Here is a 144,179-nt window from a genome sequence, read left to right on the forward strand (position 1 = left end):
TAACTCTTCTTTTTAGGAAGGCCAGAAATTTTCTCAGGCACCTGAATATTTGTCCTGGTTTTCAGAACTCTGCTTTTGTCATATTCAGACACACACACCTGTCTGTAAACATAGAGTTTTGGATGCTGGTGTGTTTATGTTTTGCAGGAGGTAGGTCAGTGTGTGGATATTCTAGTCGTAAAGACTGGTCCTAATCCTAGTACAAGCATGTAGCATCCTGGACACTGTCACTTTAATATCTGTCCTCAATTTTTTTTTATCTATAAATCTGGGAAAAATACTACCATTTATTTTATTCTTTTTTTTATTTTATTCTTAAATATGACATTTTCACATGCTTACAACAGTATCTGACATGGTTACATATGGAAAAAGAATGTTATGCCACAATTCAGAGGCTCTTAGGTTGTAAAGAATTGCTTTGAGCTGTGCTTTCCTTGGCCAATCTTAAACTAACTGGACGGGACTGTAACACAGATTCTCTTCTTACTGATTTATCTTTGTTAGCTTTATCCTGGGTTCCTTTGTCAGAAGTCTGGGTTATTCTAGGTTATAAATAGAAATGTGAATTTCCATGGAAGCAGGCAGCATTAGCTTATGATTAACCAAACAAATCATGACTACAAATCTCTTACATATTCTATAACACCTTTCCTCTTTCTAGTATTTCTGACATTCAGCACTCATTCCTTCCTTCATATAAGGTAGTCCAGGTGAATACACCTGTGAGTGGGTGATCATTTCCAGGTGACCCCAAGGAAAAAAGTGCCGGCTGAGGTTCACTGAAGACTATCACACCAATGGACAACTAAACAAACATACTTCACAGAGAACCTCTCTTGAAACAAGAAAACAAAAACAAAGTGTCTGGCACATAGTAGGCAATCAGAAAAGGTAGTTCTTTCTTTCACTTTGTCTGGCCACCAGAAGCAATTTCTCCTCTTCCCAAGTTTCTCTCAACCTGTCTTTTCCTTGGTTAGGAAAACACAAGGATAATTGCAAAAGGATCTTCTTATAAACTGTATGATGATTAACTTCTGCAGAGGAGTGGAGAAACTCTTCTGTGGAAAATAGAGTGAGATCATTCCTCTTCCCCCACCAACTTGGGAGGAAGCTTGGAAACTATACAAGCCAAGGTGAAGACTGTTACTAAGAATTGGGTGGTGGCAGCATATACCTTTAATCCTAGCACTCTGGAGGCAGAGACAGAGGCAAATAGATCTCTGTGAGTTCGAGGCCAGCCTGGTCTACAAAGCAAGTTCCAGGACAGCCAGGGATATTCCATAGAGAAACCCAGTCTCAAAAAAAAAAAAAAAAAAAAAAAAAAAAAAAAAAAATCAAACCAAACAAACCAAATCAACCAATGAACCAACCAAACAAACAAACAAAAAAAGTGTGGACATATGTACATGTTTCCAGTTATGAATATGTGTGTCCAGGTTTGGGGAACCATTTTGGCAAGGCAAACTAAGGGCTAGCAGACAGGAATTAATCCAATGTGACCGGTTGCAAAATGGTTTGGTCCAAGCACTGGAATCGAAGTAACTTTACTGCTTTACATTCTGGGTATGCTGGAGGTAGCCACCTTCAAATTTCCTATCTTAAAATATACAAAGTCAAATTAAAGTAATGGGTTTTATTTTGTGATATGCAGCTCAAGCGCAGAATTGAAAGAACATAGGATAAGAATAGAAAAAAAATCTTGTTCACCCAGGTTCAGTGCTGTTGTGCATGCCCAAACACAGGGCCTTCATAATCATGAAGATTTCTTAATTTACAAATGTTCATATACTTCAGTATGTTATGTACATGGATATTTGTGTTTATGTTACATGTGTTCGTGTGTGTGGTAAATGTGTTGTGTGTGTTATTACATGTGCTTGTGTGAGTATGTGTTTGTGTTACATGTATTCATGTATGTGTGTTATATGTGTGCATGCTCATACTGTGTATAGAGGCTTGAGGTCTATGTTGGGTCTCTTTCTTAGTTGTTTTCATCTTATATTGGAGACATCTCTTACTGGACCCACTGAGTTTTGAGCTCTGCTGGCTGTCCTGTGAGCTCCTATGACTCCCTGTCTCTGACTCCCAGTATTGGGATTACTATTGTATATTTCCATACCTGGGTTTTATAAGGGTGCTGGGAATCCAAGGTCAGGGCCTCAACTTGTATAGCAAAACTTTTATTGCCTGGACTGGGGAGTCTCCCTAGACTGTGCATACTCAGTCCTAAATAGAGATATGATAAAGTAAGATGTCCTCAACAGCAAATATGCACAGCTTAAGCAAATCCTTTGCCTCTACCACTAGATTACTGAAGATCATTAGATGCATACTGACAGTTCCCTGAAGCCAGGCAGAAGCAGTTATTTTTCTTCATTTTATTATTTTTCTAGGAACAAAACCCAACTATTTCAAATAGAAGAACAAAAAAGTTGAGTCTAGGAAGGATACAAATAGTTAGGCAGTCTCTTGTCCAATGAAAAAATATGGGGGTCTTGGATGTCTCTGTCAGTCCAGATTCATAACAAAGGCCACAGTACAGCCACAGTGAGGGCTCCAGTTGGCCTGTCATGTGGTCCTTGCCAGCTCCCTGGGATGAAGCAAAACAATGTATTCTTCTTCAATAGCTCAGGTTATCTTCACTTCTTACCAGTGGGAGTTTCTGACAACTTTGTTCTTGCCAAATTTAGGGATTCAAAGAGAAACAAAATATAACACATTTCTAACTGGGGCAGGAAGAAGCTAGTCTGCCTCATTAGTGAATGGAAAACAGTGTCCCCTTTGGGCTAGATCAAGAGGTCAACGTGGCTGAAAGGCCTTCTTTATTAACTAAATACCCATTACATGGGTCAAGTCCAAGGTTAGCCTGATGGGTTGGTAACTCCCCATATGGTTTCATTTCAGGACTGAAATACCACCCCCTTGATCCTCCAAATGCCAAATATGGCTCCTATGTGCCCACTGATGCCTGAAATGCGTTTTATAGGAAAAAATGTCTTTCATGGAGCAGTCAGTAATAGGTTCATGGTGAAAGCACCTTAGGTGTGATTTAGGAACACACTGAGGTGTGAATGATTGGCCTGGGCTCTCTGGAGAGGAAGCTGAAAGTCTGGGAAAAGAAAGAGGCTCTGTCTCAGGTGGAGAGACAGACAGAGACAGAGAAAGAGAGAGAGAGAGAGAGAGAGAGAGAGAGAGAGAGAGAGAGAGAGAGAGAGAGACTATCCCAAGACATAAGACAAGTACCTCAAGGTTTTGCTCATCCCTGTAGTGGATGATTGCTAAGACAGATAGATGAGAGAATGCAGAGACTAGGTATCTGTGTTTCAGTGTGGGACAGTCTGAGGCTACTTCAGAGCTCCTCATAAGATTGGCAATGTTAGACAAAAGCATATTCAGGACATATTTTCTCTGAACCACATTTTTCCTTCACTTTCTCATGCTGAATCATCTATGAACATATTCCAGTCAACCTTTGGCCTGCCACTCTCCATCTCAATTCCTAAAAACAATCTGAGACAAAGGGTTAGGAACCATTCAGTTTTGCTGATTTCTGTCATGTACAGAGACCCTGTCAGATCTTCATTTTTGAAGAGATGAAACCGTGTAAGGGAAACACACTGATCTGTGTATAACGACAAGAAATTGAAATGTAAGGAATGACATCTGAATGAAACAGGGAAAATATATGAGCTGGATACAGCGAATGGCTATGAGTTTGAGTTTTCAAATCACTACATTTGAAGTTGAATTTTTAAATTACAAGTTTCAATCTCTGTTGATACTGTTTTACCATTTGCCGAGGAGGAGACTTGGGCATTTAATATGTAGATGAGAGAGGAGAAAGTGGAAGAAATTAAAAAATTTTGACCTTGGTACCACATTTGAGTAATACTTATTTTTCTTTTATTCAAACCTCAAAACAGATGTCCAGATTTTAATGAGCATTGCAGGCAGAGCAGATTTCTCTCTCCTATTAGTTCTTTGGAATTATTCCTAACATGGTCAGAAAATTTAAATGTATCCACTTTACACCTGCCATTCTTGTGTAATAAGTAACCACTACACACCCACATTAATTTCCCCAAATGTTCTTGTTTGCAAAATAAACATTTTTTTGATGGAGGAGCCAAAGCTACTTATCTGTCTGGGTGTCTTCTCCTACCCCCTCCCCAAGAATGAAGCCTTTAGCCCATCAAGATGGGATGCACTACCTTCTAAAGAATGAAATTCATTAGGAGTAGCATTTTGTTTTTTCTTCTGCAAATTGAGCTTATCTCCTGTGGCCCAGTGTAGTAATCTGACCCATTACTTCTTTTCAGGGGAATAGTCTTCACACTCACTCCACAGTTTAAACCAATTTGATTTTACTACTAATTTGCCTTATTTGAACTTGGATCTGCTGAGGTAGTTCAAGCTGCTTCCAAATACTTGCTGCCTCATTAGTTGATAACTGTGGTCTAATGACTTTCAGACCAAACGAGGGCTTACAGGGTGTTGGGCACTGGTCGAAACTGCTCTTCGCAAACCCAAGGAAAGGAAGCCAGGATTGCATTTAATTCCATCCTTTGTTAGCTTTGGGATATTTAGCACTTATTTAAATGGAGCTGTAATTATTTTCAGTGGTGCTTATTGATGGGAAGTCTCTGGGCAAATAGACTGAAGCCATATCATGGCCTGTGGAATAATTGAGTAAGTGCCTAGCAAGGGAGGCCTTTTCTCTGTGATTGTATGTATGTGTATGCATGCATAATGTTCATCTCTCTCTCTCTCTCTCTCTCTCTCTCTCTATGACTCCTTTCTTAATTTTCTAGTTTCTATTGTATAGATTATAAATTTTGGTCAGGCTAGTGTTCCCCGCTGTGATAGACAGAAACTTCTGAAGCCATGAGCCAAATCAAATCTTTCCTTGCTTACATTGTTCTATCAGGTATTTTTTTCACAGTGACTCAAAAGGGACTAAGACACTGAGCAAAGCATGGTTCTTTTAGGCACACAAGGAACCAAAGTATGTGTTGAGGCCATTAAAGGATCTCTAAAGAGGTTCCAGATTCAGCCAATTGATCTTACTCACTGTCTAATTCTGACTCTGACTCCATCCTTTTTTTTTTTTTTTTTTTTGTTGGGAATTTATCACTCCACCTTTGACTCCCCCAGGAAAGGTAGATGGACTACTTCTCAACCTTAGAGGACAAATCCTATTTTGTTGAAGGTAGGCAGCACAGTCCAGTCCTCCTTGGGCCATGTCTTTAGGGATAAATCTAAGAGCACCTTCTAAATAAAACACATAGGAAACAAATTTTGTGATATGGGAAGGTTTTTTATTTTATTTTATTTTTTTCTGAAGAGACTGATTCCAGTTTTTGTTACTATGAAGTGCTCAAAACACCTATCTCTGGAGCTACGATGGCCACCTTGAAAGCATGAGCCTAGGAATCTTTATGTTAAGGACAGTCTTGCAGAAGGATAAAGTTCTTCAACTGTTGCCTCAAATCTGGACAGTCTACCTGAATATTTCTCACTCAGAAAAATTCAATGTCTTCATTGTTTAAGCTACTCTTAGTTTGGTAGTTTCTTCCTTACAGCTTAATCATTGATTACCAATATCCACAGAAGCAGTGGAGACCAGTCATCCCGCTTCCTGATGCTGTTCACTTCTATGTATTCACCATAGCTTCAGTCAGGTCCAGAGGAGCTTTCTGTGTATCAGTGGTTCAGTTATTTGTAATAGTTACTTGTCATGGAGATCAAATATCTGTAAAGATGCAACTTAAGGGAAGAAAGCCTTATTTTGGTTCATAGTTTGAAAGGGTAGGAAGACAGGGAAGGCATGGTGGAGCTCATGGTGGCATGAGCATGTGCAGGGAAAGACTTCTTGATATCTTGGTTGGTCAAGAAGCAGAAAGATCATTCTAAGAGCAGCCAGTGATAATACATACCCAAGGACTTGTCCCCATTGATCCTAAAGGTTCCACAGCCTCTCAAAATAGCCACCAGCTGATGACTTCATGTCCAAATATATGGGTCTGCAGAGGTAGTTTACATCTTTATATTGTAGCAGGATCCTAGTAATCATCATCAGGTTTCTTTGCTTACACTTAAGGAAAGGCAATATCACAGACTTCCATTTGATATACTGGAGGGTTTATTGGCTAAGTATCATTTCAAAGGATGGTATAAAGAGCTTTAGCTTTTATATTATTTTTTTCCCTTCAACATTTCTCATGATTGCTCATGCAATTAGTAATTATTTATTGAGTACTATTTAGGAAGGGAAAAACAGAAATGCCTTTGCCTTCTTGGGGGGGTCTCTATTTTAGTAATATCATACAATTTTTATTTTTACCTTTAAAAATAGAATGCCAGGGACCACTGTTCAGCTGTAAGAGCACAATAAAGAATCCTTTAAAATGAACGACAATATGTTTTCAAAATGATAATGATGGTATCACATAACTTCATTTGTATTATTTTTCTTCTTGTTTTTATTCTGATAGTGTAAAGGGTTAAAAACAGTGAAATATTGGGTGGAGCTTTTTCATATCAAAGATTTTCTTTTTTGGATGTCTTGTCTGGAACTAGATGTACTCTTTCTTGATTCCTAATTTACACTACATATACATGTATGAGTGCCTACACACACACACACACACACACACACACACACACACAGAGAGAGAGAGAGAGAGAGAGAGACTCTTATAGGTACATGCCCATACACTTACACAACCACTGCAAGTATTCAGGCAAGGCTTTCAGTGTTGGGACTAGGTTGCCCGTAGTTGAGTCATTGCCTGCGGGGTTCCCATGGAGATCCCTAAGCAGCCCAGGCTGATGCTAAGACAGAAACTGTCCAAAACCTGACAGCGGGGTTCCATTGTGGAGGACAATATTGAACATAGAGAGGTCAAGCTGGCGCTTTTATGGAGACTTTACTCCTATGTTCTCGTCTCTTTGGAATGGAGAGGTACTTTGCAAGTTATGGAAGGACAGACCTGGACCCTAGCCCAGCCACAAAACCTTTGACCTACAATCTTTTGCCAGAAAGATGTGCTGGGGGCAATAGCACAACACAGAATTTGTGGGAGTGGTCAACCAATATCTGGTTTAGCTTGAGGCCCATGCTATGAGTGGAAGCCCATGACCTATGTTGCCTGGATGGAACGGATAGCCCAAAGGCCTGGGGTAGAAGCAAACATGACTGAAAAAAAAATCAATGAAATGATTTCTAATGATATCCTACAGTACTCGTAGATTGATGCCTTTTTCATTTTTTATCACAGAGGCTTCCTCCAGCAGCAGACGGGAGTGGGTATAGAGATCCACAGCAAGTCATTGTGCAGAGAGAGTGTAAATTGGAGGTCTCCATTGGGTCCTTCCTGTCAGAATTCAGAGAATCCCTTGGAAGAGGGGAGGAAGGATTATGGGAGTCAGAGAGGATAGAGGATGCCTGGAGAACATGACCAACTGAATCAACTAAGTGGGTTTCATATGGACTTACAGAGACTGAAGTGACAAGGATGGAGCCTGCATGGGACTGTACAAGGTCCTCTGCATACATGTTCCGGCTGTTATCTTGGTGTTTTTATGGTGTCCCTCACAGTGGGAATGGGTGTGTCTCTGACTCTTTTGTCTGATCTTGGGACTCCTTTCTTCCTATTGGATTGCCTTGCCTAGCCTCAATATGAGAGCTGTTGCCTTGTCTTATAGTATCTTGTTTTGTCATGTTTGGTTGTTGTCTCTTAGAGGCCTGCTCTTTTCTGAAGGGAAATGGAGGGAGAATGGAACTGGGGGAGAAAAGAGGCGGGGGGATTTTGAGGGAGAGGTAATCATGGCTGGGATTTATTATATGAGAGAATAAGCAACTTTCAATTAAAAAAAGGTAGAGGAAAGGAAAAGTAGTCTCAAAGAATGTAGTTCATTCATATCAAAGTAGGTTGGTAAAACCTTACCAAGTGTCTCCTAAAATTTATGCTGAAGTTAAAGCTCTCTCCAGTTCTAGAATTCTGGTATTTCCATGTGGGATGAAGGTAGAAAGCAGTTGTGTCTCAAGAGGCTTCTCTATGTTCCCCTATGGATAAGAACATTAAATTTGAAAGATATTACTGAATAAAAGCTCCAATTCAATAATCACATTCATTTCTTTTGATTTTCCCTGGAGTTTTGATTGGATGGGGGCATCATTACTTCTTGCCTCGAAGCTGCCTCACTTCATCATGGAGGAAATGAATTGAGCTGGTAGGTGGCTGACTTGGAGTTGTTACTTTTTGATTTTCTATCTTTATATCCTTGGCCTCTGGTGGGATTATTCTACTATCAAGGAAAAAATATTTACAGAGAGCTTTGGGTCAGGCAAGGAGGAGACTCTGCTTCTTGGCAGTCATTGGTAGCCATGGTATTCTGTGGAAAAACAATAAATCATCTATGAGCGTCCATTGTACAGTGAATGAGTTGAGAGTTTTATTTGATCCTTTGCTTTTTCCATGTGGGTTCCTTTCATTGTTCATTGATTAGATCCCAATGAACATTTAAAAGGAAGCTTTGTTTTTAAACCATTCTATGCATTTCAAAAGATTAAAAAAAAATTCAATCACGTGCTTGCACATGTACCTGAGAGAAGGTTTGTATATGTCAATGTAATACTCACAGAGGTCAAAGGCATAGCATCTGCCTAAAGCTGGTGTTAAAGGCAGTTGTGAGCCACCCAGTGTGGGGGATGGGAATAGAGCTCAGGTCATCTGCAAGAGAAGTAGGTGATGTTAATCAGCAAGCCTCTCTGAGGCTCCTAGTTCTAGGAAGTTCAGTGCCTACCCTAAATAGAAACTTAGCTTGAACCTGTCACATTGGGTTAAGCTTCATTGTCTTCTTCTATCACTCCTAACCTGCTGTTCTCCTAACCTGCATTTCAGAAGAGGTATGTGGAGTTGGAGCATAACCTTTCCCTAATGATTCCTTTAAAAATCAAGTTAAATTCTGAATCTTAGTCTATCATCATGAGTTGGAGGAATGTTTGTAATATATATGTATACACACATACACACACACACACTTCAATTTTTCCTAGGTAGATGTTTTCATTTATTTATAGTCCCATGTTTTCAAAGAAAAGTTTTCTTTAAAGATTTTATTTCATCAGTTAGAGGCAGTGGTGCAGAAAATAGACTGTTCCTGTGATGAACTGTTAACTACATTTGTACATATGGAAGCCTTTAATGTGTATCTGAATAGGAAGCTCGGTGACCTATCACATTTCCATGAATGTGGTCCTCAGGTGGTGGATGGTGAGCAATATCTTACATTATTAAAGTATAGTTCTTTTGATTTCCAAGTATGTACTATTAACACATGAATTGCATTTAGATATGAATTACAAACATTTTCTTGACTTTTCAACTATTTGACCAACAACGTTGTATTGTGTATTAATTATATTATTAAGAAATTGTTCAGCTTTGGGTTTTGTTCTTAATCTAGCATTTAGACAAAATAATGATGGACAATTTATGGTTTTGGAAAACAGAGAAGTCAACTAGAACAAAAGTATAACCTTTGTGACTGAAAAATATGAATGTATATGTATATTGTAAATGGATATTTGTAACTTTTCAAATAATACTAAGAAATGGCTTTATGATGATCTGATTAATTTACAAGGCTGTGAGTTTTTTTGAGTCCCAGAAACTTCTCCCTTTTTCATTTCTTCCCTGATGTTAAAAAGATGGCAATCTTGCCAAAAGCAATCTACAGATTCAATATAATCCCCATCAAAATCCCAGCACAATTCTTCACAGACCTTGAAAGAACAATACTCCACTTTTTATGGAAAAACAAAAAAATCTTGGGATAGCCAAAACAACACTGTACAATAAAGGAACTTCTGGAGGCATCACTATTCCTGACTTCAAGCTCTTTTATATAGAGTTATAGTCCTGAAAACTGCTTGGTATCAGCACAAAAATATACAGATAGACCAATGGAATAGAACTGAACATCCAGATATTAACCCACACACCTACAAATACCTGAATTTTTATGAAGAAGCTAAAAAGAAAGCATCTTCAACAAATGGTGCTGGCATAACTGGATGCTGACATGTAGAAGACTGCAGATAGAGCCTTATCTATCACCATGCACAAAACATAAGTCCAAATGGATCAAAGACCTCAACATAAATCCAACCACACTGAACATCTTAGAAGAGAAAGTGGGAGGTACCCTTGAATGAATTGGTACAGGAGATCGCTTCCTGAACATAATAACTCCAGCAGCACAGACACTGAGTTAGAAGCTTCTGTAAGGCAAAGCACACAGTCAACAAAACAAAATGGAAGCCCACAGAGTGGGAAAAGATATTCACCAACCCCACATCTGCCATAGGGCTGCCAAAATATACAAAGAACTCAAGAAGCTAGTCACCAAAACACCAAACCAAATATGGTTGTCTGTTAGAAAGACTATACCATCAGCAAAGCCCAACCGTTTTTCCTCCTGTCTTTCATGCTTAACCCATTTCTGTAAGAAGAAAATATAGCACTAAATGTTTTGATTTTACAGAAGCTCCTATGCTAGCAGAAGGGTTAGGTTAAACGGGAAGAAAGTTGACTAGATGAACTTTTGTAAGTAGATCACATTGGTATACTGACTGAGAAGCTTGGCAAGCAGATTATCACATTTTCTTTCTTCTGTAATGCTGCACCTTTTTTTTTTTTCCAAATCCTCCTACATTTTATTTTCCTAGGAAAAAATTTAGAAGGATTTAAACCTTGTGTGTGTTCGTGTGTGTGTGTGTGTGTGTGTGTGTGTGTGTGTGTGTGTGTGTATGTGTGTGTACATGCAACAGTCCTATAGTTGTAAATTATCATCAACATGACACAAATTAAAGTTAATTGGAAAGAGGGAACCCCAACTGATAAATATCCACCATTAGATTGGCCCATGGGTTTGTCTATGGACATTGGGTATTTTCTTGATTAATGATTGATATTTGAGTGCTCAGCCTATTGTGTATGATTCTGCCTTTGGGAAGGTGATCTTGAATTGTATAAGAAAGCGGTTTGGGAAAGCCACAGAAAGCAAACCAACAAATAGTATTTCTCCTTGACCTTTGCCTCAGTTCCTGCCTCCAGTTTCTGTGTTGAGTTCCTTCAGTGATGTAGTGTAACCTGTAAGATGAAGTACCACCCCTACTTCAAGTTGCCTTTGGTTTCATCACAGAAACAGGGACAATGCTAGGGCAGATATTTGTACCAGAGAGTAGGAGCTTATTACAATAGGCCTGAACATGGGACAATTTCTCCATTAATTCATCTGTTGGTGAACATGTGGACTGTGAGCAATACAGGTTAGTATTTCTCCTTTATTTTAAGACCTTATTTTCTGCTTTGTGTAACAGAATATGTATGTTTAAATTTGGCTAAACAGTTGAAAACCTATGCTATTCCCTGTAGCAGGATTTTTTTTTCTAGCCTGGTCCCACATCCAATTTTCCCCAAATAAACACATGAACACTATATTAATTATAAAACTGTTGGCTGATGGCTAGGGCTGATGGCTAGCTCTGTCTTAATTATTAACCCATAACTACTGATTATGTATTTCTACATGGCCTTATCTTACCAGAGAACACTTGGTGCATTTTATCTTCCCAGTCTCTACATGGCATCTTTCATGGCACCTCTCTGCTTCTCTCCTTTTATAGTCTGGGTAGCCTCACTTTATGTGGAAGCTAACCTCTCTTTGTTAATTTTTCAAATCAGTGTGACATTTGTGAAAATTCTCTCAAAACTTTTGTGTATATTTTCCTTCCCCATCTTCCTGTGTGAGTCTACAGAAACTCAAACATCCTAACAGAGTTGGCCTAGAGGAAAATGAAATTCACGTTCATTGTCCCAGCACATGCTCACACCTTCATGTGGTGTGGTACTTGGCAAGTTCTGAAGTTCTGTATGAAACAAAAAGTGATGGGGTTTTGAAGTATGCATAAATATAGGTGACATGCATGAGCAAGGGAAGTATAAGAATTTCTGGGAAATGTCTGACCTCAGCAATAGCATTAGAACATGACTAGAGCTGGTCATGATACCAGATCTCAAAAGTATTATGGTTGTCACTCTGTATGGTTAATTTCAGAGATGTTTATACACCTCCTTTTATGCCTACATGTTTAGGTGACTGGGAACCTGAACAGTGACACACTCCTTGTGCATCTATTTCAGAGTTGTGCTTACAGAGGACTTCTAGAAATCTGTGATATCAAATGTATGCTAGCCAAACTTTTTATTTCTGTTATACAGACCTGAGAAAGCAACTTATAAGGTGGGAAAATCCATTTTGGCTTCTGGATTTAATCCATTATAGGCTTGCTCCATTGCCTTTGGCCTGTGGTGAAGAAGCTCCATTGTTGTGGGCTGTGGTGGAGAAGAACATCATGGTAGCTGAATCACAATGAGAGAAAAGGTTGTTTAGCTCACATCCACCAAGAAGTTGAGAGAAAAAGATAGGATGGTAGTAGGCACATGACACTCTTAAAGACACACCTTCCTTCATGAGGAGGGAGGCTGCAAGGACAATAGATAGGGTACAGCCTGCTTACTTCAGTCAGGCCCACCTTCTAAGTCTCTTCCAGCCCTCAATAATGCCAAAAGACTATAGTTCCAACAACAGGTTGATATATTGATGAAATCAGAGTCCTCATATCCAATCACCTTAAAAAAAAATCTCATCAGTTGGTAACCAATCCTGAGTATATGAACCTTTAGGGGACATTTCAAGTTCAAAGCACAGCAATATGTGAAGGACTAGACATGACAAAAAGGCTTAAATGAAATTCTCAGGAAGATTTAGAGGTCTGCTGAGAAGAGCGAAGTAGGAAATCACTCCATTTTTCTCTATTTATTCATCGACCAATACAATACATTTAGTAACACGATTCTTATAGGCTCTTTTTTGTTACCATTACAAAAGATTTTTTGAGAACATGGACTTCCAAAGATTATCCTAGTTCTGGTTTCGTTTCTGTTAGAATTTGAAAAACATATGCAAATTCCTTGTTCTCTATTTCTAGGTTGGTAAAATGGGAACAAATAGTGATGCTGAAAATGTTATAATCTTAAGAGGACCGTGTGTCCAACACTCAAAATGTGCTCCACTGTGTCAGCTGTTACCCTTTCTTCTTTGCTATTTTCTTTATTGCTACATCAGTGAATATTTAAAATATTGTTTGCAAGCAAGAAAAATGTCAGCAATGGCTGATTTTCTCAGAATTTATATAATGTGATGAGCATTATATAATCATCTTCTCTATGTCTTTTTTGGAAGCTTCTTTCTTCCAGACATCATCTTCTGACTCCCTGTGGTAGGAAGATCATTTATAAACAGCCTCAAGATTCACTTCACGAGAAAAGTAAGCACCTTCCTCCTTCTAGATATATGAGTATGCTGAGGTTCTCGTTGGCCAGCTCAAATGACTTGCTTATCTTTATAAGAAATATTACTCCCCCTCTATATACTGGGTTCAGGATGAAAATGGAGTCCTGCCTTGACCCTGTTGGCTGCAATGGAAAGGAAGCTGTTTAGAGAAGGGAAGTTGAATATAAACAGGGGGAGCATGGAACACATGTCCAGTGATTTAAGAAGAGTAATGAGGATCATTTCCAAATTTGAGTTGCTACTTCACTTTATAAGTGTGGACACCGAGGATGAAGGAAGGTCACCAATGACCCCTGGATGCAAGCAATAGTAAGAGTTAAGGATAAAAGTTTGTCTTTTTCCAGATCCATTTGGGACAGAAGTGACCACTGTGGTGACAGAAGAACATTGTGAATGAATGAACAGTTATGCTGACTGGTTTTTTTTTTTTCTGATTTTTTTTTATGCATATAGAGTATTTTTTATTTAATTTTATATAACAAAGTCCAATTAAATGAAAACAAACATTTATACACAATATTTGGGAATTTGGGCGTCGTTCTTTCCAAACTACTTCCTGCTGGTAAGGGGCGCTGTCTTGGGGGATTCGAAGAAGATTCAGATATCCTAGCTGTAGTCTGTAGGGCTGTTTTGTCCAGCTGTTTGGAATGTAGGATCAGCTTGTACTCTGTTTCAGGCGGTCTGGTGTGATCAAACCACATTAGTCTGGAAGGAATCCACATCTTTTCATTTTCTGTGGAAACAAAAATAGAAATACTTTTCCCCAGTAACTTGTTCTTCAACTTAAATTTTGGAGTCAAAGCGTTTTTTTTTTTTTTTTTTTTTTTTTATTATTTTACATGTCGATCCCAGTTCCCTCTCCCTCCCTCCCTCCCTCCCCCCAAGCCCTCCCTCCTTCCCTCCCTTTTGCCCTCTCTACCCTCTCCCATGCACTCTAAACACCCTCCCCTCCCAACCCCCCACCACAATACAATATGTAGGGGAATGCCATCCAGTTGGGGTCATGTAGATCTGACAGGTCCTGTGAAGTAGGGACTAGGGCTTCTGTCCTATCTCTAGAATAAGGCAGTTATCCCTCCATGGGGGATATGTTTGCAAAGTCCTTTTGTGCACCAGGGATACATCCTGGCTCCACTGTCTGAGGTCTCTTAGACTGCTCAGACCTTCTGGCTGAGACCCATATTCAGGGGGGTCCGAGTCAGACCCCTGTTGGCTTCCCAGCTATCAGTCTAGTGGCCCTTAGCTCCTCCTTGTTCAGGTAAGCTGTCTCTATGTACTTCTACCGCATGGTCTTGTCCTCTCCATCTGCTTCTGGGTTCTAGTTTGACTCAGTGTTTATGTATGGGTGTTTGCTCCTGTTTTCAACAGGCATTAGTTGAGGACTCCATGGAGAAGTTAGTTGTTGATCTCACTCTCCGGGAAGGGCATTTATGATAGCCTTTCCACGGAAGCTGAGATTGTTAGTTGGGAGCAGTCTTGTAGTTCCCTCGACCTTTCTTTGTGTTCAACTTTATCTTCAAACCAATATTGGCTCCCTCTTTTATGTTCTCTCTCTCTGTCTCTGTCTCTCTCTCTCTTTCCTATTTTCCATTCCTAACCAGGCTCAATCCTCCTGGTCGCACATGCCTTCCTCTCCTCCCTCTCATTTTCTCCTACTTCTCTCTCCATTAGCTGTCCTCCCCCACTATACCTGAGGTCTGGGGGACTTGTCCCTTCCCAGTTCTGTGAGGGACTTTATATGAATCTCTTAGAATACAACTTGTATCCTAGTTCCTCTGGTGGTGTGAATTATAGGCTGGTGATCATTTGATCTAGGTCTAAAATCCATATATGAGTGAGTACATACTGTGTTCCTCTTTTTGTGACTGGGTTACCTCATTCAGGATGGTTTCTTCAAGTGCCATCCACTTGCCTGCGAATTTCAAGATACCATTATTTTTTTCTGCAGAGTAGTATATGCTGACTGGTTTTATGTGAAGCTATAGTTATCTGAGAGGAGGGAACATTGATTGAGAAAATGCCTCCATAAGATTTGGGCTGTAGGTAGACATTTTCTTAATTAGTGATTGATGGAGGAAAGCTCAGTTCATTGTGGGTGGTGACACCCTTGGGCTGGTGGCTCTAGGTTCTCTAAGAAAACAGGTTGAGCAAGCCACGAGGAGCAAGCCAGTATGCAGCACTCCTCTATGTCCTCTGCATCAGCTCCTGCCTCCAGGATCCTCACCTGCTTGAGTTTTGTCCTGACTTCCTTCAGTGATGAACAATGAGGTAGAAATATAAGCCAAACAACTTCATTCCCCCCCCCTAAATTGCTTTTAGTCATAGTATTTCATCTTAGCAATAGTGACCCTGACTAAGACAGCATCTTAGGAGGGGAGGAAATTGACTTTCACTTAACCGGGACATTCTAGGCAGTGAGCTGGGATAACACAGCACCCCCTCCCCACCCCAGAACACAGCAGAAAGGGCTAGATGAATTTCTGACCAGGTTTAATTGTGACCAGATTGTGGGAGTGAACGTCTCAGTTTGCATCGAGTTAACTGTTTTATTTCATGTCTCATTTTTAATGCTTCCGCATAGCCCTCTCGCTTTTTCTAAATTACATGCCTCATTGTATTTGAGTTCCTTCTGAATTTGACAGCTCCATGGCTTCCAATTTTGCTTCTGCTGCTGCTTTGATTATTATTCCTGATTTGGTTGTTGATGAGACATGTGGTTTTCTTCAATTAGCTCTGTCACTCTTACAAATGTGTGTGTCTCGCAAGTGTCCTAATTAAAGTCAGGAGGAGGAGGGGGAAAAATTACAGGCAATTACAACAGTGCCACCCTCCTCTTGCTCTCTGCTCTACTCTCCTCATCACCGGAGTGCATTCTTCTGTATCTCCATTTTGCAAGCACACTGAGCAGCCTCTCTCTTTAAAATCCCATTAATTTTTTTCAGAACACGACATGCAGCTGTGTCACTGTGTCATACATTAGCTTTCAGGAAACCCCATAGCTTCCATTTAGTTTTATTAAGTACAGTCCCTTCCCTGACAGTTTCTACCATACTTACCGTTCTTCTTGAGAGAGAAGGCAACTATCATTGCCATCTATTATCATGCGTAGTCTCCCTAGAGCTATGGTCTTGTGAGTTTATTGTCCTCTTGAGTAGGTTTCAAAGTCCCCCTGCTCCCCCCAAAAACTGTGGTCTTTGGAGTTCAGTTTCCTCTTGTGTGAGCTTGCATCCATTCATTTGATTCACTCCAATTCAGCACTAGGGACACTTATTGAGCATCCTTGCCTACTTTATATGCTCAGGCCTCATGAACGGAGCTAGAACTAGTAATGAGTAATTGAGATAAGGTTAAGATGATGTGGCAAAGTGAAAAAGGTCAAATTTCAGAAGGAGACAAAACAGATTCAAATGCCAGCTTTGCCACAAGCTAGCTTTTGGCCTTGAATAAATCACTTAGGTGAATTTTTTCATCTGTAGAATTATATTAATAATACTTACCTGGCAGGGTTGTTGTGAATATTGGAGATAATGTATGCAAAGTAGCTAGCTTAGTGCCCGGTATAGCTCAATAAATGGAAGCTATAATTATTACCATGAACAAGATATAGTGTACTTAAGAAACTAACTGTCTACTCAAGGAGAGAGAAGAGTAAATTAACTTTTATAACATATTGTTATATGTGTAATAATGGAAGACTGTAGGTGGTAATGGGTTATAGTCCCCGGGGTCGGATATGTTCTCTTCCACACACTTTATTATTTCCCACCACTTCATTCTACTCTCCTCTCTTCAGCATGTTTCAGCCAGCTTATTCCTTTTCATTTCAGTCTGGTGGTGAGTGTGTGTGTGTGTGTGTGTGTGTGTGTGTGTGTGTGTGTGTATGTGTGTGTGTGTGTGTGTGAAGCTTGGATGTTGTTCCTCAGGTTCTTCCACCTGCTTTGCCTCCTGAGTCACATTCTCTCACTGGTCTGGAGTTCACCAGGTTGGCTATATGGTCACAGAGGTCCAGGGATCTGCCTATCTCTGCCTCCACAGCAGTGGGCTTATCAATGGGTGTCACCACGCTTGACTCTCCTCCTTCTCATGCCCTTTTCCTCTCCTCCTTTTTCTAACGTGTGTTTTGGGGGCCCAAACTTGGGTTCTCATACTTGCAAGGCAAGTGCTTTACTAACTGAGCCATCTCTCCAGTCCATTAGTCAGTTTTCACTTGCTTCCTGTTTCCTGAGCTTGGAAGCTCTTCTTTTCTGTCCCTGCCTGTTGGCTTTTGCTCGGCATTGAACTTCCAGATTAAATGTAACCCTCTATTGGGCCTTCTCATCATCTTCCAATCTGAAGTAGCCTCATCTGTTTCTCCTAGTTTTGAGCCATTTAGGATTCTTAAGTAGCAGATCTGTGGTGGCTGCTACTATTGACAACTATTCAGTGCTCCATATGGCGGTCATGATGGCCTCCTGTGTCTAAGACAGGCCACCAAGTTAACGGAAGAGTCACAAGGTGGCATCTGACTTTGTGACTTTCAACTTGGGAAATGTTTTCAGATCATTTGAAATGTGAATATTTTCATAACTTATTTATTCCTTTAAATTTCATTTTACGTTCCAACCGCAGTTCTCCCTCCAACCATTCTTCCTGGTCCTCCTTACCTCCCCCAAGCCCACCTCTGTTCCACGTCTCCTCTCGGGTGAAGGCTTCTACAAGGAGACAAAAAAGTCTGGCACAAGAGGTTGGGGCTGAGCCAAGCCCCTCTCCCATGTATTGCAGCTGAGCATGGCTTCTCACCATAGGGAATGGGCTCCAACAAGCTAGCTCATGTACCAGGTTTGTATCATGGTTTTCCTACCAGGGGCCCCTCCAAGTTTCACAACTGTCTTCCACATATGGAGGGTCTAGCTCAGTCCCCTGGAATCTCCACAGCTGTTGGTCTAGAGTTTATGAGTTTCCACAAGCTTGATTCAGCTGTCTCTGAGGATTTTTCCATCATGATCTTGATCTCCCTTGCTCATATGTGTTCTCTTTCCTTCATCTGGATTCCTGGAGCTCAGCTTGGTGCTTGGTTGTGGATCTCTATGTCTGTTTTCATCAATTACTGGACGAAGGCTTTATGATGATAGTTGGGGTATTCACCAATCTGATTACAGGGGTAGACTGGTTCAGGCATCCTCTCCACTATTGCTAGGAGTCTTAGCTGGGGTCATCCTTGTAGATACTTGGGAATTACCCAGACACCAGGTTTCTCCCTAACCCCATACTGATTCTCTCTATAAAGATATCTCTTTCATTTCTCTTCCATTGCATATATCCCCTCTTGATCATCCTGTTCCCTCATGTTCTCATTCCCCCTTCACCTTACCGCCCCCACCCGCAGTTTACCCAGTAGATCTCATCTAATGAAATGTGTATTTTTATGTGAATGCATCTTTGGTCTTGGACTTTACACAAATTATTTACTGGAGCTTGATCTAGGCCCAAATCATTGTCTGTGTTAATTTGTCATGGAAACCTCTCTCTCTCTCTCTCTCTTTCTCTCTCTCTCTCTCTCTCTCTCTCTCTCTCTCTCTCTCTCTCTCTCTCTCTGTGTGTTTGCATATGGAAGCCAGAAGTTGCTTTTGGGTATCTGCCTCTATTGCTATCTACATTATTTTATTGAGACAGTGTCTTTTCACTAACCTTGAGACTAGAGTAGTCCCTAGATCTATCCACTGTTTCAGTTAGATTGGTCCCAGAATGCCTTGCTTCATTCAGTGCTTGGATTAGTGTTTACCATCATGCCTGACTTTCAAGTGGCTGTTTGATCAGTAGGTACTTGAGCCTTTTCTTAAAGTCTGCTAGTAGGGCAAATGAGAATGTTGGTTGGAATAAGATGAGCTATTAAGGGCTTTGAGGATTTGCTCTTAGAGTTTTAGTTCCAGGCGCTTCTGGAACTTCCTAGAAGAAGGTATGAAGCTTTATATCTGATATCCCTCTTCTGTGTTTGAAGTGGATTAGAATAAGTCATGACAAATGTATCAAGAAACAACATTCTATTCCAAAACAATCCAACATGGGGTATTTCTTTGAGGTAGTGACTGAAATTCAGGCTTTACTTTTAACTTCATTGACTAAAATATGACTAGTCACTAACTATATTTGATCCCCTTAGAAAAAGTCATATGAAGATCATATGAACTTACAGAGACTGAGGCAGTATGCACAGAGCCCGCATGGGTCTGCTCCAGGTCCTCTGTGTATGTATTATGGCTTCTCTGGGGGACACATATGTCTCTCTTAGGGTTCTCCTTGTTTCTTGGCTCTTCTGGTGGTGTGAATTGTAGGCTGGTAATTCTTTGCTCTGTGTCTAAAATCCATATATGAGTGAATATATACCCTATTTGTCTTTTTGTGATTGGGTTATCTCACTCAGGATGGTTTCTTCTAGTTCTATCCATTTCTTTTTGAATTTCAAGATTTCATTGATTTTTTCTTCCTGAGTAGTACTCCATTGTGTAAATGTACCACATTTTTTTTCAACCATTCTTCAGTTGAGGGGCATTTAGGTTGCCTCCAGGTTCTGACTATTATAAATAATGCTGCTATGAACATAGTTGAACAGATGTTCTTGTATGAATGTGCATCTTTTGGGTATATGCCTAAGAGTGGAATTGCTAGATCTTGTGGATCTGAGGAACAGACATAATAGTTTCAAAAGTAGCTGTCCAAGTTTGAACTCCCACCATCAGTGGAGAAATGTACCCTTTTCTCCACATGCTCTCCAAAATAAACTGTCTTTGGTATTTTTGATTTTAGCATTCTGACAGGAGTAAGATGGTATCTCAGAGTTGTTTAGATTTGCATTTCCCTGATGGCTAAGGATGTTGAACACTTTCTTAACTGTCTTTCATCCATTTTAGATTCCTCAATTGAGAATACTCTATTTAGTTCTGTACCCCACTTTTTAATTGGATTATTTGGTGTTTTAGTTACTAGCTTCTTGAGTTCTTTGTATACTTTGGAAATCAGCCTTCTGGCAGATGTGGGGTTGGTGAATATCTTTTCATATTCTATGGGCTGCTGCTTTGTCTTGTTGACTGTGTCCTTTGCCTTACAGAAGCTTCTCAGTTTCAGGAGGTCCCATTTATTAATTGTCTATCTCAGTGTCTGTACTACTGCTGTTATGTTCAGGAAGTGGTCTCCTGTACCAATTTGTTTTAGGGTACCTTCCATTTACTTTTTCTTCTAAGAGGTTCAGTGTGGTTGGATTTATGTTGAGGTCCATTTTTGACTTAAGTTTGGTACATGGCTGCAGACATGGGTCTATTTGTAGTCTTCTACACATTTGTTGAAGATGCTTTATCTTTTCCATTCTATAATTTTAATTTCTTTGTCAAAAATCATAATAATAAAAACCTGGTGTCAGATATTAAGGGGTGAAACCTAAAAGATCAGAGAAGCAAAGCAGCCAGAGTGTTCTTCCCTCTATGAAATCTGCAGACTGAAAAGAGACTGAACTCTTGTCTCCTCCTGCCTTATATTCCTCTCTGCCCAGCCATATCACTTTCTGTGTGTCTGTACAGACCTTCAGACTCTATGGTTAACTAGTGGTTAGCTCTGCTTCTGATCTTCAGACTTTGTAGGAGTACAAACAGGATGTCACCACAGGTGGCACCATTGTCTCTGCAGAGGATTTGGACTTTGTAAGAATGGAGAAACTGAGTTGAATACAAGTAAACAAGTGAGATTTCATGCACTCTCTGAGCTTGCCCGTGGATGTAACTAGCTGCTCAAAGCTTCTGCTATTGTTATTTTCTTGGTATGCTAGACTATAACTTGGAGTTCTATGCCAAAGAAATCCCTTTCTCCTCTAAGTAGCTTTTTATCAAAGGTGTTTTATTACAGCAGTAATAACGGGACTAGAACAAGTCACATTTACTGGCAGATAATATTAGTATTTTCATACAGTTAATCCCTCATTTCATAACAATATTTTGAATGTAAGTTAGGTTATATATACAAAATTCTAAATTATGACATTTTCCTGTCTATCACACATAACTTTCTTTTTTCTATTTTTTTTCTTATTTTACATATTGATTCCAGTTCCCTCTCCTTCCCTCTGTCCACTCTGCCTCCCTGCCTCCCTCCCTACATGCCCCCCGACCACGACCCATTCGCCCCCCCCCCACACACACATAGGGAGGGTGATGCCTTCCAGGAGAGATCAACCAAACCTGTCAAGTCAAATGGAGTAGTGACTAGGCCCTCCCTCCTGCCTCTAGATTAAGGGAATATCCCTCCATGGGAAATGTGCTCCTACAGTCCTTTTGTGCACCAGGGATACATCCTGGTTCCACTGTCAGAGGTCCCTTAGACTACCCAGGCCTTCTAACTGAGACCCATGTTCAGGGGTCTGAGTCGGTCCAATGTTGGCATCCCAGCTATCAGTTTGGGAGTCCATGATCTCCCCCTTTTTCAGGTCAGCTGTCCCTGTGGGTTTCTGTAGCCTGGTCTTGTTCCCATTTTCTTATCACTCCTCCCTCTCTGCATCTGGATTCCAGTTCAGCTCAGTGCTTAGCTGTGTGTGTCTACTTCTGTTTCCATCAGCTTCTGTTTCCATAGAGATGAGGGCTATGGTGGTAGATAAGTTAGTCATCAATATCAGTATCAGGGAAGGGCATTTAAGGTAGCCTTCCTACTGTTGCTCACATTGTTAGTTGGGGTCATCCTTGTAACACACATAACTTTCAATTACTTTTGGAAACAGCCTCAGACTGTTAGGTGATAGAAACTGATATGAACCAAAGTAAACCAATGGTAATTCTATACCATCTGTGGCCATAGATTGGACATGAACACGCTTTGATATACCTTAGTTCTTTCATGGGATTTTTCAAGCCTAAGCTAGGAGAAACTTTGCTGTCTTTGAGTCAGGAAGCTGTTAGAATGTGAGTCTATTGATCTAGGGAATCATACTTGCTACAATGTAGAGGTGGAATGTTTAAATGAAACAGATACATTTAGCAACACAGAACTAACTTTGGAAATACTATAGAAATAATAAAATCCTAGACAGAAATAGAGTGCTGTATCTTCTTCCTGCAGACAGAGAGCAGAAATGAGTAAACCATCCTCATCTACATGGGCCAAGTAGGGTCCCACCAGTCCTACTGAGAGGGACTGTTAGGTGCTTACAAAACCTATAGCAGGGGCTATTGTATAGCTACAAAAACAGGCTCTAGTACCTGAAGGCTCATATATGTAGAAAAGCTTTTAAAATTAACTATCCGATGTTTGCTTCATGTCCAATTTATTGATGTTATGAACTTGTATGTGACTTTCAGGCAGAAACAATAAGGATCATTCTAAATATTTGCTTATTAGTAGAGCATGATAAAAAAGCCTATACATATAATAAAATGAACCTCTCCAAATACCTAGATATCGACTGCAGATGTCACCGAGGTCCTTAAAACTCCTTTGATTCTATTATGGACACAAGTCACTGGAAGTTTCCAACAATGTTTTAAACATGGTAGCATACAGGCAGAAGGCATGCAATATACCTCAGTGGTAAACAGATTATTATACTTAGAACAAAACTTATTACCATAATGCAAATAGTGTGAATTGAAATGTGTTTTTTTTTTTTTGGTGCCTCTTTAAAAACTCACCCTCATGTTTATTCTTACTGATAATTTTGATACTATTATAATTCTTGTTTCTATTCTTATTTTTACCTTACTATTAGAGCCCCTCCAGAATCTTTTTTTCTCAAGGCTTACAGTTATTTTTACACCATATACACTGTTTTGTTTCTACCCTAAACCTGTGATAATCTAACTAGTCTCAGTTGGAAATCATTGTCTTTCTAGACTCACAGCCATGGAATGGCATGGCTGTGATGAAATACTGGACAGAACAACACAAAAAGAAAGGGCTTGTTTATTTTGGTTCATGATTTCAGAAGATTTGTCTATCACATTTATGCAGGCTGGCAGGTGGAAATACCCAGATACATGCTGTCAGGAGCATGCAGCATTGGCTTTTACATTGCAACAGACTGGGAAATGGAGAAAGCAAGTATCGCCTTCGAAGTCTCCCTCCTACTGACTCTCTTCTACCAACTAGCATGCATGGTCTTCAGAAGAGTTCCATAAGCTGTGGACCAGGCACTCAAAGTGTGATCCAATGAGGCAGCAGTCTGGATTCCAGCCATACTAGCTACTGACTGAATGATTGCACAGGATAACACCTGTGTGTTGGGAATAATTGAAGGTGCCCTTTCTGGATCCACGGCAGAGCTGGGAATAATACAATTTCTGATTGAAAATTATGAATTCAATTAGATTCTTATGGGTGGTGTTGGTGGCATAGTAGTGAGTGTAACAGCTTTCCAGATAGAGTTTTCTAGTTTATATTTCTGCTTTCTATTTTTCTTTAGGTATAAGTTCCCATTTTTCTAAGACCTCCCATCATATTGAAAATTTATTCTTAGTTTAATGTACATTAAAATATATCAAGTTCTTACTCTAAAGGCTTATAAATCCAACCACTCTCCAGACTCACCTGCCATATTTATCAAGTCCCAGGTTATAGTGTGACAAAGGGATATTTCAGTGGGTTGTCCTGGGATTTCCTTGCTTTTGAAGGGAAGCTTGAGTTCAGCCATCCCCCCCCTCAGCTGTCTTGACAAAACATTTCTGCCCTAGTGTCCTTGGACGTGGGGCTCTATTGACTGTAGATAGACATTCATATTGAAATGGGCAGGCTTCACTTATGGCCCCTAAATGAAACCATTGCTTCATTTCCTGGATTTAGGTCAATCAGTCTTCCTTATTCCTACAAGAATTCTGGCAGACCTCCATAAGAAATTCACCATGGAAATGAAAAGTACAAATGGTGAGTTTTTATTGCCCCATGGAATGTCTAACTAGAATGTTCTGACAATGATCAGAAAAAGGAGAAAGAACATTTGTCTCTTTGTCATGTTGGTGATGGAAAACCATAGTTCCTTTGGGAGCGACTATAGAGGCTGGAACTCAGATGGCCAGCCAGGCCCCCTGTACAATCCCACTGACCAGTTGCTGCTGACAGCTCCTGGTGCCAGCAGAGCCAGCTTTCTGTCTCAGGTATTTCAAAATGCTGCACTTTCTTCAATTCTGACAGCCAGTCCACAGCCTGCCCTAAATGTTTCCATTTTATGCCTGGAAGTTAATAGAAGCATGGCTTGTTACATGCAAAACACATTTGGACTAATAAAAAATGGATGAGACCACCTGGTGGAATTTCTCTTAATCTAGATGTTGGACTCATTTCTGCCCCATTTATTCAAGGTTGGGGCTGAATCCTACTTGCCAAGTATAACAAGTGTGATCATTTCTGTTTGATTTTTTTTTTTTTTTTGCTTGCACATTTTCTGACTTCAGTCCAAGTGAATACCCATTGAAGCAAATGTAAACCCTAGAGTTTAAGAATGCTTCCTGTTCATCCATCTCTGCCAGTAGGTGGCAGTATTACAACACAAAAAGAATTAAGGTGCTCCATGGAGTCAAGATGAGGGTGATGATGATGGTGACTATGCCTGAGACTAGGACAATGACAATAAACCAGTTACAGACTCTTAGAAGGCAGTGGTTTTATTTTAACGTTATGGCTGTTTTCTCTAATTCTTACAATGTACAATGAGGTATTGGAGATAAAGTGTTTGGTTATTTTTTAATTTATTTTCATCTGTGTTTTAGTTAGGAATAATCAAACTCAAAGGTAAGAGGAACTCACCCAATTGTCTCAGCAATTTATTTCCAGAAGCAGTCCTGAAATTTTTGTCTTGGGATCCAACTCAAGTCTGTTATCCACTAGCATGTCATTCCACAGAATACCTAATTTGCTTGCATGAAGTTACACATGAAAATTTCGTAAAGAATTACTTCTGTCCCTCATGATAAAGGAAAGAGGCAGAGGGAAGTATGTATACACAGGGTTAAAATACAAAGTAAGTATTCCTGAAAGAGTGGGAGAAAAATGATTTAGGTTAACATCTGTGGGCGTCTTTTGTGTCCAGAATATCTAGTGTAGTGAACACAGAATTTTTTTTGTAATTTCAGAGTCTTTTCTTTGCATGTCATTTTGGACATGTAGGTGCTTTTAGAGGACCGGCCCTCAGACCACCTGAAATAACATGGAATGGCCTACTCTGGGGACTGAAGTGTTGCAAAAGTGCACAATGTCTTACGCTGGTTCATAGCTTTACACAGTGGAGGAAAGAAGCAGTGTTTATAAGGAGGCAAGGGGGCCACCCTAAGAATAAGAACACTTCTCTGCAATGACTTTGCAGTGGGTAATCATCAGAGACAAGGCAGGGTCCCAAGAATTGGAGGCTGTGGGTGGCATGAGAAATGAGTCACACTGAGGTATCAGGTGCCTGGGCTTGAGGGAATTGGGAATTAGAAAAAGTTATCTTTACTTCTGTTTTTATTCTCCACACTGCTTTTGAAGCAAAATGAGTCACACAAAGAATTCCACCCCCCCATCTCTTTTTTGGAGTAAGCACACAGTTCAAGATTTGCATCCTAAAAGCTTGTCAAGGTAACTGCAGTGCAGCTAGAAGCAGAACCTCTTATTAAAGTGTGTTGAGAGATGCTACCTAGACAAATGGCACTGAGATGGATAAACTGTAGAGACCGAGGTGTCCTCAGTGAGTTAGGGCATTTGGTTAGGCAACACAGGCACAGGGCAGAGAGACAAGGTTTCTCTCATCAGTTGGGGGGTATAGATTGTTAAAAACATATTTTTATCCATTGTTGGGTGAAAATAATGACACGCAAAGTCTGGCTTTTGAGCAATTACATACAGTCATTGTATCTAGGCAAAGGGTTATGAACTCTGAATGCTCCCAGCACAGTGAACTCTAAAGATAAGAGAACAATGCAGAATGCAGACAGCAGGGGAAGATTTGCATCAAAACCACAGCAGAGACATAGTTTGAGATTTGAAAATAAAGAATTCTCTCAGACCATATAGAAAATAAAAGATGGACTGTAAATGCATAGGACCAAGGTGTGGTTTCATTGCTGCCCTGGGAAAGAATTCTTAAATTCTATGGAAAACGTTGTGTAACGAAAAAGTCATTATTATGAGCATTTTAACTCTCATTAAAAAAAAAAAAAAAAAACCAAACAAAGATGTATTACATTATTACCTATACAGTGTTCTGTCTGCATGCCAGAAGGGGGCACCAGATCTCATTATAGATGATTGTGAACTATTACGTGGTTGCTAGGAATTGAATTCAGTACCTCTGGAAGAGCAGTCAATGGACAAAATAGTAGGTGTTATTATATCTTCATATGTATATATCATTGTATTTGGATTTTTTGTATTAAAAATTAAAAAATTATTCTGTGTGCATGAGTATTTGCATGCATTTACGTGTGTGCACCTCATGTGGTAGTGCCTGCAGAGGCCAGGAGAGTGAGTGATTCCCTGAGTCTGGAGTTACAGATATCTGTGAGCTATCATGTGGGCTCTGGGATCCAAACTCAGGTCTTCTCAAGAGTAGTAACATTTTTAACTGTCAAACTCTCTCTCCAGCCCTTCTTTTTGTATTTTTTTTTTCTGTGTAGCTCCAATTGGCCTAGAACTCAAGACACTTCCACACTTGGTCTTCCTGAGTGCTGGTATATAAGACTATGCTAATCTTCTTAGTGGACCCAGAGAAGAGAGAGAACTATTTGGCAGTGGCATATGAGAACTGGGCTTTTAAAAAAATCTATTTTCCCATTGCTTATATTATTCAATGCATACTGAATGGGGACCTAGTATGGTCCTGAAACTCTGCCATTGTAACCGACAAGATCTCTCATATAAAACTTATAGTCCATGCTGTCATGGATATGATGGAAGAAGTGAACACTGACTGAACCAACATAGATGAATATGTTTGTGTATGAAGGTACTAGTAGAAGCAGCAGGTGAATAGAAACCAGATGAAGAGTTGAGCAGGGGTGTTTATGAATAGCCTGAAGACCATGAATGTGGTACATGGCACATTGAGAGTGACATTGTTTTCATGGCTTTTCCTGGGGTGAAGTGAATAAATATTTACTTGCTCCATAGACATGACAAAGAGGGAACTGGGACCGATATGTAAAATAAGAAAAAAAAAATGATCCATCAAAGTCCTGTTTTGTGAGCCAGTGAGTTCAACTGGAATTATGTATAGGAGTACTTATAGGATTACTCTCAGGAATATGGGGTAACTTACAGGGAGCTACACTACTGAAAAAGACCTTTTCATCTCTAGAAATTGTTAGCCTCTTATATATCCCTGGGAGGAGGGACACCTTATGATAGGTCTCATGAGCCCTCTTCTTTCCAACAGGGTGTCTTAATGGGCCCAATCTCAAGATGCTGTCTCACAGGTGTTTAGATTTCAAGCTGACAAAGGCCATGTTGTACCTTGAAGACAGAGTTCTGTGACAGATATGGTTTTTCTTTTAAGGCAGCAGAAAGGGGATAACAGGTCTCAGCTTAGGAGAAAGCCAAGACTGATTTTCATTATGTGTATGTGTCTGGAGTATGAAGGCCAGAAGTCAATGCTGGGCCATTCTCCTTTATTATTGTCTATCTTCTTTCTCTGAGACAGGGTCTCTCCCTGAACCTGGTGATTGACAGTTTGCTAAACTGACTGCAGGTCTTCCTGTCTCCAGCACTTCCAGTGTTAGAGTCTCAGATACATATAGATATAGATGATATAGATACACACACACACACACACACACACACACACACACACACACACATATGACTCTAACACTGGAAGTGGGTTGTATGTTTATACATAATGCATATTCATGTATATGTATGTATTTATGTGTATATGCATGTGTATGAATGTATATATGTTTCACCATGCCTGGCTTTTTATGTGGGTGCTGGGAATCAGAATTCAGGCCTATTCTTGAAAGGCAAACACATTATCAACTGACCCATCTCCCGAGATTTCAATAATTATCATTTTTCATTGGTATATTTGTTATGAAAAGGACACAGTCATTTTGGTGACAATCAGAGAGAAGAGTATTTCAGAACGTAACTTGTTGAAGCTTCAAGGAAGGAAAGGGTTGATGACATCGATGTACTTAATAAGGGGTGAGTAGTCTTTAGAGGGTGCTCTATCTGTACATGGAGTAAATAGTGGATTATTTAGAGACAGCTATTGGGTAACTGGAAGATGGAGTAGAGGTAGTATGTATAAATGTATAAATGTAACTTACAAGAGTTTTAGAGGAGAGAGGTTTTGTTTGCTCCCCACAAAGTGTAGGGAGGGTAGTACTATTACTGTTACACTTTATAGATGAAGAAACTTGTTGGTTTATGATGCAGAAATAATCTTAGTTACTGATAAAAAAAAAAACCCAATTCAAAAAAGTTAAAGTGAAAGGGGTGTTTGTGGTGGAAGGCTCTTTCTTTCTTTGAACATTTCACATTCCTTCCCCCTCTTTCCTAAGTACTCCAAGTAGGGTGGGTTCCTCACCACTGCTTTGGTCCATTTTATTCTCTCAGCTTTAGGCACTTTTGAAATGGATGGAGATGGGTAGAATTCCTCACCCCCCCTTTACGAGGATCAATAGGCAATGTCTTCTTGCTAGACTTGATTTGCTGGTCACTTGTGGTTTTGTATTAGAAAAAAGGAACAAAATCTGTTTTTCATCATCTAAATCAATGGTTCTCAACCTTTCTAATGCTGGGATCCTTTAATACAGTTCTTCAGATTTATGGCCCCCAACCATAAAATTATTTTCATTGCTACTCCATAACTGTAATTTTGCTACTGTTATGAATTGTAATGTAAACATCTGATATTCTGGATATCTGATTTGTGACTCCTGTGAAAGGTCATTTGACCCCCAAAGGGGTTGCAAACCCACAGGTTGAGAACCACTGCTCTAAATGCTTCTTCCATACACATATCCTGGAAAATACAATAGGATATAAAAGAACCCACTGCCTGTATCTTTTCCTGTGAGGTAGATCTTGACATGGATATGCTTCTGTTTGGATGGTTTACAAATGCTACACATTTGATTCCACAGTTCCTGGGCTACAGTACAATAGGGTTGATAGTATTGATCTCTTGCTGTCTTTGGTGCCAGTGATTTATGTGAGACAATCATCGCCTAAGCTTTGCTGTCTTTTGCAGGCTTTCACTAAGCATGAAGTGTACACTCATCTGTGCTGAAGCTCTGCACTGGCTGGGCTGTCCATCACAGCCTCTGCAATGGGAGATGGATGATGTGCATTCTCATTGCTGGGATTGCCTTTGACGTTGGTATTTCTAAATTTTGAGAGAATGTCCTGAGGTCAGAGCATAGAGGCATAGAGAATGGAGTAGGAATGCAACATTAGTTTGCATAATGGTCTTCATAGGGAACAACCAAGTTACAAAAAAAAAAAAAAAAAAAAAAAAAAAAAAAAAAAGCTTCAGCTGTAACCAGAGGCCTGATGGAGGAAGAATCTATAAAAACTGGGAGCAGCAGAGAGTAATTCAAGTACCTAAACCAAGGAGAACACTGTTTGCTGAGACTTTTCCCCCCACCCTGCTTTGAGAAAAAGAACTATTGATACCGAGCAGCTCCTGTACCAGGACTCCAAGAAAGGGATATTTTGATGGGTGGAGTAGAGGCTGATAGGTGCACAGAATGAAGGGGGGTGGGGCTTATCCTGAGTCAAGGCATCCTGGCTTGACCCTTAGCTTTCTCAGCTACTTGCTCTGGACAGATCTAGGTGCACACTCCAAGCTCAAGGAAGGGTTAAGACAGCTTTGTGCAAAAACCTCGAGGAAGAATTAGACATAAGGTGAGACTTGGGTTGAATCTTAGGGGAATAGGGCTTCCAGTAATTACTATTTATGACTGACTTTGGGCCAAGTATCTGAGCAGAATTACTTTAGGCAAATTATTAAGATCCCATAGGTAGCAATGAGAAGTGAGGGTTCAAGTCTAGAATACAACTCAAATTCATAAGCCTTCATGGCTGTCACTGAAAGAAACTCAATTTCAAACAGCATGATCCAATGGGAGGACTTACAGCTTATGACAGCTGCTTTCTTTAAAACTTTCACAGAGATATGTGCAGCCATATCTCTAGAAATGCCTTGGGCATTGGCAACATAGAAGAGACAAAGAAGTTAGGATATTCACTTTCATAGATGGTGCTTCTTAGTTGCAGAGAGGACAAATGACTTATCTGGGTCACACAGTTATTCAAACTAATAGGTTTGGGGTGAGAGTTCCCCAAAGTCCCATCCATATATAGCACTTACCCACTTACCAGGCATTGCTCTTGGATCATCCCATGGGTCTCTTTATTTATGGTTGGTTCTCTTGTATTTTCTTCCCTCTTCTTGTCTCTGTGATATTATCCCACATCTCCTTATGCAAAACAGCCAGTCTCAAGCTCCTGGAGATGTGGAGATTCCAGAGTGAGAGGGAAGGAAGCCATCTTCATAGCCTCCTTTCTCTGTAGCCCGAGGTATTTTGGAGAATACAGACATAGTCAGAGTTTACTCTAGCGTATATAGAAGTGCCATTTTCTCTCACACCCAGGATATCATATCGCAGAGAGTAAGCATCTTCTTGGCCTCAAGTGGTCACCATGTGTTAGCTCTCTCTGTTAAGTGCTAAGTCATCCTGTTTGAAGAGTGGGTTGCTGAGGCTGAGAGAAGAATTCCCCCAAGGTCAAGAGATTAGCAAAGAGTCAAGCCAGAACTTGGATACGTGTATGTTTGACTCCAAATCATATTTTTAACAACTCTACTAGGAACACAAAAGAAATGACTTTTGGGGACTGTTGGTTGCTGACAAATCTCAACACCTTGGCTAAGTTCACTCCAATCTCTCTAGCATATGTGGAAGGTTCTAATTGTCTGAAACAAAACAGGACTGGGGTTTATGCTAATTGTTAAGCTGTGATACCAAGCATCTTCTTCCTCTGGTATGTTTTCACTTCTACATCCAAGTAGCTCTTTTCTTACCATCTTGGGGCCAGGAGGAGACTATTTATTTGGCCGCCAGTTCTTTAAGGAGAACAAACCAAGTGGAAAAGATAACGAACAAGTTTTTTTTTGGGGGGGGACTGATTTTTTTCCTTCCCCTACTTGATTGTATTTAATAGTTTTGAAGAGTGCTACAAAATAATGTGGCTGTTGAAATACTTTTTTGCACAGCTTCTTTCTGGCCGAGAATTTTTGAGAAAAGAAAACTATAAATAGCTGACGATAAAAGAAAATTGCCGCTGTGATCTTCGAAGAAAGAAAGGGAAAATACAAAGGACCTCCCTAAGAGGTTTTCAAATCAAAATTATGGATCCCCTCCCAGGGCTCAGGATCACTGCTTTTCAGAAGATAGAAAGGGTGAGGGTGGGCTGACTGTCTTCCCCCTGTTGTTTGTTTTCAAAGATGTTTTGACTTAGTTGCTTTTATTGTATTAGATTCAGAGCTCTTCTCATCCATTAGGCATTTTAAATGAGTTGAATTTTCTGGAAAGGCAGGTAATTTACATGTGGAGGTTTATTATTCACAAAGCAATCATGCACGTTTGTGTTAGTTCTCTGTCCAAATTTGCATCTCTCTCTTTTATCCTCCTGTCCTTCCTTGCCTTCTGAACAGTCACACAGGGTGGGAGAGAGATAAACATTTAGGTGCAAAGAAAAACAGTACAGGTTTGTTAAACACACGGTGCCCTTTTGTTTATTTCTCATGAGTAACTCACTTCTAGTTGCCTGCCAAATGTTTGTCATTGTTTGAACTTCCTATTTTTATGACCAAGAATGAACTATAATGTTTATGAAAAGAGAAGGCGGAAAGAGAAACTTCTCTGTGATGTTCTCTTTTGCTCTGATTGGAATATCTCCCTCCCTTGAAGCATCTTTCTCATTAATTGGAAGAGACTGAGCAATAGTTCAGGGCTGCAGGCTCTGCTTCATTGTCACAGAGTCCCATTACTGTTTTCAGTTTGTTCCAGGAGTTAAGTACCCAGAGATTGTGTTAATAGAGGTGTCCTGAGAAACTATGATGTGTGCATTCAATAAGGACACATAGCTACATGTTTTTGGACCCATTTATATGCAGGTACACTTACATTTTCCTATTGAGCTACATCTGTCTTCAGTGTTATCGATCCTGAATGCCCCTGTGGACAGAGCATAGGAACTGGCCTTAGACTTGAAAGGACTTCTGTGGAATTATCTCAGGGTGGGAGGTGAGAGTCAGGCAAGGAGAAGTTGCATGCTTCTGAGATCAAAGCCACTGTGAAATCTTAACACAGAGAAAGGAAAAAAAAAAAAAAAACTAAAAAAATTTGGAAATGAGAGAACAAACTTAGAGAAGAAACTTGCCCAGGGGCATTTTAGACATAGATCTGTGATATTAACACTTCCTTTATTTCTCAGAAAATGAAACATATTGCTTCCCAGCAACTGTGAAGGTCATTGGTACTAGCTGCAGCATTACATTGCAGAGAGAGAGGAGGTGGGGGGGGAGGGAAGGAGAGAGAGAGGAGGGAGGGAGAAAGGAAAGGAAGGAGAGAGGAAGAGAGAGAGAGAGAGAGAGAGAGAGAGAGAGAGAGAGAGAGAGAGAGAGAGAGAGAAAGAGAGAGGCACAGGTGAGGATTGGGAAGGAGTGTCTGACTTTGTACAGTTGAGCTGGCCTGGATATTTGAGCAAGTTCAGAACGAGTCAAATGGAGCTGTCCCTAGGACTTAGTTTAGCTGTCATATCTGGGTCCAATTAAAAGGCACAGTGTGTTAGGAGGCAAGAGAGGGAGACATAAATGAATTCTATCTGTAGTCATTTAGTTTATCTAATCAGTTTATTTGTACCTCATTGTCCTTATCAATAAAAGTAAGGATTTCAGCTAGATGCTGTGTAATCTGTCAAGGTCTAGCTAAATTGCAATGCATGTCTATCTATATTTAGAACTTTTAGCATTTGTTTAATAAACCATGCAATCAACACAGATTTACTGTGCACATTCTTCATGTATGGTGGTGGGGATATAAAGAAGCGAGAGCTTGGTTCTTGTTTAGCATCAAGTCCTTCTGAGACAAATTGTGAAACTTTCTGAGACCCGTGTCCTATGAATTGAGTAGAGCACATGACATGCAGAAGTCTCACCATAATTGCTGCCATATGATAAATGGAAATTATTTTGTATCTTGTTAGAGTAGAGGAACTACCAAGAGGCATATAACATGTTATAGGACTTCCAGTGAGTTGGCTTTCTTTGGGCAACAACAGGCAAAGGGGAATTTGCTTTATGTGGCTAGACATCAGGTCATTCCCTTTTGAATGCTGGAGGTAGAAAGCCATCGGTTTCAAAGTTTAAACAAAGGGACAACACAAATCTTGTTTGGCTGATGTCTATCCACCACAAGTGTCATAATTCAGGGCTTTGCAGTTGGTGTTATAGAATGGATCACAATGAGACATAGAAGATAAGAATGTGAGAATAGTTGGGAGGAAAGCAGCAAATATTTTCCACACCAGAGGACAGATAAATTTATAGACTGTTCATGACTTATCATGGTTTGATTTATGACTTTTCAACTTTGGTGTGAAAGCAATGCATATCCAGTAGAAACCCAACTTTGCATGGTAACTTTTTCCTTATGATACTTTTAGCTATGTTTGGCTATCAACCATATATTTATGGGGAAACAATCATATTCTATAGCATTCAACTATATTCTTTAGTGTACACATGTATTTCAAGTTATGGTGTTCTAAAGACTAGGTGTATAAAATTGTAGGTTATAGCTTCTAGGGATCTAAGGTGTCCTTCTAGAAACCCATGTGTTGAAGGCTTGGTCCCCAATTAAGGATATATACAGAGGTGGCACTTTTGAGAGTTTATTGGATTATGAGGGCTCCTGATCTCATGAATGACTAATGACTAATGCATTTATGGATTCAGAGCTTAATAGGTTTGACTTTTGTTACAAAAGTGAACTATCATGTTTTCCAGGCACTACAAAGTGTGCAATTTCACTCCACCACATGTTCCCTGACATGATGTTCAGCCTCATCCCAGGTCCAAAGTGATGGAATTGAGCAACCACAGACCATAAATAAAAATAAATCTTTCTTTTTTTGTTATGTCAGATATCATGTCACAGTCACACCAAATTGCCTGGCACATGTATTTTCAACCCATTCTGCGCTTATTGGGACATGCCCCCATAAGGACAAGATAATTTGTATTTTGTTTGGTAGATTATGTGAAACGGAGATGTATAGACATGACTTTGTAGTTAGTTATTCATCAAGTAGGTATTTGAGCCATTTCCAGTCTCTCCTTCTCTTCTCTTCTCTTCTCTTCTCTTCTCTTCTCTTCTCTTCTCTTCTCTTCCTTTCTCTCTATTCCTTCTTCCCTTCTCTTCTTTTCCCTCCCCTCACCTTCCCTCCCCTGCTCTTCCCTTCCCTTCCCTACTCTCTTCTCTACTTTTCTTGTTTAGAAACTTCTGTATACCAAACACTGTAGTAGATGCTGGATAGGTACCAAGTGGAAATAAAGGTGTGTGTGTGTGTGTGTGTGTGTTCATATGTGTGGTCATCTGGATCAGTGGAAGATGGAGACATGAAATCTGAATAGTTGCCATGCTCTGTTCGATGTGATAGGTGGAATTTTCAAAGCCTCATCAAATGAAAGATGTCTGGTGTTAATGTGCAGATGAGCTTGGTGGAGACACACAAATGAGCTGCTGCTGTGAGGCAGCTTGGATGCCTTCCTGCTCTGGTTTCTTTTCTGTAGCTATGGTGAAACATCTTCACTAATAAGCAACATAAGGGTAGAAAGGGTTTATTTAACCCATAATTTCAAGTTATACTCCATCATCTTGAGGAAGTCAAGGCAGTAACTCATGTCAGATTACACCCACAATCAAGAGAAGAGAAGCAAGTGTATTTGTGCTTGCTCAGAAGCTATCTAGTTCTCTATTGTTTATACAGTCCGATTAACAATCATGAAAACTTCTTATAGACCTGCCTGGAGGCAAACTTGATGTTGATAGCTCCTCAACTGAGACACTCTTCTCAGTTGATTCTAGGTTGTGTTGAGTTGACAATTAAAACCGAGAGAGAGAGAGAGAGAGAGAGAGAGAGAGAGAGAGAGAGGACATAAAAGAGGGAGCCATTATAGGTTTGAAGAGAAAACTGAACCTAGAGCAATGTCCAGAGACCTACAAGACTGACCCCCACTAACAATTTGAGCAACAGTGGAAAGGCTACTATAAATGCCCTTCCCTGATAGTGAGATCAACAACTAACTTATCCACCATCATAGAGCCCTCATCTAGTAGCTGTTGGAAAAAGAAGCCAACTCCCACAACTAAACACTGAGGCAAACTAGAATCCAGATGCAGAGAGAGAGGACAAGACCAGGCTGCAGAAACACATAGAGATAGCTGACCTGAAGAAGGAGGAGCTAACTGGCCCCCAGACTGATATCTGGGAATCCAGCATGGGACTGACTCAGACCCCCTGAACATGGGTCTCAGCTAGAAGGTCTGAGCAGTCTAAGGGACCTTGGACAGTGGAACCAGGATGTATTCTTGGTACACAAAAGGACTTTGTGGGCACATCCCCCATGGAGGGATATTCCCTTAACCTAGAGACAGGAGAGAAGTCCTAGTCCTTACTCCAAATGACTTGACAAATGTAGATGACTCCTCCTGGAGGGTATCACCCTACATGTGGATTGGTGGGGGGGATGGGAAGGAAGGGTGGTAGGGGGACATGAAAGGATGGGAGAGAGGGAAAAAGGGAGGGAGGGAGGAAGAGAGGGAGGAAGGGATGGAGAGAGGAAAGGAGGGAGGGAGGGAGAACTGGGATTGATATGTAAAAAACAAAACAAAACAAAACAAAAACTAACCAGCACATTCTATATCTAAAAATCTGTGAGTAAACTGCTCTGAGATGGCTCTTCTTGGGACAAGCAAGTACAGAAAAATGTATGTATATTTTCTTTATAAAGGTAGATGTATTAGTTTCCTAATTCATTTGTATAAGAAAGTACTATAAATTTAGTGGCTTAAAACAGCAAAATTGAGGTCAAGGAAGTGGCTCAGTGGGTAATAGTGCTTGCTGCACAAAGTATAAGGAACTGAGTTCAAAGCCCCAACACCCAGGGCTGTGCCTGGGCATGGCTGTACTAGTGCCTGTAACCTCAGAGCTGTGGGACCATAGATAGGAGGATCAAGGAAGCTTTGTGGTTGCCACTCTAGTTCCAGGTTCTGTTCCTATTCCTTGTCTCAAGAGAGGGTGATAAGACAGCCATCTGGCCTCCATGTTTGTGCAGGACTGCATACCCTTGTGCAATTGTACCATACACTAAAAATGAAACACCAGCAATAGTGTAGTGCCTCACTGTTCTGGAGGCCAGAAGTCCCCAGATGAAGATTTCATAAAATACGGGTTTCTGTTGGAGGGTGTGGGAAGAACCTATTGGTTTGACTTTTCTAATTCAGCAGGCTACTTGATTTTCCTGGCTACTTGTGACCCTTTTCATCTGTCTTCAGACTCTGCAGTGGAGCATTGCATAGTTCCTGTGTGACTCTGACTATCTTGTGTCCTTCTGATGGGGATCTTTGTGACCATAGTGATGATATAGGGTGATATCCTCATCTCAAGATTTGCTTTCCTGAGAGCGGATACTTCTGCTTCTTCTCCTCTCTCATATCCCTTTATTGCACCATCTGTTCTCTTCAATGGGATGTGGCTGGAGTGGAACAGATAAATGGATCTTGGACCCAGCTACTAGTGTAAACATGGGGAAGTTACTTAACCCTTCAAAGCCTCATATTCTCCCATTGTAGGAGAGAAATCTTAAAAGCTGTTTTTTTTTTTTTAATAGGGCTCCTCTATAGAGAGAGAAAATGATAATCCAAATGGTCTTTTCTTAGGACAGGCAGGTATTTAGTGTAACCTGGCCATTCTTTTTGGATATATATTTAATAAGAAATGGGGAAAGTGGCATAGACAGAGAAACAGAGGGTCTTTAAAATCTGAGTGTTAACTGAACCCAGTTTTGTCATCGTTTGGGTTTGGAGAGTTCTTGGTTTATATGCAGAGTTCCCACTGGCTAATCCCTTCATCATTGTTCTCCTGGAGAGTTGACTTGTTGAACTCTTTGCCACCCCATCACTTTACTCCACACACAACTTTGGGAACGTAGGAGAGAAAGAGCCATTTAAGACTTTCAGTGTTTGGGATATTCATGTAGACACTTTTGAGGAGCACCATATTTAATAAATTTCCAAATTTGTCTTCAGATTTTATCCTGATATTTTGTAGACAAGGGTCTTATTTAATTAATTCTGTCTAATGTATTCATCAGATAGCTCATCAATCCTCTCTCTTTTTATGAAAATGGCTAACTACACTAATAAAGTCCCTGGGTAACCACGTTTCAAGAGGAGGATATGACTGGGAATACAGGAAAATATATTTGGGCAATGTATTTGCTGGATTATTAGTTATGCTTTGGTTAAGGGTGCAGCCTCAGCAATGGTCTGTTTTGAATTGGCTTTGCTTTAATCTTCTATTCCTCCAGCTTTGAAAATATACATTATCTCTGTCAAAGCAACTCCAATGACATGAAGAAGCTGAGGAGGGATGGAGTATTCAGCCCCTGGGCTGAACTGGACATGGGGCTTTTTAAAGCTAGGACCTGCCTGTGTGGCTATTTCTTTCTCACGTATTTTATTCTGCTTTAAGAAGAGACATCTTAAATTCTGCTTAGTTATTACATCGCCAATATCTCAGGATCACATAAACAGACATAACTTCAAATATTTCTTTTATTAATTCCCCCAGAACTATCTTTCTGAAAATGAAATATAACAATAATCTTTAGGCTTCAGGTTTGATCAGCCAAACAAGGAAACTGAATTTGCACTGCTAGTTGCAGCAAATTATTAAGTAGCACATGAACATTTAAAATAGAAATGATCTCCCATGTAGTGGGGGATGGTACATTTATTGATGATGTGGGCAAAAAGAGCTCCAGATCATCAGAAGAGACACTTGCCAGGTCCCAGCAGGTAAGGCTTATTTTGGAGTTAACAGCCATTGTTTATGAGTGTTGTAATCCTACTTACGTAGGAATTTTGTGGTCATACATTGTGAGGTATAGCACATACAAAAATCTCAGCAGGTCTTAAAACTATTAAGGAATGTTATTTCCCAGTGGCCTGGGATGATGCTAAATACTGACTGGTAAGTCATAAGTGGCCAGATGCTTTACATGCATTAAAAATATCTGTTCCAATATTTTATTTATTTACTTATTTATTTGAGACAATGTCTTACTGTGTAGTGCTGGATGTCCTAGTATTTGCTTTGAAGACCAGGCTGAGTTCAAAATCACAGAGAACTGCCTGTCTCAGCCTCCTGAGTGCTGGGATTAAAGGTCTATGCCACCTTGCTGAGTCCCTCAGCTTAATCTCACAAGATGTTGTTCAACAGTCTTTGTTTACAGCCTAAAAAAGCAGTCTCAGGACAGGAAAAGCAACTTCCTTGTCCAAAGTCATGTAACTGCTAAACTCTGGTACTGATATTTCTGGGAAACTAAACTGTAGTGTGTGACAGTAGAGAACTGTGTAATTGCTCTCTATTTTTGAAGAACAAAGTGGAAAAGGGTTAAGTTTTTGAAATGGTAATTTAAAAACCAACATTGAGTTTAAAAAAAATGGAAACAAAGTCAAACCTCACTTAATTACATGAAAATCTTTCTTTTATAGTCTGTAGTAAAACTATCTTTAATGTATAGCCTGCAGAGCTGGGGAGTTGGCTGAGTAGGTAAAGTGAGCTACACAGGCACGAGGGAATGAATTTGGATCCCAGCACCCACATGAAAAAGTTGGGGGTGGTGTTGCACCTCACATCTATAAATACTATGTAAAGAAGCAGAGATGGGTACAGCCTACGGCCTCCCTGGACAGCTACCCTCGCAGAAACAGTGAGTTCCAGGTTCAGTGAAAGACTGTTTTTAAAAATAGCATGAAGAGTAGCTGAGAAGGACATCTCAGTATCAGCCTCTGGCCTCCACATGCACCTAGACAGGTGAGGACACATCCACTTCCACACATGTGTGCATATAAGCATACAGACACTGTACACAATGTACACAGGGAGCACACATAAGTCTAATAAATAAAGTAGTTTGCAACTTTGTGGTGGGTCATGGAATTTGTATGGAGTATATTAAATAGTTTAATCCTAGTGAAAGCAAATAACATAAAAGCAAAGAGAAGACACAGAAGGGTAGTGTAAGGATGACTGGCTTTAAATAAACATGTGATATGCCTATTGGGCATTGGGGCAAAAGGAAAGATGGTTATTATATTGTTAATTACAGTGAAAGAACATGAAAATTTCACAGGGCACTTCAATGTCAGCCTCCACTTATTAATTTTTTTAACAAATAGATTATTCCAACTACTTATTTTTTGATGATTCTACCATCCACGAAACTGTTATTGCCACATGTGATGTGGCTCAGTTGCCTCAAGTGCAATCTATATCCAAAGAATAAAGAACTTCTCTGCATCAGCAAATTTCCTGTGGGGAACTAGACAGCAATGAGCAGTGATCAGTAGATGCTCCAACTTTCAGTAAAAGCATACGACTCCTAGGATGATTGAGCAAGCTTTCACATTTGTCCTGATTTCTTGGTTTAATTTTAGCTATATGGTACTTAAATGAAAATTCTTGTATATGAATTTAATTTATCTGAAGATTATAGAATACAAATAAGTAAAATATGTAAGCATTCATATACCAGTAAGGCATTTAACAAGTGCTTATTGAGTGCCTGTTTTTCCCAGTCACTGTACTGAATGCTAAAATTTGAGGGGGCTCCCTAGCTTTCTCTGATCCTAGCCTTTGATGAGTTTATATGACTCAGGAATTGTGGACATGCAATGTAGCCATAACACAGTGCAGCACACAGTCTGAAGCAGAAGGGCACATTAGCATGGGGAGGAAAGGGGTTTTGAAGGAAACATTTTTGGCACAGAGACTTCTGGGAAGAGGTGGAACAAGTGAATGGAGTAATATGAAGGTTCTCAAAATGTAGCGAGCATGTGTGGAGGGCTTGTTAGGACAGAAATTGCTAGTCTTATCTTTTGTTTCTGATGTGTAGATGTGCGATGAATATCTAAATGTGGTTTTTAAGTTCCCAAATCATGCTGTGCTGTTGGCCTAGGGATGATGGTACTTGGAGGACCTTGGATAATTTCTCCTCTTTCTCTTCCTCCCATCCCCACCTCTTCTTACTCTCTTTTTGAGAAAGACTCAAAAGGCTTGGAAGTTTCTGTGTAGCTCAGGTTAGCTTCAACCATGGAAGACATCCTGCCTCAGTCTTGTAAGAACAGAGACTACAGGCATGAACTGGCATACCTAGCTTTAATGTGATTCTTCTATGGAAATGGCCATATGCAAAATAATAAAATGTAAAGACATGCAAATATACAGAGCCTATGTGTTTTAAACTCAGTTTGACCCATACTCTTCCAAGTTGGTGGGAAAGCTCTGAGGTACATTTATAGCAGTCAAAAGTTAGAAAAAAATCTAAATCTTCAATTCTATGATATTTTATACTTCTGACCCAGTCCTTATACTGTCTTGCCCTCCTGTGAGTTGAATCAAGTTTTTTTTTTTATTTTATTATTTTTTATTTTACATGTCGATCCCAGTTCCCTCTCACTTTCTCCCTCCCTCCTTCTCTTCCTCCCTCTCTCTTACCCTCCCCCACCTCATATGCACCGTGACCACCCTCTCCTCCCATCCCTCTGCTCCCATTCCACATGTAGGGCTATGCCATCCAGGTGGGGTCATGTAAATCTGTCAAGTCATTTGAAGTAGGGACTAGGACTTCTGTCTCTAGGTTAAGGGAGTGTCTCTTCATGGGGGATGTGTGTGTCTGCAAGGTCCTTTTGTGCACCAGGAATCCTGGTTCCACTGTAGAGGTCCCTTAGACTGCTCAGGCCTTCTTGTTGAGACCCATATTCTTGTTGAGACCCAGAAACTGTTGAGACCCATGGGGTCTGAGTCAGTCCCATGCTGGATTCCCAGCTATCAGTCTGGGGCCCTGTTAGCTCCTCCTATTTCTGGTCAGCTGTCTCTGTGTTTCTGCAGCCTGGTCTTGTCCTCTCTCTCTGCATCTGGATTCTAGTTCAACTCAGTGTTTAGTTATGGATGTTTGCTTCTGTTTCCAACAGGTAGTAGATGAGAGTTCTATGATGGTGGATAAGTTAGTTCTTGATCTCACTATCAGGGAAGGGCATTCATGATAGTCTTTGCACAAATTGTTAGTTGGAGTCAGTCTTATAGGTCTCTAGACTTTTCTTTTCAAACCAATAATGGCTCCCTCTTTTATGTTCTCTCTCTCTCTCTCTCTCTCTCTCTCTCTCTCTCTCTCTCTTTTCTGTCTTCTGTTCCTACCCTGACTCACTCTTCTTAGTCTCATGTGCTTTCCTCTCCTCTCCTCTTTCTCCTAGTTCTCTCTCCATTCACTGCCCCCCCCACTTCCCCTGTGGTCTGGGGGACTTGTCCCTTACCCATTTTGTGAGGGACCTTATATGAATCTCTTAGAATATACCTTGTATCCTAGTTCATCTGGTGGTGTGAATAATAGGCTGGTGATCCTTTGCTCTAGGTCTAAAATCCATATATGAGCGAGTACATACCATGTTCCTCTTTTTGTGACTGAGTTACCTCATTCAGGATGGTTTCTTCAAGTTCCACCCACTTGCCTGCGAATTTCAAGATACCATTACTTTTTTCTGCTGAGTAGTATTCCATTGTGTAGATGTGCCACATCTTCTTTTTTTTTATGCATATAGAGTATTTTTTATTTAATTTTATATAACAAAGTCCAATTAAATGAAAACAAACATTTATACACAATATTTGGGAATTTGGGCGTCGTTCTTTCCAAACTACTTCCTGCTGGTAAGGGGCGCTGTCTTGGGGGATTCGAAGAAGATTCAGATATCCTAGCTGTAGTCTGTAGGGCTGTTTTGTCCAGCTGTTTGGAATGTAGGATCAGCTTGTACTCTGTTTCAGGCGGTCTGGTGTGATCAAACCACATTAGTCTGGAAGGAATCCACATCTTTTCATTTTCTGGTGCCACATCTTCTTTATCCATTCTTCAGTTGAGGGGCATCTAGGTTGCTTCCAGTTTTTTGCTAGTACAAATAATGCTGCTATGAACATAGTTGAGCACATGTCTTTGTTGCATGGGTATGGATCATTTGGGTATATGCTTAAGAGGGGCATTGCCAGGTCCTGTGGTAAACTAATTCACATTTTCCTGAGGAACCGCCATACGGATCTCCAAAATGGCTGTACGAGATTGCACACCCATCAGCAGTGGAGGAGTGTTCCCCTTTCTCCACATCCTCTCCAGCATAAGTTGTCATTGGTGTTTCTAATTTTAGCCATTCTGGCAGGGGTAAGATGGTATCTCAAAGTTGTTTTGATTTGCATTTCCCTGATAGCTAAGGATGTTGAGTACTTTTTAAAGAGTCTTTTAGCCTTTTTGATTTCCTCTATTGAGAATTCTTCCTTCAGTTTTATACCCCATTTTTTAAAATAGGGTTTTAAAAAATTTTTTTTTTGGCTAGTTTCTTGAGTTCTTTGTATATTTTGGAGATCAGACCTTTGTCAGATATAGGATTGGTGAAAATATTTTCCCAGTCTGTGGGCCTGCCATATGGTCTTGTCAACTGTTTCTTTTGCCTTACAGAAGCTTCTAAGTTTGAGGAGGTCCCATTTATTAATTGTCAATCTCAGTGTCTGTGCTACTGGAATTATGTTCAGGAAGTGGTCTCCTATACAAATTTGTTCAAGGGTACCTCCTATTTTCTCTTCTAAGAGGTTCAGTGTGGCTGGATTGATGTTGAGGTCTTTGATCCAGTTGGATTTGAGTTTTGTGCATGGTGATAGACGTGGGTCTGTCTGCAGTCTTCTACACACCATCATCCAATTGTGCCAGTACCATTTGTTGAAGATGCTTTTCTCACCTCATTGTATACTTTTAGCTGTCTTGCAAAAATCAGGTGTTTGTAGGTGTGTGGGTTAATATCAGGATTTTTGATTCTATTTCATTCGTCTAGTTGTCTATTTTTGTGCCAATACCAGCCTGTTTTCAGGACTATAGCTCTGTAGTAGAGCTTAAAGTCAGGGATGGTGATGCCTCCTGAAGTTCTTTTATTGTATAGGGTTGTTTTGGCTATCCTGGGTCTTTTGTTTTGCCATATAAAGTTGATTATTATCCTTTCAAGGTCAGTGAAGAATTGTGCTAGGATTTTAATGGGGATAACATTGAACTTGTAGATTGCTTTAGGCAAGATTGTCATTTTTACTATGTTTATCCTACCTATCAAAGAGCATGGGAGATCTTTCCATTTTCTGGTATCTTCTTTAATTTCTTTCTTTAATACCACAAAGTTCTTATTATATAGGTCTTTCACTTGTTTGGTGAGCATTCCCCTAAGATACTTTATGATGTTTGTGGCTATTGTAAAGGGTGATGTTTCTCTGATTTCTTTCTCTGCCCCTTTGTCGTCTGAGTAAAGTAGGGCTACTGATTCTTTTGAGTTTAACTTGTATCCTGCTAGTTTGCTGAAGGTGTTTATCAGCTATAGGAGTTACCTGGTAGAGTTTATTGGGTCGCTTATGTAAACTATCATATCATCTGCAAATAGAGACAGTTTGACTTCTTCCTTTCCAATTTGGACCCCCTTGACCTCCTTTTGTTGTCTTATAGCTTTAGCTAGAACTTCAAGTACAATATTGAAGAGATATGGAGAGAGAGCGCAGCCTTGTTTTGTTCCTGATTTTAGAGGAATCACCTTAAGCTTCTGTCCATTGAGTTTGATGTTGGCTCTTGTTTTGCTGTATATTGCTCTTATTATGTTTAGGCATGTTCCTGTTATCCCTGATCTCTCCAAGCCCTTTATCATGAAAGGGTGTTGAATTTTGTTGAAGGCTTTTTCAGCATCTAGGGAGATGATCATGTGGTTTTTCTTTTTCAGTTTGTTTATATGGTGGATCACGCTGATAGATTTTCGTATGTTAAACCATCCCTGCCACCCAGGGATGAAGCCTACTTTGTCATGGTGAATGATTTCTCTGATGTATTTTTGGATTTGGTTTGCCAGTATTTTATTGAGTAATTTTGCATGGATGTTCATTAGGGATATTTGTCTGTAATTTTCTTTCTTAGTTGTGTCTTTGTGAGGCTTGGGTACCAAGTTGGTTGTGACCTCGTAGAAAGAGTTTCGTAATGAACCTTCTGTTTCTATTGTGTTAGATATTTTGAAGAGTATTGTGTTAGCTCTTCCTTGAATTTCTGGTAGAATTCTGCACTGAAGCCATCTGGCCATGGGCTTTTTTTTTGGTTGGAATATTTTCAATGACTTCTCCTATTTTGTTAGTGTTATAGGTCTATTTAACTTGTCTGTTCTTGATTTAATTTTGGTAAGTGATAATTATCCAGAAATTTGTCCATTTCCTTTGAATTTTCAAATTTTGTGGAGTACAGGTTTTCAAAGTATGACCTGAAAGTCATCTGGATTTCCTCTGTGTCAATTGTTATGTTCCCCTTTTTGTTTCTGATTTTGTTAATTTGCATGTTCTCTGTCTGCTTTTTTGTTAGTTTGGATAAAGGTTTTTCTATCTTGCTGATTTTCTCAAAAAACTAACTCTTTCTTGCATTGATTTTTTGTATTCTTTTCCTGTTTTCTATTTTTTTTGCTTATTTCCTGGCATCTCCTCCTCTGGAATGAGTTTGCTTCTTTTTGTTCTAAAGCTTTCAGTTCTGTTAATTCTCTAATGTGACTATCCTCAGTTTTCTTCATATGGGCAATGAACTTCCTTCATAACACTACTGCTTTCAAGGTGTCCCATAAGTTTGGGTATGTTATGTCCTCATTCTCATTGAATTTTAGGAAGTCCTTAATTTCTTCCTTTATGTCTTCTTTGACCCAGGTGTGGTGCAATTGCACATTGTTCAGTTTCCTTGAGTTTGTAGGGTTTCTGTGCTTTTTGTTGTTGTTGGACTCCAATTTTAAAGCATGGTGGTCTGTAAAATAATAAATTAAATAAAAAATGCTTTGACTCCAAAATTTAAGTTCAAGGACACGTTACTGGGGAAAAGTATTTCTATTTTTGTTTCTACAGAAATAAAAAGCTGTGGATTCCTTCCAGTCTAATGTGGTTTGATCAAGCAGACCGCCTGAAACAGGGTACCAGGTGATCCTACATTCAAAACAGCTGGACAAAGCAGCCTTACAGACTACAGCCAGGATTTCTGCATCTTCTTAGAATCCCTCACGACAGTGCCCCTTAACAGCAGGAAGTAGTTTGGAAAGAATGACACCCAAATTCCCAAATATTGTGTATAAATGTTTGTTTTCATTTAAATGGACTTGGTTATATAAAATAAATAAAAAAAAGAAGGAAAAAAAAAGCATGGTGGTCTGATAAGATACAGGGGACTATTCCAATTCTTTTGTATCTGTTGAGGTTTGTGATGCCACTTAGTATGTGGTCGATTTTAGAGAAGGTTCCATGTGGAGCAGAGAAGAAGGTATATTCTTTTGTCTTTGGATGGAATGTTCTATAGATGTCTGTTAAACCCAGTTGAGACATAACTTCTGTTAGTTCTTTTTTTTTCTTCGTTGAGTTTCTGATTGGTGGTCCTGTCAAGTGGTGAGAGTGGTGTGTTGAAGTCTCCCACTATAAGTGTGTGAGGTTTTATGTGAAGTTTGAGTTTTAGTAGCGTTTCTTTTACAAATGTGGTTGCCTTTGTATTTGGGGCATAGTTGTTCAGAATTGAGACTTTGTGTTGATAGATATTTCCTGCAATGAATATGAAATGACCGTCTTCATCTATTTTGATTAATTTTGGTTTGAAGTCTAACTTGTTACATATTAGGATAGCCACACCTGCTTGCTTCTTGGGTCCATTTTATTGGAAGATCTTTTCCCAGCCCTTTACCCTGAGGTAATGTCTATCTTTGAAACTTAGATGTATTTCTTGTGTGCAGCAGAAGGATGGCTTCTGTTTTCATATCCATTCTGTTAGCCTGTGTCTTTTTATAGTTGAGTTAAGACCATTAATGTTGAGGGTGAGTAAGGACCATTGATTGTTAATGCTTGTTTCTTTTAGATTTGTTGTTGGCAGTGGTATTGTGACTATATTTGTCCTGCTTTACCCTTGGTTTCTGGTGAAGTGTGATTATCTGTTGCCTACATCTTTGTGACCGTAGGTAACTTCCTTGGGTTGAAGTTTTCCTTCCAGAACTTTCTGTAGGGCTGGATTTGTACATACATATTTTGAAAATCTGGCTTTGTCATTAAATATCTTGTTTTCTCCATCTGTAGTGATTGAGAGTTTTGGTGGGTATAGGAGCCTAGGCTTGCATCAGTGGACTCTTAGTACTTGTAGCACATCTATCCAGGACTTTCTCGCCTTGAGAGTTTCCATGGAGAAGTTAGGTGTAATTTTAATAGGTTTTCCTTTATATGTTACCTGTCCTTTTTCCTTTGATGCTCTTAATATTCTTTCTTTATTCTGTATGGAATCAATTTGCTTGACAAGAAAGATAGTCACATGACTTTTTAAACAACCCATAATTTAGAAAGCAAAAGTTGTATGGATTTAAGCAAAACATGAATTTGAGTTTAGGTTTAATTTTTGTTTTGTATTGATGATTGAACCCCAGGACTCAGCTATGCTAAAAAATTGTGCTTTATTTCTGAGCTGTATCCTATTTTTTTTAAAAAAAGTATGTCTGCTTTGGACACTTTTTTCTAAAATTCACTTTTCTGTCTTTGATTCAGTTGAGTTATGGCATTTCTATTCAGCATTGCCAGGTTCCTGAGTCCTGTTATGATATTATAAAGACTGTTGCAACTTTGTACCCGGAAATGCCTGAGAGAGAAAATGCTTTGGGTCAAAAACAGCATGTTTTGAAAACTCTGTCTTTGAGGCATATATCACATTAGTTCACAGTAAACTCTTGTCTGTTGAATGCCTAATGTCTGGATGAAAACTTGTCAGTTATCCAAATATCTATATGCTAAGGAGATGATAACAATTGACCAGCGTTCATATGGCCACCTAGATATTTATCAAAGGAGACCTAGCTCATTGGTTGAAGCAGAAACCTGGATGCTGTATATTTTTTGCATCTGGGTCAATGATCTTTAGCAGTAATCACCAAATAAACTCCCAGTTCTTCATTTTAATCCTTGTCGATGTCAAAACTCCACATTGGGGAAAGAAAGGACAAATGCCTTCTCAAATTAGAAAAGAATAACCACTCATTTACTTCAGGATGCTCTCAGGTTCAGCCCTATGCTTAGACAATTTATACTGTCTTGATGGTGATGGTATCATGTTTATATAAAAAAGGAGGATTTTCAAAAGCCCAGAGTTTTAATTGAATTTTAATATATTCTCAGGAGCTTGGATGCCTAGACCAAACCTTTCCAAATGTCTTCTCTGTTTTGTGCATTTATTTGCCTTTCTGTTAAGGCACATGGAACTTTTACATGGAATCAAGAGATTCAAAGGTGAACAAAAATAAAAATGATTATTAAATGAAATATGGTCACAGTAGTGTGAAATACTCATGTCTAATTTCCTCAAGTTACTTATTAATGAGATAGATTCTTGTTATGGTGCTTAAGCTGGTATTAAACTCAGGAGTTCAAATGATCCTCCTACCTAAGCCTCTCAAGAATCTGGGACTATAAGAATGTGTTACCATGACTTTGTCTCACAGTTTTGAGAAGCTGTTTTATACATATCAGTGGTTTATCTTTTTAAAGTTATTTATTTTATTTTTGAGATAATAACATAATTGCATTATTCCTTCCCCTTTTTTCTTCTTCTCTGATACCTTCCTATGTACTCCTGCTTGCTTGCTTTCAAGCTCATGTCTTGTTTTCCCATTAATTGTTTATCATTTTCTCCTGAGTACATAAGTACAACCTTCATACCTTCTCTGTCAGTATAATGTTACTTGTATGTATGTTTTAAGGGCTGACCATTTAATATTTTATTACTAGTTGATGCATTCTTTCCACTTGTAATTCATTTGAATACAAGTTTGAGGCCTGATCATTGTTTAGCTTATAATGTGACTGAGTCATTATTACTTAAGTTAACAAAATAGTGGCTAATTTTCTAGTTTGCCACCATCTTTCAATAGGATAGGACAGGGCTAGAGAGATGGATGGCTCAGAGGTTAAATGTGCATTCTGCTCTTACTGAGGACACACATTTGATTCCTAATACAGCTAACAGCTACCCGTAACTCCAGCTACAGGGGCAACAAGCAGCTCTAGCCTTCTCCCTAATATGCTCATAGCCACAATAACCCTCCCTATATAATTAAATATTATAAAATATACCACAAATATTAAAACCAGCTGGTGATACTGTTGGGAAGAGTGACATTTGCTTATTTCAGTGTTTATAGATGCTGCTTCTTAATTTCATCCCTCCAGAAAAAGAGATGCTTTTTGCCAAAGAGAATCTGGGAGAACTCTATGTGACACAGAGAAGAATCAACAGGGACGTGCAAAATCCTAGCCTGGAAGTCTATGAATTCTCACAGCAAGCCACCATCTGGGAATGTAACCATGCTGGGTTTACAGAACTGGTGATTAAATGCAATGGAAGTTCACATCCATAGGCAAGAACAAAGTACCTGGTCATGAGTTATGAGAACGTACAAACCATTCACTCCCAGCTCATGTGAGTTGGAAAGTTGTCAGCACACTGAGATATGTGTGGAGATGTTTTCAAATGCCCTTCCAATATGCTTTTATTTCAGAGAAGCAACTCAAACCACACTGTAAACCCAAAGAAAACAAAACAAAAGCCATATTCTTTGTGCTTTTCCTTCATGTTTAAACTTTGCCAAATTAATTTCTGGCTTCCTTCACCTTCTAAAGCCGTTTTTCCTCTGTTGTCTTTGTGTGAAATGCTGACATAGCTGCTACTTCTCCTTGGCTTTTCCCCAGATGAACTTTATCATCCTAAGAGCAATTTCAGATACCCCACCGCATTAGCCAAGACCAACATTTCACTCTGTTAAACTAGAAAACAATTCCTTTCCTTTAGACAACCATTTAATTTAGTTCTTCAATGGAGTTCAGACAGAGACAATAAATGTACCAGGCAGGACCTCTTTGGCTAGTTTTACATCACTGCTGTTTTGCTCATTTACCACCATTTCCCCCTTTTTTAACTTCATCATCAGTATTTTTATATCTAGAAAGATCTAGTACAAAAAAAACCCACAGGAGACACATATTCCATGTTTATCTCAACCTTCTCTTTCAAGAACAAGACAGTGGTTTTTGGAAAAATTAGAAGAAACTTATCTTTGAAGTGAGGGCAGACTTTTCTTAAGAAGAAGAAGAAACCATCACTTTGTCTGTACTGAATGGCTATAGATGGTCAAGTTCACAGAATTTGTCTACTTTTTATTCAACAAAATCAATTTCAAACACAGCACGTGTTTAAACAAGAGTAAAATAATGGAAAAACCTTAACTGTTTCCCCAAAGACAAGTAGATTCTATAGTGTGTCTTTGAGAACAGTTTCTTTGAAACAGATTCTCAACTTGCCAGCAAGTGGCTCAGTTGAGCCTTTGAAATCAGCCTCCCCTACCCATTCCCACCAAGGTGGAAAAGGAAAACCACTTTGAAAAGAAAACATCTAACAACGATTCCAGAAGTGAGAGAAGTTACCAGAAATTTAGTAGTATATGGTAGCATTTAAGTCAGGGGTCTTCAACTGCAAAAAATATTAAGAGCCAGAAATTAAATGTTTTCAACTTTGTGGCCACAGGGGCTTCCCAGGAGTGCAGCTCAACAGAAGGCTGTAGATCAGAAGAAGCCATTGAACCTGATCCTGATCCAAGAGAACTTATTTATGAGGCAATTGTAACCTGAGGTTGTATTTCACCACCTTCTGATTTAGGTTGTCTTATCAAGCATCTGGGAAGAACATTGAGCTCTTCCAGCTTCTACGAGGCTTTAGTTAAAATGCTAGGATAATCTAGCATTAATTAATTAATTAATCTACTTCTAATCATTTCATTTTTTTTCTTATGGTTATTTTTTTCTTAATCCAAATTTCCCCTTTATTATTTTCCATATTTTTGATACATGTTTATGTCTTATATTTTACTTATATGTGTGACTGCTAGCCCATTTTGATAGTCAACATTGAGTTCTGATTTGATAATAACCTACAAAGAGGGAGAAATGCTATAATATCAAAAAGTGGAGGTTTTTTTTTTGGGTCCAATTTAAACATTTTGCATATCTAGCAGAAAAAAGACAGATAGCCATGTCAAGACTCCTATTGCCACATCAATAACTGGTAATTTGAGATTAGATATGTGATAGAACATTTTTTAACTGATGGACTATCTGTGTAAAATCTAGCATAATAGATTGGCTCCTCGTAAGATAAAATTATCATGTGGAACTCCGCCTGCCTGGTACAGACTTCACGCATGTTGATCAATGTTATGGAACGTCCAGGCACTTCTTCCTAGAGAAGTGACCGAGAGAAACAGCATCTTTGTGCTTGAGAGATCTGCTCTCTTACTTGGAGTCACATCTGTGGATTTCACAGTTTACACACTTCAAAAAAATCCTTCTTTGTTCTGGTGAGTCCGTTGGTTCTCATCTGGCTTTTTATCCTGGTACACTAAATCAGCCAGATTCAGACCAAGCTCTTTATAAAGGAGGGAGGAATATGTAAGGAGAAAAGGACATGGGAGCATGGCACTGAACTCTCAGAGTTGAAACATAAAGCAGTGTAACTGGTTCCCTTGGTACTCTAAACCCAGTAGACTTGAGTGGTATTCATTGTGATACTGTAAGAAGCTCAGCATTGGGCTGGGCTGCCTTCAAGCCATCCCTGTGGGTGACTTCAAGAAAGACTTTACAAGAGAAGAAAAACTAGGAGGTTTTTGAACACACATTTCAGCTTTATATTTCAAATTGCTCACATAACATATTTTGATTTTTTAAAATTGTAATGTTAACAATACATTCAATTCATTGAGATTTGATGTTCTGATTATCAACCACATAATAAAATACCCCTAAACATTGTAACGTGATATAATGGGGAGGTATATATTTTGTTTGGAGATATTCTAGTTAGATAGGAATCTTTGAGGACGTTCATCTTTTATCTCAAAGTGGCTGTGAATACCACTCATGTCTGTTGGTACAAGATGGGAGTGGGGAGAGTTAATTCAACTATTCGTCAGCCTACTAGAATTCAGGGAATGTTTCCATGCTTTCCCTGCTCATGTTTTCTTGCCTGCTCCAAAGACAGCCTCAGACTGAACTTGGGTGATGTAGTGTGTAAGGTTAGGGTCAGTACTAGATTAGGCAGCTCAAAGGCTGCGAGGGGTTGCAATCATGTGAAGGCCTGTTTATTCATGCTTTGGGGTCTGGTGTTTGAGGATGTGTCATTTAAATGTGGCAGTGTTTGAGGATGTGTCATTTAAATGTGGCAGTGCTGTACAATGGAATGTCTATGTTCCAAAAGCACCACTGTCTTGTAGTGGGATATTTACTTTGTCTCCTTCTGTGGCACTGACCACGCCCATTGGGGGCTGGAGCCAGGGGCAGAAGTGACCTGTGGAAGGAGGTCTGAGGAAGAGCCAGGAATGCTTGCTTGCTGGTGGGACAAAGAGAGGAAGAGCATCTGGTAGAACTTGCTGGTGTTCATCTGCTTAGGTTGTAAGTTATTTCTCCCTGAATAAACGTCTATTCGGCCTGTTTGTTTATTCTGATCCTTATTTAACCGCAATAACTGTCAGAACCAGGGAGACTTGTACTAGCTTTTGTTTCTGACTTTGGAAATGACTAAGAATCATTCCTGCAGTCTGCAATCTCTACAGGTACACAGAAATCTGTCAAGATCAGAAAGAAAGAAAACAGAGCCTACTTCTTCCCAATAGTAGCTAAGTCCTGGGAAAGTGAGTAGGAGCAGAGGTATTGACATGGCAATTTTCAGAAAAGACAATCTGTAACATTCAGGCTACATAAAATACTTCTATTTGACTAGAACTTATATTGAGGGATTCTGTATCCCGAAGTTTTCCCTTCATGTCATAATTTGTCTTATTTAATCTTCAGTTTTTATAAGTTAAGAAATGGAGGCAGGAGACATTCAAATAACTGGTACAAGCCCTCTTTGTAGGAGTGTGTGCAGTAGGGAGGTGGATGCACCTAGTTCAAAAGCCCCAACTGCTTTTGGTGCTTTGCTTTCCACACAAACAAGACTCTTGCTTGGTCTCACCTTTTATAGACATAATTCAGAGTTGTTAGATGGACTTAAGAAGGAGGAGAATCACCAAAATTATAGTGTCTAAAGTGAGCCTGAGTTTAGAATTAGTCTCTGTATGAGAGTAGGCTGTTAACATCCTTATCATCCATTCTTTTCCCTCTTGTACAAGGGAAAGTAAATCAAGGCAATGGCCTGACCTTTTGTAACATGGAAATATTAGGGAGAATGGAGCAATGTATTCCTGATGTATAGCTGTGGTCTGCAGGGTTATTTAATCACAAATTTATATATGAAAACAATTTCAAGGGTCAATAGCAAATCAGCTGGGAAGGTTATAGAATTACACATGAGGGTTTGAAGGAGTAGACCAAAGATGGCCAGGATTCTCACTGAAAAATCAAAGCTTCTGCAGCTGTTTCACATGGCAGGCTGCTATATGCAAGGCCAAGCTTATGGAAGGAAACAAAGGACCTAGAGTGTGCTTCATGTCCCTGGATTAAAGTTAGCTATTCAACTCATGGGGTCAAAATTGGTATTTTAAAGAGACACAGGCTCTCCATGCACACAAGGTAACCTGTTTGCAGCATTCATTCAGGGTAAGTACCAAATCAGAGTAACATACCACATATACATTATAATAACACACACACACACACACACACACACACACACACACACAGGATTGATATTTTAACATATTTGTGATTAGATCGAACCAAACAGTGGTGTTAATGGCATTGTGTTATCGTAGCATAGTCTTATGAAAATTGTTTCCTCTTTGGTCCTCGCCTTTCCCTTACATGTTATCTGTAGGAAATACAGCTCACTATTTGTAGGAAATTTTTTATGTACCAATTTATTTGTCACAAGTTCTTCGTTATTAAATGACCACTGTAACCCCAAATGAGAAAAGAGTTTTGTCTGTTTATGTTGACATTCTTTGCTCAAGGACAATTTGTGAGTCTTAACTATGGGATTTTTCTCCAGCCCTACTCACCCCTTATGTGGTTGCAACAATCACAATTGCTTCCAAGCTCAACATCTGGAGCCACATTTGGTTTTGTTGTTGGAACGTAAATTAGCATATCTGTTTACAAACAAGGGACTGACCTTGTACTGAACAGCAGTGACCGTGTCTTCAGCTGATAGGCTTGCCTTCCTTGACCATGGGAAGGAAGCTAACATGCTTCTGTTTTTGGCATTAGTGTGCATCTCTCAGGTGTCTACTCTCTGTAAGCTGAACTCTTGCCCTAGGACATGGAGTAAAAGATGACACTAATTGGAAGTTGGCATCCTGGAAAATGCTATTGGAGTTATCTGCTGCAGGAAGATAACCCTTATCTTGTTCCAGCAATGAACCATGGGCTCCATGGACCTGGCTGAAGCTGTTCACACCTGTTCTAACATGGATGCCAATAAATGAGGGGTCAAGAGGAAATTAGATGCAATGACCCCTTGGGAGGACACAGAGCCCTCTGAAGGTCCATTGGAATTATAATAGATTGAGCAAGAAAGAGATGAACTGTGTGTATGCACTTGGATGTGGAAAGGAACATGGAGAAGCCTAAGTCAAGCACCAATTTGAATGTGAAAACTAAAAAATAAAAACAGTTTTGAAGCCAAAAGTGGAAAAAATTGCAAGAGTCATATAGGATCTTAGCAGTCAATGCATTTTTAAAATAAGATATTGTAGACATTTCTTTTTATAATGAGATTTGATATACAAAGATGGAGCTTGAAATATGTGAGTGTGTTTTATGTGTACATGGCTGGTTTAGTGTAAAGGAAAATATTTATACATACTGTTATGGTCTTTATTTCATGGATTTGAATAGGTTGCTAGTAAAATCATGTCCCTAGAAACATAAATTATATGCACATATGAAACAGAAGACACTACAATTAACATACAAGAGTATGTTAATCCTGTCAAATGCAAGTAATATAAAATGATTGCTCTTTGTGATTACATTTTTCTAATTTTATCTCCCTGTATTCCTTTCAAAATTGGCTCTAGAATATTTTAATTCTGTAGGACTACATAAGATGCAAAGTGAAGCATAGATGTGTCATATACATGATAGAAAATATGAATTTTCTCCTCTATGGCATATTAATTCTCTTTTCTATCAATTAGACACATACTTATTAGGCACCAGTTTGCTGTCAGACACTGTGGTAAGCATTCTGGGTACAGAATATTTAAGTGGCTATGAGCTGTTTCTCAGATGCCTGCCTTTGTGTTTCAGGTAAACATATTGCTTCTGATTTTTCCATTGCATGTTTTCACATTCCCCCAATTCTTTCTTTTCATTGCAGCTCAAGACATCTTTTGAAAACTGCAGCTCTATGGTGGTACTTCCATGACTTCTGCTCATTAGTGATTGTCAATGCTTTTAGCATTCCAGGGCTAGCTTACTGCCAGGGCATCTTCCTCCATTGGGTCTCTATCTTATTTTGGGGGATATTTGCTGAAATTGATGCTCAACAACTTGGATAGGCTAAATTACCAGCAGGCTTCAGAGATCCTCCTGCCTTTGCTCCCTCTTCCTGGTGTTGTAATTACCTGCATGTGCCACCATGCCTGGGTTTTAACATGGGTGTTAGAGATCCAAACTCAGGTCTCCATGCTTTAATGACAAGCCCTATACAGACTGAACCATCTCCTTGTCCTGATGGGAGATGCCATTCTTTAAATATGTTTCTTTTATTGGTTCATGAATAAAACACTGTTGTCCAATAGGAAAGCAAGATAGGTGGGAGTAGGAGACAAGGAAGATGCTGGAAGTAGCAGGGAGGAGATTCAAAATGTAGGACCGAGAGAGCAGAACAACGACCCTCTCTCTGGTAAGATGAGACCATGTGGAAATACTTAGATCAATAGAAATGGGTTCATATTTAAGACAGAACTAGCCAAAAAGAAACTAGTAACTGGACAACAACATTATACCTAATACAGAGTCTCTTTGTTATTCCGGGCTGCCTCAGCTCTGGGACCAGGCCAGCGGAAAACCTACTAGTAACTTGGTCCCCTATTAGCACTTACAGTTAAAGCAGTTCTTGGAAGTATATATTATTGCCTACACCATGTGCATTTTCAGGTATACTTACTTAATTTTCCTCTGGGTCTTTTATGAAGGGCAGACTAAGAATTAAAAGTTGAACTTTGAGGCTTACAAATGGTTTGATCTCTTATAATATAAGTCCCTTCTCTTATTCAACTTCAAACATTTTTTTAAAGATAAGTAATAATATTTTTAACAATACTTTGTGAGAATTTCTTAGACTGTAGTGTGGCCATGTTTATCTCCTAACTTCTTCCAGATCTACCCCTGACCATTCATTTTTATCTCACCATCATATTGCCTTCCTCTTATTTCTCTCCTTCTTTCTCCTTCTTCATCTTCCTCCTCCTCTTCTTCCTCCTTCCATTACAAGTACAATGTGCTGCTGATATATTCATGACATAGAGCCATCTGGTGCAGCATGGTCAATTTACTAGGAGCTGATCCTTAAAGAAGACTGGCATTCTTAATACCAGAAGCTATCAGTTGAGTATAGTTCCTCATTTACAGGTGGAACTTTGGAAAGGTGCTGCTGTCATATTTATACTGGAGTGTTGACTGGCTTTATCTTGTGCAGTCAACAAGCTTATCTGAGTTTGTGAAACCAAGAAGACACTGTTTCAGTCTGGTACTCTATCTTCTGGGTTTTATCATCTTTCATCTCCCTTTTCTTCCATGGACCTTCAACCTTGGTTGGAAATTTTATAAATCTCTTATATGTGACTGAACACTCCACTGACATTTATTTTAACTACAGCTATATCCTTAGAGCATTGTATTGTGGTTTTCTTTTGGCACCATTTTGTAAGCATTCAGAACAAATGAGCTTGGAAGACTTTGTAACCATCCTCAAGTTGTTTATGGAACTGAAGGGTAAACACTTAAAAATATTTTTTTTTGTGGCAGGTAGGTTGGCACAGCAGATAAAAACACTTGCTGACAAGCTCACCAACCTGAATTCAGTTCCTGAGACTCATGAGTTTGAGGGAGACAACTGACCCCTACCAGTTGTCATTTGGCTGCCACACATCTACCATGGCACTTACATGCACATACACAGTGAGTCCATGTAATAAAACTTAAAAAAAAAAAATGAGATGGTTGAGCAAGCCAGCCTTCCACTTCTGCCTCAGCCTCTTGAATAGCTGGGATTACAAGCAAGCTTGAAAGCCTAAAGGATAGCTTTATTGTGATAAATGCATGGGCTCCTCTGAAAGGGAAAAGGAGAAACATATAGGTCAGATTTCAAGAGCCTGGCTTCTTAGGAGTAGTGATTACTCAATGGAATACAAACATACTGTCATTAGATGCATTTTCAGTAGATTTGAATTAAGGGACATTTTGGGTAGTATATGCTCTTCATGACAAACAAGGATGAATTTTCATTGTACTTTTGAAAACTATCAGAGATGATGTGAAACTATTGGTCATGTTTCTTTAATGTTTTCATGTTGCCGAATTGTTAAGAAATGGGAGTATGTGTGGTGGTTTGAATGAGAATGGTCCTCATAGGTTCATAGGTTTGAATGCTTGGTCACTAGTTAGTGGAACTGTTTGAGAAGAATTAGGCACGGCCTAAGCCAGGTGCAGTGTCTTTCTCTCTCTGCCTGTGAATCAGTGCCTTTCTCTCTCTCAGCTACTGCTCCAGTGTTATATTTGTCTGCTTCTTGTCATGATGACCATGGATTAACTCTTGGAAACTGTAAGCAAGACCCCAAGTAAATGTTTTCTTTTAAGAGAGTTGCGTTGGTCATAATGTCTCTTCACAGCAATAGAAGGGTGGCTAAGGCAGCCTATTAGAGTCAAGGGTTTAAAAATTTCCTATCTTGATTTTATTTGTTGTTTATGTTAAAATTGGCACCTTCACAGATATACTCTAAGAACTGGTTAGTACATCCTTGGCAGGGACGGGTAATCAGACATTTTAAGGGCACAAAATCATTATCATTTCCATAACATTGAGACTCAAGCTTCACTAGGCCCATAGTCTGATCTGTTTGGAAGTAGTCTGTGTGACCTCTGGACCTCATTCTGCTCCTCTTTACAAAGAGGAGTTTGGGTTGAAGACTGAAGCAGTGTTCTATAGTTCTTGTCATTTCTGATCCTTAGGTTTTGCCAATTGGTTACTCAGAGAACAGCAACCAGTCTGTCTACAGACATGATGATACTGTGAATAGGAGCTGTGAGTTATGCTCGGAGGACTCCTGGTCTGTGTTCAAATGAACCCCTGAATTAATTGTGTTAAACTTCTGTGAGACAAATGGCAGCTATCCTTGGTGCTGATGGCCAGTTTTCATGGAAAGGATGGAGCAGGTTGAGGAGAGAAGGGCCAGAGGAGAATGAGGTTGAAAACGGAAGTTTAAATAGACTTTGTGCATTATCTACGATGCAGAGAAAATTTCCTTCTCACTCATTTTTAGCAGTAAACATCACTCTAACTATGCTAAATCTATGCAGATAGTTTACAAGCTTTTTCTGGGACTCTTCTTTTATTATCCAAATTTATGCCTATATAATAGTCACTGTTTTTTTTTTTTGTTGTTGTTTTTGTTTTTCTTTTGACTTTTCATGTTTACCATGATAACTTTTGGATGGACATCATCCCAAGGAATTTACACTTTATAATTCTAAGAAATTAATTTAAAAAAGCAGACAAAACAACCTTTCACTATTTCTTTTTGTTCTGCTTTTCATAAACACAGAACATATCAGTTTATTGTTTTTGAATTTAAATGTAATTCAGGCTGCAATTAGCCTATTTATGTAAACTGAATATTCTCCACCGTCTCTCCTTTGCTGTCTGTCCCTGTTGATTGTTTTTCGTATTGATCAAATTTTTCTTTGGTTGATAATGTTATTCTTTTTTGTGTGTCAATTTGACTCACAATTTGACTCACAATTTGACTCAATTAGAGAGGAAGGATCCTCAGTTGAGGAGTTGCCTCCATGAGATCCAGCTGTAAGACATTTTCCCAATTAGTAATCAATGGGGGAGGTCCCAGGATTTGTGGGTGGTGCTATCCCTAGACTGGTGCTATCCCTAGACTGGGTTCTATAATTAAGCAAGTTCAGCAAGCCATGTGGAGTAAGCCAGTAAGTAGCACTCCTCCCTGGCATCTGCATCAGCTTCTGCCTCAAGGTTCCCGCTCTGTTTGAGTTCCTGTCCTGACTTCTTTTGCTGATGAACAGCAATGCGGATTTGTAAGCTGAATAAAACCTTCCTTTCCTCCCCAACTTGCTTTTTTTTTTCTGAAGCAATAGAAACCCCAACTAAGACAATGTGAAAGAATATTGAACTAGCTCCCTGCTGCTTTTCTCATTAATGCAAAGTTTTATGAAGATATTTATTGCACTATCCCTTTATTTTCTTAAATATAGGTCAGTAAATTTCACACTAGGCATTTCTTGTCTTCCCTTTAACCTTTGCACAACTCACTTTTTTTCATTTATTCCCATTTATCTTTAAAAGATTTCCCACTCTTTCTTTATTCTACTTATAAGGAAAAGGAGCTTATCCCAACTATTCTGTACACAGCATTCCTGGCAATAACTCCATCCTAGAGAAATAAAAGCTTGAAGTTTTGATATGGATTTATAAAGACAAAAGAATAGATGCCTTGAACTTCTAAATTCACTGCAAATGCACAGTAAATATTTCTGGGACCTTTAGAAGCCAGTAATTACTTCCTTATCTTCTGTTAATTAAACCTACTTTTACCAAAGAACAAAATCTTGATGTTTTTCTTTTGTTTTTCTTTTTGCTGTTCTAACTATATATTTATGTGATTTTTCTAACACAATTGTCCAATATTTCAGTTTCAACTGAGGTTGAAAATAGCTTCTGTGAACTGGACCCTTACAACAAATGATGTATAACATTTCATTATGTCTTTGAGGTCAAAGCAATTGACATATAATTTCAGAAAATGGTTATTTCCCATATGGGCTTATTGTATATTAAGTTCTCATGCTTGATAGATTTTTATTAAATATTTCATTGCCATTCATTTATTTTCAAAACAGAATGCCTCAATCTAACAAATAACCACCTTGGTAGGTGTTTCTATACTTAAATTTCAATATACATTCATTTATTCACACCAAAATTATTCAGAATAATTATTGATAGATTACCTAGGTAATAACAGGCAACTTATTAGGTCTTGGATAGAGGTATTTCCTATTTCAAGTGTTGAAATTTTAGTTTCAGATACTAGTTGAGCTGAAAGAATTCAAATAGAATACAAAACAGCACAGATGCAAAATACCCATGAAAAATTGAGAAAAGTTAACAGCTTATCTGTTGGATTTCAGAACTGAAAGTTCTCTCACAAGAGTTTACCTATTAGTTGGTAAGAAGACCTTGTTGAACTTTTCTGAATGGACTAGTAGCTTAATGATGACTAAAATGATTATAGTATGTCTGATATAGTATGATATGCTTTGGAATCAGACATCTTGGAACAAATTCTAATTCAGCTGTTTACTATACAGTGTTCTTTCTGAGACCTTATTTCCTTATCTAACATATTGTACATGCCTGGGCAGTCTGAGGGACCTCTGACAATAGACCCAGGTTGTATCCCTGGTGCATGAAAGGACTTTGGGAACACATTACCCATGGAGGGATACTCCCTTATCCTAGGGACAGGAGGGAGAGCCTAGTCCCTACTCCAAATGACTTGATAGGTTTTGATGATCCCTCCTGGAAGGAATCACCCTCCCTGTGGAGTGTGTGGGGGAGAATGGGATGGGAGGGGGTCGGGAGGCATGGGAAGGAGGGAGAGGCAACTGGGATCAAAATAAGAAAAAATACATGTAACAAAATTCTCAAGGAGTAAGAAAATTACCAAAAAATGAGAATGGTGGTGATACCTGCTTTCTGTAACAGTTTGGATAAAATGATGTTTTCATATTTCCCTTTAGTTTCTCTCCATAGAACTTGAATGAAAGAATCATGGTAGAATAACCACAACATTGATTTGCTTGCTTCCCCCAAGATCCAATTTCTTTTTTTAAATTTAATTTAATTAAATTTTCTTATTTTACACATTGGTCCCAGTTCCCTCTTCATATCTCCTTCCCTCCTTCTATCCCTCCCTCCCTCGTTCCCTCCCTCTTTCTCTCTCTCCCCCCTCACATATACCCAGACCACCCTCTCCTCCCACCCCCACCCCCCACTCCACATGTAGGGTGATGCCATCCGGGGGGGGTCATTTAAATCTATCAAGGCATTTGAAGTAGGGACTAGAACTTCTCTTCTGTCTCTAGGATAAGGGAGTATCCCTCCATGGGGGATGTGCCCGAAAGGTCCTTGTGCACCAGGAGTACATCCTGGTTCCACTGTCTGAGGTCCCTTAGACTGCTCAGTCCTTCTAGCTGAGACCCATATTCCGGGGGGGGGGGCTTGATTCAGTCCCATGCTGGATTCCAAGCTAACAGTCTGGGGGCCCATTAGCTCCTCCTTGTTCAGGTCTGCTGTCTCTATGTGTTTCTGCAGCATGGTCTTTTCCTCCGTCTCTGCATCTGGATTCTAGTTCAGCTTAGTGTATAGTTGTGGGTGTTTGCTTCTGTTTCCAACATGTATTAGATGAGGGCCACATGATGGTGGATAAGTTAGTTGATAAGTTGGTCTCATTATCAAGGAAAAGCATTTATAGTAGCTTTTCTGCTGTTGCTCAAATTGTTAGTAGGAGTCAGTCTTGTAGGTCTCTGGGCATTTCTTTAGGTTCAGTATTCTCTTCAATTCTATAATAGCTCCCTCTTTTATGCTCTCTCTCTCTCTCTCTCCTTTCTTCTATTCCTACCCTGACTCAATATTCCTAGTCCCACGTGCTTTCCTCTCCTCCCCTTCTCTTTCTCCTAGTTCCCTCTCCACTCACTGTCCCACTCCCCACTCCCCATGTACTCTGGAGAACTTTTCCTTCCCCCTTCTGTGAGGAACCTTATATGAATCTCTTAGAATCCACCTCGTATCCTAGTTCCTCTGGCGGTGTGAATAATAGGCTGGTGATCCTTTGCTCTAGGTCTAAAATCCATGTATGAGCAAGTACGTACCATGTTCCTCTTTTTGTGACTGAGTTACCACATTCAGGATGGTTTCTTCCAGTTCCATCCACTTGCCTGCGAATTTCAAGATTCCATTGTTTTTTTTTCCCACAGAGTAGTATTCCATTGTGTAAATGTGCCACATCTTCTTTATCCATTCTCCAGTTGAAGGGCATCTAGGTTGCTTCCAGGTTCTTGCTAGTACAAATAATGCTGCTATGAACATAGTTGAGCACATGTCTTTGTTGCATGGATATGGATCATTTGGGTATATGTCTAAGAGAGGGATTGCCGGGTCCTGTGGTAAACTGATTCCCATTTTCCTGAGAGACTGCCATACTGATCTCCAAAATGGCTGTATAAGTTTGCACTCCCACCAGCAGTAGAGGAGTGTTCCACTTTCTCCACATCCTCTCCAGCATAAGTTGTCATTGGTGTTTCCAATTTTAGCCATTCTGGCAGGAGTAAGATGGTATCTCAAAGTTGTTTTGATTTGCATTACCGTGATAGCTAAGGATGTTGAGCACTTTCTTAAGAGTCTTTCAGCCTTTTTGATTTCCTGTTGAGAATTCTCTCTTCAGTTCTGTACTCCATGTTTTAATAGGGATTTTTGGTGTTTTTTTTTTTTTTTTGCTAGTTTCTTGAGTTCTTTGTATATTTTGGACATCAGCCCTTTGTCAGATATAGGATTGGTGAAAATATTTTCCCAGTCTGTGGGCCTGCCATTTGGTCTTGTCAACTGTTTCTTTTGCCTTACAGAAGCTTCTAAGTTTGAGGAGGTCCCATTTATTAATTGTCAATCTCAGTGTCTGTGCTACTGGAATTATGTTCAGGAAGTGGTCTCCTATACAAATTTGTTCAAGGGTACCTCCTATTTTCTCTTCTAAGAGGTTCAGTGTGGCTGGATTGATGTTGAGGTCTTTGATCCATTTGGATTTGAGTTTTGTGCATGGTGATAGACATGGTCTGTCTGTAGTCTTCTACACACCATCATCCAATTGTGCCAGTACCATTTGTTGAAGATGCTTTTCTCACCTCATTGTATACTTTTAGCTGTCTTGCAAAAATCAGGTGTTTGTAGGTGTGTGGGTTAATATCAGGATTTTTGATTCTATTTCATTCGTCTAGTTGTCTATTTTTGTGCCAATACCAGCCTGTTTTCAGGACTATAGCTCTGTAGTAGAGCTTAAAGTCAGGGATGGTGATGCCTCCTGAAGTTCTTTTATTGTATAGGGTTGTTTTGGCTATCCTGGGTCTTTTGTTTTGCCATATAAAGTTGATTATTATCCTTTCAAGGTCAGTGAAGAATTGTGCTAGGATTTTAATGGGGATAACATTGAACTTGTAGATTGCTTTAGGCAAGATTGTCATTTTTACTATGTTAATCCTACCTAACCAAGAGCATGGGAGATCTTTCCATTTTCTGGTATCTTCTTTAATTTCTTTCTTTAGAGTCACAAAATTCTTATTATATAGGTCTTTTACTTGTTTGGTAAGCATTACACCAAGATACTTTATGTTGCTTGTGGCTATTGTAAAGGGTGACGTTTCTCTGATTTCTTTCTCTGCCTCTTTGTTGTCTGAAAAAATTAGGGCTACTGATTTTTTTGAGTTTATCTTGTATCCTGCTAGTTTGCTGAAGGTGTTTATCAGCTGTAGGAGTTACCTGGTAGAGTTTATTGGGTCGCTTATGTAAACTATCATATCATCTGCAAATAGAGACAGTTTGACTTCTTCCTTTCCAATTTGGATCCCCTTGATCTCCTTTTGTTGTCTTATAGCATTAGCTAGAACTTCCCTTATGTAAACTATCATATCATCTGCAAATAGAGACAGTTTGACTTCTTCCTTTCCAATTTGGATCCCCTTGATCTCCTTTTGTTGTCTTATAGCATTAGCTAGAACTTCTAGTACGATTTGAAGAGATATGGAGAGAGAGGACAGCCTTGTCTTGTTCCTGATTTTAGAGGAATTGGCTTAAGTTTCTCTCCATTCAGTTTGATGTTGGCAGTTGGTTTGCTGTATATTGCCCTTATTATGTTTAGGTATGTTCCTGTTATCCCTGACCTCTCCAAGACCTTTATCATGAAAGGGTGTTGAATTTTGTTGAAGGCTTTTTCCGCATCTAGGGAGATAATCATATGGTTTTTCTGTTTCTGTTTGTTTATATGGTGGATCACGCTGATAGATTTTCGTATGTTAAACCATCCCTGCATTCCAGGTATGAAGCCTACTTGGTCATGGTGGATGATTTCTCTGATGTATTCTTGAATTCGGTTTGCCAGTATTTTATTGAGTATTTTTGCATCGATGTTCATCAGGGATGTTGGTCTGTAGTTTTCTTTCTTAGTTGTGTCTTTGTGAGGTTTGGGTACCAAAGTTATTGTGGCCTCATAAAAAGAGTTTGGCAATAAACCTTCTGTTTCTATCTTGTGGAACAGTTTGAGGAGTAGTGGTATTTGTTCTTCCTTGAATGTCTGGTAGAATTCTGCACTGAATCCATCTGGCCCTGGACTTTTTTTCATTGGAAGGCTTTTGATGACTGCTTCTATTTCATTGTGGGTTATAGGTCTATTTAAGTTGTTTGTCTGTTCTTGATTTAATTTTGGTAAGTGATAGTTATCCAGAAACTTGTCCATTTCCTTTGAATTTTCAATTTTTGTGGAATACAGATTTTCAAAGTATGACCTGAAAATTGTCTGGATTTCCTCTGTGTCTGTTGTTATGTTCCCCATTTCGTTTCTGATTTTGTTAATTTGCATGTTCTGTCTCTGCTTTTTCGTTAATTTGGATAAATGTTTGTCTATCTTGTTGATTTTCTCAAAAAACCAACTCTTTGTTGCATTGATTTTTTGTATTGTTTTCCTGGTTTCTATTTTGTTGATTTCAGTCCTCAGGTTGATTATTTCCTGGCGTCTACTCCTGCGGGGTGAATTCGCTTCTCTCTGTTCTAAGATTTTCAGTTGGGCTGTTAATTCTCTTATGTGACTATCCTCTGTTTTCTTCATATGGGCACTTAGTGCAATGAACTTCCCTCGTAGCACTGCTTTCAAGGTTTCCCATAAGTTCGGGTATGTTGTATCCTCATTCTCGTTGAATATTAGAAAGTCTTTGATTTCTTTCTTTATTTCTTCTTTGACCCAGGAGTGGTGCAATTGCACATTGTTCAGTTTCCATGAGTTTGCAGGTTTTCTGCTATTTGTGTTGTTGTTGAATTCCAATTTTAAAGCATGGTGGTCCAATAAGATACAGGGGACTATTCCTATTCTCTTGTATCTGTTGAGGTTTGTTATGTCACCTAGTATGTGGTCGATTTTTGGAGAAGGTTCCATGTGGAGCAGAGAAGAAGGTATATTCTTTTGTCTTTGGATGGAATGTTCTATAGATGTCTGTTAGCCCCAGTTGAGACATAACTTCTGTTAATTCTTTTGTTTCTTTGTTGAGTTTCTGATTTGTGGTCCTGTCTAGTGTTGAGAGTGGTGTATTTAAGTCTCCCACTATAAGTGTGTGAGGTTTTATATGAGCTTTGAGTTTTAGTAGTGTTTCTTTTACGAATGTGGGTGACTTTGTATTAGGGGCATAGATGTTCAGAACTGAGACTTTGTGTTGATGGATTTCTCCTGATATGAATATGAAATGACCATCTTCATCTCTTTTGACTAATTTTGGTTTGAAGTCTAACTTGTTAGATATTAGGATAGCTACGCCTGCTTGCTTCTTATTTCCATTTGATTGGAAAATCTTTTCCCAACCTTTTACCCTGAAGTAACGTCTATCTTTGAAGTTGTGTTTCTTGTATGCAGCAGAAGGATGGATTCTGTCTTTGTATCCATTCTGTTAGCCTGTGTCTTTTTATAGGTGAGTTAAGACCATTAATGTTGAGGGTGAGTAAGGAGCATTGATTGTTGATGCTTGTTTGATTTAGGTTTGTTGTTGGTAGTGGTATTGTGAATATATTAGTTCTGCTTCACCCTTGGTTTCTGGTGTAGTTGGATTATCTGTTGCCTACATTTTTGTGGGCGTAGTTACCTTCCTTGGGTTGGAGTTTTCCTTCTAATACTTTCTGTAGGGCTGGATTTGTAGATACATATTGGGAAAATCTGGTTTTGTCATTAAATATCTTGTTCTCTCCGTCTATATTGATTGAGAGTTTTGCTGGATATAGTAGCCTAGGCTAGCATCTGTGTTCTCTTAATACTTTTAGAACATCTATCCAGGACCTTCTGGCAGGTTCAGGGGCCAACCCAGGGAGTTCAGGCGGGGGAGGGGGGAAAAGAGGTTGTAGGGGACAGGCAGCCCCAATTGGGCCCAGACTCACCTCTGGCCAATAGCCGGCGGAAGAGGACGAGGGTTGAACTCCAATTTTAAAGAATGGTGGTCTTATAAGATACAGGGGGCTATTCCAATTTGTTTTTTTTTTTTTTTAAATCTGTTGGAGTTTGTTATGTCGCCTAATGTGGTTGATTTTAGAGAAGGTTCCATGTGGAGTAGAGAACAAAGTATATATTTTTTTTTTTTTTTTTTTTTTTTGTGTTTGGATGTCTGTTAGACCCAATTGGGTCATAACTTTTGTTATTTCTTTTGTTTCTTTGTTAAGTTTCTGACTGGTTGTCCTGTCTAGTGGTGATAGTGGCATGTTGAAATCTCCCAGTATAAGTTTGTGAGGTTTTATGTGAGCTTTGAATTTTAGTAGCATTTCTTTTAGAAGTGTGGGTGTCATTATATTTGGGGCATTCAGAATTAAGACTTTGTGCTGATGGATTCTCCTGCGATGAATAGGAAATGACTGACTTTATCTCTTTTGATTAAATTTGGTTTGAAGTCTAACTTGTTAGATATTAGGATAGCCACACTTGTTTGCTTCTTGGGTCCATTTTATTGGAAGATCTTTCCCTAGCCCTTTATTCTGAGGTAATGTCTATTGTTGAAGCTTAGATGTGTTTCTTATATGCATCAGAAGGATGGATTCTGTCTTCCTATCAATTCTGTTAGCCTGTGTCTTTTTATAGGTGAGTTAAGACCATTAATGTTGAGGGAGAGTAAGGACAATTGATTGTTAATGCTTGTTTCTTTTAGATTTGTTGTTGGCAGTGTTATTTGAATATATATGTCCTCCTTTACCCTTGGTGCCTAGTGACGTGTGATTATCTATTGCCTATGTTTTTGTGACCGTCGTTAACTTCCTTGGGTTGAAGTTTTCCTTCCAGAACTTTCTGTAGGGCTGGATTTGTAGATCCATACTTTGAAAATCTGGCTTTGTCATTAAATACCTTTTTTTAAATCTGTCTATAATGATTGAGAGTTTTGATGGGTATAGGAGCCTGGGCTTGCATCAGTGGACTCTTAGTACTTGTAGCACATCTATCCAGGTCCTTCTGGCCTTGAAAGTTTCCATGGAGTAGTCAGGTGTAATTTTGATAGGTCTGCCTTTATATGTTACCTGTCCTTTTCCTTTGCTGCTCTTAACATTCTTTCTTTATTCTGTATGTTATGTGTCTTGATTATTATATGTTGATGGGTCTTTTTTCTTTGGTCTAGTCTATTTGTTGTTTGGTATGCTTCTTGTACTTTCATGGGCATGTCCTTCTTCAGATTGGGAAAGTTTTCTTCAATGTTTTTGTTGAATATATTTTCTGCACCTTTGAGCTGGGCTTCTTCACCTTCCTCTATGCCTATTATTCTTATGTTTGGCCTTTTCACGGTGTCCCACATTTCCTGGATATTTTAGTTTAATGATTTGTTGGATTTACAATCTTCTTTGGTCGATGAATGTATTTCTTCCAGTTTATCTTCTGCACGTGAGTTTTCTTTTCTATCTCTTGTATTTGTTGGTTATGCTTGCATGTGTATTTCCTGATTGTTTGCCAAATGTTTCTGTTTTCTTCCATTTCCTTAAAGGATTTTCGCATATCGTCTTTGAGGGCCTCTATTATTTTTATGACAATTATTTTTTAGTCATTCTCTTCTGCTTCATCTGCTTTTGGGTGTTCAGGTCTAGTTGGTGTTTATTTCCTAGTTTCTGATGGTATTATGCTTGTCTTTCTATTGTCAGGTGTTTTCTTGTATTGCCTTTTCCCTATGGCTTCTTCCTATAGGTGTAGGTGGGGTCTCTCTCTCTCTCTCTCTCTCTCTCTCTCTTTCTCTCTCTGTCTCTCTCTGGTACTCCCCAGGTGGGCTTATGGGGGTTAGAGGTTTGATGTCTGTAGCTCTGGGTGGTCCAAGCTCTCTAGGAGTTCTCTCCTCAGGCAGGAGCCCAGCAATGTGGGTCAAAGTTCATGCTCCATCAGAAGACTGGCAATGGGGTTCAAAGAGGAGGCTGTGATTCTGGATGTTCCAAGGGCTGATAGGTGGATCTAGCTTGGGCCTGGCACTCTCCAGCTGAGGCCTCTTTAGCAGAAGCCCGGTGATGGTAGTCAAGGATCCAGCCTGCAGGGGCTCAGAATGGCTCAGAGGGGATAGGCAGATCTCTGGGAGGGGCCAAGGCCCACTTACATGCTTCCCAGGTCTCCTAATTTTAACCACAATCTTATGGATACTTTATTATTAATATTATTTCTTTTTCATGCAGAAGAAAAGTAGTTTTACACAAGTCATATAGCTCATTCTAGGATGTGGTTATGAAGGGGAGAATGCGAACATGGCCTTAGATCTATGTCACAGAAGTCCAGCTCTTAGTTCATTACTATGTGCTGTTTACTATCCTGTTTTAGTTTCATTGAATATAGTAGGCAATTTTCATATCAATTATGGTTCCCAAATAGAAGAGGAGAGTAGATGTGATGGTTTGAAAGAGAATGGTGCTCAAAGGGAAAGGTACTATTAGGAAGTGTGGCCTGTTTTAGTAGATAGCCTTGTTGAAGGAAGTGAGTCACTATGGGGGTGAGCTTTGCAATCTCCTATGCTCAAGATAATACTCACTGTCTCAGTTTACTTCTTGTTGTCTTCAGATCAAGATGTAGCCAGAAACATGTCTGATTCCACTCCACCATTTTGCACTATGATTGTAAAGATTTAGGCATTATGCTGGCCTGCCCCCATCACCTAGCAGGATGCCCTCAGGCAGTACCCTGGCCAGCCCAGGGTCCTATGGTTGCTATGTCACTATGTAGTCTGCATGCAGGTGCATGGATCCCTTTAAAAGGCAAACTCTGCCCACTTTTGCTCTCTCTTACTTTTTCTCTGAAGGGACAGAAGGGATTTTTCCTGTCTCCCTTTTCTTCTCTTTCTCCCTCTTTTTCTTTTCTCTCCCTCCTCTTACTTCCCTTTATCCACTCCCTTCCCTTTCTCCCATTGAGACTTTCTACTTAAGCTCTGTCTGCCTGGGGTGTTTGTGCCTCACCTGCCATGGACTCTGCCTCAGTCCCACTTCTGAATATGTAAGCCACCCTGATTAAATGTTTTTTCTTTGTAAGACTTGTGGGCATGGTGTCTCTTCACAGAAATAGAAACCTTAACTAAGGCAGAAGTTGGTACCACAGACAGGGATATTGCTGTGATAGGCCTGACCATGCTTGATTTAAGTTTAGCTTAATAGGCCATCCTAATAGGAACATGGAAGACAGTGGTGCTGAGTGTGACTTGAACTATGGGTTCCTGGATCAATATGTTTCAGAGGAGAGAATTTTTGTATGTGACCTGGGGACCAGTCTTGGATATTTTTCTGAAGAATGTGGCTGCTTTTTGCCCTTGTCCGAAAAGTCTGCCTGAGGCTAAAGTGAAGAGATTTCAATTAATTGTGTTGGCAGAGAAAACCTCAAAGTTGCCTAGTATAGACTCTGTTCTGTAATTATTAGTGTTAATGCTAATGAAGATTTATAACAAAAAAGGAGAAAGGAAAATACAAAATGTAAAATTTGAGAAGAAAAGGAGCACTAGGAAGTACAACAGAGCTAAGTCTGTGTTTAAGGGAATAGTCACATTAAGAAAGAGAATAAAGGGAGTGTGACCTCTGGGAAAGACCCCACCCAGCTAAATTTCCAACTTGTAAAAAGGAATGAAAGAAAAGCTTAGAACTGGGTGTGGTGGTGCATGCCTTTAGTCCCAGCACTCCATAAGCAGAGGCTGGCAGATCTCGGAGTGTGAGGCCAGCCTGGTCTACAGAGCAAGTTCCTGTACAGCCAACCTTAGGAAGTAAAGGAAAGCATGCAAAAACAGAAAGCTGTTGGAGTTGTAATTGAACTAGAGGGGCATGTTTCAGCCCCTGCAAGCTGTAGAACTTGGCAACTTCAGCCACGTGGTTTTTGGCTTTAGAGTAAAAGATAGAAGAAAGGCATTATAGAACATTTCTTTGTGACCAAGGAAAGCTTCTGAGGCCAGGCATGTAGCAGAAGTATCTCTGAATAGAGGCTCAGAGAGGCTGTTTCATGAAGCTGTGGAGAACAATGCTGGATTGCTTTGGAAGTTCCAAGATGTTGGAGATCCCAGAGCTGTGGGATACCTGCTGAGGAAAGCTGCTAATAGGGAATGGAATCAGCCCAAGAGGAAGAAGTGTGTTGCAGGCAACAATGTTGAAAAGAGTTGGAGATTTGAAGAGCACTTTGACATTAGGCATGGGGATGCGGAGTTTGGAGTTTGCTTAGCTGATTTTCAGTCTTCCTTTGGTCCAGTATTTTCTCACTATGCTCCCTTCCCTATGTTTTGGAATGGTAATGTATATCTTTTGCCGTTATATGTTGGAAGTATGTGACATGCTTTTTGATTTAGATTCTATAGGTGATTACAGTTAAGAGGTTGAATGTCAGAAGAGACTTTGAACTTTATGTTTTTAACTAAGTTTGGGACTTTTATAGATTATGGGGACTTTTGAAGTTGGACTGACTGTATTTTGGCATTATGATAAGGCTACAAGCATTTGGGTGCCAGGAAAAGAAAATGGTTCCCAAAGGGAGTGGTACTATTAGGAGATGTGGCTTTGTTGGAGGCAGAGTGTCACTATGGGAGCAGGCCTTGAGGTCCTCTATACTCAAAATACCACACAGTATTTCAGTTTACTTCCTGTTGGCTTCAGATCAAGATGTAGCCAGCACCATGTCTGCCTGCACTCTACCATGTTGCACCCTGATGATGATGGACTATACCTCTGAAAATGTAAGCTACTCCAATGAAATGTTTTTCCTTTATAAGAGTTGCTGTGATCATGTACCTCTTCACAGCATAAGTCCTAATGAAGACAGTAAACATCAGGATATATGGTCTGTGGGTTCAGGATTTTTCTAAGCATAGTCACCAGTAACACATTGCATAGATCTGGTATCTAAAAGAACTTCCATTCATGAAGGTTCAGGCTAAACTGAAGCAATAAGGATACTCCAAAATACAGATGTTTATTTCTGTCTCACATGATCATATCACCTTTGATATTTTTGGTAAACAGTTTGAAGACAGAAGATTCTAGATTAAGAGTTTCATTTGGAACAAGTAATGCTGAACTTGTCCTCTATCACTCCCATCCATTTCTATTCCCGAGGACTTAGGTCACCATAACTTCTTGTAATATCAGAAGGAAAACTTAGGATATATTTGGATAGTTACTTGCCCAGGAAGGAAATTAGATCAGATAGAATATCACCTTGGACTTCCATTGCACTGCTCAATAAATATTTCTTGAATGAGTAGATGAAGAAACCAAATCCTATACGTAAATGTGGGCTCCAGTGAGACTAAGACAAAGGTATTAGCTTTATCCCCTAGCTTAGAAATACATGTCAGTGTGCCAATGTGTCTTTTCAGTTAATTCTTGCCAAAATACATCTTTAGTCAGAGCTACCTATTGTAAGTATCTCTTCAATGCAGCATTTTCTTTTAATCTATGGCTGTCAACTTTTTCTCCTGAATGTCAGCATGGGATCGAAGTCATGGAAGGGTTTCTGTGAGTTCCATGGATTATGGTGCCTTCTTAAGGAAGATGAAGTGACAGGCTACACAGTACTTATCTGTATCACCTGTCAGGGACTCTTCATTTGGAAGCAGGGGAGATAACCAGGGTGGTTATTTGTAATTCTGTTTCAGAACTGCTTTAACTTTATGAGAGAACATCTCTGATACTGGCAAAATGCAGTTTTAGTTCTCCTAAAAGAAAATGCTGAAAGTTTCCTATTTCCGGACTTTTAGACTCTATTAGATCAATATTCTAGCTGGGGACTTCAATCCAGAAACTTCCTCTTTTATGCAATGTAACACTTTCTTTGTTTCATTAGAGTTAGTTTTTCACAACCACTGTAGGGGCATGCATTGTGTGATGGCCAACTGGTGGCAGGTAATTCACCCCATGCGGGGCATGGCTATTCTTCATTGTTGCCTGAGGATATGGCAGATCCTTATTATTTTTTCTGCTTCAGATAAGGAAAATGAAGCTGTGGGATCTTATTCCTCAAAACTTACCAAGGTGGGAACCTTTCTCTCTCACTTGCAATGCTGAAAAAAATTAAAGCGTAACTACTGCAATTTTATGCCTCTTTAATCTCTTTTACTCCCAAGAGCTTAAAGTGATGCTATGGCCCCACATCTCATTTGTTTTCACAACATCCCTATGGAGCCATGGGCTAGCTAACCTTTCTTTCACTGTCCATACTGCTTGGACCAAAAGCAATGCCCTGGAAACTCAACTGCCTAGCATTCAAGGTTTAAAAGAAAGTCTGTGAAACCAGTGTTTGAACTCAGGTGTTCCAACTTCATCCGGTGGCTGCTTTAAGATGTAGTACTTAGAAAAGAAATATAACCAACAGAACTGAATTCTGGCACAGAATGTCACAACATGTCAAAGTTCAGCTCTCTAAATGCTCCTTAGCTCACAGGTTTAAAATTGGGCTTTTGATGACTCGATAGCATTTAACACTGTGGGAAGTTCTCACTCCTGTAATCCACAGGCACAGAGATCATTATTCTATATTTGTTTGGAATGGTGTCCCAGAATCAGAGTTCTTCAATAGCTCTAATGACAGTACATATATCAGGATGGATAGGGTACATTGACCAGAGTGCATAATGACACTCATTAAGTGGTTGTATAATTAGATGGTTGTTGTAACAAATTGAAAAGGATGGTGAGCAAAATCTCAATTTTCAGGCATGTAGGGTTGGAGCAGGGTCTCCATCATCCCCATGGTATCAGTACAAATTAGAAAAGTGATTTTCTTTAGGAAGCATGGTCTAAAGCCATGGAATATAGATTGGTAGCAAAACCATGATTGTATTCAGTTTCATTTATCCATTTACTGGGCTTGATGGCTATCTTGGAGTAAAACATAGTTGAGCAACACACACACACACACACACACACACACACAAAGAGTTACAGAGTTCAAATTAGCACCTTGCATGGGAAGTGTTATTATTTCAGGAATTCTGTTTAGTGACCAACAGTAAAGGTTTTGATTCCAACTGCCTGACCTCAAATCACAAACCCAGCCACATACTGCTTATGTGATGCTAGGCAAGTTCTCTGTCCCCCTGTGCATTATATTGTCCCATCTGCAAAGTGGAAGCTATGATGTTTTGTGAAGATTGCACAGTTAATACTTAAAAGCATTGCATTGGCTGTATAGAAAGAACCTGATGAATAATCGTTTTTATTAGCACAATTCTCAGATGAAAAAACTGGGTGCATGGGAGATTAGAGATCAAGGCCACCTAGCTGACAAATATAGAGCCTGGGAAATTCCATTATTAGAGGGAAATTTGTCATCAGCAGAAACTAAGACCTTAACATTAATACTGCATTGACTTTTAGGCAGAACTGCTGTTAAAACTTTTGTAAAGTAAGCTAATGACAGCTGATTTATTTTATGAAATTTGTTTATTAACATGATGGAGCCAGAACTCTGGTAGGATTTCCTTTCATCCCCCTTTGTCTTGTAAAAGTCATAACAGCTTTGTGTATTCAGTAGAGAAGAGACTTTAATAAATGGCTCTGTTCATGAATACAGTCTTGCCTTGTTTTTTCTCTTGAAAGCTGTAGGGGTGATCAAAACATGAGAGCACTCTAACCATGAAGAACTCAGGGGCACTTCACTCTGGAGATGCCGAGTGACCAATATTACAAAACTACTGAGATTTCAAGGTGATCCAAGTCTAGCAGATCCATTCATCCTCTCCTCTTTGGCATCAAGACTTGGACAATTTCTGAAGGCATTGAAAAGAAACATGCTTGCCTTTTCAGCCTCTGTCATGAGCACTTTATTGGGCACAACCCAGAAATGCTTTGCGTCATTATTTCAGGTAGATTATCTGCTTTGCCCTTCTGCACTTGCTCTTTTGCTGGCTTTAGCTTTGATTTTCTGTGTGCTTCAGCTACAGCCCAAAAGGCCTATTGATTGTTTAATATACTCTTTGCCAGACAATATCATGTGTGCTTATTCTTAGTGGGACCAGATGGAAGGGGATTTTAGTTTCCTTTCTGAGTGGCGGGTCATCCCATTGCTTTTGAAGTCTTGCCAGAGATGTTCTTCTCGATCTTAAAGGTCTCTTGTCTGTATTTACTCAGTTCTCTGGTTCCTATTTATCATCACAATAGACCTTTCCGTTTTAAACACACAATACAAGTAATAATTATCAGTGTCACCCAGAATAAGAAAATACATGAATGTTGGATACTAGACATATTTAAAAGGTGTGTGTGTGTGTGTGTGTGTGCTGAATAAATGAGCCAATACCTAAATGAGAGTTATTTTTCTTAGTTGCCCTTGAATAGAGAGGATTCAGCATTATATAATTTTGTGATATAGGATACAAGAAATAAAAGAACTGAAAAATATTTATTTATATGCATATACTTCATTTACACTTTGTCTAAAATTAAATGCCTTTTCAGGCAAAATGGTGATTCTTAGAACTTTATAACTTTATATGTTTTAGTGCTGGGAGGAACTGGGTCCATGGCTAAACTGAAGTTTTGTAGCTTCAATTGTCAGAACTAAATGTTATTCAGAGAAAGAATTAGATGTCCCCATGGTAACAAGGCTCTCTATTAATGGGATGACATCACAAAACTGTCCTTCTTTGAAAACACCTGGGATTTCAGGTATAGCTGGAAATACTGTTGCAGGCAAATTATACATGCACATTCTGTGTAATTATGTGCACATGTATAGATGTGCTTAATTTAGCCACATGTCTCATTTAGTACCATTTATCATTAGGCTTTTTAAATGATTCAGTTCTCAAGCATAGGTATAATTCAAGGTGTTTAGAGAAGCACTCATCTAAAACTTGAAATAAATATCTACCATTAGTGACATAGTAGAGAAAAACCAGTCCTTTGCTTTCATAATTATGGCTCAATGCAGCAACAGGAATGTTGATCTTAATAATCTCTGAAATAGATGTGCAAGTTGTCTCTCCACAGGAATGTCCAGCATTATGCATTGGACTGTCCAAAGCCTAGGTCAGTAGTAGTATTACTAACAGAAAGATTGTGTAGACACTCTGGGCTGAGTCTCCCATGTGTTTCTTATCTCTGCCCCTCAAAAAATACTGCTCAAAATATTCAAACCATTATTCATTTTATAGTTGCAGTTAATTACTGTAAAGAGTATATGAAAAGAAAAAAAAAAACAAAAAAGATTAGAACAAACAAAATAAGAATGGTGCATGTGTTTGGAAAGTTGGCTCCTCCATCATTAGTGTAACTCCTTGACTTAGTTGGTGATTGCTTTTCTATCAGAAATTATGATTTCATAACTCCAGTTTCATGTTGCACATTGCAGGAAAGATGCTAAGCAGCCTGGATTAGTCCTGCAAGTGCATAGCAATATGACAGGGTAAAAGGTTAGCTGTAAAGTTGGCAAACTCATAAATAATACCAACTTGTCAGAAAAAATGCAAACAATTTGCATACACAGCTCAGGTTGCAGAATTATGCGTGTCGAAGGGACTTTGCTGGCTGGAGAGCTGTTAGGAGATGGAATACTTTCCAGGGTGACTTTTCTTTCTTTCATTCCTTTAAAATTTCTGGCTGTAGCCCTAGTCTTCTCCTCAGCACCCAATATTTACTTGGACTTACTAAAGCTATGAAATTAGGTGTTTTTATTTTTTGTTTATGACATTGACCTGAACAGAATTCTTCCAAATTAGAGGGTCTCCCATTCCATTTTTCTAGATAGTGTCTGTGTACAATGTCTTCATTGACATTTGTATTTTGGTGGTGAAAAATAAGCTTGTTACATTTCTTCCATTTCAAATTATTTCAGTGAATTGGTCTTCATAAGAATTTTACTAAGGGTGAGGCAAACAAAGTTGCCAAGGATCAAAAATAACTTTCTTTATATCTTTCACATTCCATGCAATAGTAACTAATTTTCTTTCCTATTTCTTCAAGTGGAAAATATCACATAGGAAGCAAATGCTGGAAAGAAGCATAGGAACCATGTATAATACTTCCATTTTCTTTTTTTATTTAAGAAACTTTATTCTTCAATTTATATACCAATCCCAGTTCAGCCTTCCCCCTTCTCCTACCCCTCATTCTTCCTTTCCACCCCCATCCTACCCCTCATTCTTCCTTTCCACCCCCATCCAATTCTCAGAGGGAGCAAGGCCTTCCTTGAGGAGTCAACAAAGTCTGGCATACCAAGTTGAGGCCACTATTTTCTAACGTTAAAAAAAAACTAAAGCAAAAGAAGAAACCCACACTCTACTGTTGTGGGGATTCTTTCCCTGGGATGGTGTGAATAAATATCCCCTTCTAATAGCTGTCCATCCGCAAAAAATATAATTGTACTTTATTCCAACTTGGAGAACCAGTGAGTTTATTGGGCTTACATATACAGCGGGACTGAGGCCTTCTTTATAGGATCATATATCATCAGAGAGCATCATCCTGGCATAGATGGCGATTTCCTCATAGCTGCATAGATGGACTCTCCACTTAACCTTTCCTATTTTATGAACTCAAACACCTTCCAAGAACAAAAGGCTCTGTGTAATTGGGGCAGAATCACATAAGCTAACTGGAAGGTACAGAAGAAATGATTCTGCTTATGTGAAGAAAAATCAGTCAACAGGCCTAGTTTAACCAGCAATATGCCCATAAGAGCATGACCAAATCTTGGAGATCTTGGGAATCTGAGACAGATCCATTAATTCTTGTTTTTCTCTGGAAGTTTTAGAGCTATAGCATTGGGATTTGGGATATAGTATTATATTTTTAGGCATTTGTACATTAAAGCCTGTGATAGATCATGGACCATCCTCTGGGGACCAAGAAGAATATAAAGTCTCAAATGTCTGAAGATTAAGAGGGGTGAGTACTGAAAAAATGAAGACTCTGGTCAGTTGGAAAGATGCCTCTGACAGGGACTAAATAGAAGGAGCTAGTCAGTATATGATGGATGAACCCCAAAGGGTCAGCCTTTACAAGGTAGATATTACCTTGTATGAATGTCCTGTAAGACAAGGGCTGCATTCCCTCCTGATCCTTATTTACTAATATGTAAACCTTTAGGTCCCTTTTGTTTGGGAGGTTTGTAAAGGGGGATCTAAGTAGAAGTAAAAGGGTAGATAATATGTAAGGATTCTCACAGAGAGATAGATGAGGGAGGCAGAACTTGATTTTGTTGGTGTTCTTCTTGTCATAATAAATTCAGGGAACAACTTCAATACCCCATGATGTCCTTTTACACAAGCCAATCCCCAAACTTTCAAAGACAGCATATTTTGCATGCTTCAACCATACCTGCGTCCTGTTTAGAGGAGAGGACAGGTATACCCAGCTTTAAGCAGTGTGATAGGATTTGCTAGAGGGTATTTTCCTACCTCTAAGCTGACAATACTGATCTGACCATCAAATGTCATCCTCTGTTTTATTATTTTGTTTCATAGCAGGTTAATGCATTAGGAGCCTTTCCTTACCACCTTCATTTCCCCTACCACTCTCTGATTTAGCTTTAGAGAGAGTATTTTTGTTGTTAACAAATTGATGGGATTCCTGGAAGGAATCTATGAAAAATTGATTTATGTCTTCCCATTTGTTCAACTCAGCCAGGTAAAGCATCAGCCACATGTAAATACTGCATAGAGGTTGGAGATAAAAGCAAAAAAAAAAAAAAAAAATACAGTTCATGCTCCTGAGGAGGTCCTATTACAGGGGGTGGGGGACTAGACAGATATACAAACAGGTAATTGTAATGCAAAGTCACAAATAATATAGTTCAGGTGCCAGGAATAGTATAGGAGCACAGAGCAGGGCGAACAGGGCTCTGTCTAGAAAATGAACTGAAACTTCACAGAGGGCATGCTATCTGCTGATAGCGGTGCAAAACTTGAAACTTTATCTGCATACTGCTTTTTTTTTTTTAACCTTGAGCTGATATTTGTTTGCTTATAGGCCTAGTAACAAATGGTTTCCCTTCTCTATGCTCTTTCTATCCAGTAAACCTTGCCAATCAGTGGATATGTCTCACAGCAAATTGTTGAGGGTTACAAGTAAAAGCTGTCCTTTCCTGAATTGGCTCCTGGAAGCTGAAGTGGGTGTTTTTGTTTTATAGTTTTTCTGATGAAGGCTTTTTTTTTTTTTTTTTAACTTTTCCAAGCAGGTCCTTTAGGAGAAGTGGGCAAACAAAGCACGCAGGCTGGCAAGCAGCATCACAAAACCTAGTGTTTCTGTCTTTAGCTACTTCTGGCCGATTTAGCAGGATGTCATGTGCCCTGTGCACAAGGAAAATGAAATTGCATGCACGAGGCCCTGGTTACAGTGAAGAAGGGGGCAGCTGGAGGAATTCAATCTTTGGCTTAGAGAAATCTAATTCTCTCAAGGTATATTGCAGTCTGCAAGGCAGTTATCTTTCCCAGCAGCTAGATGCAACCTGGAAATGTAGCTCCTAATAGCCTTGGTGAGATTAAGTGAAGTGTCTGTGATTGTGGCTGGTCCACACAGGTCATAGAGGATTTGTTGTCCTTGCTTTCCCTGCCCGTCCCGTCCCCCACCCCCAGTCCCTCTCAGGCTGAAGCACCAATTCTTTTTTTTTTTTTAACCTCTCCCCCACTGCCCCCAACCCACTGGCACTCTCTACAGGAAGAAGGAAAAATGAGCGCCTTGACAGCTTTGGAGGATAAATTTAATAGAAATTGATGGAAGTGGTCCAAGAAAGTCATGTTCTATTATTCTTGCCGTGAGAAAGGTTATCGGGGCTCGATGGAGCCATACTCTTGCTGATGTATTTTGTGACTGAGGAGTTTTGGTGTTTACTGGACTTGGAAGGGAATCAGAAGAGATGCTGAAAGGGGAATTAATTTAAACTGTAATTGATGTGCGGCCAGTCTCCGAATGGTGGGAGGAAAGACGTTCGTACCGCTCTAATATTAACGAAGACCCTTCTGATGCAATTTGTGAATGAGTCCGCTTCCGTGTCAGATATGATGCCCATGATGTATTAGACTTTCTGCTTCATGCATGCACTGATAAGCAAGCATATGAACAGAATGAACTATGCATGTTGTTTAATGCTAACGACTTACAAGGGGCCTGGATTTCACACTCAGCATCATGGAAAAAGTGAAAATGAAAGACAGAGCACCTTGAATAGCATTTGAAGAAGTCATTTTCCCCCCAGATTACTTTTGCTGTTGCAGTTTCAAGAATTAGTGATATTTGGCACTGTCCTTGTCTGTAGTGTTGTCTGTAATGATACATTTCCAATTAATTTCTTTTTAAAAAGTAAGTATGTCTTTCTTGGTGTAAGTATTCTGGGTAATAGCAAACATGTAAAAAATGCTTATGTTATGATGTCATTGGAGAAGAGTGGGCTAAGACTTTTCCTTCTGTGACCTGACAGCCTCAGAACAACTTCAGACCTTATACAACAAGAAGAGCCCTTCAACTGTGTCTTCTATGATGTCTTCTCAAGAAGCCAGTGGGCATTTTGTTGCATGGAGATGTTAGGGAGGTTTCGAGTCTCCTCCAGCCTTGACTCCAGCAGCAGTTTTGGTCCTTGTGTCTCTGAAAAGGAAAAATTCAAATGGGACACAGTTATCAGACAAGCAGGCAGAGTGAAATTTTAACAAGTAAAGAAGCAAGAACATATTCTCTGGTATATGAGTGAATTGAATCAAGCTTCAGTGGCCTGATCCTGACAGGCATGGGGCTTATATTCCTCAGCTCCCTGTTACCTCTTCCTGACTTCCCCCACCATGGACACTTGCAGGAAAGGGACTTGTTCTTCTCAGAAGTCCATTTTACCCACAATTCAATCTGTTTTAAGTAGATATAGAAGATGCAAACATGTATGTAGTAGTTTAAGGACCTCTAATGTTGAAACATTTATTAGGGGGAATAGCAGTGGCATCTTGGGCATGGTCCCTTGCTAAGGGACTTCCTGAAACAGATTCCAACTGATCTAACTGGAGACTACCACCACTAATTGTGCTTTATCTCTCCTTTTTTGAAGTCTTGAACTGTTCCAGCTTAAGACAGTCACCTGCCAGCATTACTATGTATGCCATAGTTTTCCTGGTGTGTGTATGTGTGTGTGTGTGTGTGTGTGTGTGTGTGTGTGTGTGTGTGTGTGTGTGTGTGCTGTTGACTAGCCTCTCAGAGCTAACTTTCTGTCTGGCAGAAATTGCCACTGTGATATAAACCAGAAGAGAGGTAGAGAAAACCAATTATGGTTACTTCAAGTTTTGAACCTGGTGGAATTCCTTTGAAAGTTTTTTTTCCATGTGAGGAATATGTTTATTTCTTCTGTTTTTGGATTTTTAAGGACTGCACTAACATAGAGGTAGAAAACTGTTCTTATAGATTCAGTTTATGAATTCATTTATCAATTAATATTTTATTGCCTTTTGGTATCCTTTTTCTCTATTCCCATATTGCAATCTTCAGCCCTTTAAAAACCAGCTTGTGAATAACTCAACAAAGGTGACTTGGAGAACCCTGGCTTAGGGTTTCTACAACAGTTGCTCAAAAGGTATGAGTAACACAGGCAACATCTATGTACTTGTTTGCGATGTAACTTCTCAGGCTCTTCCCTGGACCTTCTAGATCACCTGCAGGTGATTGTGGGGTACACTAAAGTTTTAGCACCTATCTCTGAGACTAAGCATTCCATGTCAAACTTACATGTCCTAATAGATATGTTCCCAGGAGGGTTCATGTCCCGTCTCCTTTTACGATTTGCATAAAGAATAAAAAGCCGCAGTGAGACTTGGAAGTCTGTAGATAAATGAGCAAAGCAGGCCTCAGAGTTCACAGAGGACAGATAGGGGAGCAGGATTTGGATGCAATTCTTCAGTTTTACAGACTTTAAACTGAACGGACACAATGGTCTCCCAAGCTCTGTCACACTTTGTGACCAGATCCCAGTGTGCTCCATGTGGTGTCTGTGTGAGCACAGCACCCCTGCGCTTCCACACACTAGTCTGGAGCTCTGTGTATGGTGGGAGGCAGCGATCTGCTTTCCTTCCTGCATCCTGGCACTGCAGCACCATCCCTTCCAGCTAGCTGTGTGCGGGCTGATGGTCAAGTGTAAGTGAAGGGCAAACCCACTTTGATTTAAATACAAAGAACAGTCTATTAAACACCCCTGTTCTACAGGAACTGCTGCTGCATTCCATCAGAACAGACTCTCACTCACTTCAGGTGTTGCCCCGGAGGCTGCTGAGCTCTTTGGGTGTCTAACCTTGCCCTCTTGTCATAGGCTATTAAAACTGTTAAAACAGAAGGATGCTTAACTGCTCCAGCTGTTAAAACATTAGTACATGCTTTGGTGAGCTCAAATTTAAATAGCCCTTGAGGGGATCGCCTTCTTTTTGCCTTTAAAACTCATGGGTTCTTCAAAATTCAGCAATAGTTTAAACTTTTTCACTCTCTACATGTGTTCATTTTTCTCCATCACTCCTAGAAAGGGCCAAGTTAGTCATTAGTCTAAGGATTAATTTTAATCTATTTGTTTAAATTTCACCAGTGAAGACTGCAATGATTCATTGGTTTTGCCTTGACCCCAACGTTTACATACTTTCAGAAAGAATTCTTGGCTGGTGTGGTGGTGGCACACATCTTTTAACCCAGCACTTAGAAGTAGAGGCAGACAGATTTCTGGGAATTCAGAGCCATCCTGGCCTACACAGAAAATTCTAAATCAGCCAGGACCTCATAGTGACAACCCATCTGAAAACAAAAGAAAACAAAACAACAACAAAAAAGCAAACTTTAAATTTCTCAATGATTTTACAGTATGGTTCAAGATAGTGTTAGCCAAAAGAGAGTCATTAGGAGCTTTTATTCCCGTGTGTGTGTGTGTGTGTGTGTGTGTGTGTGTGTGTGTGTGTATGTGTGTGTGTGTTTTGGGGGCTCTTACCTGCCTAGGAGTCCTATAGTGTGATACCCAACACAAACCCTAGTTTGTATCACTTACTTTTGCAGTTATTCATATTTCTAATCTCTATCTGTGGCAATGAAATGTTATCTTCTCACAAGTTCTGTGTTACATCCTGTTTTACTAATTCTGTTTTCATTGCAGGCTTCCCCCAAGGATTCTATCTGACACTGCCAAATTTCATAACTCAATCCTTTAGATTTTTACACAGGTCCACACCACTATGGGGCTGCATTCCACTTGGTTGGTTAGCTTAAGAACTTAAAACTCACAACATGGCTTGAATATCAGTGTCATTATACTAGATTGTCATCATAAATGCTTACTCTGCAGCGCCCGGGGGGTCAGGGGGATGGGCTGCCACCTGGAGGACAAGTTGGTATCAGAAGGCCATGCTGCTGGAGGGTCATACCTGACCATGGTGACATCTGGCTCAGGTTGCTGCCTAGGACCACGTCTGGGTCTGTGGTACTACCACAGCCTGGCTCTGTATTAATGTCTATGGCCCAAGGTTCCACCAAAGACTACATAGATGCCCACTGTGGTCATGAAAGCATCTAAGGGCTGTGTTGTCACCAGGGTTAGGGTTAGGGTTAGGGTTAGGGTTAGGGTTAGTGGCCTGTGCTAATACTTAGGGCCATGTTGTTGTCTGGGCCAGGGCTGCTGTTCATGACCTATGGTAGCTTAGGTTCTGAGGTGGTGTCTGTGGCTTTTGTTGCCACTGAGGGCACTGCAGATACCCTGATTCTGGTCATCCACCTGGGACCATGTTGATGCCCAGGAGCCATGCTGCCACCAGAGCCATGTTGATTTGGGTGGCCTGTGCTGCCACAGGGTTCATGGTGGCATCCAGGCTGAGCTGCTGCCAAGGGCCATGTCTGGGTCCATGGTCCTGCTGTAGCTGGGGTTTGTGTTGATGTCTATAGCCTGTATTAGCACAGGTATCATTAGAACCATTCTGTGCTGAACCAGTCTGCCTTTCATTGTCCCTGGAATGGCTGGCCCTACCATTCACTGGGTACTGCAGTAGGCAATATGGCCCTATCCTTCAGGGGAGAACTTGCCCCTACACTGGGAAAAGATGGACCTACCCTCACTATAGGCATGCACCTCACCTGGGAACCACACTAGAGCTGATCCTGTGGTAGGGGACACTATTGAGCCAGCCCTCAGGGCACGGGAGCAGTAGAGTTGACCCTGCCTCCCTCAGTCTGCTATATGATAGCAGGGGTGCTGGAAAGATGCCCTCTTACTTTTCTGCCCCTTGCTACCAATGGCAGATAAGATATCACAAGAATGAGACTAGCGCTGCCTCATACCAGCCGTAGCACACAGGAGAGCAGGTCCTGGACAGCATACTAGAACTGATCCTGTTGTGAGGAGAGCAAGTGAGCCAGCCTCAAGGGAATGGGAGCAGGAGAGTACACAGCTCAACCTTGCCCTACTGTTCCCCTTACAGCAATCAGGAGATAGGGCCCTGAACATTGCCTGGGCAAAACAGTAGAGCTGGCACTGGCAATGCAAGTGAGGGAAACTTGTATCTGAGGGCCTGAGGGTAGGAGAACTGGTTCTGCTCCTTGCTGTAGACTGCATTGGGTGAGCTAGCCAAGGCAGCCCTGGAGAGCTCACCTGGGTAGTGACAATGAGAGAAAGCTGGCAAGCTGACCAACCCAGCTATCACTAAGGCCCAGAATCAGGTCTATGAGTTGGCTCACCCCAACATCTGCTGGATTTATGTACGCTGGAGCATGTGAAGGGAGCAAACCTACAGATCCAAAACAGCAGGATCTCCATATACAGGATTTCCATGGGGAGCCCCACTGAGAACCCATTATCAGTGGTATAGAAGAAAGCAGAGGCCTGAAACCAGACCAATGACTTGTGACAATGACTACTTGCAAGTAAAGATGAATGGACTAAAGGGTGATTCAATAGGGCACACAACAGCTTTCACGACAAGATTCTTCTTTTTGCTTTTGTTTAGTTTGGGTTTTGTTTTAAATTTGGTTTTGATTTGTGGGAAGGGGGTTGCAAGGGCAGAGGGCAGCTTTGAGAGGACAGGGAGACAGGTGGGATCAGAATGCTTGATGAACCCACAAATAATCAATAAAAGTTAAAAGAAAGAAAGAAAAAAGAAATGCCCACTCCTGGGCTTATCTCAGATGAGCCACATTACAACTTGTATTATAATTTCATCTGCACTGGAAAACTTTATCAAAGGTTTGTTTTCTTTTTTTTCCAGCAAATAATGAGATGATCCTGCAGTTTTTCTTCTTGCAATTTGCTTATATGGTGGATTACACTGACAGATTTTTCATCTATTGATCCATCCCTGCATCTCTGGGCTGAAGCCCACTTGATAATGGTGGATGATCTTTTTTAGTGTCTTTGGATTTGGTTTGTAAGTATTTTATTGAGTATTCTTGTATCAGTGTTTATGAGGAAAATTGGTCTGTAATTCTTTCTTTGTTCCATCTTTGTGTGGTTTGGGTATCAGGGTGACTGTGGCCTCATAAAATGAATTTGCCAATGTTCCTTCTGTTTCTATTTTGTGGAATACTTTTAGGAGTAGGAGTAGGGACTGGGACACCAACCTAACCACAAAACCTTCAACCTATAGTTTGTCCTGCCTACATGGTGTGCTGGGGTAAAGGTGGTGCAGAGCTTGTGGGAGTGGACAACCAATGACTGCTCCAACTTGAGACTCACATCACAAGAGGAAGTCCATGCCTGACACTGCCTGGAGGGCCAGGAACCAGAGGCTGGACAGCCCAGAAACCTAGGATAGAATCAAACATTACTGGCAAAAAAAAGTTGATGAAATGATTCCTAATGATATTCTGCTGTGCTAGTAAACCAGATCCTAGCATAATCATAATCAGAGAGGCTTCATCCAGGAACTGATATGAAGTGATATAGAGACCCACAGTCAAACATTAGCTGGAGCTCAGAGAATCCCAAGGGATGGGGGAGGAAGGATTATAGGAGCCTAGGAGTTCAAGGACACCACAAGAATAAGGCACACTGAATCAACTAACCAGGACTAAAGAGGCTTACAGAAACCAAAGTGACAATCAGGGAGCTTATATGGGCCTGACCTAGGTTCTCTGCATACATATAGTTGTGTATCTTGGTGTGATTGTGGGACTCCTAGCAGTGGGAGCAGGGGCTTTCTCTCACTCTTTACTGCTTTTGGGACCACTTTCCTCCTACTGGAATGAAAGTCTTGTCCAGTCTTGATACGGGGGTGTGTGCCTAGTCTTAAGTCTTATTGTAACTTGTTTTGCCACATTTGGTTAATATCCCTGGGAGGTCTGCTCTTTTCGGAAGGGAAAAGGGTGAGTAGTGAACCTATGGCAAAAAAGAATAGATTAGGGTGGACTGAGGCAGATAGGGATGGGAACAGAAGGGATGAGGTGGTGGGGTGGATGGAAGGAGAAAGTACTGGAAGAGAGACAACTGGGAAAGAGGGTCATTTTGGAGTGAGGTATAAACCTAGTGCAATGAAAACTTCTAAGGATTTACAATGATGACCCTAACTAAGACTTCTAGATTTAGGGGATACATGGTCTGTACTGGATACCTACAGTTTTCCTGCCTGTAAGATGTGCTGGGATAAAGGTGGCACAGAAACTGTAGGAGTAGCCAACTAATGGCTGTCCAACATGAGACCCATGAACAAGAGGGAGCCCATCCATGACACTGCTTGGAATGCCAGGACCAAGAGGCTGGACATCCCAGAGACCTGTGATAGACCCAAACATGATTAGCCTTGCTACAAATGTCAATGTATTGATGCCAAATAATATTCTGCTATGCTCAGAGATTGGTGCCTACCACAATTGTCATCAGAGAGGCTTCATGCAGCAACTGATGGAAACATATTTAGATCCCCACAGCCAAACATTAGGTGAAGCTTGGGGAATCCTGTAGAATATGAGGAGGATGGATTGAAGGAGTCAGAGGGGTCAAGGGCACTATAAGAAAACCCACAGAATCAATTAACCAGAGCTCATGGGGGGCTCATAGAGACTAAACTGGCAACTAGGGAGCCTGCATAAGGCTGACTAAGACCCTATGGACATATATTTTAGTTGTGTGGCTTGATCTTCTCGTAGGACTCCTAACAGTTGAAACATCAGCTGTGTTAGACTCTTTTGCTGGCTTTTGGAATTCTACTCCATATACTGAGTTTCCTTGTTCAATGAGGGGCGGTGCCTAGTCTTATTGCAAGTTGATATGCCATGGTTTATCCTTCATAGGAGGCCTACCCTTTCCTGAACAGAGATGGAGGAGTGGATGTGGGAGCAGAGGGGACATGATGAGGGGAGAAACTGGGGGAAGAGTAGGGAGGGGAAATTGTGGTCAAGATATTATTATTATTATTATATTATTAACAATGTGTATTAATATAATAATAATAAATGGCATTAGAAAAGGTAAAATACCTGTTCTGTGGGGTCAAGGCTATCAAGGGTAGACATAATCTGAAAATTTCTTTGCAGGAGATTTGACAAGAAATAAAAGGTACATGGAGCTGAATTACTGTGCAACTTATGAATTACATATAAATGAGTTGAATTACTGAACACACTATGAATTTATTCCACATTATCCAAACAACATTTAATTTAAAAAATGAGACATCCTGTGATGGCACAAATAATTGGTGAGTTATTATGCAATACTGACTTTTCTTTGGATCATATATTCTCATATGGGGAAATGATTGCACACTGAAAAGGACATTTGCTTTCTGAGAAAAGTAAATCAAAATGAGCAATATTAAGAACAAAGAGGTTTTGGCTCATTTCCATATTCAGTAGCCCCATCTGACTATGGATGTTATTTGAGCTTGGGTTTTGTGACATCGCACTAAATACAGGCTGTCTGCTATGTGTCTTCCTATTTGCATGCATTCTGTGAAATTTTTTTGCCTATCTTTTGTCTCCCATTTTTCAATAATTATCTGGCACACATCAATGGCTAGACTGCTTATGCTCCTGTGTTACTGTTACCAGGTGTCATGTTAACAGCTCTGAATCAATTATAATTGCTAATTGAAGCTGAATACATTTAATTATATAATTTTGAGCCATCCATGCTTAATTCTACCAAAATTATATGTGTCCTAGAAACTGGAACTCTATGAAAAGATGATTGACAAAGAGAAAATATAATAAGAACAATGGTATCTTCTGCATCAATTCAATGCAGTAGTCCTATTCTTATTTTTTTTAACTTAGCAAAATTAGCTTAATATACTCCATATATATGTGGACTTACTATATGTAACATATAGCTTAAAAATAAGGAGACAATTTGAAGCACTTGCTTTGACATTGTTTAAGATATGTGTAAGCTTAAAACACATAAATATAGACATACCTAAACATATGCATTTCTAATGGCTTATAAGAGACTGTGTATGGAAGTACTGGTATGGAAATTTAAATAATTTAACAACGGTTTCAGTATAAGTGGGGTTGTGCATATATTTACAAAACTGTAGCAGGCTACTGACCAAGATGAGCAAGACATGGATCCAATTTTTTCTTTCATTTTAAATAATTAAAACAAAAAGCATTTTACCTACTTTTGTAGTAATTGGGCAATTGTTATGTATTTCTTCTGAACTGAAGAAATAAATGATACTCAATGAGAGAAAGTAAACAAACTTAGCAGGTGCAAAACCTTCTGAAGTCATTTTACACTCTAAGAGTGAATCACCAAGAAAGTAATTTCAGTGATTATTTTGGAATTTATCTCCCATGAAAGACATAGCGTTGGCCCTGCATCAGTGTAGAAATTATGGACTATCACTAATTCCAATGAGTATCCTCTGACTCAGGTTTCTTTAACCCACAGTCCTGTTTTGATGGCCTCCAGAGTTTGAGATGACAGAGGCGTAAGCTTCTGTTTGAGCATACTCCCACTCTGGCTTCTTGGCTCACCCTTGTCTAAGGCTCCCAACTGCCATCACCCTGGTCCTTCTGCTCTGAATTGTATGCTTTTCAAGCTTCAGCTGCCTCACATTTGCTGTTGAGACACTGCCTCAGCTGGTTTTTGCTGTGGTTGCAATATGGGTATTCTCTGACAGGGTTAACACATAACCCTGTGTTAAAGGTGTTGGTCTATTAAAGGGGACATTGTAGAGGTGGTAGAACCTGTAGTCAGCAGGGTTTTATCAGGACATTAGGTCACTGTAGTCATGTTTTAAGGTAGGGGATGTGGGATTCTGGTGTTTCTCACCTTGCTTTGCTTTCTTGCATGTGAGATAAAATATCTATTCTGTTGTAGCTCCCAGCATGTTGTGCTGCCTTCACCAGATGCCCAAAGGAATTAGGTCCTTTGACCTTGGAGTGTAGTATCTAGAACCCCAAGGGACAACAACACTTTTCTATTTATAAGTTAATTGCCTTATGTGTTTCATTATAGTGATGGAAAGCTAGTGGATATAGGTTCTTCCCCCCTATTTATCATCTTTTATTTTCTGATTTTTATTTGATTTCATTATATGTAGTGTGCTGGGCAAGAGACCCTCTTACACAGCCTACAGATTTGGGGAAAATACTGGCCAATTATACATCTGGCATAGAATATCTAGAATCTATCAAGGACTCAAAAAATACAGCAAAAACTAAACTCAATCAATAAATACGGTAATAAAACTGGCAGTTTATAAAAGAGGAAATATAAATAGACAATACATGTCAAAATTTTTTCAACCCCATCAGATGGTTTTCAAGCCATTAGAGAAATGAAAAGCAGAAACTAAATTGAGACCCCATGTTGCTCTAGCCTGAATGTCAGTCATTAAGAAAACAAACAACAAATGCTGACTCAGATAAACAAAAGAGAACTTGTGTACACTGCTGGTGGGAATAAAAGCTAGTCCTATCTTTGTTTAAATTGGTATGGAAGTTACTAAAAAATCTATACATGGGCCATTGAGATATCTCAGTGGTAAAAATGCCTGGCACCCATGCTTAATAACTTGAGTTTAATTATTGGCATCCACATGGTAGAAGGAGAGAAAAAATTCCCACAAGTTGTCCTTTGGCCTCCACACATGGCAAACACACACACACACACACACACACACACACACACACACACACACACACTACAAAAACCAACCAACCAAACAAACAAAAACAAAACAAACACAAAATGGTAGAAAAAGATTCATCATATCATATAGCTACACCACTACTGATTATTTAGTTAAGGAAGGCCGAGTCAGTATATTGCATAAATACGTGAACATCAATGCTTATTGCGGTACTATTCTCAATAGCTAAATTATGGAACCAACCTATGTGTCAGTCAACAAAGGAATGGGAAAAGAAAAGAAAAAGCATATTACATAAACTAAACTATAAAGAAAAATGAAATTGCATCATTTGCAAGGACGTTGTTGCAACTGGGGCAATCATATTAATCAATTTGAGCCAGATTAGAAAGAGAATTATCATATGGTCTCTCATCTGTAATAGCTAGGTTTTATGTACTCAAATAAAATCATGTAGTATGTGTATATTAAATGAAAATTGAAGTGAAATTGTCTGGGAGAACAGAGGAGATTAACATGTAGGGAGAAGTTACCTAGGAAGAAGGTATATGTTCATCATAAAATATATCCTTGTAAGAACAATTGAGAGGGAAAAATGATTCCTGTAGCTCAAGCTAAACTTAAATCTCTAGAGAAGAAAAATCACACGTGTCAATGATTAAACTAAAATTAAAATAATGACAAAGAGTGTCTAGTTTTGTGCTTTGAAGTATATGATGTACTGTTCTGCCCTCTATCATCTACTATTGTTAAATTTGTCATGTCAATCAATCAGAGGCAATTATGAAATGGCCAACACCAGTCTTTTTCCCAGCAAGTTTAATACTCTAGCTATTAATAATTTTCTTAGCACTCTTGGTTTATCACCCATCTTTCCTGTGCTTTTCCTTCCCAGTGCTCTTTTGACTGATGCTGATATGCTGGCATACTAGTTGAAGATGCTAAGAAATTAAACGGTACAACAGGTATCAGTTTGAAGCAACAAGGAAGGGAATCATTTCCACCGTGGTGCCCATTATATATGCTACACTGTGAACTAAAAAATATTTTCAGGTGGAGAAAATAGATAACTTTTCTAGGTCCTGAATTTGAACACTAATCATTGACTAAATTTCATTGATGGGGATAGCAAATTCACCAAATATTTCATGATAAATCCTGAGTTTGTAGTCTGTCCAGGAGTCCAAGGGTTCCCATTTAATGTATCTTTATGACTTCTAGTGATAAGAAGACATAATAATGGTAAAAGTAATTTTTTGTTTCAGTAACTTTTGGAATTTTAGTGACACCCGATATTATGCTTGTGGAAGCCTCATTTCTGTGGAACCAGAGAGGTTAGATGTAAAGGCCAAATGCCGAGTGAGTGCTTTCCCCTTGGCTATACATTTCCCTCTGCCCTATGCTCTGCTTATATTTAATGTCTACATCGTATGAAGAGAGAGACACATCTTCACAGCAGCATGCTACTGGATGCAAGACAGAAAAATGCCAGCAAAAGATACCTTGAATTTTATGTTGATATTTGATATTTGGGTAAAACTATCAGTATGTTACTGTTTTCTCTTTCTTCTTTCTCTTTTTCTTCATTGTCAAATGTGTTCTTCTTTTCCTTCATTCTCCTTCATTCTCCTTTTTTTTTTTTTGAGAATTATAGGATCCAGGAGACTTTTCTTATTTCTATTTGGATAAGCAACTTTAGAATACACACACACACACACACACACACACACACACACACACACACACACACACATATATATGTGTGTGTGTGTGTGTGTGTGTGTGTGTGTGTGTGTAGGCTGTGAGAGGAACAAGATGTCCAGATTCTCTCTCTTTTTCCTGTAAGACCACGAAAAACACTTAGATTGATAGAAATGAGTTAATAGCTAAGACAGAGCTAGCCAATTAGAAGCTTTAGCCACCGGCCAACAGCTTTATAACTAATAGAGTCTCTATGTGTTATTTTGGGAATGATGCAGCTGTGGGACCAGGCTGGCTCAAAAGTGCTCATAACAAAAAGTGTGTGTGTGTGTGTGTGTGTGTGTGTAAATCTTTCATATGTTATGTGACATGTATGGTGAGTCAGAAGACAACTCCCACCATATGGGACCTGGGGCTCAAAGAAAGATATTTAGGCTTGGTGGCAAGTACCTCTACTTGCTGAGCCATATGTCTGGCCCAACTCTTACAACATGTGTGAGCATAGAAAATTTGGCTTACCTAAATAGTGTATAGTCTGTAATCCCATTTATTGTTGCTTATGATTTTTGTTCAATTTATTTTGGGAAAGTGAGTGGCAGGAACCACATTACAATACCTATATGTTTAAATCTTTAAAATATAATTACATCGTTATCTCTCTAAAACTCTTTCCATGGTCCACCCCTTCAATCCCTTCCATGTTCATCCTCTGTCTCTCTCCCAAATTGTTGATGTCTTTCTTTGATTATTATTGAGTTATTGTGATTGGAGCTAGGGAGATAGATCAATGTTGAAGTGCTTATCATGTGTGACAGTTTTAATTGTCAACTTGATACAATGCAGACCACTTGGAAGAAAGGTTTCTGAGGATGTCTATGAGGGAATATAACGATACCGTAATTGAAGTGGAAAGCCCCACCCACTGTAAGTGATACCTTTTGCTATGTAAGGGATTCTGAGCTGTGTTAGAGTGGAGAGAGTGAGCTGAGCACAGGCATGAATGCAGTAATCTGTTCATTTCTGTTTCTTGATCATGAATGGATGCAGTAAGACCAGTTTTCTTGGGCTTCTCCCACCATGACTTTCCCATGATGGATTGTAACCTGGAACTATGAGTTAAAACAAGCACTTTCTCCCTTAAGGAGGCTTTTGTCAGGGTGTTTTATGACAGAAAAACAAACAAACAAACACACAAACAAAGACAGCAGGCGAGCATTAAGATGTGAGTTCAGATCTCTAGCACCCATGTAAAAAAACCAAATGTGGTAGCAGCAGCGATAGCATGCTTCTCTCATTACAACACCGGGAGATGGAGAATGGCTTGCTTGCTGACCAGTCTAGCTGATCGGTCTCAAAAATCATGTGGAGAGTAATAGAAAAAACCTGACACCAACCTCTGGCCTTCACAGGTGCCAATGATGAGCACCCATCCTTGTATACACACACATACACACACACACACACACAGACATATACAGAGAGAGACACGACACAGAGACACATACAGAGAGACACACACATATACACAGAGACACACAGACAGACACACACACAGGTACACACATAGACACCCCTACACACAGACACATACACACAGAGAGGCACACACAAAGACACACACACTGACACACATAACACACACACAAAGACATACAAACACAGACACACACACAGATACACACACAGACACACACACATACATAGACATACACACCACATATACTTCACACACAATCCAATATGCAACAAGTTATTGAGATCCAACTCTGACTTATGCAAAAATCAACATTAGCTCATTTATCTCCAGTGTTCATGGATAAATTCTGTCAATCAAATCTAGGTTGAGCCAGGAGTGGTGATACATACTAGGAGCTCCAGCACTTGAGGAAGCTTCCTTTGGCAATGACATGAATTCATTTATGAGAACATGTCCTTATGATCCTAATGTCTCCCATTAGCCCCCACTTCCTGATGCTGTTGTCCTGAGGATCATGTTTCCCATACATGAATTTCAGGGGCCATAGCAGAAGTCAGAGTTCACACTGAGTATGTTTGTAGCACATATATATGAGAATTTAGGGTGCAAGTAAGCCATCCAACTCCCCTACCTCACCATGGAGTAAGAAATTATTCCCCAAGGGAAAATTGGGCTCTTTTTTGGGGGGGGGTGAGAGTGAATAGATGCTGGGCAAGGATTAATAATTATTTACTCTATAGTAGTTGAAAGGGACATGTTTGGTTGCCTTACGTATACACTGCTATCAAATCATCAAGATAATTCACTCAAGATAACTCACTTTGCAGATGATGAGTTAGTTTTAGAAAAAAACAAAACAAAACAAAAACCAAAAACCAGCTTGTTGATGCTCATAGTAAGCAGTCAGTAGTAAAGCCACAGGGTTCACAGGCAAGTGTCCTTTGACAGTACCTGAAGGGCTGTCTTAGGGCCTCAAACTCACACCTACCATTGGACGTGAAATAGCATTTAAGATCTTACCTACTCTGAAAGATGGTTTAGAAGGAGACCTTCCCTCCCCTTGGCAGCTTGATTTACATCTTGGTGATTGCCTCATCACCGATTTTGCATTAAATACAGAGGTGTGACTAAATAATTCTGTCTTGTGGCATACATTAAGAAAATGAATGTACTTAGGATTATGCTTCTCTCTCCAATTTCTCTCTTCCCTCCCAACTTAAAATCCCCCTCACTGGCCACCTACGCACAATCTGTAGTGACATTCCTTGCTCTTTCCAAACTTTCTTGGCTTTTTAAAAAGTGTTTTATATTACAGAATGGGAATGCAATCACTGAGAAGGATGGCATTGCTTTTCAGTAAATAAATAGGGATTTATGTAACCCTTGAGATGAGATAGTGTAAATATGTATTTTAGTAACGTTTTCTCACAAACACTGGTGACAGTAGTTCTTTAAACAGTAAGCATAGCTTCAAAATAATGAGACAAAACTGTTAAATTTTGTTGAAAAGAGGCAGATACTGTTTGTTTTGTTGGCCTTTCTCTCATGTACCTATTGAAATACATATTTTTCTTTTTAGTGCATCAGCTTACTTTTCCAAAACAGACAACTTTATCTATTTCTTTAAAGAGTAAGAGAAACTAGAGTGCAGCATAGTTCAGAGAATGGATATGTGAGTAGGTTAGCCCATAAGATACTGAGAAAGCAGAAGCTGGCATTTGCTGTGTGCCTGGATTAGAAGGATGCTTGGAAGACAATACTCAGCAGGAAGGAGGATGGTAAAAGGGAGCTTTTGTTCTAGAACATGAGCTGTCTGGGAGCAAAACATAATTGCTTCGTTTTTCTGATTTATGCACTCAAAATGAAGTTTCCATTTATTTCAGCATGTAGCGATACACAAGCATGTAAATAAAACATTGTACAGTACACTGTGCTGCTGGCCTTTCCATTTGGGAGCCTTTCACCCATATTCTCAGAAACAGTGGCTAGAAACAATCATTAGTATTTCAGGCATATTTAGTCTTAAATACTGGCTGTCAGTATGTAAGAAAATTGCCTAAGAAGTGGATGAATTCCCTTGATACTCTGTTTACCAATACTGTAACTTTTGGGGAGCAAAATCTATCTGTTTTAAAGGTAAAAATAATTGTGATTTTAATGAAGGTATGAATTCCACTAAGGTTGTTATGGTAGCTGAGAAATGGTTAAAGAATGTAGAGACTAATCAGCTTTAATAAGAACATCTCCCATCCAACACTTAGACTTTTTGTACATATTAGGTTGTTTCACTTGTTTCTTTTGGATATGGAGTTGGAAGTTTTTGAATGTCACTTTGCATTTTTTATTTTAACTTCAAACACTTTTAATATTCTGTTGCCAACATCTCAAATGATATATCAGCTCTTAGTTTGTATCTGTAGCCATTTAAAATTTAAATCACATTAGAAAGCAGTGAAATAATCACAATTTTAAATTAAATTAAATTTTAATTTTAAATTAAATTGAGTTTCAATTTGAAAGGAAATTAAATCTTTATTTCAAATTAAGTCCAATTTTCAGTTATTTTAATTAAAGTAAGATATAATTACATTAAGTATTTAAATTAAATTAAGAATTTAAGCACAAATGCAAATTCATCTTAAAGAATTAAAAATAACCTTGGGCCAGCAAGATGGTTCAGGAGGTAAAGAGGCTTGCTGCCAAGCCTAACAACCTGAGTTTGATCTTAGGACATTGTTGGTGGAAGGAGAGAACCAGCTTACAATCATACTATCTCTGACCTCCATAAAAGAAGAGTGGCACGTGTGTACAAGGGCACATGCTCATGCACGAGTGTACATATACACACAAGATGAATGAATATATAAAATTAAAAAATGCAAATAAAAATGACCACACAGAACCACAGAAGTTATTTTGCTAATTGGTATATACATTTATTAAAATGCTGGACATACCAGGGCCAAGTAGCTCGACGTACATCAAGAAAAAAAATACAGCTATTCAAAATATTTCACAAAGGTAGAGAAGGTAGATTGTATGAACAGCAAGTCTGATGCTGCTCAGCAATAAGTCAGAAAATACAAAGAAAGACTTGCACATGCTGGCAAAACCCTTATTATTTTGAAAGATATAGGTAATGTTAAAATGAGTTTACAATTAGTAGAAATTCAGGAATTCCCATAATGGATAATGACATTCCTGCACTGATAAAACAACGATTCATTAACAGAAGACAAAACTCCATTTCAAGATCTTAAAACATTCCTTTGAGTTTTCACCATCTTTATTTTTACTAACCCAGGAAACTCGAAATAGAAACAGGGATTTGGGAAGTTGAACTGACTTTCAAACAATATCTGTTATTTGCTGAGATCAATAAGCCTCAGCTTGCATATTTGAGTTTTCATATAATAATAAGGTTGCCCTCATTCCTCATTTTCTCAGCTGTATTTCCCTTGTACATCATGTGTATCTGTCCACCTTGACCAATGCTCATCGGCCTGATGCATAACAGAATGATGATATTGATAACACTGTAGTTTATATCAGCTGTTGTGAATAATTATCTCATTTCATCATGATAACTAGTTACTGATAAAGGAATAAATGAAACATGTTCAGAAAAATAATTTATGAAAAATAGACATAGGTAGCAACTAGATTGCTGAGCTTCAAGCCTGCACTCATCTCTGTAATTGAGGTTCTTTACTGTTGGACTAAGTCAGTCTGTGTATGAACTGAATTCTGGTTAATAAAAATGAACTAGTTCTTTTTTAGCTAGATGAACAGACACATATGCACTCTCACACACATGCACACACATGTACATGTACATGCAAACACATACACATACAATGCATTTTCATCTTGGGATTAAAAATTCAAGGCCTTGATGGTACATGCCTTTAATCCCAGCACTCGGTAGGTAGGCAGATATCTGTGAGTTCGAGGCCAGCCTGTTCTACAGAGCAAGTTTCAGGACAGACTCTAAGCAATACAGAGATACCCTGTCTCAAAAAAAAAAAAAAAACCAAAAAACAAAAAACAAACAAAAAAAAAACAAACAAACAAACAAAAACCAAATAAATAAATAAAATTAAAAATTCAAATGTAAGGTATACTCAAGAGGCTACTGTGGTACATGGATGCAGATGTTTCTTTCAGAATCTACACGGGCTAGGTTAAGATGAGAAAAGAGGAAAATGAAGCGAGCAGTATGGTTTGATGATCAATTGCAAGGGAAAAAAAGAGAATGAAGCACGATTTTCAAGTGAAGATTCAAACTACCTGAAGAAAATGCACTTAGGCTTTTGTCCACAGTAATAGTGATGTGGATTATACTGAAATCAAGAGAAACTCCTACATTCTCTGAAGCTGTGTGAGGAGATAGGGCCATGGTGTTTCTCTATTTGCAGCAGCTCTTGGTACCATTGTTGTCCTGGGTTTACTGCTAGATACACATGAGCTCACTGCATCTATTCTCTTCTGGGAAAAGGGTCTTGTTCAACGAGAAATACTAGTTAGCCTACCCAAAAAATACTTCCTCAATCTCTTCCTTAAACATTTTATGTAGTCATAGTACAGTTCAGACACTCTGGCCAAAACTTTTAAATAAACGAGACTGCCTGAGACTAGAGAGACAGTTCATCAGTTAAGCCTGTGAACCACTCTTTCTGAGGACCCAGATTTGATTCCTAGCACTCCCGTCAGGTGGTTTACAACTGCCTGTAACTCCAGCTCTGGAGAGACCCACTGAATCAGGCCTTTGTGGGCATTGGCACTCGTGTGCACATACCTATAGATAGAGAGCATACATATACACATAAAAATAACAAAATAAACCTTTTAAAATTCATTACCATCCCTGCCTTTTGAGACTGAGAGTCAAATAAGCATGAAATTAGGATCCATCTGCTTGGTGCAATGTAAGAGATAATGAGGTCATGGGACTCAAACAAGGTAATGATACCATAGCATCCTTGAGAGTTTAATCTACACTGAACATTGTTCAGAGCTTTTAGTGACATTTTATTCTTAGGTTATCCTTGATGATAGTTCTTTAGCTGAGTTAAAACAAAGAAGCCAAGCCATGGAGATTTTCCGTCATATTTTGAAACTCATGCAGTGGGTTAGCTGCTTTTCTGCCAAAGAGGTAAACCACCGTAAACCAAGGCAACTTACTAGATAAAGACCGTATTTTGGCATATGGTTCCAGAGGTTAGCGTCTGTGGCCATGGGGACAGCATGGCAACAGGCTGCAGGCATGGTGGCTGAAACAGGAAGTGGCGACACTATGAGGTAAAAAAGAAGTGAAATTGTTTGACCCATCAGATCTGATCTCAGCTTGTAACATATTAAGAGGTACCTGCTACTCATACCTCTTGGCTATGTTTCACTCCATGCATTTTTCCTTACCTCTAAGCTATTTTCCTTTAAGCTAGATGTGTGCTCCTAAACTTCACTTCCTTCATGTATAATTCAGAATCATGAAACACTTTAAAAAAATCTCAGCATGAAGTATATTCCTTTGCTTGATTTACAAGGGATTTTTTTTATTAATTTATTTTATATAACAAAGTCCAATTAAATATAAATAAACATTTATACACAATATTTGGGAATTTGGGCGTTGTTCTTTCCAAACTACTTCCTGCTGGTAAGGGGCGCTGTCATGGGGGATTCGAAGAAGATTCAGAAATCCTGGCTGTAGTCTGTAAGGCTGCTTTGTCCAGCTGTTTTGAATGTAGGATCACCTCATACTGTTTCAGGCGGTCTGGCGTGATCAAACCACATTAGTCTGGAAGGAATCCACATCTTTTCATTTTCTGTGGAAACAAAAATAGAAATCCTTTTCCCCAGTAACTTGTCCTTCAACTTAAATTTTGGAGTCAAAGCATTTTTTTTAAATTTAATTTATTATTTTACATGTCGATCCCAGTTCCCTCTCCCTCCCTCCCTCTCCCTCCCTCCCTGTCCCTCACTCCTTCCCTCCCTCCTTCCCTCCCTTTTACCCTCTCTGCCCTCTCTTATGCACTCTAATCACCCTCCCCTCCCATCCCCCACCCCAATTCCATATGTAGGGGAATGCCATCCAGTTGGGGTCATGTAGATCTGACAGGTCATGTGAAGTAGGGACTAGGGCTTCTCTCCTGTCTCTAGATTAAGGCAGTTATCCCTCCATGGGGGATGTGTTCGCAAAGTCCTTTTGTGCACCAGGGATACATCCTGGCTCCACTGTCTGAGGTCTCTTAGACTGCTCAGTCCTTCTGGCTGAGACCCATATTCAGGGGGACCTGAGTCAGTCCCATGCTGGCTTCCCAGCTATCAGTCTGGTGTTCCATTAGCTCCTCCTTGTTCAGGTAAGCTGTCTGTATGTGTTTCTGCCGCATGGTCTTGTCCTCTCCATCTGCATCTGGGTTCTACTTCGACTCAGTGTTTATGTATGGGTTTTTGATCCTGTTTTCAACAGGCATTAGTTGAGGGCTCCATGGAGAAGTTAGTTGTTGATCTCACTCTCCGGGAAGGGCATTTATGATAGCCTTTCCACGGAAGCTGAGATTGTTAGTTGGGAGCAGTCTTGTAGTTCTCTCGACCTTTCTTTGTGTTCAATTTTATCTTCAAACCAATATTGGCTCCCTCTTTTATGTTCTCTCTCTCTCTCTCTTTCCTGTCTTCTATTCCTAACCAGGCTCAATCTTCCTGGTCGCACATGTTTTCCTTTCCTCCCCCTCTTTTTCTCCTACTTCTCTCTCCATTCGCTGCCCTCCCTCACTTCACCTGAGCTCTGGGGGACTTGTCCCTTCCCAGTTCTGTGAGGAACTTTATATGAATCTCTTAAAATACACCTGATTTACAAGGGATTTAGAAACACAATTTCTTTTTTATTTTATTTAATTTAAATAACATTGTTTTTCTTTTATTTTACATGCTGGCCATGGTTTCTCCTCCCTCCTCTCCTCTGATCTCCCCTTCCCATCTACTCCCCTCTCCATCCACTCCTCCATTTCCATTCAGAAAGGGGCAGGCTTCTCATGGGCTTGAACAAAGCATGGGATGTTAAGTTGATTAAGGACTGAACTTCTCCCGGTGAATTGAGGCTGAACTAAGTAATTCAGCATGGGGAACAGGTTCCTCAAATCCAGCTAAATGCCAGTGATAGGTCCTGATCTCACTGCTAGAAGTCTTACAAAGAGATCAAGCTACACAATTGTCACTCAAATGCAGAGGGCCTATGTCAGTTCCATGCAGGCTACATAACTGTTGGTCCAGACTCTATGAGCTCTCATGAACTCAGGTCAGTGGTCTCTGTGGGATCCTCCATCATGACTCCCCTGGATCTGGCTCGTACTATCCCTCCACCCTTTCTTCAGCAAGACTTCTGGAGTTTAGCCCAGAGCTTGGCTGTGGATCTCTGTGTCTGTTTCCATCAATTACTGGATGGAGTATCTTTGATGACAATTAGGGTAGGCACCAATCTGATTACAGTACATGGCCAGGTCAGGACCCCCTCCACTATTGCTGGGGTCATCCTTGTGGATTTCTGGGGGTTTCCCTGGAGTCACGTTTCTCCCTAACTCCAAAATGCCTCCCGCTATCAAGACTTCTCTTCAGTTACTCTCCCACTCTGTCCCATCCCAACCTGCCTCTATCCTCCCCCACTCCAGTTTACCCAGGAGATCTCTTCTATTTCCCCTTCCAATGGAAATCCACATATCCTTGATGCGAGATGTCATTGTGTAAATATGCTTCTCATACTGGTTAATGAATAAAGCACTGTTGGCCAATAGGAAGCAAGATAGGCGGGAGTAGGAGACAAGGAGGATTCAAGGAAGTAGTAGGGAAGAGTTAGAACTGGGAGACTGGGGAGAGAAGATGCCAGCCTCACTCTCTGGTAAGATGAGACCATGTGGAAATACTTAGATTAATAGAAATGGGTTAATAATTAAGACCGAGCTAGCCAATAAGAAACAAGTAAATGGCCAACAGCATTAATATCAAATATAGCATCTCTGTGTGTTATTTGGGGCTGATGCGGCTGTGGGACCAGATTGGCAGGAAAAACTCGTTACATACGGGGGAGAAAAACCTTTCTTGTAACATATCCTTCTTAGGGTCCTCATTATTTAGCCTCTTTGGGGCTGTGAATTGTAGGTTGGTTATCCTATCCCATGCTTTACTCCTAATATCCACTTACAAGTTGAGTACATACCATGTTTGTTTTTCTGTATATGGGTTACCTCACTTAGAATGAGTTTTTTCTAGTTCCATCTGTTTGCCTGCAAATTTCATGAGTTCATTGTTTCCTTTTGTGTGTGTGTGTGTTTTGTTTTTTTTTTTGTTTTTTGTTTTTCTTTTTTTCAGCTGAAGAATACTCCATTGTGCAAATGTACCACAATTTCTTTATCCATTCCTTGGTTGAAGGGTATCTAGGTTGTTTTCAGGTTTTGGTTATTAGGAATAATGCTGTTAGAGGAATACTCTCTCAGCCTAGACACATGGGGAAAGGCCTAGTCTCTGCTCCAAATGATATGACAGACTTTGAAGACTCCCTATGAAAGGCATCACCCTCCTTGGGGAGCATAAAGGGGATGGGAGTTGGTGGTGGGGGGGCAGGGGAGGAAGGGAGGGTGTGGGAACTGGGATTAACATGTAAAGCAAGCTTGTTTCAAATTTAAATGAAAAAAATATCAAAAAAATAATGCTGCTATGAACATAGTTGAGCAAGTGTCCTCGTGGTATGATTGTGCACCCTTTGGGTCTTGAGGTAAATTTATTCCCAATTTTCTGAGAAACCACCATACTGATTTCCAAAGTGGCTGTACAAGTTGGCAGTCTCACTAGCAATGGAGGACTGTTCCCCTCACTCCTAGTCCTCTCCATTATAAGCTGTCATCAGTGTTTTTGATCTTAGTCATTCTGACTAGTATAAGAAAGTATCTGAGTCATTTTGATTTGCATTTCCCAGATGATAAAGGATTCAACACTATTTTTTAATATTTCTAGGGTTGTTGGGATTATCTGCATTCTTCCAGTCTCTGCTCTCTCAATCTATTCCTCTCCCTCAGTTGAAATTTTCCAACATTTTAGGAGGGCAATGAGGGCCATTTCAGTCTTGAGGTAAATTTTTCTTTTATTGTTCCCCTCTTTCTCAATGGCATCTACTTTACATTCTGATATTTGCCTATTTGAATCTATGTTCTACTTACATTGTGAGTTATGCTTTATCTTCTCTGTCTCTCAAATATTATGTAAATATGTATATAACTTTCTTCCAATTTAATTATACCATTGACTATATATATATATATATATATGTCTTCCATATCTATGCACTCAGCTATCTACCATATATTGATCCTTTATACTCATCTGTTATGTATATCTTTCCAACCATCAATCCATGTATCTTTTATGTCCATATACTTTATCTACATTTATAACATCTATTCACCTATTATCAATATTTTTATCATCTATCTATCATCTATAAATCATCTGTCACTCATCATCTATCATCTATATCCCTGTTATCTATCTGTTGTTATCATCATCTTCTATCTTTCTAAATTGCATAACTGGATTAAAATAAAATTCTGTCTTATTTTTATTTTCTTTACACAATTTAGCTCAATATTCTATATTAAACATTTTATTAAATACATATTTATTGGTGCTTTAGGTCTCATAATTTAAAATGCAATATTATGTCAAATTTAAGGAAAAAAAATCACATCCTGCTTTAAGGGGTCTCATCTAGTTAGAAATTTATGTCAGTCTGGAGTCTTGTTAAAAACTGATATGAATGAAACAGAAACATATTTCCCCTTTCTTAGTATAGTCTCAGAAGACCAATACAGTATTTTAAAGCCAAACACTTATGAATTTCTTCTTAATCATCATTGCCAAAACTCAACAGAAAATCAAGACAGCTGTCATCATCATGCAAGCTTACTGGTCATAAACCTGGTAAGTTAAGATGGTAGACAAATGCAGTTTTATAGGGCAGGTATGGAAATTTCCTTCAAGTCCAAAGTGTAAAATGTCATGTAATTTTCATGGTTCTTATGAGCTGATTGAATTAATGACCCTAAGTATCAATTATTAGACATAATTTAAAAGAAGTGGGGGAGGATTCATGCACCCATTTTTAGAAAGGTAATTGATTTCATTGTGTAAACCAAAGACTTAAAAATTGATGTTTGAAGGATTTTTACTTCTAGGCTTGCTTCTTAAATAGTGGTGTGCCTGCCTTTAAAGACACAACTGGGTCAATCATTAATATGAACATTAATATGAACATTAATATGGTTCCTTTTTTGCTTGTGACTTTCTTTTGATCATTTATCTTCTTCACTTTGAAAAGCAACAATGCAAATCTTGCTGAGAACATCCTTAGCCTCAGTCTATAGAATTTATCCCATTGAACATTAAATATGCCACAATTTTACCTTTTTTATATAAACTGTCCTTTGGGCTATATATTAATTTGTTAAAAGGAAAACTCAGCAAGACATATTAACTAGTAATTGAATATTGGTACTGGTTCCTTTTCTCTGATTGAAGTGCTTCTAAAGGAAGAAAGGAAAGGCATTATATAGAAAGGGGGTAAGGAAGCCTAGTGTAGAAAAATCAGGAGAGATTGTCTTGATAAGCATAAAGGAAATTTGTAAGTACCAAGTCTCTATAATTCTAATTAATTCCTGCCCAGATTAGTGACAAGAAAATTTTCTTCTAGCCAGAAGCTCCAATATTTATGTCAGATCAGATGCCAGTCAATAAGGTGAGACCAAAGCATAAATAGGGGCCACATTGATTTGCATTTTATAACCTGTAGCACCAAACAGGCAAACTACATGGCTTTGTGAATCTTTTAATAACCCAGCAGAGGGAACAAGCATGTTTGTGAGCAAACAGCTGGACTTGTATTATTCATTGGAAGGTTTGCTATACCCACCAAGCTCCTGCTCTACTCCAGGGGCTGTACTGGAAAGATCCACTGCTGAATAGAACACACATAGAATAAGCCTATTTGTAGTTCTTAAGTTTGTATGTTCTTAATTTTCCTTTTCTTAGAGCATACTTGACATTTACTGTTTTTGTATGTAGTTTTTTTTTTTTTTTTTTTTTTTTATCAAGCCTAAATCTTTTCTTTAGACTAAAAGGGGAATTGTAGTGAGATATCCTCTCCACCAGCACCTGTTGCACTGACCACGCCCATTGGGGGCAGGGTCAGGTGCTGACTTGACCTGGGGGAACTAAGTCTGGAGTTGGTGATGCCAGCAGTTCTCTCTTGCTTCCTGGTTGGAGACAGATAACATCCGGAGGCATCCTTGAGATGGGACCCTGCTGGCGGTCATCTGTTTCTGTTGTAAGTGATTCTTCCCTGAACAAACATCTATCGGCCTATTTATTTTCCCATATTCTTATTTATCCACATCCGCACCAGTCCCCACCCCAATGGGTGTGGTCAGTGCAACAGGTGTGGGCGTGGTGGATATCTCATTATACCTATTAGCTAAAGTTTGAACTAAAGAGCAAGTGCTACTCACCTCTGTATCTAAAATTAAAATGAACATGTTTAAGTCATTCATTTTGTCTGTATTACTTACTATAGTTACCGAGGCAACAATACTATCTGGATGAGGCATTAGAGTGATCTAATAGTACAACTACCACAAAATGTATCGGGAAATTTGGGGATTTATAATGTACACTTTCTTGTATTCTTCTGAATGTCAATTAGTCTCCATTTGCTCATGTGGAAGAATAGTGGTGGCTTGTATGTACTGGTGGGCATAGATAGCCAAGTACTGTTGCCTGCCAAATGTGAAGCTCTGCATTTGATAAATGCCAAATTTAAGCCTTAGAGAGTATAGATGAGCTGTTTGTGGCTGAATATATAACCAATGGGAAAAGTCAGACTTTTCACTCTAAAGTCTATAACTTTTGCCATTACATGTCAGTTGTTGGTATCTGGTTGAACCATCAATCAATGGGGAGTAAGGGAATAGTCACCATAATTTCTCTGGATGTGCTTTGCCAGGAAATCTGGTAGTGTTTAACTCTTTTAGGCAATATATATGACAATTGTATAGGAAAAGAAGACAGACATTGCTTTAAGACAACACTAAAATTCACCACAAGCTTACTACCCAGATATAATCAATTTGTGTATATTCTTGTACACATTATTTAATACAAGGAATTATGTTTCCTGATTATTCCTATTTCCTTATACCCTAATTATGGGAAGTTATTTTTTACTTTATTCCTCAAGCATTAGAATGTGGTGATATATTATTTATGATTTATTAAAGCTTGCCTGAGGTTTCAGAAAGCAAAGTCAGCCACAGCCATAGAAGCCAGGCACACACCTTTAATACCAGCAACCAGAAGCTAGGAGGTGTTTGTTCACACCTTTAATCCTAGGACTCAGGATTAAAAGGTAGATAGATCTCTGTGAGTTCAAAGTCTTCAGATCTACACAAAATTGACCCAGTCCTAAAGAGAAACAGTGCACACAAGGATGATCTCAGCACCTGGGATCACATACCTTTAACCCCAGCATTAGGGAGTTATATAAGACAGGAACAAGGTCTCAGTACAGGGATTCATTCTCCAGCCACAATGAGTATAGGAGGTATTCATTCTTCCAAGGTCTGTGAAGAATTATGCCGGTATTCACTGAGACTGACAATTAGTAAATGTTTCACCTCCTGAAACTGAGAAGCTTCTGTAAGGCAAAGGTCACAGTCAATAAGACAAAACAGCAGCCCACAGAATGGGAAAAGATATTCACCAACACCACAATTGACAGAAGGCTGATTTCCAAAATATACAAAGAACTCAAGAAGTTAGTCACCAACATGGGGGAAGGGTTAAGTCCTGCTCCAAACGATATGACAGATTTTGAAGATCCATGGAAGGCCTTACCCTCCCAGAAGAGCAGAAAAAGAATGGATAGGTCATGGTGGGGAGCAGGGGAGGAGATGAAGAAAAGGGAACTGGAATTGACATGTAAAACAAGCTTGTTTCAAATTGAAATTTAAAAAAAAGGGAAAATATGATATTTTTGGTGTTGCTTTTCCAAAAACTTAATCCTCCTTCTAATATGTGACCTTGCTCAAAATAATGACCTACAAAAAATAAAAGCCACTGGATAAATTCTTTAGCCTTTCTATAAAAACACCCTCGTAGATGTGCACACATCTATGTGGCTTTTATCCTCTCTCCCATGGTTGTTTATCAGATCACCAGTTTTGTTTCCTAGTGGACTGCCATGATGAGTCATAAAAGATTTCACAGGAGGATGAGTGTGAAGTAAGAGGAAATGCAGGGCTAATATGTCAATCCAACAAAGATAAATATCCCAGCAGTAGCATACTTTAAGAGAGGACTGTTGGCTATGGAGCTCCTGCCATGATAAATGTTATGACCAAATGTGAGGGCATTTCATAACCCCAGGTCTACCATGGATGATTGATCCTTCTCTGATGGGGTCAATTGTGATAAATTCCCCTGTTGATCTCTCTATGAAATATGATGTATCAGGCTAGCTCAATACTCTTTGATGTGCATACACCAGTTATCCTGAAGGCATTTTCTACTTAGAAGGATGAGATGGTACCAGGTATGCCCTTCTTGTGTCCCTTATTACTTCATTAGTGATGAAAAGGAGGAAAGTATGTTCTCTTTACTTGAAATACTGTGGGAAGATTTTCTTCTAAAATGGCAAGAGATGGAGGACATTTTGTAGGCAGAGCAAAAGAAGAAATAAGGTAGCCTGTTCAACTTCCTGAATCTTTTGTTAATTCCCCTAGGGTGGAGTCACCATTTCATTTTTCTTTGTGTTATCATTCCTCATCTGTAGAAACTTGGGCAATCAATGGACTGAGGCTATATATTTCTCCAAGCAAACTGTCACTTATCCAGACCAAGAAAGAATGATGGTTCTATCCACAGCTACTAAAATGCCTTGAATTAGGCAGAAAGCTTGAAAATGTGTGTATCCTGATCCAGTTTCTTAGCCTTTCAAGACTGATTTATGAATGACAGCAATAATATAAATGTAAGCTACCAGCAGGTGAATGTCACAATAGACTCTTTGCAATTAATTCCCCTACATACACAAAGTACACTGCCATATTTGAAAGCCTGTCATAAAATGATTATATGATGTCAGACTTAACACTGGAGAAGTTATGGACTTCTCTGAGACATGTATTCTTGCATTCTTGATATGTGAAATGGTTAAGTGCATTCCCCCAAATGTCCTTCCATCCACTGCAAATCTTCTTGAAGTTAGTGCAACAATATGCTGGAATGGGCACAGACTCAGGAATCAGTCTAAGTTAAAGAATTGAATTCTTTATATACTAGCTTAGCAATCTGGAAGTGTCTATTTCACATCTTCTGTGAAATACAAGTGATTACAATAGCCTTCATCACCTGGAGCTGAGGAATAAATATAGAAATATATGAAAAATGCACACAGTAACAGGTGGAAATCTATAAGTGTTTGGTAAGGGTTATTTATTAATGCCCTAGGTTAGTATCCTATATATATAATCAAACTGGGAAGAATAAAGTAAGCATATAACCCCAGAACTCAGCAGCTGAGACAGAAGGAGCTTCACTAGCATTGGAGCAGTCTGGGCTGCACAGAAACACCTTCTCTCAAATAAATAAGTAAACAATCAAAAGTACCTATATAATAAATGGTGTCCTATGTATGAAAATAATTGACAATGTTCACAATCTCACCTTTGCCTATAATTGTGTTCCAACAAATAGGAACAATCAATATCAACAAATAATAGGGGAAACTGTCTAGATTTAGTATTTATCAATAATTTCCTTTTATCAGTTTTTTTAAAATTTAAATTAAGACATTCTTATTTTTTATATCATTCCCAGTTCCTTTTCCCTCCCATTCTTCCATGTCCCCTACCAATCCCCATCCTATTGCTCTTCTGCTCCATAGAAAAGGTGAGGACTTCTATGGCAGATAATCTAAGTCTGTCACATCATTTGGAGCAGGGCCTGGGCCCTCCCCCATGTGTCTAGGCTGAGAGACTATCCTTCTGTGGGGAGTGGGCTCCCAATGTCCATTCATACACTAGGTATAGATGTTGTCACACATGAGTAGGGGGGCCTTGTTCCAAGCTGGTTTTCAAACTGTCAGTCTGGGATCCATGAGCTCCCCCTTGTTCAGGTCAGCTGTTTCTGTGAGTTTCTCCAGCATTGTCTTAACCTCTTTGCTCATCACTTCTCCCTTTCCACAATTGGATTTATCATTGTCTTTTGGGGGGTCTCTATCATCATCATAAACTTGTTTCTAGGGTTGTTCTTCTGCTTCATCTTTGTTGGGATGTTTAGGTCTTGCTGGTGAGGAGTCCCTAGACTCTTTGGGCATCATATTGATCTTTCTGTAGTTGACTGTATTCTTATACTGTCGTTTACCCATCTCTTCTTCCAGTGTGTACTGATAGGGTCTCTCCCTCCCTTGGTGGGTAAGAGATCAAGGTTCTCCTCTGGTGTGTGCAAGCAGGTCCAATACTCTGATGGCTCTCCTACTCCAGCAGGTGGTAACAGGACTCCTCCCATTGTTGGAGGTGGGACCAAAACTCTGACTCTGGCAGACTTAGAGTGGGCTGGTCCACTAGGGCCAGCTCCCCTGCATGCAGTCCTCAGTTCTCAGGACACTCTGAGATTCCTTTTTTGTTTTTTGTTTTTGGTTTCATAGAAAAAAGCTTAAGGCAACCGACGTAATGCATAGTGGTAGTGCTCTGTCATCTCTGACCCTTTTGGGCATACTGTTGAAGTGACAACGATGATTTTCATTTAATAAATATGTAACTGTTTATGCAGAAGTTTTGGTATTCAATCCTGATTGTCTCTCCCAAAGTGAAGGTGGTTAAGAGAAGAAACCATCTGTTTATCAGAGAGCACAATTTGTATTGAGACAAGGAATCAAGAGAAGGCTTAGTATTGGGGGGTGATGTGTTTGGGGTTTGATCTCTATCTTTATGACTTGTAAGGACTGATCATGGGCAAGTCCTGAAATGTCTGAGAACTGAAGATCTATGAAACATCCAATTAAATAAAAGTTGATCTTCCTTGAAATTAGTGTGTTAAATAAAATTGTAAGTATTTCTTGGTATATAAATATGAACTAGATAATGTGTGTTTTTTAATAAAAGCAATAAAAAGAAGGGCTAAATTTAGGATAAGAATTTGTGTTTAAAATTCTAGTGACTAGTTGAGCATGGGGCTTTCATATGTTAAATTAATAAGAATTATTATTTACATTTAATAAGATGTATTTAGCATTTCTTGAGAATTCTAAAAGTTTTTTTTTATAAATTCTTGTTAATTTATTCTTTGTCTTACTACAGGAAGCATATTCAAACTGTTAAGAACACTATATTTGAATCTTTGATTACAAGGGGACTCCTTTTTGTATGCAAACCCCAAAGAAAACATAGCTTATTAGTAATTTGAATTTTATATAATATTATGATAGATGGTATTTGTAAGAAAAAAACACACTGCTTTTTTTCTCCTATGACTAAACATCAATTTATTCTCAGAGCTCTGAAAGAGAGGACACTGGTCAGTGTCTTCATCATTATTTTAATAAACACAAGAACACATTTCATTAAGTTGAAATGAATATTTATTTCAAAACATCTAAAATTATAGACTTTCTATTATTTTTAAAGTACTTTCTTGTCAATTGTCTGTACTTAAACATCTCCTTTTAAAATTACATTGTTCCACCAAAAATATTATTACCACCTTATGTTTTCTAATAAAAAAGGGACTATTTTATAGGATCAAGGAAAGGATGCTGCCTCAATCTGCCTCTTCCATTAGGAGAACCTAGTCATAACCAATCAATCCATTAACATTGACATTTATTTGATTTTACTTTTCCTATGAGTTGCATCTCTTTTCTTTGTAATGGGAATCTTTGAAGACAGGGATTACATCCCATTCAATTTTATGTTTTCCATAAAAATAAATTAGTAATAGTTGATAAAGTTCAACTGAACAAAAACATACTGTCTCTAAAGTTTGAGAAGACATTACATGTTAAAAAAAAAAGAAAGAAAGAAAACAAAGTAGAAACTATTCTGTTTGGTTTGTTTTGATTCCAATTTTCTTCCAGGAAATGACTTCTGGATAGAGAGACCTATTTTCATGAAAATTTATAGTCGATGAAAGCAGCCTGGGAACTGTGTTCTTGTAGGAAAATTGCTACTCTTTGAACATAGTTCAAAACTCTTGAATCTTGGACTTGGCAGTGAGTCTCAAAGCATGTTTACCTAGCTACCTTTCTTTCTTTTCAACCCATTTTAACATTTTCATTGGCCAAAAGAAGAAATCTAGAATAGGAAAGGAATGTAAGAAGAATGTGAATCAACATATTCACAGAGGTAGAAACTGACTTCACAGTCTTTCATTCACTTGTCAAAAGTTGTGCTACCAGGAACAGAATTTGGATTCTGTACTTAATCTGCTGGAGTATGATCTCCAGGTGGGGTACTGCCTTTCTTCATTTTTATTCTTTCCTTTTGTGTGTGTTTGTGTTCTTGTGTGGGAGTGTATATGTGTGTGGGTAGAAGTGTGCAAGTGCATGTGGAAACCAGAGGGCAAAATCAGATACCTCTATCAATTGTGTTCTAGCTTATTGTGGAGACAGGGTTGCTGAGTGAACTTGGAGGTTGCTGATTCAGCTAGTCTGGTTGGTCACCATACCCCAGGGGTTCACTTGTCTCTGGCCAAGAGCACACTGGGGTTATAGACACTTGCCACTACTCCCACCTTTCTGTATGAGTTCTGGGAATTGGAAATCAGCTCTTTATGCTCTGTGACCATCACTTTACTGACTTAGCCATCTCCTCAGTCTGCTTCCTTCCTGTTCTTTATATCACTTTAAATGATAGACTGTTGTACAAAGTCTGAGGAGTAACTCTAATAAATGCTCATTTTCTTCTGCAGGACTTGGACTCAGCTCTGGTTTCTCAAGATAGAAAACCTTCACAAACCCCACTGCCAAAGCTTATCATTCCTGTTTTCATTCCTGAGTGTAAGTTGTCCTTAGAGGATTTTCTTTGGGGGGTGGGGAGAAGAAGACTACTATTTTCACAACCTCACCAACATAAACCTAGAAGGATGGTTAAGCTAAAATGTGAGAAGTTTTGTAGGTGTAAAATCCTCTATCCTTATACATTTAGACATTCATACCCCTTACTGATGGAATATTTGGTGCTGGAGTTAAAAGTTGTGAGGTAGGTCATACCTTTGTTATAAAGGAAGTTTGTGATTTAGATCACTAGGCAGAAACTATAAGGTAAGGCTAAAATAATTTACCTTTGTTATTTATTTATTTATTTACTTTTGCTGATTTTTCCCTATGACTTTTCCTCAACCACTGTATGGAAATGGCTCATTAAGTGGCTGCTAGAGAACCACACTGGGAAAATCAATAGTTTCTTTTTAGCCAGCCTTATTTCTTTCCCTCACTTCCTCCTTCCCTCCCTCCCTCCCTCTCCCCTTCCTCCCTCCTTTCCTCCCTCCTTCCCTCCCTCCCTTCCTCCATCCTTCTCTTCCCCCCTCCTTCCATCCTTCCCTACCTCTCTCCCTCTGTCCTTCCCTTCCTTTCTCCTTCATATCATCTCATCTTTAAAGCATCACAAATATTTCTCAGGAATCATTCATCATCTTGACTTCATAGCTGGATAAAGTCTTATTCCTTATAAATTCCTTATTACATCTTATTCTTCAGCCTGACAAATTCTTCCTTTTCTCCATGCCATAAATGCCATCCATTTCTCCCCCTGATACCCTTGTTTTAAATGTCTATGACTTACATAATCAAAGAAGTTGGACTTGATATAAGCTCAATGCCATTTCCTTCAAGAATTCATCTTTCTTGGCATGTAGATCAACGGAACAGAATGGAAGATTCAGGCATAAATCTATGCTGCCTCAGCCACCTGATTTTTAATACAGATGACAAAAGAAGGCAGCTTCTTCTTTAACAGATGGTATTAAGGAAATTGAATATACACTCGTAGAAGAATGGAGCTATATTCTTGTCTTGCACCTTGCACAAAAATTAACTTCAAAGGTATCAGAGACTTTAATGACTTTGAAATTGCTAGAGGGGAAAAACAACAGAGAAAGACATGTCAAGATACAGTCATAGCCCAGGACTTTTTTGAATAGGATACCGACTTTTCATAAAATAAGGCCAATGATCGCAAATAGGACCTCATGAAATTAAAAAGCTTTCATCCAACAAAGGAAATTCTTGACCAAGTAAAGAGACAGACAGCATATTTTTAGCTCAAAAAACTGGACAGACAATATGTAACATATAAACCTTCCAGATGTATTTTTCATGCAATAAATTACTGGGTTCAACAAGAATTATGATGTGGATGGGAAGGTGAGTCTGCACAGAACATCTCCTGTATAAGAAGCTCAGCATAACACTCTTGACCATGTTCTCTTTATTGCTACAGATAGTGCTAACAGGAGCCAATTCCTGTCTACTTCTGCACTGTTGTGAATTTGAAACCTTTCCTTTTCTCAACAAGGAGGCTGAATTCTATACTGACATTTCCCTTCACAGTTCCTTCGGGGCCCTTCACACTAACTGCACTCCTTCAGCTTAGTACTGACATTTTCTGGGACATCTAGCCCAGTTCACAGGAATGATCTTCACTCTCACGGTAGATTGAAAAAAGAGTGTCTTAGTGGTTGTTTTTCTTGGACACTGCTCACTGTCTGTCCTTCCTTTCAAGGATGTGCTTGCTTTCCTTGGCTCGAGAAGGCTTCAGGCTTCTGCTTTGTCTCCATCATCTGGATGAAGCATTTTCTATCTTTTCATTCCTTCTATTCCCTCCCCCACCCAGTGAGAATTTTTTTTTCTGTTTCCTTAAGCTACACATAGACACTGGCTAACTGATAGACAGTCAGACACACATACACCCCCTATATAATTCCTTTTTAAGACCCCAAGTTCAGTTCCTATAATGTATATCTTGCAGCTCACAACCACCTGTACCTCCAGCTCCCAGGTTTCTGATATCTCTGGCCTTTGTGGGCCCTGCCCTCACATCCTCCCCATAAACACATAATTAAAATAAAAATCCAATCCTAAAATGAAGCATTTGTAAGGCTATTTCAAACTCAATGACAATTACCTCTTTCTTTTCCCGTTTCTATTGTTTGCTAGTGGCAACACAATCCAGCACCCAAGTTATTATTTTATTGTTGGCTCCTATTCTGTAAGTAATGAATAGAGGCATAATGACAAGGCTACTGCAGGCAAGAACACCGCTAATGATTTGTTTGTGCTGAATTAACCTGCAATGTTGATGTCATCCAAATGACTAGATCCCAAGGAATGTGACTCAGTGTCTTCTTGCCTTCCTACAGAAAAGAAAAAAATAAGGGAATAAGTCTTAATGCTACATATTACAGAGACAAGACTGGTCATCTAACCAGAGAGACAAAACTAAACTTTGGAATGACTGGCTTTTACTGTTTTGCCCCCTCTACACAATCTTCTGGCTAAATATGAGATTGAAGACTATCTTTTACTGTCTTTTCAGAGCACAGCATCTCTGAATATAACCAGTTTAAAGATTCAATTAGAATTAGTCAGATATCTGGGAAATCTTTCTTTTACTTCTTGTCGCTCATTCTTTTTCATTCATTCCACCATCACTATGAACCCCTTCCTAAATATTTTTTTAAAGCTATTCACACAACCATTCTACAATCAAGTTTGGACACTATTATTTCTCGCCTTGCGTTCAACAGCCTCTTCATTTATTTCATAGTCTCAGGTCCTGCTCTCTCTGTAACTCTGGAGTTGAGAAGAAGTGAACTTTCTAGGAACAGGTAGAAATATAATAAATCTGTCAAAAGTGCTAATCTCAATCTACTGTTTTGTGACACTTCTCAAGAAAGTAACAACAGGAATAAGAAAATCTGTGTAAAACATACAAAGGAAAAGTACAAAAATTTCCAAATGCCAATTCAGAATAATACTTTCATTACATCATCCATGGGAGAGGAGACAATGGTCAAATCTAAGTTACTGGTATGTCAAATAAAAACGTGTTTTGCCAGTTTACCCTGACACCCCAGAGGGATTCTTTCTAACCATCAAAGCATATGGCATCTTCCATTCCACACACATCAGTGATTCCCTAGCACCCCATGATTAGTGGTAAATGTTTACTTTGGCTTATGAAGAGTTCTGTTCCCACTTGCTTCTGTCCTCACAAACACTTTATACCATAGCTTTACCCAACACCTCTCAGAGTCTGAAGTTCACCATGCCTCTCAAACATTTTGTTCTTCCTTCAGAATTTGATTGGCTGAAGCAGAGTTGTGTTGGCAAGTGCTTGTCAACTGCCTTTCGGGGTAAGGCTTAGCCAAATCATAATACATGGCATCAATACTTTCATTCTGGCTGTTACAGAACTACCATTGCAAAACCTACTGGAACTGGAAAGAAAGTGGGCACTAGAGAAATGAGAGAACTTATCCCGGGGTTAAGTCCTGAAACTCCCCTAGGTCTGGCTCAGCCGTTCCCCTTCCCTCAGGACTCTTTTGTGATCATAACTTTATGCTTCTGTTCCTGCTTGTCCATCATTCTATGCACACTTTTCCTATATTACTGTAATGTCTTGTGTATATCTCTACATTACTATAAAGCTATATGCCCCTTAGTGTTAGGAGTGTTCACTGTTTGCTACTGTCTCAGAACCTTCCAGAAAGCTCAGCAAATAGGCATTTATTGAGTACATGAATGAACAGCTAAACCTCAATAATAATAACTGTCACACATTCTTTCTGTAGTAATCGATTTGTGTGTAGTTTTCCCCTGAAGTCACTGGCAATGTTCTCTGATCACTGTGGTTGTATGGCTTAGAAAGTGGTGATCTAACAAATGAAGCTTGGCTGAAGATCAAAGTGTGAACCTAAGCCATTAGTTAGCCATAGAGGCCAGGCAGTGGTGGCACACACCTTAATCCCATTACTTGGGAGGCAGATGGATCTCTATGAGTTCAAGGCCACCCTGGGCTACATTGGATTGATCCAGTCTGAAAGAGAAACATGGCCAGGTAGTGGTGGCTCGCACTTTTAATCCCAGTACATGGGAGTCACATGCCTTTAATCCCAGCACTAAGGAGACAAGAAGGGACATGACCAGGCAGAGAGAGGAATATAAGGCAGTAGGAGACAGGAACACAGAACATTCAGTCTGAGGATTTGTGGAGACAGGATCTTGCCCACTTTGGTGTGAGGATTCTGTAGAGGTAAAAGGTCTCCTTAGTGGCTGGCTCCTTTATTTCTCTGATCTTTCAGCATTTATCCCCATATCTGACTTCTGGTTTTCGTTATTAAGACCAATTAGAATTTATGATACAAGAAAGACCAGAATGTAGCTAGCTAGAAGTCCACAATCAGGCCACGGGTGTGGCTCAGTGCCTGAGTGCTTGACTAGTGGGCACAAAATTCTGGGTTCAACTCTCTATCATTGAAAAGAAAAAAGTCCACAGTCAAACTGTAGCAGAGTTCACATGACTCATGTAGCATTGCTCTCATCCTCTGTGTATCTTATTTTAAATCCAGTGTGATTAAAATTGCATTTGCTGCCTTGTTGACATTTGTGAGGATGATTTGAGATCCGAACCATTTTAGTGCTATTGTCAAGGGTTGCTCACTGGCAAATGAATGCAGAATGGCAAACAACTGAGTAATATAGGCCCAATATATCAACCTACTTTGAGACAGTAATTCTAGTTCTCTAGAAATAATCGGAATTATGGACAACAGTTTTGAGCCAAAATGTTTTGTTTTCTGATGGTTTGAAATGTAACTTTTTTTTTTTTTTGAGACAGGGGTTCTCTGTGGCTTTGGAGGCTGTCCTGGAATTAGCTCTTGTAGACACCTTGTTGTCACCTAAGGCCACAGCGATTCCTGGGGTCTGGGCTGCAGCCAGCTTGTGGCCATGTTGGTATCTGAAGTTGTGCCACTCCAGGGGTTATGTTGATCTGAGTGGCCTGTGCTGCCACCTGTTGCCATGGTCACACCCATGGTTGGAGCTGCAGATGAGAGCCATATCTGGGTCTGTGGTCCTCCTACAACCAGGGTCTGTGTTGATGTGCATTGATCCTGTTCTTGAGAAAGGCTGAGAGGATGCCTGGAGGCTAGTCAGCCACCTGAGTCTGAGAGCCATGCTGCCTCTGAGGCCAGGATGATCTGGGTGGCCTGTGCTGCTATGTGTGGCCTTAGTGACATTTGGGCCCAAGCTACAGCTGAGGGCATGCCTTGGTCTATGGCCTACCACAGCCAGGGTCTGTGTTGATGTTCATGGTTCTTGTTACCACCAAAGGCTGTGTGGATGTCGGGGCTACTACCTGGGGCCATGTTGGTATATGAAGGTCATGCTGCAGCTGGGGCCACACAGATCTGAGTGGCCTGCACTGCCACCTGGGGCCACAGTGTCACCCTGCTGAGTGGACTTTAAGTCCAACTAGACATCTATTGGCTACTGCTGAGATGCAAATGCCATGATTGCACCTGTAGGTATATCATGCACAACCGGTCATTGTTGTGGTTCATGGACTTCACAGCTGGATAGAACTATTGATTGCTTTCCTCTTTTGGTAGCTTGTATAGAGCCTTCTATTTTTCTGAAAGCTAGTTCTCAGGGAGGAGGGTTTCAGGTCTGATTCTGCTCAGGCCCCATGAGTTCCGTATCTGAAGCATGATTTCTTCAGCAATATGGTCTTAACCTTCAACTCCTTTCCTTCCTGTATTTGCATTCTTTGAAGAAAGTCACTATGAGGAGTTGTGTTTAATGGTTGGTGGATTATTTGTGTACATTAAGGGTAGAGTATTTATATCAATTATTTAGAATATTTTTCTATGTGGAAGATGTACCTATGTTCCATAATTGACTAAGTTGTTTAATCACTTATTGATGACTTTAGATGTATAGATTTTTATTTTTATACTTTGCATTATAATACAATGGTATCGTATTATTGCCTAAATTGTCCCAGCTTTTATTTTTAGGTCATTCCTTTTTTTAAAATACTAATCACTGTGATGCTTTTATATGTCTTTCCTTATTCCTAGAACCAGTCATTTCTCCAAGGAACCCTTATTGCTTTTACTGCATTAGAAACAAACATTTTGGATAGTAGGTATGCTGTTGCTCTTGAGTTTCAGAGCTTTTAGTTATTTCACCTGATACAATAAGGCCGGAAATGTGTATATAATAACGTCTACACATGCACACCATCAATGAATCTCTATATAAATATTTGTATTTATATTAAACTGAACATGAGTTAATTTCAATGTCTCTGATTCTAATGTCTCATTAGACAATGAGTTTTTACCCTTGAATTTTCTATACCTTTATTTTACAATGCTAAGAAATATGGTCTTTATTTTACTTAGCCTTTGACTTACAGAGCTTTTCACCTCCAGTATATATAGGTACCAGTTTCATAATTGTTCATGCATACTACCATGGAAACATGTATTTCCATGCTTATATCATCTTTTTGTCTTAGTCTTATTTACTTCAGTCAATTATAAAGTTTTTGAGTTCAGAATATTTCCTCCATTTCCCTATTAAATGTACTATGAATTTAAGATTTATATATATGCCTTTGGAGTGGGCTTGATATTTCACTCTATTTATTGTTGGAGATTATCACATTGTTTGAATGTACCAGAGCGTATCCATTCAATTACTTAATGATATCTTTGTTGCCTCCAGATTTTACTGATTATGAGCCACAAGTGGGATTTAAAAGATAATCATGAATTGTGGATATGGAAACATCCAACACTGAACAAATTTGAGTATACAATAACACATTTATAATATAATATAAATGTTAAAACATTTTAATGGCATTGGGAAAAGTAAAATGCATTTAGGACACAAAGATTATATTTAGTTTGTCTTCAGTTGTATGGAGCATGAATATTAATCTATATCTGGGATGAATACAAAAAAATACTCATGTAGGTTATCTCTGAGGATTGGAAAATAGGTAATGATTATTTTATAAATAGGTTAGTTGTTGATCTCACTATCCAGGAAGGGTATTTATGGTAGCCTTTCCATGGATGCTCAAATTGTTAGTTGGTGGCGGTCTTGTAGGTCTCTAGACCTTTCTTTGGGTTCAATTTTCTCTTTAAACCAATATTGGCTCCTTCTTTTATGTTCTCTCTCTCTCTCTCTCTCTCTCTCTCTCTCTCTGCGTGTGTGTGTGTCTGTGTCTCTCCTGTCTTCTATTCCTAACCGGACTCAATCTCCCTAGTTGCACATGTTTTCCTCTCCTCCCCTTCTCTTTCTCCTACTTCTCTCTCCATTCACTGCCCCCCCTCACTTCCCCTGTGCTCTGGGGGACTTGTCCCTTCCTGCTTCTGTGAGGGACTTTATATGAATCTCTTAGAATACACCTTGTATCCTAGTTCCTCTGGTGGTGTGAATTATAGGCTGGTGATCCTTTGCTCTAGGTCTAAAATCCATATATGAGTGAGTACATACTATGGTCCTCTTTTTGTGACTGGGTTACCTCATTCAGGATGGTTTCTTCAAGTGCCATAAATAGTATTTCACTTTTACCATGGGTATATTATTAGTTTTACAATTAGGGAAAAATAAATCCAAACATTTTCTAACTCACGAATTATGCTATAAATTCTGAACAGGATTTCAAATGTGGAAGGAATTTTGGAAATTATTTTTGTCTTTCCATTATACCACAGTACCTATTATTCTATATTCCAGGCTCATTTTTATTCTTCTAGCCTTCTAAAACCTCTCAGAGTTTTAAATACAGGTTTGTTCTCTCTAGCTTTCACTAAAACTGTGACAATCATTATCAACAAGAACTTCTCATTTTCCCTAATACAAATAGAACATTTGAACCACAGGATGATTCAGGCCTTCATATTTTAAAATGCCTTGAAAACCATGATTTTAGGCAATATTATTCAAGTTCACACAGTGCTGGATGTCAGAGAATCCAGTCTATCTCCTAAATATTTTTGATGATTTGTTTTTGAAGTGATGGGTACAGAACACAGTGGCTACTGTATCACTTATGTAAAAGAAACAGAAGTGAAAACAATTAAAGTGAATGCATGTAAACTTGCCCAAGTATTTTGGAAAATACAGCTGCATAGTTATCTTAGCCAGCTGTTTTTCTTTCAAGGCAAAACTAATTAAAAACCCATTGTAAGTTTCCTGATGAAGAGTTGTAAGAATAACATAAAATGTACCTTATAGGGCATCTTAAATTTCTCTGTATGCTTTAAATAAGTTTGGTATAGCATTTATTTCTATGGATCATTGGCAAAGCTATTTAGACAAATCTCGTGCCTTTTAACTTCCCTATATTTTTGACAATCATGAAGGAAGGGTTTAATTTTAAGATTTGTTTTCTATTAGTACAAAGAACACTCAGAGAAAAGTTTCCATTGATTTTATCCTGTGCCACTTACCACATTGAAATTTCTATAGTTGATGAGAACAGATACAACCAGTTGGCTGTCAACACCTGGGATCTGTTCTCGAAGGATTTCATTTTGAAAGGAACACCTTTGAAATAGACAGAGAAGCTCATGGCAGGAGGATATAAAGTGCTTCCTGCCAATTTCTGATTCAGTTGTGGTTTCCTACAAAGCCTAATTCTCCTGGAAATGATGTTTTTCAAGCCACTGAAGGTTGGTCAACATTTCAGAAATTTAAATTTGGGAAGTGAACAATCCTGTAAGACTGTCTGCCCCAGGAGTCTGCTGTCTCTCAATAAAATTGTGCAGAGAATGCTATTGTAGAGATTAGAAATTTGGCACTGTGGTACTCAAAGGAAAAAGGCACTCCCATGTCTCTAAACCTTTCTTCCTTGTTCTTCCTTCTCCTCTTCCTTTTCATTTTTTTTTTTGGATTCATGGAAAAAGGAACTTACTTTGTTTCTTCAAAATTCACAGCAGAGCTTTTAGAAATAAATCACTGCCAATAGGTATATTTTAATGTGTTCCAAAAGCCATGGTATACGATGTGATCATAGTTTTTGAGAAAGTAAAGGCACCAAGATGAACCTGATGGGATCATTCTTAATTACTTTTGTTTATTCTTCCCTCATTTACAGTTGCTAGAGATGACTTTGGTATGATGTAAGCAGTATAAATGCTGCTTAACATTTGAGTAATTTTATAAGTGAGCATTGACTTCCCGGTCCTACTTTTGAGAAGAGACATCTAGTTACTGTCTGGAGTGCAGATCTAAATTTGTGAGAGTCAAAGAGAAGAACTTAAACTAAGGTGATGGATTTGTGCTTTGTAGAGTAGCTCCCAAGTATTGAGCACACCCTTCCCTTCATTGAACACTGATTGATACTTAGGAGTTTAGAAGCCAAGAATCACAGAAAACCAATGACAGTCCTTTATAATGTATGCCGTGAGACTGCACTTATAGCAAATGACTGGTGTATTATCCTTCAGATATGTTTTATTAGTCTTAGAAAGGCCAGGGCTCATGTTAGTAGATAGACATTGTATTGACTGATTTTTGTCAACTTGGCACACACTAAAGACACCTGGAGAAGGGGAACCTAAACTGAGGAACTGCTTCTATCACATAGGCCTATGACCAGGGGTGCTTGGCCATGTGGTGGTAAGGGCAAGGGAAAGGTGCCCTCTCCCTCTTGCCCTTGTCAGCTGTGGTGGATGAGGGATCTAACCCTCCCCCTCACCAGCTGCAGCATTCAGGAAAGTGAACCTGCACCTTGCCTGGGCAGCCCAGTAGAGCTGACCCTGAGGATGTGAAAGTAGAAGAACTAGGCCTGCCCCTTGCTCTTCACTACATCACTGCTAGGGGTGAACTAGCAAGGTCAGTACTGGAGAGCCCACCCAGGTTGTGAAGACATGGGTGAGCTGGCAGGCTGATCAACTACCCAGGCCCAGAGCCAGGGCTATGAGTTGGCCCATTCCAACATCCACTCCATCTATGATCTATGGGAATATGCGAAAGGGCTGCTCCTGCAGACCCAAAGCGGCAGGATTTCCAAAACACAGGGCAACAAAAGGATATTGAAGAGGAGTCCCAGTGAGGGCCCAGCATCAAAAGTGTAGTAGAAAACAGAGACCTCAGACCAGACCAATGACTCTTTGCAATGAACACTTGCCTAAACATATATGGCTGAAAGAGTTTATTGTATGACTCACTATGTCACACTACAGCTTCTATGATGAGATTCCTCTTGCCTTCTCACTGTTTATTTTTTCCTCTGAATTTTATTTTAATTGGGAGGAGATGGAAGGGCAGAGAGTAGCTATGAAGGGACTGGACATGAATGGGATCAAGATGCCTGATGGGAAAGATACAAAGAATAAGTAAAAAGAAAGTTAAATAAAAAGAAACAACAAATAAAAAGAAACAAACTAGAACAGATATGATTCAGGAGTAGTAAGTAGATGTTTATGTACAAAATATATGTGTTTCAGGTATTTGGGACCTAAGTGTAACAAAAAATGCTTAGAGTAAGGGATTTAAAGGCAAACCCCACATCTTCATCAGCTACAATGGGAGGTTTTCCACAAGCAAGAGGTTTAACAGAAGCTAAGATAAGTTAGCTGGGGCATTTTGACCTTGGGTTCCTAAAATAAAATTGGGTAATTAATTTTCCACAGGGCTTCTATCAAGGAGATCAAATTCTAGTTAAACCTAAATGACCTCAGCTAGAATACAAGATGGAGAAACCTCTGTATTCATCCACTCTGTCATATAATAACACCTAACACAACATCAGCACACAATTATTATTCAATGATTATCAATATGCAATCACTTTTTAAAAGATAACTAATGTGAAATGAAACATAATACTTGAAAACGAATGGTCATGCATTTTGAAAAAATGTGAAAGAAACTTTCTATAATTGACCTATAAGAAAGATTCTCTGCACAACTTTTATACTTTTTCAGGCTCTCACCAAATGTTTCTTGAGAAGCCTGAGGTTTTAGTTTTAAACCTATAGCTGTAAAGAACACAAACACAAAACTTTCAGTCTAGCTCAGACATAAAGATGAGAAAATAAATCAATTATTTAGACAAAGAACAAGTCAAGGAAGAGGGCACCTCTTAACGTTCAATGGTGAGGCAAGACTCTTCACCCTAGGAAGATGCACTTGGCTTGAGAATTGAAATTTAAACAGATAAAAGGTGACTTCAGAAAAGGGGGGTCACTGCTTTTGCTGCCGCTGTTTACAAAGGAAGGGAAATGCAAATCTAAATGAAATGAGATAATGTGTAGGCCAGAGATATTTAGGCAAAGTAAATGATGGTGGGGAAAAGGCTCTGAAAATTAATTATGAAATCCTATAATTTAATGCTGACAGATCCTAATACTCTAGCTATACTTCTAATTTGGAAAACAGATTCACATGTATGTTTGTGTTCACCTGAGTTTTTAAAAAGTGATTTTGAATTGTGTGTGTGTGTGTATGTACATGTGTGTGAATGCTCACTCTTCATCAAGTTATCACTCCAACCCCACCAATATATCTTTTTATAGTGAAAAAGTGCTTGACAGAACAATAGTCAACAAGAAAAGATGATTTTTAATTCACAGTTTTAGAGTTCTCAGTCTCCATGGTACCACAAGTTTGAGCAGGGCATCATAGGCATAGATCTAAATCCAAAGGTCACTCATTACAGTCTGTCCTCTTGTGTCCTAGGACACAAAAGAGAAAGAAAAACAAAATAAAACAAAATAAACCCCAAAACCTGAACAAAGGACACATGGTTTGAGTAGAAACAGGGACAGTTTATTAAGAAAGGGAAAACACTATTAAAAATGGGCGTAGGCTAGTAAGCTGGGGGACCAGTATGTACCCAAAAACATCAGGTCATGATTCATGACCCTTTATAGTGCCTAATGTCCCTGTATTTGTAGGCTGGGTTTTTGTTAGAATGCCTGGGCAGTCTAAGGGACCTCTGACAGTGGGCTTTTGTAAATGCTACTCATTTTGTTTCTGAAGAACTTAGAAAAGTGTGTTTCTTCATGAAATTTTAAATATGTAAATGTAATTCCTTTTCTATATCATCCTGCTCTTGCTAGACACTATGTCTGTCCCCTTGACTTTGACAGGAATGAATCTCTTAGTGAGGATGTCATCCTTCCAAAGCCTAGACACTTGCCACTTGACTTTACAAGTGTCCATTTTTAATCACTGAGGTTCCCTGGTGCCTTCCAGTTATGCACAGCCTTCAAGCATGTGCCGATTTCTATCCAAAATAAAAATGCAAATGTTTTTGACCTGCAGAGAGCTCAGATTCCTTGGATTTTATTTCATCAGCAATAAATTCTTCCTGGATATCTTTTCTTTTCTCCAGTGTTCTGTTCATCTAATGTGTTATAAAGTCTACCAACTTGAGATGCCTGGCAGAGATGTGCTATGGAGAGGCTCTCTAAAAATGTAAAGGCAGTGTTTCTGGGTGTGTTTGGGGGTGAATTTCTACTGTCTTTCAGGGAGTAAAATTTTATTAGACAGCTAGCTGTAGAAGGGCTTTGAAGGAAACTTATTGTACCTGTTGTCAGTGAGCATAAATGTATTTCATCAAGAAGACATCAACATATTGTGGGTAGATTAAAATCTCCAAATAGGACATGGGAGATATCCTGAGAGTCCTTTAGAATTGCTGGTACCATCCCATGGTTGTTGGGCCATGGATTGGTGAATGTGTGGATGCTGGACAACATCCAATTCAACTGAGACTACGCCACATTTATGTGTATTTTTTTTCTTCCCCCTTTTAAATTCAGCTTCCTCATGAGATTTACAGAACCAATGCTAAATTTATTTTGAAAACCACTGGATCTATTAGACATTTTTAGTTGCTGTCTTGCTATTTTTTTCCCTTGCAGCTGGTGGAATATATGCTTTAAGCCTCTTGCTATATAGTTGTGGTCCTTTGTGACATTGGGGTTTTGTGTGTAACAATTAATAAAGATGCCACCTGCGAGGACTAATGACACTAAATGAAGATGTAAGATTTAGAAATAGGTGAACTAAGGAACTGCTCAGTCCCTGCTGTCATGCAAATGTCCTTGATAATGAACAAAGGGGAGTGAAATTATAGCTCATGGCTGTATAGAAACAGAATTACTCCTATCAAGAATGCTTTCTAAGGTTCCCTAAAGCTATGCAGCCCTTTAAATCAGCAAGCTCCTTTTATTTTCAACCACAGAATGGAAAAAAAAATGCAGCTCCTTTTCTCTTTCTCTTTTTCTCGTTTTTCCCTTTCAGGAAATCCGAGGTATAACTATTGTTGAGTCGCCTCAGCTTCCATTGAACAGGCAAATGCCATCCCTTTGTAGCCTCGATGCAGGATACTTATGATGGAGGAAAAAGAGTGGAGGAAATGGATCATAAGAGCATTGGCTTTAATACTTTCTCCATTTTTACAATGTTCTGCCTTGCTTGACATGTTTACTTTATAAACACTTATATTCCTGGCTCAGGGTTACTCTCTGAGCACCATGGTGCATAATTAATGTCAAGGTAGAGGCGATTATGCTGCAAATGTTGCTCCCTGGGCTCTGAAAAGCCTTTTAAAATCCAATTTAGGTCACACATGGTTCAGTCTCTAAGAAATCTTTCTTAATTGTTCAGCTAAAGAGAATGCGTCCGAACGTTTATTAACAGGCATTCCAATGGGCTGTGAATCCTAGGGTGAGTGAATGTGCCAAGGAGAGAGCAGAGAATCTCAGCGAGTGCTGTGGGAAAAGTGGTTGTGGTAGAAGAGAGGGACCCCAAGAAGGTCATTTTTTTAAGCCTCATAGAACTCTAAGAAAATCACCAGAGCAAAGAATCCAATTTCACTAAAAAGCATATGACAAATTGTAGATTGTTTTACCAAAGAAAACTGCCCTTATTTTCTTCATTCCAGTAGCTTTTGAGATTTAGATTGCAGAGACCATGTCAGGCTGAGAATCATATACAAGATCTATTTTTAAATGGACTGTTTCTTTTGTGGTTTGGGGTCAGTGTTGTTCTTTTTGAATCCTCTGCTGGCTAGAGGAGTCAGAGTGACAAAGCTCGTAGCACTGACTAATGAAGTAAAAATGATGATGAAAAGAACGCAGCCTTCTTGTGGCATGGATAGTTCCTAAGGTAGGATTTAGAGCATATGCTGTCCTAATGGTGGGCATCAATGTTCCTGGTGGGGAAAAAAGAAAATGGAAGTTTCTAAAAGTTTGCCATCTCCCAGGGGACTACATCAGCTTCGATTAGGAGAGTACTAGATAGTTCTTCTCTTTTCTTTCATTGTTTACTCCTCAGCTTCCAAACTTCATTGTATAATATACAAAATTTGTCAGACACTTCTTTGGCATTATGAATGAGCAAAATAAATGCTCCTCATACATAAGTGCCCATGTCAACTAGTTTATTAGAGAAACAGCATAAGACTGAGATTTCCACACAAGAGATGTAATGAGGGATTCTCCCAGATTGCAAATGTAAAGAAGTCAGGGAAGCTGGAGAAAAAAGGAGGAGAAAATCCTGCTTTAGTTCGTCAGAAAGTCCTTTGTCAGAAAGGCTTGGAACATGGCAGATACCATGTATTTGTCCTACCTTCATGCTACGGAGCATTTATTTTACTCAAAAATTTTTTTTTATTAATCTTTAAAAGTTGGTGTATAAAACATTGGGTCTAATTATGGCATGTTTGGAAGCATTTAATATTCCTTAATGTCATTGGTAAAATAAACACTGAAGACATTGAACCGTTAAGACTGTATCTGACATAGAAGCCTTTTTCCTGAAGAATAGCTTTTATATTTCTAAATAATACTATGCAGGCTGCAATGGAAGAGAAGTGATTAAATTGTTTTACCTGGCTAGGTATAGTGGCACACACCTTCAATCCAAGCAGGCAGGTCTCTGAGTTCAAGGACAGCCTAGTCCACATAGCAAGTTCCTAGACAGCCAGAGCTACTTTTAGGACTTTGTCTCAAAAAAGTAAAGCAGAGCAAAACAAAGCGAAGCAAACCAAACAGAAAAGCAATCTTACCCAAATGACCTGAGCATGAAGGGTAAGAAGTAATATTCACATGTCATTGGTAACCAAAAGCTGTCTAAATGGACTTAAGGCCCACCCAATAGGAGGGAAATTGTGCCTGCTATTGAAGACCTAGCCAGCTTCACGGGGCTAGTGAGGTCATGGACCTTTGAAAAGAATCTACTATTCTCACCTTTCTAGCCCAGAATAGTTTTTACTACACTCAACATTATACCTACTCATCAGGGTAGCTATGGCTACTCACCGAAGTAGCTTCTCTCTATAGCAAGGTACCATCATAGAAAACCACAAGTGGTGCAGAGATCAATGGATTATGAGGGAGCCCATCCCTGATGGATACATCTACATTACAGCTACTCAATCTATGACTCAGGGAACACCATGGAAGTGGTGGCAGAACGAACGTAAGAGCTAGAGAACCAGGAAGTCTGCTGTGAAACAGTCTGTTTTAGAAATGGCCATATAAACAAGAACAGGAAAAAAAAAGCCATACCAACAGATATTTTAACTGTGGAGGGGGAAAAGTTTTACAGGATCCTACCTCTAGTCCAAAAATGGCAGGCAATAATTGACTTCTGGGAGAAGAAATAGCCTCTCCTAGAGATGAGCTTTTTACTATTTGTCTAATGTAGAATGGTCAGTCTTGAAACCATATACACATAAACAACAAAATGGAATCAGGATGATATATATATATATATATATATATATATTTATTTATAAATTTATATATGTGTGTGCATATGTGTGTGCGTGCGTGTGTGTGCGTGTGTGTGCGTGCATGTGTGTGTGTGTACACACACACCTAACAAATATAGCCAAATAAAAAGAAGTTTTCAACTTGAGAATGGGAGGGCATAGAGGGGCTTCAAGAGAAGGTAAGTGGGAAGGGCTGGAGAGAGTCGAAGTGATATAATTTTGTTTCAACTAAAATATTAAAAATAACACTTGATTTAAAATAGTTTTTATTCTTTGAACCATACAGACTGGTTTGCAACTACTGTCTCAGAAATAAAGAGACTGTGATAGATAGACAGCATAAGAATGAATGGGACAAGCCTGTGTTCCAATAAAACTTTATTTACAAAATCAAAACTTAGAGGCTAAAGTTAGCCTGTGGGTTGTGATTCAGTGACTATGATAAACAGAATAAAGCAAAAATCAAAATCAGCATTAGTAGTTCTATCTATATTTTTATTTATTTATTTATTTATTTATTTATTTTTATTTAATTTTATATAACAAAGTCCAATTAAATGAAAACAAACATTTATACACAATATTTGGGAATTTGGGCGTCGTTCTTTCCAAACTACTTCCTGCTGGTAAGGGGCGCTGTCTTGGGGGATTCGAAGAAGATTCAGAAGCTCCTTATGTTTTTTGGTATCAGTGCTGTGTCTGCATGTATGCCTGCATGCCAGAAGGATTCAGATCTCCTTACAGATGGTTATGAACCACCATGTGGTTGCTGGGAATTGAACTCAGATCTCTGGAAGAGCAGTCAGTGCTCTTGACCTCTGAGCCATCTCTCCAGACTCTATCTACATTTTTTAAAAACTAGCCATAAATTGACATTTCTGAATAAAAAACACATGATGAACATACTTTCCAATTCTGATAAGATGATGGATTTTGCAGTTACAATGACCATGATTCTCTTTTCCCCACACTTTAGGCAGTTTTGATAAATAGACAACAGAGAGTATCCAATGTACTTATCATATGCTTATATAATAACACTTAGTGAAGGCTTCATAAGCAATGCTTCATTACATTGTTCTGCTCAGAAACTTGGCATTATTGTAATTTTCACTCAGTTTCTAAGACAATATGAATTGGATAATTAAGCTTTGCAGAATAAACTTGGCTGAAAAGGAAAATTTTCTTACGTTGAGTTGGCCCCAGATCAAGACACATACTTTCTGATTTCTAAATGTTTGTGGCTATCAGGGATAGATAGATGATAGATAGATAGATGGAAAGAAAGAAAGAAAGATAGATAGATAGATAGATGCAGAAACAGAGAGACAGAGAGACACATAGAAGGGTTATTTGTAAACTTTGTTCATTTAGAGTGCAGGAATTAAACTGAATGGGTGTCTAGTACAAACACCAGATGCATAAAGGGATCTTCTTTGCTATAACAGAAAATTACTGGAGGAGGGAAGTGAGAATGACCTGTCATAACACTTTAGCCTAGCCATGCCTGAGATAGCCCCATTGCCTCCATCTCTCACTCAATGCGTGAGTAAGTTTCTGATCTATTCAGTGTCGGTCAAGCCATTTTGCTTGTCTCATTTCCCTTCCAGTGGAGGGTGGAGGTAAGAGTTGGTGGGAAGCTTGATTTAAAACAGAGCTGTCTTACTGTGTTCCTTAGGCAGGAAAAAAAAATGTGAGCACAAATTTTTCTTGTCCCTAAGGAGCCTGTGGAGTTGGGCCCCAACCCAGAGAAGAGGCTGGAAGGCTCAGCACTACTGATGCTGATTCATTGAGGAAGTGTATTCGGCAAAGGCAAGCCATCCATCATTTCTCACTTGCTGGCCTTTCTCTTCCCAGACGACTCCATAATGTCCAAGTTGAGTATACTAGTCTGCATTAGCCCAGGGGAAACAAATGGTACCCCTTAAGTAGACGAAATGGATTGGGCCATCCATGGGAATCCATTTTATAGAATCATTTGGCTTACTGAATGGCCTCATGTTACAGATAAATAAAATCCTACAGCAAAGGAGCCAAATCTGCTTTCCAGTTATTTTTCCAGAAGTGTAGTTCTATGTTGCCAGAAAAGGTTTAGCTTGGTGATAATGAGGAACACTGGACTGTGAGATCATTGGGCTGTGAGTAACCTCTGCTTTGGAAGCAAAGTTACCATTGTCTGTAATGGCTACAGACACTTTCTCCTTCGTGCATGCCAGCAGCTATTTTATCTTTCCTTTTGTCCCTCCACATCCCAGACTTTACTCTTGCAGCTCTGTTGTCTGGAATACATTCACTTAAACTAGTCTGGCTCTTGAGGGTAATTGTTTTAGCTCAAATGTTGATTATTTGGAAGGTTCCTTTGTGGAGAATTCCTAACAAAGTACCTGTATCACTCCCATATGTTAACCTGAATCTTTCCTTTTGTAAACAATCTTAGGCTTTTGTTTGCTTAGTTGATTATTTGTTCCTTTTTCCTTCTAAGGTGAAAGTTTCAAAAGAGCCCTGTTCTTTTCTGTGTCTTTCACTTTTAGGGCAGTCCCTGCTATGCAATAATGCTTATGTAGCATTTACTAAAAGAAAACAGTGTAAGACTGAAAATCAGGATCAAGATCAAAACGAATATTGCAAAAATTGGAAATCTTGCTGTTCTTTCTTGGACTTAGTTTTCCCAAAATGAAAGTCTTCGAATCTTACATAAGACATATTTTTATTTTATGATTCTATGAAGGTTTTTAATTTTCATTAACTTCAAATTTTGTTGCTTATACAAAACAACAACAACAACAAAATCCTAATACTGGGTTCAGGAGAGAATATTCTGCTTCCTTCTCAGTGATGATGTTTTTATAAAACCGAGGTTACGAATTCCTTCAATTCTGCTATTTTGAGATCAGAAAAGCATGTAGCATGTTCTAAACTTATTTATTTAAACAGAAAGCTAGAGATTAAACTGTGATAGTTGGGCCTTAAAATCTTGGGATATGAAATATAAGAATAAGTTTTTTTTTTTTTTAAATTCTTGACAGGTTATCTTATAATGAGAAGTGACACTTGGTGAAGGCTAGTAGAACATGCTCAGTAGAGTTTGTAGCAATAATAGTTAAGAAGTGAACAGCCCTGGCTTTAATTTTGGGATGATAGACAATTCTTCATAATATGATTTTCTAACCCACACCATTGGCTCTATCATTTTCCTTGAAAACCACACTTTTATCAGCAGGATGTCCAGCTCCTCTTCTGTAGTCATCTTATCCAGTTGCTCATTTGTGCTGTAATCACTATCTGTCTGTGGGAGTGGGTACTAGTCAGTTGTACCTTTTCATATACATTCTTCATTCCATGCCAATAACCATTTATATAATTATAGAAATCCCCCATCATTTTTTTAAATCAATGCATTGCATTGTTTACTCACAGAAATTTTTGTAGCAGCGGGTATGCCCAGTCCTTGGAGGATGTAAATAAAAGAATAAGTAATAAAGCTCCAGCCCTGAGTTAGGCTCTTTTTTTTTACTATATTCAATAAACTATCATTTCATAGCTCATATTTTATTAAGTATTAGCTGGGCATTTTCCCTTAGTTATGCCATATATTTCTCAAAACCATTATGTTTTAAAGGTTCTATTGGCCAAACCAGCAGGTGAGAAAAGTGAGGCTAAAAAGTTCTTGTAATTTTATTAAAGTTGAATTATGTAGGAGCTCTGACTTCTAATCATAAATTCAGCATCTACTAGGCTACAGAAAAACATGATAAACGGGAAGTTATTCTAAATATATTAAGGGAGGAAAACATGTTTTTTTTTTTTTCATATCTCTTCTTTGAGAGGGTGACTGTGTTGGGGTACTCAACAGCCATGTGAATTTCAGTGAAAGATTGTCTAGATTAGACTGGTTTGCAGTCATGTCCTTGGGGGATTATTATGAGACTGTTAATTGAGATGAGGAGACCTTCCCGCAGTGGATGGCACCATCCTCTAAGCAGGGGATTACGTATGTATAAAGCAGAGTACTAATTAACATGCATATATTAGTTCATTGGTCTCCATTCTTGATTATTTATGCAATATTACTAGCTATTTCAAGTTCCACTGACTTGACTTCTCCACAGTTTTAGGGCTGTTACCTGGCATTATAAATCAAATAAACACTTTCTCTCTTAAGTTGTTTTGGTTAGGATATTTTATCATAGCATCAGGAAATGAAACCAAGACACCACCCATCTCCACCTATCCATTCTATATATCTGAACATTGGAGAGATATTAGAAAGAATTTGGCCACACAGTTCCAGGATTTGAAAAGTTCTATAGCCCGAAAATGACAAACTAGTGACCTAGGGAAGCTGAATTAGACTCCTACTCTCAACTGTGGCAGAACCATTTTTAGTCCAAAGGGAGGATAAAACAGATGTCCCAGCTCAAAATAGTTAGAAGGAGTTTCCTCTTATTTGTAGGAGGGTCATTCTTTCTGTTTGATGGAGTCACACTGACTGGAAGAGGCATACTCACACGAAGGAAGGAGGCCAATCTGCTTTACCAGTGTATGCGCTCAAATGTTAATCTTATTCCAAAACACTCCATAGATGCACCCATAATAGCAAGTATGTAGGCATCTATGACCCAACTGACACATGAAATTGTAATGAGTTTGTCCTATTTTTATTTTTTTCTGGATGTTTTAGTAGCAATGATGGCATTGGAATTCTTAGAACAAGATTTATTTTCTACCCTACAAATGAGGCAGATGTTTGCTTTTGCTTGTTTCACAGTATCCAGACTTCATTGTTCTTGACTGGACAATTGATTACATTGGAATAGATTACATTATACATGTCAATTAAGGTACAGAGATTCACACTTAAGTAGGCAGGTAGGCAACACCATTCTCTGGGTTTGGGTCCTACCCTATGCAGAGGGAGAGAGAGAGAGAGAGAGAGAGAGAGAGAGAGAGAGAGAGAGAGAGAGAGAGAGAGAGAGAGTGCCCAAGAAGTATTTAATGCTCTCTACTTCCTCATTATGGATGTGGCATGACTAGTTAATTCAAACTCTTGCTGTCTTGACTTTTCTACCATGATGAACTCTACCCTTAAATCATGAATTTAAATAAACCCTTCCTTATCTTGTGTTCCTTTTGTCAGGGTATTTTTTACAGTAACAGGGGAAAAAAAGACAAGACCCTCTAGACTAGGAATCTTGAGTGCTTCTAGGAGGGAAACATCTAAGTGTAGGGACTTGAAAATAATGGCTCTTTGAGCTCTTCCTTCAACAAATACGGGATACATTTCCTTTTGCCTATGTTGGCTACATCTGTTTGTGTTGCTTGCAGTGAAAATGTTTCATTAGAACCTATGATTTTCCTCATCCATTTGTTCTAATGGGTAGAATCCTCAACTGTTCTGCATTTGCCTCTGGATTGGATTTCCCACAAGATTAAGTACTCATCTACAGCCTGGACTGGCACTGAGAATTTCGTAGCTGAGTTACTTTTTGAATGGCTTTTATTTTTATGTTGTTGAATTTGTTGAGACCAGGTCTAATACTGTCACTTTTTCTTAATCTTAAAATCTTCTTATGATCCTCAGTTTTCAAGTGGCATTCCTGGGGCTATTCAACCTCTTCTGTTGTCTGCTTTCACAGGGTTTAAAATGGCTGATTATGCTGCACTTCACTTTTCTGGTGCTCTTGTACCAAGTTTTATTACCAAGCCTCTCCAAAGACCAATGAAAGAGCCAAAACCAGAAAAAATCAGGTGATAAGATGGGGATTTAACAACGTGGAGGAAGAGGCAAGCATTTGATGTTGTCCCCTTCACTGACTTCGACACCCTGCCATATGCTGTTACTTGCTCTTTTCCTTGTTGGTAGAGTTTACAGCTCACAGAATGGTCTGGTGTGCCCCTCAGCCAGTCTCCAGTGCTGAAGACCTCTGTGATAAATTCTAAAACTGAGTCCACTGAGGAACATGGACCATGCAATAGCTGTGGCATCTGTTTTAGGAAAACATGCCTCTCTCACCATTGTTCAGCTTTGTGTTGGCAAATGAAAACGTTCCCCTTTGACAGTTTCATTTGGTCCCTTTAGAGGCTTACAAATCTTTGGATTGCCATCTGGGTTCTCTCAAGTGGGTATTGCCATTGCCTTTTCATTTTCTTTTCTATTTTGGACTGTTTTGCCTCTGTCCCCTTTTCCTCTTTAACTCATATTTTAGCAATGTTCACACTCAGTGCGCCCTCATCTTTACTTCTCTTTTATGTGTATGGAGTGTATTATGGATAAACCTCCAGCTATTGCAATCACATCAGCAAACAGTTAAGGCTGCCTTTTATAACCCAAACACGCTTCGTTATTCCTCTCACATTTCATGCCTCACTGGCTGTTGTAAGTTCCCTGCTGCATTTCTGCAGCCTGTTCAGTAACTCCATGTCCATATCCACTGGGACATCACATATTGCTAAGGTCGGAATTTTCCTTTTTATGAAATTGTGCAGTTATACTCTTAAGATGTATCATGTGCTTAGGGCACATGTTTAAAAAATTCAAACAACTTGCCTCTCCGACTTAAAAAATATTCACTTGAAAATATCCATACATCTGCAAGGGCAAATCACAGATTTTTTTTGACCCATATAGCAAGTGACTAAATAAAGTGCTTAAGAGTCTATGTTTCTACATTATATCTTCCCTACCCGTGGGTTACATATAACAGCATCTACCATGCATTTATCTTCATAGAAGGTGCATTTATGTCTTCATTTTCAGCAACTAGACTTAGCATTTGAAGTCAAGTACATGAAGCACTTTCATTGAAGTATCTTCAACAACCTAATTTAAGTCAGCATACTTTTCATTTTTACATCCCAAAGGCAGGAAACTCTGCTTTTTCCATCAATTCTGTTTATATCCATATTTGAGGTGGTCAGGAACCATTTTGTTGCAATGGTTGTAGGAGGTCAATGAAGGTAGAAATTTCTCAGATAGCTTTGATCCCATGTGAGTATTCACACCAAGGCTGTAATAATCTTACCCCCTCCCACCCAAGGCTAGCTCTTCCTCCTTCTCTGATCTCCTAAGCTGCAGTCAACTTTTCTCATGATTATTTTCTTCTCTCATGCAACATGTGGCTAGAGCTCAGTTTCTCTCTGTCTACAGGTGCTCTAGATCCTGTCTGGAAACCCTCTTCCCTGAACTGTATGGATTTCATCCTCTCCCACTATTCCAGAATGGTTTAGAGTAGATATCTGCTCTGTTCTGGTGACACTTTAGGAAGAGTGGTTAATTTTCTCAAGAGTTGAAATGACCTTAGACCTTGGTCTCTAGTGTAGTAGAGAAGGGGTAAGAACAGACACTGAAGGTGTGACTGAGCCAATCCTATTTTCAGAGTTAAGACTACAGTAGGACTTACAGTTTTAGATAAGATCAGAAGAAAAACCACCATTTGGAACATAGGGGAATAGGAACAGATAGTAAAGCCTCATACCTTTCCTGATAGCTCTTGTTGTATGGTTTTTCAGTTCTCTGTGTGATAATTTGAATTCCCAGATCTATACTGCATTAGTCTGTGTACTGGGTTAATAACCATTATAGGAGCACTCTTTAGGTAGATCTTTTGCTTATATATACCACCACCACCACCACCACCATCACCATCCCTCTCTTGTTTGATGACACTGTGTTATATTCTATGTTAGCACCTTTACTCTGCTTTATGGATCTAACTGCCCCTTTTCAGAAATATGCATCCTGTGTAGGTGTTTCCTGTGGGTGGGATAGTTGTTTATGGAGCTCAGAATCCTTTTGGGAAACAAAACAAAACGTGGGATGTTCATGGACAATGAAAAAAAAAATGAAGAACACAATTCAAAATAGTGTTCATGTACTGGAAGGGATGTCCTTAGTTTTGCCCTGGGTGAGATAGTATGGAAACTTTAATTGGTAGAACTTAGTGGTCAAGTTAATTGGGACATTTAATAGGATTGCCTTCTGAAGGATTGGTATAGTTCTTTTGAAGAATTTTCTGTGAGGATTGCTGTATGAAGTGACTGTAACCTCTAAATCATGCTGGTGTTGGTCTTGTTGGAGGAGGTGTGACATTGGTGCTAGGCTTTGAGGTTTCAAAAACCCACACCTGAGCCAGACTCTCCCTCTCTGCCCTCTTTCTGTCTCTCTTTCTGCCTTCAGTTTGTGGATGAGATGTGTATTCTCACCTACTGCTCCAGCACCATTGCTCTGCTGTTGCTATGCTCTCTGCCATGATGGCAATGGACTAAACTGGAAGCAGAGCTCCAGTTGAATTCTTTCTTTAAAAGTTGCCTTGCTTATAATGTTTCATCACAGAAATTAAATAGTAACTAAGTCAAAAATCTACTTAACATAAAATAGAAACATTGACAAGTAGATCAGGTCAATTCAAATGGTTGGTAAACAGTCATCTGTATTTTTCTATGGTCTCAGAATATCTCACATTGAAATTCTTGCATCCCCAATATTTAATAGAGATGACTTTCCGCCAGTTCACACATTGTCATATGCCGTCTTTTTTCCTCTTCAATGTGTAGAGTCTATGCGGGGAGGGATCCTCACACCAAATAATCCAATTTATGGGGAGAATGATTTCGTGGTTAAGAATATAAATCTTTATCACAGACTGACAAAGTTGAAACCTAGACCCTGACAACTTTTGTACATTTGACCAAGTTACTTAGTCACCCAGACCTCATTTCCTTTATTTGTAAAGCTGCAACAGTGGTGAGAACTTCCTCTGTCTGTTATTATGTGAAGGTGAAATGAATTAACACATATACAGAGAAAAGCAAAATGATTTTTCAATATCTATATATTTTTTTCTAAAAGATGATGAGTGCCTGAAGGGTTGCAAGGTAATTTCTTAAGATAGAGGCACAGTTAAGGATGGCAAATCATCAATGGGCCCCGTCCTCTCTGTGCTGCCCTTCACACCTGCACAAAATGCTACAAGTATTGTTGCCTCCTTGGAAGAGAGCTGTAATTGAGTGATTAGATGATCTTGTTCTGAGAAAGAGGTTTCAGATATATAGACATTATAAGAAAAATCACTGTAACCCTTGAGGTAGGCATGAAACATTCTGATATCTGTTTCCCATGAGCTCTGCTAAGCTTTGCTCACCTGACCCTGGGGTAATAATTGTAAGTCAGTAGGTATAAACTGTGATTTTCTTTTATATTATCCTAGGACCTAGAGGAGTATGGGAACTATGAAGGAAACCAAGACATTGACAATAATGCTTTAAAAGGCTAAGTATGAGCCAAATAAAGAACTCTTTGTGCTGACAAATATAGTTAACCTTTTGGAGACTGTGTGTGTGTGTGTGTGTGTGTGTGTGTGTGTGTGTGTGTGTGTGTGTGTGTGTTCATATGTATGCTAGCTACCAGGACAATTGCCTAGCTAATCCTGTGACAAAGCTGGTGATGTATATTCTTTGCAGAATCATGAGCTTTCCTGTTCTCTATCCCCTCTGTGAGCAGATTTTTATCAAGATGTTCTCTTGATTTACACCTGGGTTTGGGGGTTGCTTATATTATGTGCTCCATAAAAGAATTGTTTGTGTAAGTCTATAAAAAGGGGAGAGGTATTCTCAACACCAAAGAAAACCAGGTATGTTAGTGCAAGTCTGAAAATCCAGCACTTAGGATGTAGCAGTAGAAAGCTCAGGAGTTATAGTTCAACTGTGGCTACAAGAGAGGTCAAGGTTACCCTGGCAGAAATGAGACTCTCAGAAGAAAACCATTGGTACTTTGCTTCCTTTTATGTCTTGATTTAATTTTTCCTTTATTGTCAGATTGTCAGAAATTTAGAAGACTGCCAGAACTCAGCACTCAGTTTTACTCTGAATGACAATGAGTCTATCACCTGGAAGTTTAAGGTCTCTCCAGATTTTTTTTTTTTTTTTTTTAAGAACGGATGTTCCTTGAAGGCCTTACAAAAGTTGACAAAACTGCTGTGGTTGGGTTGACAGATAAAGCTTCCCATTAGTTTTGTGCTCTTGCCTCTAGGCAGAGCTGGAGAGCCTGCAGAGGCAGTATCCAGAGTATATTTCTTCATCTTGCTCTCTGGCTGGAGGCCTGGATTTGCAGCTGTACCCAGAAGCAAGGTCAGTCAGTACCTCATGTTGCCATGAATTTGAGAGGTTGAGCTCTTCTGACCATCCAACTCCAAATTTAATTGTACTTTCCCCTCTAGGTTATTATAGCTGTGCCAAGTATTGTCACTGTACGCTACACTAATACAAAGAGAGAATTAAGTGCTGTAGATGGCCTCTGTCCTGCTTCTCATGTCAAAGTGTGTGAGATGTCAAAGCATCCTTGAGACATTGCTTTTCAAAACTGAAGACTGGGATCTGGTGTTTCTGGCATCTCAGCAAGGGAAATAGGTTCAGAGAGTGAAATATAATTGTGTAACCTATCAAAACCTTGAATTTAATCAGTTGTGTTGGGATGAGCCACGCTCATCTAAAAGATGCTGTCTGCCTCATTTCTGAAAGAGCTTACAATAAAATTCTTCCCCTTGAATGATAATTTTTCCGTGATGAATCTGTATAATTTATTATATTTTCTGCATTAATGATGGGTTTGTCATCACGTCATTTGTTTTGATTTGTATTCACAAGGAGGAGGATGGTATTGAAAAATCAGAATTTGGATGTCTTAGAGAACTAAAAGTGAATTGAGGGTATTAAATGTTTATAATGAAGGGGTTGGGAAATGGTTCAGCCAGCAATGTACTTTCTGTGACAGCAGGAAGCCCTAAGTTCTGATTCCTAGAATCTGGGACTGGTGGCATGCATCTGTAACCCAGGGGAGGGGTAAAAAGTGGGGTAGGGTTTTTCTGGAGAAGAAGGAAAAGGTACAGGCAGGAGCATCCCTTGGGCTCAGTGGTCAGCCTGCCTAGTTGATTCGGTAAATTTCAGGTTCAGTGAGAGTCTCTGTCTCTAAACTATGGTATAGAGGGACTCACAGGTACCCAACATCAGCCTCTTATCTCTAGACTCATACATGCACACCCATATTACACACACACAAACACACACACACACACACACACACACACACACACACACACACACACACACACTTATATTGAGATCTCCTAGGAAGAATTCCAAATAATTCATGTAGACACTCTTGCAAAGGGCATGAAGTGTAAAAGTTTTTGCTCTTTCTAAGTATAAGCTACACAGAGTCCCTTTCTTTCACTAAGTATGCTATAGAAGCAGAGGGAGGGCAGTGCCTTTAAAGTAGAGAACGCCAACAATCACTTCAGCAAGTGAATCAAAGTCCACATCGTCATTCAAGAATCCCTATCTCTGATAGGGAGTAACAGAAACGACACCCCTGTGAGCTCCTTCTACAAACCTGTAACTCAAGTCTCATCCTGAGAAAAACATCAGACAAGAACCAACACAGGGCCATCCCACAAAACATTGACTAGTACTGGTCCAGACTGTCAATCTTCATAAAAAAGGGAAATATGGGAGACTGTCATATATTGCAAGGTATGACAAGTAAATACAATGTTGTATTTTGAGTGAGATGCTAGAACAAGAAAAGTGTGTTAGATAAGAACTAAGGAAGGCTGAATATAATGTATGGACTTCAGTACACACACACACACACACACACACACACACACACACACACACAGAGAGAGAGAGAGAGAGAGAGAGAGAGAGAGAGAGAGAGAGAGACTGGTTGACTCTTGATTGCCCAGATTTAACTCTTACAGTGAAACTATTTCCTAAAGGATATAAAATGTTTACTCCCTTAAATCTGTACTTAGAAATAAAATTTCTTATAACCTGAGACTGACGAGCACTTTCTATTGTTGCTCTAATAAGTTGCCACTGCCTTATAATCTTTAACAACCTCCATTTCTTCTATCACTGTTAAGCATGTCAGTTGTATGTGAAGAGGGTAATCATAAGACTGAAATCAAGATACTAGCAGGGTTGTCCTCTCACCAGAGGCTTTGGGATGGAATATTTTCAAAATGATTCTAGCTTCTAGCTGGTTTGGGTCCAATTTATCTCCTTGTAGTCATAAACCTAGGGTTCTTATTTCTTGTAAGATAGGAGGCTCTATGAGTATTTGAGGACTTTACAGTACCCCCTGCATCATAAAACCAACAAGAACACATTGTACCCCTGACTTTCCCTTTGGGTCATCTCTCTGTCCTCAGTAGGTAGTTGTCTGATTTTTTCCAGTGGTTCTGTGATTCTACTGGGCTGCCTGGTAATACAGCATAGTCTTTCATCCTAAAACAACCCCCTTTTTTTAAACTGGAAAGATAGTTCAGTCAGTAAAGTTCTTGCTTTGAAAGCATGAAGACCCCAGTTTGAACCTTAGAACTGCCCCTGCCACAGAAATGAAAACAAACAAATAAACAAGCAAAACCCTGGACATGCACTTGTAATCCTGGTGTTAGGGAAATAGAGACAAGCCAATCTCTGATGCTTACTTGCCAACTAGACTAATCTACATGGTATGTTTTCAGGAGACTATGCATGAATTAACAAGATGAATGGCTCATGTGGAATACCACCAGAAGTTGTCTCCTGGCACCCACATACATGCATACTTCTTGTCTTAGTTAACATTAACTGTCAGCTTGACATGGCCTATAGTCACCTGAGAAGTAAGTCTCAGCTGAGAGATTGACCATATCAGATTGGCTTATGGGCATGCCTGTGGGGGACTGTCCTGATGGCTGATTCATATAGGAGGTCTCAGTCCATTGTGAATGGCACCACTCCCTAGACAGGTGGTTCTGTAATACATAAGAGAGCCTGGGAGCCTGGGAGCAAGTTATCAAATGGCATCATAGTTCCTGCTTTAGTTTCTTCCTATCCTGACTTCTGTAAATAAGGTAACACGATGTGGAAACCTAAGCCAAATCAACCCTTCCCTTCCTTAACTTTGTTTTAATCTGAATGTTTGATCACACAAACAGAAAGGAAAGCAGGATACCTGTATATACACATGCACCAGTCTCCCCAGATGAACATATAAGAGATCACTAATTACTATTAATTAGTAAATTTCCATGTATAAAGTCCCTTTTGGTGTATAATGCACCATGTATTCATAAATTAGGTTGGTATTAGGACATGGGAATCTCTGAAGGGATGACATTTTATCTACAATGACTTCTTTAGGAAAGAACAGTCTTGACTATTTGATATTAAAGGTTGCCACCATTACAACTGCCTTCTCTTACTTCCCCAACAGAAGGATACACGCACGCACGCACACACACACACACACACACACACACACACACACAATTTATCACCGGGCTGCAGGATCACTATGAGCCACATTCATGCAGGCATTATTACTATAAATGTCATAGCTTGAGGCTCATTTACTATTGCTCAGAACTTTCTAATGCTTGAGATAAAAACCATAATTTAATATAATGATAGCAGTCTGTCTGCACTTCAAGCATTCTCTGTCATCTCTACAGCACTCTCTTTCATGGTGGTTCTTCCTCTCAGGTAGGAGAACTGACTGAGGGTAAAATTCAAGATTGAGCTTTCAGAGAGTCCAGCAGTTTTAACGCATACAAGTTTTCACAGTAAGACTATGTCGTTTTACATCCATCCAGACTATTATTTGCACTGGCTGTGCTTGGCAAAGATAAATGCCTTCTCTTTGCCCTCTCTCCTCATTTGCTGAGTGGTTAATAATGGTAACAAATGAGATCATGCTGAAAAGCATTCAGCAGACATCCCTGGCACCTAGAGAGTACTTTCTCCTCTTTCCACATGGTTCACACTCTCACCTGTTTTGAGTATCTATTTAGCTTCCAGTTTGTTAAGGAAGGTTCCACCAAGCACCCCACTTAACCCTACAGCCTTCCTTAGACCTTATGATGCAGTTGATCTTTCTGCTTTGCCTATCTTTTTTTCTGGTTCTTCCTCATAATATTGGGATTGTATCATATCCTCACATATTACAGTTATACTGTAATAAATTTTTATTGTAAAAATGGAATATGGTTTAATGGGAGAGAATGGTAGCCTTTTTAAGAATCTTGTTTTTTTTTTCTTTTCAAAGAATAAAAACAAAAAGTCTTCTAAGCTAAATGCATCTCTGTGACATCTTGGTTCAAGTTTCTGGTGAGCGTTAATTTACACATCAAATCACTCCCACATGATAAATAAACACCAGATAGATATCTGGTGACTTTGTAATGTCTTCTATATTTTCTGCAAGTTCAGCCCCTTGATTACTAACTATGGTCACCCTAAGCACAGATTATAGCCACATTATAAATGAGTAGTTTGGGGTTTTATTTGAATTAAAGATGTCAGCAAATATCCCCCTTTGTCCTTGGCCTACCATTTGGAGAAGTCTGTTTGGAGCCATTGAGATTCTAATAGTCTCATAAATTTTTTTTAGAGTTGAATCTCTGCTCACTTGATACTCTCCTTGCAACATTATGAACCCCCTTTTCCATAATACTTCTTTTTGATAGTTAAAACACAGGTCCCAATACTTCCCCTCATCCCTTTTTGTATAATTATGTTTATCACATTCCACTAACACAATAGCTTCTGTCACCTTATTTCCATCTGCCATAGTATCACATAGGGCTATAGTTCCATCATTCTTTCTCTCTGTCCACTGTATCTGTGATTGAGTTTTTCCTTTCATCATACTCTTTTCTTGAGTTAAGTTTTATTTAATGTCAGATATCATTAAGCATTTTCTGAAGTTTAATCTAAACTTCAAATCACTTTTCCCTGCAGCAAATAAATACCAGATAAGTATCTGCTAATTTCTTCCCCTGATAATCTCTTGGTATTCCGTACAACTTTTGAGACAAGACCCAGGTCTGACATATTTCTTGTAAAATATAGTTCAGTCTTCCTTATACTTCCCCAGTGGTAAGTCATTCACAAAGACTTCTCAGTTTTCCCAGGAGGCTGCAGTCTCTGTCTTTACTTTAATGTCTTCATTCAATGTTATTTTCACTTTGATATCCTTACTATTCACTTGCTTGCTCCTGTTTTCGCAATGTATTCACTGTTTGTGTTTTAAGATATAGATATGGTTATTATCCAATGTACTTTAATGTAATGTCAAATTGCCACACATACTAAAGAAATACCAGTCTGCTTATTTTATAATATCTTTTATGTCTTCAACTCCTTCATTCAAAACTATGGTCACCTCTAAGTCCAAATTATAGACACATCAACTATGAGTCATTTATGTGATCTGTGAGTGGCTAAGCCAATGGATCTAGAGATGATGGCCATCAAGTCTCCAGAGGAGGGATCATGCAATTACAGAAAATAGTAAAGAATATTCTAGAGGTGGAAATGAGAATAAGTATTTGTAAGTTCACCATTGTAGTTTCAGTAGGCAGAAATTGGTGAAGCAGGTTTTGGGGTAAAACAATAGATTTTGGTTGTCTAATACTGGTCCTGGGATGACCAGAGCACTCTGGATTGATACTGACCTGGACAACAAGAGTTAAATGAGATAGATATATGGAGAATGTTGATTTGGGATTGATTGAATTTCATAAGAAACATCTACTTCACTTTGCGAGCACATTTCCCATGAAGGGATAACTGCCTTAATCTAGAGACAGGAGAGAAGCCCTTGTCCCTACTTCACATGACCTGTCAGATCTACATGACCCCAACTGGATGGCATTCCCCTACATATGGAATTGGGGTGGGGGGGATGGGAAGGGAGGGTGGTTAGAGTGCATGTGAGAGGGCAGAGAGTAAAATGGAGGGAAGGAGGGAGGGACAGGGAACTGGGATCAACATGTAAAATAATAAATTAAATTAAAAAAATGCTTTGACTCCAAATTTAAGTTGAAGGACAAGTTACTGGGGAAAAGGATTTCTATTTTTGTTTCCACAGCAAATCAAAAGATGTGGATTCCTTCCAGACTAATGTGGTTTGATCAATCCAGACTGCCTGAAACAGAGTATGAGGTGATCCTACATTCAAAACAGCTGGACAAAGCAGCCTTACAAAATACAGCCAGGATTTCTGAATCTTCTTTGAATCCCCCATGACAGTGCCCCTTACCAGCAGGAAGTAGTTTGGAAAGAACAATGCCCAAATATTGTCTATAAATGTTTGTTTTCATTTAAATGGACTTTGTTATATAAAATAAATTAAAAAAATAAAAACTTAAATTGAGAATAAAAAAAAGAAACATCTACTTCTAGAACAGTCTTTTATTATCTATAGGAAGTGGCTAGCCAAGTGAAGGTAGCCTCTGAAATATTGGTAGAATCCAAAAGTCAACATACTAAAGCAAAATATAAAAATTCTTAACATATCTAGTCTTCCTTAATCTCTCCAAATATTTTAATAATCAAATTCCTGTCTTTGTCCACATTTAACTGCCATTGCCTATTCATACCAAATAATGTTAACATTCTGTTTTCACACTTGATTAGAACTCTAGTACTAATGGTCAATACCTTTCTTTAGTCTTCCAGAAGATACAGTATATTAGATTAAATGCTTATGTCAGTTGAGAAAGTGCTATCTGATATTTCCCTTTCCATCTGCATATGCTTATCTTTTCTTTCATTTTTTCATTCCAGTCAAGAAGTTATTCACATTTATGAAAGCCCATGACACCTATAATCTATCCTCTCCTTTCATAGACTTCACAATTACTTGTTAATTTCTGATTGCTATCAAATGAAATTCATAGTATTTTCAGTTTACCCATTTACTAATGCTCTTAATTCTTTCTGCAATTTGGAAGATCTGGTTATATTGCTTCAACTAAGACCAAGCAATTTCCTTTCACCTCTAGATAATACATAAGTTGTTGATAGATAAGAGTTGTGTGAATATTATTCCTATATAGAGAATCTCCTTGACTGACTTACTCAGAGAAAAAATAATTTCAGAATTACTGCTCTTTCTTATGGTTTTTGCTTCTTCTTTGATGGAGATAACTTGAGTTTTTCATGGCTAGATAAGACCTTTCTCTTCAAAGAGCGATCTAACTCCTTGGATGCACCTTATGTGGTCCTTCTATCTTTATGTGTATACTATTAGACCTGAAAACTTCCTAATAGCAGCATCTCCTTTTTATTGACCCCTGTGCTTTCTATAGTAAATAGTAACAAACTTTATGAATAGTACGTATTAATTTTAATGGGACAGCATTGCAAAGCATTTTAGTAAGAATCCTGCCCCCTTAGCTAAATTCTTAATTCAGTGCCATTTTTTAAGAAAATGAAGGTACTCAACAAGTAAATAAATGTGTCCAAACAATTACTTTACAAATGTGTGTTTGAGTCAACCAGTTGAAGTTCCAGATTGACAAAAATACCTTACCCTACACTATATATTGTTCTCTAAGCTTTTCTGTGGGCTCTTTCAACTGCATGCTTAAATGTTAAAACAGGGTTGGGCAAATGTGATGCATTTTATATAAGAGAGGAGGGAAAGTGAGATGAATTAAGTTTTTTATATGAAAGCCAAACAAATCTGTCATGTAGAAATAGAACTCCTCCAATTGCCATTCTTGAGACTGGAGATTGTGGGGGGCCAAGAACAGTGGGGAATCTGACTTGCAGTGTTCTGTTGAGTAGATTGTCTGCTCCTTAGTTATTCACCCAGTGGGATCAGGGCAGTGAGAGGAAGTGGGAAAGCGAGTCACACAATTTCAGCAGAGGACAGATCCTTTGAAGTCATCTCGTGTCACTGGCATATGGTTTCTCTTGAACAGTCCACTGGAAGAGATGATTCCTCTATTGAGGAATTGCATTTTATATTAAGACAGAGCTAATAATTAAGAAATCCCTTTTTATTGATCTGAAAT

The sequence above is a fragment of the Phodopus roborovskii genome, unplaced genomic scaffold, assembly GCF_943737965.1.
Source record: "Phodopus roborovskii unplaced genomic scaffold, PHOROB, whole genome shotgun sequence".
NCBI classification, from domain to species: Eukaryota; Metazoa; Chordata; class Mammalia; order Rodentia; family Cricetidae; genus Phodopus; species Phodopus roborovskii.